The sequence below is a fragment of the Hydra vulgaris genome, chromosome 11, assembly GCF_038396675.1.
Source record: "Hydra vulgaris chromosome 11, alternate assembly HydraT2T_AEP".
Taxonomy (NCBI): Eukaryota; Metazoa; Cnidaria; class Hydrozoa; order Anthoathecata; family Hydridae; genus Hydra; species Hydra vulgaris.
Genome location: NC_088930.1, coordinates 12,856,597 through 13,000,775, shown reverse-complemented (window position 1 = coordinate 13,000,775; position 144,179 = coordinate 12,856,597). Strand labels below are relative to the sequence as shown.

Here is a 144,179-nt window from a genome sequence, read left to right as displayed (position 1 = left end):
ATTGAAAAATATTCAAAGCCCTACTTAGAATTTCTGGAGAATATTTTTTATTACCAACAAATGTTAATGCATGCATGCTAACAACTTGTTGTAGGACAATGTTTTTTTTATGATCCATTTCAACAGAATGTAAATATCTAATAGCTTCTAAAATTTGTAAGTAAGATGTAATTTTATGTATTCGATTACTGCACAGTGGTATAATAGAGTATCTAGATCCAAAATGAAAACCTTCAAATCGCATATCCATTTTAACTTTTAAAAGAAACTTTGGAATAGCAGCGGTATCAATATAATCCTTACTTTGGACTATTAAACCATCATCCACTGTAAAAGATGTTACTGGAAATGGAATATCTTCTTTGCTTACTTTTAGGCAAAGATCATCAAAATAACTAATTTCATACAAATCCAAGTGAGCTGAAGTTTCATCAGGTTTCATGTTACGCGTAGATGGTAGTGATTTTGTCGTTGTTCTTTTTGATGGTGGAGATGTAGGAACTTGACTTTGAAATACACAGATGAAAATAGTTGTTTATTTAAGGGACGAATTTTCACAAATGAATGTATTTGGACTATTTGGAATGTTTTCTCTTGGAATAGATCTAATCCAACTTTCTCTTTCTTGAGGATTACGGTTTTTGTTTGGTAATCGAAAAAGTTTAACTTTATGTTCTTTATCATAGTTACCTCTACTACCAGTTACACAACATTTAAAGGGCATGCTATAGTAATTTTTGTTTTAAAAGATTACATTTTGCTAAATATATAAAATAAAAATAAAATAATATTATTTATTAAATAATTACAAGCAATTGATTTTAAATATATATTGTATAGTATATCATATGATATATAGATATAATACAGTAATTTATTTACATAATATGATCATATTATGTAAATACATTACTGTATTATATCTATATACATAACTGATTTAAATATATATATATTTTTTTATATGTGTGAGTGTGTGTGTGTGTGTGTGTGTGTGTGTGTGTGTTTATATATATACAGTATTGAACAAAACATTTGCAACCAATATCAAACAATGCTAAAAAGTGTTTCTAATTTTACATGTCTTAAAAACGAAACGAACTATACTACCACAGCAAACAGTTCAGGAGTCTGGAGTCATAGCATGCCATGACATGAGCAATCAGCTGACAGGTGACAGCACACAGGCAGAGTTTCGTTGACAAGTGCCATTTTGCAGCGGACAAAACAAGTGCAACTTTTTTGGTTTGTTTCATTTTCTTAAGTCTGGTCCGTGTCAACGTCACGGAAGTTTTTTAATAATTAAAGGAAGTATCCAGAAGTTTCCAGAAGTTTACAGGAGCATGCAGAAGCTTCCAGAAGTTTCCAGAAGAAGCATCTGGAAGCTTCCAGTAGCATCCAGAAATATCCAGAAACACTCAGAAGCATCCAGACGCTTCCAGAAGCTTCCAGAAGCATCGAAAAGAAGCATCTAGATTCTTCCAGAACAGGTTCACTTAGGTTCATTTAACTATATAAGAGACATGTAAATCGACATGTAATTCAGTCAGTATATGGAAGTCAATCAGTCAGTATTATCAAGACAGTTTATCGAAGTGAGTTTTATCAAAGTGTTTTATCGAAGAATATCAATACAAGAAGTGAAATACAACAAGTGTTTCATTACATCAATAGAGTCCACATTCAACCAAAACGTTTTGTTCCACAGAGCATTATTGTATCCTCACAAGTTAAATGTAACACAGTAAGCCTTGAGAAGCGTGATTATGTGGAATGTCACAAAAAAGTATTTGTGATAAATATCGCGTGAAAAAATGGACCGTATCAAGACTATGTTCCAAATATCGTTCTACGGGAAAGTTGGCAGCAGATAAAAAAAGGTGGAAGACCGCGTTCCACCACTTCTAGAGATGATTCTATGATCGTCAGATCCGTCAAGAAGGATCCCTGGATATCATCAGTCGAGATACAAAAGCAATTAGAGCTGCCTGTATCGGACCGAACAATCAGACGACGTGCTGTTGAAGCCGGATTGTTTTCTCGATGCTCTGCAAAGAAACCGCTGATTTAACTAAAAAACCAGAAGAAAAGACTCCTGTTTGATACAGCTCATATTGACTGGAATGTGCAGAAATGGCGAGCTGTCCTGTTCAGTGATGAATCGAAGTTCCCAACATCATTGGGAGCGATGGCATTTGCCGTGTACGTCGACCGCCCGGAAAACGCCTCGATTTACGTTACTGCCATAAGACCGTGAACCATGGTGGAGGCAATGTAATGGTCTGGGGATGTTTTTCTGCTAATGGTCTAGGTCCAATACATCGAAACGATGGAATAATGAACCGTTTCATTTATAAAAATATCCTGAAAGATGTTATGTTACCTCATGCTGAATGGAATATACCAATAAAATGTATTTTTAAGCAAGACAACGATCCGAAACACACACTGCAAAAAAAGTCAAGCAGTGGTTTCAAAACAACCACCTATCGGTGATGGATTGGCCGCCTCAACCTCCGGATCTCAACCCTATCGAGAACCTGTGGGAGATCGTCAACCGCAGAATTAATCGTGAAGGTGTTCGTAATAAGGATCAACTGTTTGAACAAATCCAAAAGGCCTGGGCAGCGATTCCACAAAGTTTTATTGATCTCCTGATCGAATCTATGCCTCGAAGATGCAAGGCTGCGATTGACAACAAAGGATTTGCCACGAAATATTGATAGCTTGGTACAATACAGCTTTGTCAACATTTTGTCGAGTTGCACTTGTTTTGTCCAGAAGGAAATCGACTTTTTTTAATACTTTTGATTAATTTATTAATTTTCGTGTACAAATAATGAACTTTGTGATGAATAAAACTTGAAGAACTTTGTCTCTAAACAGTTACATAGTGATTTCTCTGAATTGAAAAAATGTAGCACTTTTATATAAAGAAACTAAATTAGCATTATTTGGTTGCACTCGTTTTGTCCGATACTGTATATATAAACACTAAAAATATATATAAACACTAAAAAAACACACAAAAACTTTCTCTATTTTTGTTTTTACAAACATACGCCTACAGTTTTTTTATTTTGCGCGTCTTTCAGGCCTGTTATTAAGTAGGCCGTGGGCCTAAGGCAATATTGTCTTGTTTTCCCCATACCCCTTCTCTTTCTCTTTGATGCAGCCCTGTAAATTTATATTTGTTTAAACGAATAAAAAGCACTTAATGACTCAATTTTAGTAATTTTTGCTAATCATCATTGTTTTGGTAGCTGTTAAATATGACTCATGGCTAAAAGTACCGGGATTTATTTTTAAACGTTAAAAATGACTTGTTTTTAAATATTTTTACCTATTAATTCCTTAAGCTTGGTTTCCATTAGTTGTAGAAATGTCGTACAACTGTTGTACAACATTAATGCTTTATAATGGAAACACTTTCTTGCGTTAGTTGTACAACTTAACGTCGGTTGTACAACAAAATTTATGTTGCGGTTGCGGAAGGTTGCGGAAATAGAATCAAACCAATCTCGGCAACAATTGTTGTACAACAAAAACGCACAACTGTTGCACAACATTTCTACAACTATTGGAAACCAAGCTTTAATGATATTCCTGGTTATTTGCAGGTCTCCTTTAAGTTTCTATTAATTTGGATATATATTTTTTTTCTTGCATAGATTTATAATTAGCTTCAAAACACCATTTGAAGTTTATACATGGAATCATCATAAAATGCTCTCTTTTTAAGAAATTTTTCATACAAACGTTTTTTTTTTGTTTTTTTTTTTGTTTTTTTTTGTTTCCATTTATTTTAATATTCAGGTAGTTATTCCCATAGGCTCAAATATGTTTTTGCTTTAACTTTTGTTGTCCTCGCAAAAGCATTATTATAATGTTTTTGAAATGTTTGAAGAAAATCATGTTTAAAACTAATCATATGTTTTTTTATGTTTTTTTAGAGCTTTTTATTAGTAAGTTTTGTTTTCAGTTTTCAGAAAATAAAAATTTGACTGAAAAATTTAATAGAGACTACATTAATTATTCGATTAGTTATTTTCATTTTTTGAATAAAAACATTTTGATAGCATCAAAGCGTTGGAAATCTGAAAAAACAACAACACTCATAATTTAAATAGTGATTCGAAAATTAAATCATTTTTTTCGAATCGAAGCGACACTTGGTTCGCAAATCGAACCGATTCGCAGGGCCCTAGTTTATATATAGTTGGAACAAACCCATTTTTAAATACTTGATTTTTGATGTTTCTATTTTAGTTTTATTCTAGCAAATTTAAATTCATATCGTCTAGAAGGTAAACGCATTCACTACAAACGTTTTTACTTGATATTAACCTTTAAATGTGTTTTAAAAAAATTTTTTATATCACCAGAAGATAAAACATGATTACATGAGAAGATAAAACAAAGTAAGTTTTTATTTGTTTTACTTTAGATTTTAATTGTTAATGAATCACAATCGTTATTTACTGTACAGTATTCAATCTGTGGTTTGTAAAAAAATGAATTGTTAGTGAAGGTATATAATCCTTTATCTGTTTTTTCAGAGTTTTTAAGTTGATTAACTACTTTATAATTTTTAAGTTGAAAATTTTAATTGTTTTCAACTTCTATATTTTGACACTACATTTCGGTTATACAATTACTAAATTTTGCGCTGAACAAAAACTGTCAAAACTTCTTAATATACCCTATTGATTAGATGTAGTACAGAAAATTGACATCTATGTCAGATTTAATCTAAGTTATGATAAGAGAAGTTTATGCTTTAAACCTTCGTTATTGTTATAAAAATAAAATTTGGATCCGTTTGATTCTCTAATAATTTTATTAAAATTATAATTCTTGATTTAAAAAAAAAGTAAAATATTTTAAAAAAACTAAAATTGTTTAAAAAAATGAAATTCTTAGTATGAGTATGTTTTGTTGCCCTTTTTAGGTATGGAAGTTTTTTTTATAAAATTAAATCCAGTAATCGAATACATTCATAACAGCCGTGGTGCAGTGGTAGCGCACTTGCCTCAGAAACGTAAAACTTGCCCAGAGGGTGGGGTAAGACTTGCCTCAGAAACGCACTTGCCTCAGAAACGTAAAACTTGCCGAAGGGTGGGGAACCCCAACCCTTCGGCAAGTTTTGCGACATCGGTTGGGAGGGAGGCGTGAACTTCCTATGAAATGCTCTTCCACGGTGCTTTTTAATAAGACCGTAAAGCACCCAAAAAAAAAAAAAATGTTGGCGAAGTCAATAAGTTCAAGCTTTTGATTTTGATCCAACATATTTTTCTATTAAAAACTCATGGAAAAATTTGTTTTCACTCATACCGCAAAGTTGGCTTTACTAGAAAAAGTTCTATTTATCTGTAGTTACCTTGGCTAAATTCAATATTTTCATGCACCGGCTATACCTGTCATTGTATCTAAAAAAAAATTTGTTTTTTTCAGGTAATTTTTTTAATTTAATTTATCTATATTGAATTTAATTTGTTAAAATGTTTACAATTACTCTAAAACACCAAAAAAAAAACGTGTCCTCTGGACACGTGTTTACACAGTTTGTTACTTTACAACTATAGCCGGCGCGAAGGGTAGTTGTGTGACACCCTAATTCAATGAATTTTATACCATTAGTTGACAAACTTGGACTTTTCTGTACTCTAGTCCACAAATTGTAACTTCTTTTTAGATTCAGTTGACAAAATGGAAAAATTAGACTTTTTAACTCCATTCGGAAAATTAGAGAAGACTTTTTTTTTTAGTTGGCAAAAACCTTGAGGCACCTCACCCCCTCTCCCCAATTGACATCTACTCGCACCTAAGAAATCGTGTCGCAAAGGGAGGTTGAAGTTGACCGCAATATCTGAAAATAACAGTTATTAAGTTTTAATTATATAATAACTAAATAAAATAAACAAGATGTACCAAAAAGAAATTAATAAAAACGTGCTTCCAACCTCTATGTCGTTAAGCATGTACTTAACTTTAATAGTTTGACGTTTATAATAATCAATAATTTATCATATGATTTTACATTTAAAATATAAATTAAAAATTCATGCTTCTAAATAAAATTATCGATTTATTAAGTCTGAATGTCAGGTGTTAATTTCTGACTCATATCCGTAATTTATCTACACATAGTTACAGTAAGAATTTTATCTAAAAATAACGCATGCGCACTTTACCTAAATATGTAAACAAATTTAAAAAAAATTGTCTTAAATCAGTTCAAGTGCATAATTTTTTCAAAAAAATCTTGCTATGGCTATGGATGGGTATGAGTTTCGAGAAGAAAAGTCAAATAGAGCCAGTTTTTCTCCTAGTGATAACCATTTCTCTTCTCTCAGGAGCATTGACGACGAGGGTCTTTCGGAGTCAGAAATATTTTCACTTTCCTCTAGACCTGATATTCTTCGTGATATTATGAAATCTTTTTTGAAATTGAAACAAAATGATTGTCTTTGTGATGTAGTTCTAGTTGCAGAGGATAATGAAATTAAAGCTCATAAAATAGTTTTAGCTGCTACAACACCTTATTTTAGTGCCATGTTTACAAACAAAATGATTGAAAGTTCCTCGCCTAAGATATACATTCATGGTGTTGATAGTAAATCACTTCAAGCTCTTGTTGATTTTATATATGGAGAAAATCTTTACGTGCGAATCGATAACGTCCATAACTTGTTATCTGCTGCATCTTTAATGCAAATTAACTGTGTTAAAGATGCTTGTATAAATTATTTGATGAAAAAGTTGCATCCAGAAAACTGTTTAACAGTACGAAATTTAGCAGATGCTTTTTTATGTGAGAAACTTTTAAAAGCAGCAAATTCTTTCCTTGAAAAAAATTTTGTAGAAGTATCACAGTCTGAGGAATTTATGCAAATTAATATTGATAATTTAATAGAAATAATTAAAAAAGATGACCTAAATGTTCGTTCTGAGGAACAAATATTTGAGGCAGTTGTATCATGGGTTAAGGTAGACATTGCAAAAAGAGAAGAATACTTACCAAGATTGCTTGCCCATGTGCGGCTTCCTTTATTATCTCCTCAGTATTTAAGTGACAGAGTTTTAACAGAAGAAATTATTCATAACAATATATATTGCAGAGATTTGATAGATGAAGCTAAAGATTACAAGTTAATGCCCGAGCGTAGAAAGGAATTAAATAGTGAACGAACTCTTCCACGAAGATGCAATGAATCATGTGGAATGATTTATGTTGTAGGTGGACTAACATCATCAGGAGAGTCATTATCAATTGTAGAAAAATATGATTCAGTTTCTGGAAAATGGAACCATGTTCTGCCGATGTCTGTTCAAAGGTCAAGAGTAGGTGTTGCAATTCATGATGGAAAACTTTATGCAATTGGTGGTTTTGATGGAACTGTGAGATTAAATGATGTTGAAAGATATGATCCTGCGCTTGGATGGTAAGGTTGACACAAATAATTTTTTAAACCTTTTTGAATTATTTTTGTTTAAATTATCTAAATATTAGGATTAGATACAAAATAATTTTTCAAGCAAATTAATAGATATATAATCATTGATTAAATTATTTAATGTTTCATTAAAACTTCAAAGTGGACTAAAATAACGAACCAAAAAAATAAGCACTACTGGAGACTTAATCCAAATGTATAAAATTGTTCGTGGGTATAAAAAAATTCAATGGTCAAATTTTACGATTCTATTTATTGATAAATCTGGGATTCATATACATAGGCAAGGAAATAAATTGAATATTGAACTGGTAATAAAATTGTCAAGCAAGATTTAATTTCTTTACAAACAAAAAATTGCAGAATAACTTAAAAACTGAAGATACCCATGCAATATCATTAATTTCATTTAAGGCAACCGTCCAGATATGATTACTGACAGCTACATTTGCAGTGGTGTTGTTGCCAGCAACGTTTACAATTAAATGCTCGTTTTGCATTTTGTGATTGTCCTCCTCCCTGTATAAATATTGGTTATATTTATACAGGGATGGCGAAAGGAAATAAAAAGTGTGGAGGGTAAGGAAATTAAAGGAAAAAGGAGGGTAAGGAAAGTAAAGGAAATAAAAAGATATGGAGGGGCTAAAAATATTTTTCAAACTTTATAAAACTAATATTAATTTTCAGTTATTCTTAAAAGAAAACCACATGCATCCAATTTCAATAAAATATAATATCAACTATAAATATAATTCACTAAAATTTAAAATTAAAAGAAAATGTTGCAACGTTTTCCAAAGTAAGAAATTCTGGTGTTTTCTTTTTCCATTTATAAAATCTTTTGTATAGCTTTTACATCTATTTCCGCGGTGTTCAATTTATAAAATTGAAGAAGTAGAAGATGATTCAATGGCTTCTGAGTCAAGGTTGACAGACTATATGACTTCATCATTCTTAGATGAGAGAAAGATTTCTCGGTGTCGCCAAGTAAGTTTTTAGAAGTTTTGATATTTCAGAAAACATTATTGAGACTCCTTTACAGTCATTTAACATATCAAATATAGTTGTGATTGATATTACCTGTTTGATGTTAATTTTACATGTAATGTTATAAGTTTCCTTAATGGATTTAAAAAGAAAGAGTTCAGCTTTTAATTTTTTATAAAATATATCATTTTATAGAAAACCTTTATATTATCTAAAGCTTTTATGTCCGTATCACCATTTGCAGTAACAACAATAACCTTTCTAAAGCAATTATTGATTTCATTAAATTTTATGGGAACTGCTGATTTAATTGACTATCTATAACATCAAGTACCTCGTAATACTGAGCTCAGTAATATTCCATTGTATCCCATTTGTGAATGTTCAAAGTATTATTATCAAAGTGAGAAGGAGTTAAACATTGGCGAGGCATAGAAGCATGAGGTGAATTGCAACCAAATTTCTTAACTCCTTCATTAACACAAGATTCAAAAAATTATTTAAAATGTGTTTCTGATCTCATAGATGATATTTGAATTTTTAATAACACTATTGATGAAGCAATTGTTTGAGCATCTACTTCAGCAGATTGCATATGTTAAGAGACTTGCTCTACAGTTGCAAACATATCATAAGCCAGGTGAAGCCCAAAATATAATTGAAATGATAATAATTTATCAAGTAAACCTTCTGCTTTAGCTCTGTTAGAATCATTTGATTCAGAAATTTCTTGAAGCTTTAAAACAATTACTTGAAAATTTGTCAGAATTGAATCATATGATTTGGTCCGCGCGGTAAAACAAGTTTGGCAAGGAGCACTTAAATTGATTTGTTTGACATCCTCGTCAAGCATATCGCATTGTAATTTTTTAAGCCTTACCAGTCTATTTGGAGTTAAACAAATGAAATTATACAACAGCTGGCACAATTCCTGTCCCACGTTCATACAACTGACTTGTTTACAAGCATCTTGAAGAACTAGGTTGAGCCAATGTGTGTAACAATATAAAAATTGCTTCATTGACACCATCTTGAAATAGTTTAGCAACACCACTTAGATTCCCTGACATTAAGGTGCCAGCATTGTAACTTTGCCCCCGCACCTTTTTCTTGTCTAGTCCACATCTTAATAAAACATCACATATTGTGACTTACTGTTGGTAGCATCAACTACATAGAGACCAGGAAAATCTTCGTATATTGTAAAATTTTCAGAAACTGATCGAACACATGTAGACATTTGCTCAATACCGTAAATGTCTTGAGTTTCATCGCATATTACAGAGAAAAAAAATTCTTGATTTAATATCATACATTTCTTAGCACATAATTTGCCATTAGTTCTATCATCTTGTTAATAATATCATGAGAAATGTACTTACTGTTTGACAGCCAGCTCAATAGAAGTGGATAATCTTCACTCCTCATTAAAAGTAACTGATTGCCTTCAATTTCATCATTCCATCGAGTAGCTAAGCCTTGTTAAGTAACACATTTTAATGTAAAGATTACAGAATTAAACACTTGTAATGCTCATCGCATTGCTTATCATGCATTTCACTTATCATTTGATGTATGGTTTTTAAATCTGCTGCACGTAGTGTAAATAATTTTTCCTGTGCCTCCTTATGAAATGATGATAGGTCGTGTTTTCTCAGTCTTTCTACAGCCTTTTTCCAATTATCATAACCAATTGTCAAAAGACTTTCGTCTTTGATGCGATGTTCATCGCATTTTGAAAAAGATACCAGTTTTTCTTGACAGCACCAATGCAAATATAGCAAAATACTTTCTTTTTGGAATGACATGATGAATCCAAGGGTAATCTATAATCCATTTTTCATTGAAAAATGTAAGTTGTTTGCCATACATTTTTTTGGTTGCTTCAATATCAGCAGGATTTATTTCTGTTTTTTCAGCATTCCACTCACACCAGGAACAAGCAGGAAAAGTTTTTTCAATTTTGTTTCCTTCTTGAATAATTTTTTCCATTTGTAAAGTTGGACTTGAGGAATGCTTGTCATGTACAAAGTAAGAAATCAGTGTTTGCTGTTTTTTATAAGATGGTTCCGTCATGGCTCTTTGTCGTTGTAAGGAAATACTAGTTGTAAGATTAGGAGTTGTGAATTATGTAAAATGTGCTTATGTATAGATTTATATAATATTCACTCCCTTGTGAAAGGTAAAGCATTGTTCAAAGCAAACACATAAAGTTATTATTTCAAATACAAATCGCTGATTGCTCCCTAGAAGCTTGTAAAATGTGATTCAAAGCAAATATGTTAAGTTAGTATTTCAAATACAAAATACTAATTGACCTCTAGTGGCTTAAAGTTGTGACTTAAAACAAGAAAAAAAAAAAAAAAGGGGGGGGGGGCTATGTTACCAAAAGCCCACACACTTTTAAAAGTGAGGGGGCTGAAGCCCCTACTGTACCGCCACCCCTGTATTTATAGCAATGGCTGCAATAACCTGGTTCTGCAGGGATACATTATCTCTGTTTCAGCATTGATATATTATTACTATTACTATTATAATAATTATCATTACTGTTTAATAAATAAAATATTTTTTAAACTGGTATAGAATCTGAAATAATTAGTAAAAATGAATATCAACAGAATTTAAATAATGGGTTTTAGAATTTCATACTTGTTATTATTATTTTATTTTTATTTTTTTTTAATTTTCAATATCATTGTTTGTATTATAGTGATTTATGATATTTACATATTATTACTTTTTTGAAGTTTTGCTAAAACAATTAATAAAATAAATAATAATAATAATTTATCTACCCATTAAAGTATGTAATTTAAAATTTAAAATCTTTATTTTACATTAAATTACATTTAAATTTTACATTAAATTACATTTAAATACAAATTCACTCTATGAGTAAACTCATATAGTTAAAAAATAATTTTTAAAGCAACGCATAAAAGAAACTCATTAAATAAAATATATAAAGAATTATAAGCGAAAATAATTAAAGGGAAAAAAAAAAAAAAAAGAATAATGATTTCCATGAGCAGGGTTGTTAGAAGCTGGTCTAGTTTGTGTATCAAGATCTTTTTTATATATTTGTTGGTCCCTGTGACTAACAATTTAAAAATCTAGCTGATTTTTTAGGAGCCTTCAATACCTTGAGGACTCCAAGATATTTTGCAACTCTTTGGAATCGTTTATATTGATCTCAATGTCATCAAACTGTAAAGAAATATTGATTAAAAGAATTCTTTTAATTTTGCTTTTATAGAAGTCACAAGATTTAAAAATAAATTAACTATCTGCTCACGCTTTTCTTTATTTTTTGTTCAACAAATGCAATCTAAATATTTTTTGTTTATTTTTCTTCTCATTTTCTTTACGAACCTTTGCTCTTTTTGTCCCACCAGTACCAGACAACTGGTTCAATCTTGGAGGGATATTTTAAATAATTTATGCAAGCAAATGGCCAATAGAATGTTTGTGTTTATAATGTAAATAAAAACTTGTAGGATGTTAATATTTTATTTTGAATGTAAGCAAAGTTTAAAACGCAAAAAAAAAATTAATACTTAAAAATTTGTTAATTATAATGTTAACTAATAGGTTATCAGTTAATTTTTTACTCATTTTTTTTACTCAAATATATATATATATATATATATATATATATATATATATATATATATATATATATATATATATATATATATATATATATATATATATGTATATATATATACACATATATGAAATATGTATAAATATATGTATATATATATACATATTTCCATAATCACAGACCTAAAAACTGGGGCTTATACAAAACTAAATCTTTCCAAGGTTTTTATATTAGTTCATCAGAAATTTAATTAAAATCCCCTTTAAAAAAAGACACAGTAGTAGTATGTTCATGGAACCAATAAGATTTATTGGGGAAAATCAATTTAATTATCTGATAATGAACTTTTAATTTATCAGAGATAAAAGTTTTAATTTAAATTATAAATTTTTATGTCTATATATTTACAATTGATTAGGCTAACAACTTTGATAATGGTAATGATACATTTGTATCATCACCATTGTTGTTATTTATTTGAAAATATAAGTTGGAAAGAGTGAAAGGAGTTGTAAGGCAGGAGGTGTGTAAAGGAAGGAAAGGTTCCCTCTATCAGAAATTTTAAAATCGGTGGCATTTTTGAGAAATTTAGCCACAAGCTGTAGAAGAGTTTAAAAGAGAAATAACTTCCAAATGAAGCCCAAATGATTTGGGTACCTAACAATGGATTAAGCAATTTCTTTGGGATTACAAAAAGAATGTGATCATTAGATTTAAGACATGAGTTATAGGAAAATTTCTTTGCAAATAGTTTTGCTTTATCTTTTTATACAAGGCGAAAGTTATCAGTCTAAGGACTATCACAAAGAGAATCTTAGAAGGAATCTTTATCACAAAGAAAATCCTAAAAGATAAACAGTCAGCTTTAAGGTAGCATTAAAAAGTGTTATGATAAGGTGAGTCTGAGCACAAACTAGGTTCAGAGACGAGACATATTCAAGGATTGAAGGTAACTGATTAGTATTGTTTGGAAAATGTAAGTAAAAGATTAAGAATTACAAAAGCTTTAGTGTTAGCAGGGTAAGTGATACTAGATTCATTATCAAGTTACTTTGAAGATCATAAATATTTGTATAAAATGTTTAGTGTTTTATGTACTTTAATCATGTTTTTAATAATAATTCAATTTTTAATGTGGTAGCGATGTAGCGGTAGAGTGCTTGCCTCATAAGTAAGAAGTTTCGAATTTGATCCCCACCACGTCCCTGGTAATTCCGCGATCAATTTGTTTCTCCGTGCTGGGGTCTTGTTCATCAAGGTTTGTTTTTCAGAGTTATACAGTTAAGAGAGGATTGTAATCACACCTGGTTTTGGTGTATTACACCACAACTGGGTGTCACACCACAACACCACATCAGAGATTTAAACAGAAAACAAACATACATATATTAAAATGGAGTTTAGAATAATGAATAATAAAAAAAGAATGGCATTCACAATTGCATCTAACCTTGCATGATTATTCAATTTTAGCCTTGAAATAAATTTTCAGAAAGATAAATTGTTTAACTAGACATTTATTTTAAATACTGACTAAATAAACCTTATTGAAATTCAAAATGGCCACCCTTTAGTAGTAGATTTAAGTTTTTAAAGTTTTAAATCCGAACGTGTGTTGAAACTTTATAATATAGCTCAACTAGTTAAGATGTTTTGAAACAAAATCACATAAAATTAAATTTTTAACTTGACAAATTTATTTTAAACTATTTTTAAAATAGCTTATAAAAATTCAAATCAGCTATCAATCCGAAAAAAATTTTAAACTTACTGAATAATTAAGTAAAAAGTATTTTATTTTCCGTTAATTTGTTTGTTTTCCCATAGGATATTTTGAAGATTTTTTTTTTTAAATATTGAAGAAAAAAAAAATTATTTGCCTTCTTTTTTTTTCAATTTTTTTTTTTTAATTAAATTATTTTTATTGAAATGTTTGCAATACAGTACTGTACTTGAATCTTTTGCTGTCTATGTTAGTATATATTGATTTTCGAGTAAGGTCATTTTTCGATCACTATGTAAGTATAAATTATTTATAAATATATATAGAGATGATAAGGCTAAGAAAAATAATTTAATTTTAGCTGGAAAAAGGTATGTCCTATGAACATCCGTCGAAGCGCAGTTGGAGCAGCAGTATTAGGCAACAAAATTTTTGTAGTAGGTGGTTATGACGGAAACTCATCTTTAAATAGTGTGGAATGTTATGATGCAGAATTGAATCAGTGGAGATTTGTTGCTTCAATGTCGACACTGAGAAGTGCTGCTGGCGTAAGCACCTTGAATGGTAAGAGTTTTTATAAATTTTTGTAAAGTTTAACATAAGTTTATTTTATTTTAATTTTTAATCTTGATGATGTATTGCAGTTTATTTATATTACATTTATTTATAGGTAAACTGTATTGTGCTGGTGGACACGATGGTTTAACTATTTTTGCTAGCGGTGAAATGTATGATAGCACATTGCGACAGTGGCGTGCTATAGCACCAATGACAACAAGGCGATGTCGCCTTGGCTTAACAGTTTTAAACGGTCGAGTGTATGCTTGTGGTGGTTATGATGGAACATCATTTTTAAGTTCTGTAGAGTTTTACGATCCATGCAACAATCAGTGGACAAACGTTGCATCGATGACTCAACGTCGAAGCCGTGTTTCAACAGTTACATTGGGCGGAAAGATTTTTGCAATCGGGGGTTATAATGGTGCAGCAAATCTAAGTTCTATTGAAACGTATGATCCATGGACAAATGCATGGACTCTTACTACAGAAATGAGCATGCACGATGGTGGTGTTGGTGTTGGAGTTTTGCCAAGAATACCTTAATGTTCCCCACAAAAAGGTTTGACGTTAGCGTTTGCTCTTGATTTCATTGGTTGGTTAAATTCTTAGAGTTGGGTTTTTTCAGTAAAATAATACTTTTTTAGTGATTAAAAATACCATTATGTTTTAGTTTACATCTCGGATAGATTTTGTTTAATCTGGGAAGTTTCTTTATCGGAATTTATGTTGTATAATATAAATAGATTTTTGAAAAGTCAACTTTGTAACTAAGTTTTTGTAATTTTATTTATTAATTATTTTTGTTAACTTATTTTTTATTGGTTTTGATTGTTTTTTACGTTTTTAGTTTTATTATACATTCCGTTTCCCCTTTTAAAATTTTTTATAGTTGCCATTGAGAATATTGCGTTGAATATTGCGTTGAATATTGCGTTGATGCTAACGTAACATCTCAACTACTTGCACTTCAGCAACTACTTGTATTTTCTAAGTATTGAAATAGTTACTCTTTTCATTTCCAGGAAGTGTGCACCTTTGACACTTTTCCGTTTTGTAAAAAAAAAAAAAAAGTATACCATTCATTTAAAAAGATCATAACAGTTGTATAATAATATCGAGGATAAAAAATTAATATCTTTTTCTTGTAGGTTTCTGCATTTTGGACAGAGTTCCGTGAGATCAAGTTCATTTTAGCATCAAAACCTTCATCTATATGTTTTCTTACTAAATTTTCTTAAAAAATACGAGTTGACTTTTTTTCTTTTTTTAATTATCGGTTCAAGCGTGGAAACATTTTTATTAAAATGTTAAATATTTTCCGCCAAATACCTAAAAAATTCTAATCAACGTTTTAAATTTTATTTATATATATGATATTCACAAAAATAAATACATTATCAATAAAATTTTAAATTGCAAAATTCACTGCATTTGCCGCTATACTAAATGCAGCAACGGGTGCAATTTCTTTGATTGAGGTACAAATAAAAATCAACGATAATATTATTCAAAAATAATTTCAGCCCGGGCTAAGCGAATTGCAAGACACATTTGACCGCATTATCTACCTTGCATATTAGCCCACAGATTATTGCTCTGCAAATCAAATAATTTATCATACCTTTAGAAGTTGTCTTTAAAGTTGCCTTAGCTATTGCATTTTTCGAGATTATAACATTTCCAGTTGAAAGCATCGAATGTTAAAACTTTTATAACATCCATGTTTAGAACAACAACTTCTAGTTGACTATATGGATGTTACAGAACTTCTAAAGTTATATAACATACTTGTTGTCAAGTTCCTACTTTATCAAGAAAACAGGACAACGCGTTTGGGGCTCAACATAACAATGACATTCTTCAGACAAACTGCTCAAACATTGTAAGGTAATTTTCAAGCACTGGGAATTATTTGGTAGCGTCTTTGAATACCACTTCTTGGAAATAGGGTTTTGCGGCGAACTCATTTGGTTTAATTATTTATCTTGTTTTTGATTTTTTCTAAATACGTCATTGCTGATTCGCTATTTTATTTTATTATTTGCATTTTTTGAAAAGGTTTTTGTTTCTTACTTACCTATTTTGAACAAAAATTTTCCCTGGCATTCGCCTAAAATATGTGATTTCTTCAAAGACCCTTGGTAATAAATTCACTTTCTCCATACGTTTTCTTTTTTTTTTTGTTCTATATTACAATATTTATTCAAATATATACAAGAAATAAAAGTACAGCTAGAAAATTTGTTAATTTTACCTCATTTAGGTACAATCGAAAACAATATTGACTCAGTTAGCTGGCATATTGATTCACCAAGCTACGATCATCGTAAGCGCTTTCATCATGAAATGGACAATAACTGCCTCGTTTGTTATAATTTCTTCAATAACCACGTCGCTCGCCTATGGAACGCACAACCAAACGATGTTGTCAGTGCTATCATTGTCGGCCGCTTCAAAGCAATAGTTACAACAGCGCATCATCTTCCGTGTAACTTCGCACGAGCTAGTACGGTTAGCTGTTAATGGGTTTACAAAACACGCTACATTTAAAAGAACTATAAAAAAACACTTACTAAATTTAAACATTACGTACATTTTCTCATTTTTTTAAAAAAATTGAAATAATTTTGTATTTTAAATTTTTTATGAACTTTATTTAGTTTTAATATTGTATTGAATATGTATATGCATATGTAGCGAATTTAATTTTTTTTTTTTTATTGTCTTGAATATGTTTACGAGTATGTATTTGTAATTTTTTATTTGTTATTTTTTATTTTAACTTTATCTTAAATCTTCTTTTTTTAACTTTAAGTTCTTTTTTAACCTTCAATTTTTTATTTTTTTTTTAAACTTATTAATTTCACTTTTTTATATAATAATGGAAGATATAAAATTTTATTGTATTTTTTTGTATTTCACAAAGGGGCTTGATAATAAGTCATTTTGTCTTCTATTTGCCCCAGTCAGCTTGTAATTATATATATTTATTTAAATTTATAGATAACATTGTAAAATGTGCAAAATGACGAAAAATAATTTAAAAAATTAAAAAAAAGATATCTTTATAGCATACAATAAATTTTTTTGCTCTTGTAAGATTTAATATTGATGTCTATAAGGGATCTAAAGTTTGATATAAACAATATTTCCTTTTCATGATATTCTGCCTTTCATCAGAAAGTGCTAAAAATCACATAAAACCTAAATAATTGACCTTTTATTATTCACTATAGTGAAGTCTTGCAATCTTGCAAACTACAAGCAATCTTGCAAACTACAATACAAATTGATCAATTAGTGATAAACTTTATCAAAAATCAGCCTAAACGTAAACTTATATATGAAAATATACCGCTCTCCGAAATCAAATTCTAACTTTAACCAATCTACCCCATCAACTCTTCTGTCAGTTGAACTAAAAAAAAAGAAAGAAGATTATCATCAGCTATCAGAAACTCTTGTATCTTACAAATATATAATTGAAATGATCGACAAAACTTCTTTCTGAGCGTATAAAAATGATAATACTTTTATGGGCCTAGAAGGAAGTTTTGCCGATCAATAATAATCGGTCACATAAACATTAATTCAATCAAAAATAAATTTGAACCTTTAAAAGAAATAACTCAAGACAATATTGATATACTAATAATATCTGAAACTAAAATCAACCACTCCTTCCTCTCAACACGATTCCTCATTGAAGGGTATTCCAAACCATATAGATGAGATCGATCAAAACTTGGAGTTGGAATAATGCTATATATTAGAGAAGATATACCTTCTAAGATACTAACCTTCTAAGATACTAACCTTCTAAGATACTAACCTTGCGGCCGTGGCGCAGTGGTTAGAACGCTCGCTTTATAAGCAGCAGATCCAGGTTCGAAACGAGCTCGGGACATATTTTCGCGTCACGGTAAGGAAGGAGGCGTGAACTTCCTGGTTAAATGCACTTCCGCGGTGCTTTGTGACAAGACCGTTAGGGCTTCTTGGAGCACCTAAAATAAAAAAATAAAAAAAATAAAAAAAAAAAATAATAAAAACCTTCTAAGATACTAACCTTCCAAGATACTAACAAAAACTAATGATGATAGTAATTATGAATTCTTTTTTGTAGAAATAAATTTAAGAAACAGAAAATAGTTGATTGTCTGCCGTTATAATCCTAAAACCTCGTCAATCGATCAGTTTTTTATAAATTTATTTTTCTGGAAAAAATGAATATTTAATAGTCATGGGCGATTTTGATGCTGAGATGAAAAATGAATTTATGGAAGAGTTTTGTATTATGTATAAATTAATATCTCTTATAAAAGTACCAAGCTGTTTTAAAAATATACATAAACCAAAAGTAATCGACCTCATCTTAAAAAATGCTCGGAAATATTTTTGCTAATCAAATGCAATTTAAATAGGTTTATCCAACTTTCCTAAACTGCAAAACTTGGTCTTGAGATGTAATTTACCTAAGCAAAAACGAAGAATAGTTACATACAGATGCTTCAAATACTTTGATAACGAAAATTTTTAAAATGGACAAATAAAGGATATAAATTTAAAAAAACGTACAAAATCTAAGTTTTTGGATTTAAACATACCGTAGTAGTCACTTTAAATAAGCTTTAATTACTTTAATTGGTCAAGATTACTAAACCGTTATCGCTTGAATAAAACGGAATCTAGTTAAAAAGTATATAACCGACAAAGAAATTATTGTGTAGGACTCCTAAGAAATACTAAAAAGTTATTTTTTGAAAATTTTCAAACTAAAAATGTTACCGACAATAAAACCTTTTGGAAAACAGTGAAGCCATGTTTTAAGGAGAACTCACACCTTAAAGAAAAAATTGTTTTAGTGGAAAATGGTTCTACAATATCAGATGATAAACTTGTGGCCGATAATTTTAACGCATATTATAAAGAGACTATATTGCAGTTGTACATCAAACCGATCACTGAAACTAACAAAGCATTAATCCATGACCCAATAGAAAATTCAATATTTAAATACAAATCGAATCCAAGTATTATTGCAATTATAATTTTATACCCTTTTCTTTCCAACATACAACCTTCAAAAAGGTATCTAACCATACTTTTAAGCTAGATAAATCTAGAGCACTACAAAAGGACGATATACCAACTAGAATATTCAAGGATAACATTATTGTTTCTTCTGATTTTATGCATAAAGACTATAACTACGCTATTACAAACAACATTTTTCCAGACCTATTAAAAAATGCTGGTATTACTCTAATACATAAAAAAGGCTTGAAAGCAGATAAAAGCAACTACAGACCAATCAGTATTCTATCCAACATATCTAAGGTATATGAAAAATGTATGTATGAGGACATAGCTAGCTTCTTTGAAACAATTTTATCTAAACATCAATACGGTTTTTGTAAAGGTTATAGTGCTCAACAATGTTTGATTGCAATGACAGAAAAATGGAGAAAAGCATTAGATCACAACGGATTCTTTGGCGTTTTACTAACTGATCTCTCTAAAGCCTTTGATTGCATATCCAATGCGTTACTAATGGCCAAACTAGATGCCTATGGTTTTAGTGGAGACAGTATAATGTTTATGTCTTCCTAACTAATGAGTAGAAAACAAAAAGTAACAATAAATGATGAATTCAGCTGTTACACTGATATGCTGTACGGGGTTCCGCAAGGTTCAAATCTCGGACCTCTGTTATTTAACAATTTTAAATGTGATTTATTTTTTTCCTTCCTGACGTTAAAATTGCTGGATATGCAAAAGACAATACTCCGTACTGTACAAGAAAAGACGTTATTTCTGTAACTACCAAACTCCAAAAAGCCGCAAATCAATTGTTAAGATGGTTTGGAAATAATGGAATCAAGGCAAATCCTGAAAAATATATCCTTATCATTAGCAAAAAAAGCAAACTTGAAGTTACTATTTCTAATTTAACAATTAAAACATTCGAAAATGTTAAATTACCTGGAATAAAATTCAACAACAAACTTTCCTTCGAAGTGCATGTAAACACATGCAAATATGCCAGCAGAAAAGTAAACCCACTTTCAAGAATCGCATCATATGTCTTTCAAACAACGTAAACTTATACTTTCTGCATTAATAACTTCAAACTTAAAAGGATGTTTTACAGTAAGAAACTAAATAAGCGCCTAAATCCATGAGAAAGCTTTAAAAAAGAATTATCTACAGAGACTATGAATCTCCATTTGAAACTCTCTTACTAAATAGTGTTACTTTAACAATACAGCAAAAAAACCTAGATTGTTTAGTACTGAGATTTTCAAAAAAAAATTACAAATTTCACCTGTATTTCTGAATGAAGTTTTTAAGTATCTTGAATCAAATCTGAGATATGAAAAGCCAAGCTCCACTAATATTCTTACAACAAAATATGGATTGAAATCTCTATCTTACCAAGGACCCAAATCTTGGAAACTAATTCCGATTATCGTAAAACATCATCTTTAAAGGAATTTAAACTTAAAATAAATTAATTCAAAAACTATAACCATATAAAATTTGCAACCCCCTCAAATTGAGGGGAGTTTAAACTATAGTCATAATGAGGTCAAAATTGAGGGGATTTAAACAAAATTGAGGGGGGTTTAAAATTATGGTCACAAATTTTGAAACACTTAAATATTTTACTATGAAATTTAAAATCTATTGATGAATATAAATCTAGTTGGAAATAGTACAAAAAATAAAAATAGGCAGGGAGGGGGAGAATTTTGGGGCTTTTTTGTTCCCAAGCTCCAATCATTGCAGTTTTTTACAAATCATATTTGACATAAGTATAAAAATATAAATGTTTGGAGTTTACTCCATGTCAAGAAGTTAGCTATCTCAAAGACCAAAAAATGCTGGATCTGCCCTTTTCGGGGTAAGTTGGCAAAACTTTCACGTGGCAACAAAATTTTTAGGTTTTTTTTTTGACAGATCAGTAGGACGAAAAGACGGTGGTGTTTGTTTGCATGTTGACTACTCATTAGACTCCTATGAATTAAATAATGCTGTTCTAAATCTCCATAAACAAGAACAAGAGTGGGCAGTCATTTATTTTTATAATGACAAGTATTTACTTGGATGTATAAACATGCAAGATGATTATTATTTATGGCAGAATTTGATGTGGTTTTCGGCCTGGCACGCAAATATATAATCAAAAATAAGCTTAAAGACTTACTGATCATGGCGACTTCAATATCCAATCAATCAACTGGTCAAATGGCTGTGTTGATGCAATTTCATATGAGAATGGAATTGAATGTAAATCTACAGATATTTTAAATGATAGTTTTCTTTATCAGCATATTGACATACTAACTTTCCAGCTTTAAGATGAACAACTTGTGAATACAACTTAGTCTTTACAACTCAGTCAGAAAGTATTAATGAAGTAAATTTGAAGTTTGTTTTGGGAAACAAAACATCTAATAACATGTTTCAGTTTTATCTTGTCTGATAAAGCAATCCAGCAGATTTATGTTCGCTAATTTTAATTTTGAACTCATATCTGATCTAATTTCAAATGCTGACTGGATACAATGCTTCAGTAATAAAAATGTACAAGAAATATTTGATGATCAAGTTTTTTGCAACGAGGTGGCATTTAATCACTTTACTCCAATTAAAAAGATATTGAACTGTTTAAAAAGCAGACCAGCCTGGGTTAATGCAAGGTTAAAGTTTCTTATTAGAAGCAAACAAAGTTAAAGATATAACTGCTCGTATAAATGGAAAGACCTGGTGTTGAAATCTAAATACAAAATGGTTTGCAAAAGTGCAGCAGACGAGAATAAAAAAGTTCGACAAAATTTAAGTTTAATCTTGTAAAAAGAGCTAGAGCTCTTCTACAGCTACATGAAGAATCAACAAGCATTCAAAGATTCTGAAAAGCATTAAAGGAAGCAAATGATAAAAACTAAACAAATTTCAAAAAACCTTGCTTATATCTTTAAAAAAGGTTGAAGCTGCATATGTGAAAGAAGATGATGGTCTTCTGCTTTCTTTTGATTTAAAAACTACTGAAACATTCATTATAAAAAATGAAGATTTTACATTTGAAGATGTTCATCTAAGGTTAAAAATTTGGAAGAAAACAAATCATATGAAGAAAGTGTGAATAACTTACATTCAGCTATTTTAAAGAATTGTGCATCAACCTTCGCCATTCAACTTAGGTATATTTTTAAAGAGTTGTTTGGTACAAAAAATTTCTTTGTTCAAAAAAGGCAAAAAAAACCTTAGCATGAAACTACCGACCGGTTTCACTCATTTCAATTGCCTGTAAAATAATGGAACGCACAATTATATGTAAACTTGAAATTATTATATATAAATTTAAACAAATAGTCATATTTTCAAGAAATTTATATATTTCAAGGCACCTCCAATCTCAGTTTTTTTAGGCGTAAGGTTCAAGCTCTGAACTTCTTTTAAATATATAATGGTTTGACTGATTAAAGAAAGGCTAAACTCTGTCAAGTCTTTTAGTTCATCGTGTTCCAGATTACTCATGCATAGATTCACAATGGAGCCTCTTTTGTAATACTTCCCAGAGTTGTGGACAAGCAGAGAAGATGTGTCTTCATGTACATATCGAATAACAAACGTAGTTTGTTCAGTATGACGCACGTCAGGAGTGACATCAATCAAGTTGAAAAATACTTCTTAGACTTGCATTCTTATAATTCAATTGCGAACCTCAGCTGCACAAAGACCGATGAATTCATTTTGAGAACAATTTGACAGGCACTTGAAGCCGTTGACCCTTGTATTGCGATTAACTTTAAGGAACATGTAATCCTTGAGAATTGGGTCATAATGCGAAATCAGTTCTAGCAATCCTAAGAAAATTCCAATATAAGAATCTCTAATAAGGTCAGATTTTCCGCGAAAAACCAATTCACGTTAACCAAGAAACAGATTTACATCCAAGATTCGTTCCAGGGTTTTCAAAGCTGGTCCATCAGTGCTAGTGGCCCTTGTAGAAGTATTATCACAATCACCAATTTGACGGTCTTTAAAAGTGGATATTATGTTTGTACTGCCACGGTCAGCACTATTACCAGTAAGAGAAGTTTGCATACTACTGTAATCTTTTTGTTGCGTTGAGCTAGTGGAAAGGCCATCTAATGTCTCGGGAATAGCTGTAATTTCAACATCAAATAATATTTGCCACCCATTTTGTAGAGCCGCTTCTTTTGCTTTGCTAACTTTTAAATTTGATGTTCCTGATGGATACATGCGTTACATTTTTATTTTTTTCAAGTACTTTTGTCTATATATATATATATATATATATATATATAGATATATATATATATATATATATATTAATATAGTATATATAATATACATAAATAATTAAATAAATTAAGTTCATTTGATTTGATCACATAACTTTCCCCGCAAAATTCAAGAAGCTTATTAAATAAGATTTAAACAGCTTTTCCAGACCAAGGTTATTTCTATTGACTATGATAAAACTCGCATGCTCTATTGATGGTAGCATTAAACATTTTGTACTATATGTGTGTGTGCAAATTAATTTGTTTGCTTTGAGGTGTAATGACAATAGGATGGGAAAAAAAAAAGAAGGAAAAAAAACTCAGAAGTTTATCAGGTAAATTTTCTTTGGTCAATCACTGTTGGGGGCCTCCTAGAGATCGGAGCCCCGAATAATTTTCTCGGGTGACTCACCCTCTGCACGGCCCTGGTTAGATGTATGAATCAAATATAATTTAATTATTACTTTTAATATATTGTAGCTTAATATACAGTATAATATAACACCCATGAAAACTTCAGATGTTGATGCTTTTGTATCTCACAGCAAGTAAATAAAAACCCACATATTACTTTTTTAATATCTCAACAAGTAAATCAATAAATAAATAAATATATACAAATATATATAATTCCACGTTTGTTAAATATATTTAAAAAAAGATATAAAACATACGCTTTAAAAATATAACAAAAGACTACTAAAAATTTGCACAAAATTTGAGCGTTCAAAACTCGTGAACAAATTTGAATATTTCTGCAGTTCGAAGTTAAATATATTCACGAGACATTCTTATTTCATAATCTGATATCATAATCTGATACTGATTTTGGCAATTAAAGTTATATAAATAGAATGGATGGAACTAAAGAAAACGAAAACGAAAGCTTATTGGAAACTTCTATTTAGATAACATAGACAAAGCGAAAACATTTACAGTGCATCATTTTTTGCAAATGAAAGTTGCAAGACGAACAATTTATAATATTATTAAAAGAGTTGACGACAATATTGACCTTAAAAGAAAGTCAGGAAGCGGCAGAAAACCATACAAAATGGACATGAAAAAAACTACTTCACTCATTAACAAGGCTGAAAATAAAGTTGGAATTTCCCAGAGAAAGCTTGCATTAAAATATGGAATTCATAAAAGTTATGTTTATAAAATTTTTAACATGCATGGACTTATAATATTTCAAAAGAAAAAAAGCTCTAAAATTCAAATAAATAAACAAAAACAACGACTGTTAAATCTTTTGAAAACTTTTTTCCGACAATCAAATGAGTTTGAAATTATCATGGATGACGAGTCCTATTTTACATTGAGCAGCCAATAGCACCAGGAAATGATGGCTTTTATAGTCAAGATAAAAACATAACTGAAAATAATATTAAATATAAGTTTAAATCAAAGTTTCAAGCGAAAGTTTTAGTATGGATTGCAATCAGTAGATTTGGTAAATCAAAGCCTTTCTTTGCAATTAAAAATAATGCCATTGATACAAAAATATATTTCAAAGAATGCATTGAAAAGAAAATTGCTCCCTTCATTAATTCGCATAACAAAAATATAAAATATATATTTTGGCCTGATGGTGCAAGCTGTCATTATGGAAAGCTAACAATTGAAACTTATAAGAAGTTTAATAAAATTAATGTTTCTTATATTGATAATCCACCAAATGTACTGTAATTAAGGCCCATTGAGACATTTTGGGCTCACCTAAAACAGAGAGTCTATTCAAATGATTTCAAAGCAAAAAATATTAACCCCCTGAAAAAAAAATTCAACTTAAGTTACGAGATTAAGTAACAAAATTTCAGTGCAGAATACTTTGAAAATCTTCTTTGCCCGCTTAAGACTAAAATTTGCTACGCTGTTGACAGTTTCAGTTATAAGATGATCTACTATTGCTATCCTAACTTATTTGATCAGTTGTGGAACAATAGTATAATTTAAATGACAATTATGAGCAATTCTTTTTTGTACAAATTTTTAGTAGCCTCGTGTTACATACGTACTGTTTTCTAAATATATATAAAAAATTGTGTCTTATGTCAAGTATTAAAATTATAGCTTATTCATAAAACTATTAAGATTTAAAGAAATTATTAAAGAGTCGATGACTGACAAATGTAATAACACGTGTTATATTTAGAAAAATTGAGTACAATTCAATTAAGCAACGAAGTAGTGGTATGAGCATTGGTCTACACGTGCTTTGCTATAGGAATGTATAATTAAACTGTTATAGCTCAAACCTTCAAATTACCAATGAAAGTGTTTTAATGAAACGAATGTTTGACTTAACGAAAACAGTTGTTTCTGATTTTCAGGTAATAAAAACATAAGATGTTCACGTGAAAAAACAGTTCGAGATGACAAAAAATTTAGTTAACCTGTGTTTTTGTAAGCAAGGTTTAACATACTTTTAAATTTTTGTCATATTAAAGTTATTGTGAAACTTTAAACCATACAGTATTTACAGTGTGGCCAAAAAACGTGAATTTTACACTTCAACTTTGTCGGACGGTAATTTCGTTGTAGAAGCGGTCTTAAATATTATTAATTTATTTTATTGCCACTTGAAATTTAATATTTATTTTTTGAAAAGAGTATAAAATACCATTTATATCTTAAAAATTATTAAAAAAATTTATAAATTATTATAATTTCTAAATAAAATTTCATAATTGCCTAAAATTGAAATTAGGCAGTTATTCAATTAGTTAAAAACATATTCAAGATGAAAATATTTTTAAAATGATGGAATAAAAATATTTTGATGCAAGCCTCAAAAAAGTTTGGTTTCGGCATTAAGTTTCGGTATGAGTTTAAGTTTCATGTGCCTAACGTGTGGTTTTGCACTGAAATGCTCTTGAAGAAGCTGCAAGGTGAAAATGGAAACATGAACAATTTTTTTCGACATGAAAATGAAACAAGCGCAAATAATATTTACAAGTGAGTAAATCTTTTTTGATTATCTAGAATTTCAATTTATTTACAATATAATTATAAAAATCGTAACAGTTTTTGAAAAAAAAGTCTCTTTACCACATTGAGCAAAAAAATGTTGTTTTTATCTGATATCAACATGAACTGTGACTACTGATAATCTGATGATCAACTGTGATCAACTGATGAACTGTTGATCAACTGTGGCTATTGATAAAAACTTAATTTTTGGTACAAACAACTGTGATTAACCTAATAATTTAGTTGTCGAGCCGCTGTTGCAGCAGTACTTATAAAATACTGTTACACAGTCTATTAATTTTTTATTCCATACTGAACTATCTGCGCAGATAATTCAGTATTGCAAGTGCTCGTCTGAACATTAAAAAAGAGTACGTCATTTTTACCGTTTTTAAAAATACAGTTTTCAAAGATTAAATTTATTACCATTATTTTATTTTTTTGACTTGTAAGTTTTTAAATAGTGGACATCTACGTTTTTTTTTATCGAACTTGTTTTGGTTGTTCCGTTTTATAGTTTAAAACAACCGTTAAACAAATATTGAGGCTGAGTGCGTTGTAAAAGCATTACTGAAATAGCGACAAAAATATATTTAAAAATACCGCAACTAAAATAATATTGGATATTGTTCGAATAACGTTTTATTCATGTTCAGACTAACAGGTAGGAGTGGACTCAATTAAAGGTGCGCACATTGACTTAAATGTTAAGATAAAGACAACAATATGTACATACTTAAATATGTATATGCTATTTTTTTTAATTAGAACAAATAAAATACAAAAAATAATCTAAAAATTTGTAATTTTTTTTTTAATTTGATTTATTGCAGTAATTATAAACAGTACTTAATTAGTTTAGTTTACTTTCAGAGGTCAATAATTTGGATTTATTTCACTTACCTTTTATCCGTAACGTTAACTATCCATAAGAATTTTTCAAGTTTTGAAAAATAAAAAACAATGTTTTATCCTGTTTGCAGCAGGGTATTCCACTGACACACAACACGGTTTGTGAAGAACTACTCTCTCTGTATGCAGTACAATACTCGTTGCTGTGCCAGCCACTGATTATGACTTCATATAATGTACTTTGATGATGATGGGCAACTCAGAGATAGGTGGAAGTTTGCTTTATCAATTTTGTACATGTATTAAAAAATCTGGATTAAATAACCTCTTTTTCTTACTTATTCGAGTGTTGTGAGGTCTAACACAGCTCTTCTATCCTCAGAGGTTCTATGTTTAATAGAAGAAACTGTTTTGGTAGCTTGATTTTGGACTTTCTTCAGGGTTAATGTTAAAAAGAAACTGCTTTTTGATTCCAAACTAAATTTTTTAATACTATTATCAATGTTTTCTAAAAACTTTCATTTTTGATTTCAGAAGGAACTTTGCTGTTATTTTAGAATGCTATTTCAGTAGTTCTTTTTTAATCGTCTAATCAGTATAATCATTTTGTTATGTTTTTATTAAATAGGTAATATTTCCATATTTGTAATAAGAATAACTAAAAATAAGAATAACTTTTTTTTTTTTTTTTTTTTTGGTTTACATTTGTTATTCGTTGTACAGCTTAAAATAAAAAATAGTAAAAATAATAATATAAACTTACAATGATAAAAAAATAACAAATATAAACAAGGTATCTGAAAGAAGATCACAAGGATCTTGTTGTCAGAACCTCAAATAAGCATTTAACAAAGATAAGATAAAAAAAAGTTAATAAACTTTTACAAAACTACAAGGTAAATAATCTGATCTGAAGAAAGATCAAGATGATCTTGTCATCAGAATTGTATACAAGAGTAAGCCAATGTGGAAGTTAAAAAGTAAAAAGTATATGAACAATAAATAAAATTAGTAGGAATAAAATTCTATAAACGTAAACATGTATATAAACAATAAAAAAGTAGACCAAAAAATATTTTTAACTTTTACTACTAATAATAACTCAAAATATTATCTAATGAAAGAATGAGATTTTTCAGTTTTTTTTTAAAAAGGCAAAAAGTAATAGGTACTTTAAAATTAAAATTCGACAAAACAAGTTTATTCCAAAGGTGTAGCGCTCGATAGGTAATACAAAATTGGTTAAAGTTTGTTTGACAAAAAGGTTCATTTAAAAAGTTATTATTTCTCAAAGTATATTTACTGATTGGTTTAAGAGAAAAAAGATCTTTGAAAACGGCTACGGATAAGTTATTTATCCACATATATACAAAACATAAAGTATTAAATACATTTAACTCGTATATATTCAAAATTCTCATTTCCATAAAATAATGCTTCGAATGAGAGAAGCGATTTGCAAAATTGATTATACGGATTGCGCGTTTCTGACGAAGATAAAGACGTTGCAACTTCCTTTTTTCAGTACTTCCCCAAGCAATATTGGCATAATTTAAATAACTATGTATAAATTAGTAATAAAGTTGTATTAAGACTTTCTTATTGAGATAGATTCGTAATTTATATAGGATCCCCATGTTTTTAGAAATTTTTGTGCTTATATAATCAACATGGTGATTCCAAGTAATATTTTCATCAAGATAAACACCTAAAAATTTTGTAACAGAATCTCTTTTGATTTCCTTTTGATCGATAAAAATTTGAGGTAAATTTGTAGGGAGAAATCGTTTTTTTGTAATCGAATGAAATAAAACCCATTTTGTTTTATTAATATTTAAGGTTAACTTATTACACTTAAACCAATTAGATATATGTCTGAGTTCTTCGTTCATTGTTTTAAAAAGTTCAGCGATATCATAGTTAGAAAGGAATAGGTTTGTATCATCTGCATACATAATGCTCATTAGTTTTGAAGCTTTATTTAAGTCATTTATATAAATTAAAAAAGGAGAGGTCCAAGAATTGAACCTTGTGAAACTCCACAAGTATTAAGAAAAGTGGATTGATAATCATTGTTAAATAATACAAACTGTTTTCGATTAGATAGATAACTTTTAAACCATTTTAAAATTTTATTTTTTATTCCGTAGTATTTGAGTTTATGAATCAAAATATGGTGATCGACCGTATCAAAAGCTTTTGATAGGTCAATAAAAATTTCTAGTGTATATTGTGATTTTTCAAATGATTTTGAGATTTCACGTACAAATTGGATAATAGCATGTTCAGTTGAGTTATCTTTCTTGAAACCAAATTGATTAATGTAAAGTAGATTATCATGAAAGTATTTGTATAATCTGTTGAACATAATTTTTTCTAGGATTTTCGAAAATGTGGAGAGAACAGAGATGGGGCGATAATTACTGATTTCAGATTTGTCCCCTTCTTTAAAAATAGGAATAATTTTGGCAATTTTTAATTGTTCTGGGAATACTCCTTGATGGATAGAAGCCTTAAAGATTTTAAATAGAACATCTTTAATTTGTTCAAAGCAATCTATAATCACGTTTCCATTAATTTGATCTGCTCCAATTGCCTTATTTTTTTTAACAGATTTGAAGGCTCTTTCGAACTCATCAAAACTTAATTCGGAAGATAACTCATCTGAACAAATGCAATTATCCAGGGATTCTAAATAATCAGTAAACAAAGATTTGGTTTTAGGGATTTTTTCAGACAGTGTTGGTCCTATATGAGTGAAGTATTTGTTAAATTCTTGAGTTTTTGGTTCATGTAAACTTTTGTTATCGACTCTAACCATTTGTGGCAGGAAACCGGAGCATGATTTTTTTTTGCCAATAATTTCCTTCATTATTTGCTACGTGCGCTTTGTGTCGTTTTTAAATGTATTGAATAATTGGGAGTAATAATTTTTCTTCAAGTTTTTGCAAATTTTTTCACATAGGTTTTTGCAGTTCTTATAAATTTTTTTGCTTGAAGCTGTTTTTGTTTTTAAAAAATTTATATATAATTTTTGTTTTATTCTGGATGATTTTTTAAAACCTTTAGTAATCCAGGATGTATTGATATTCTTTGTTGTTATTGCTTTTTCTATGATTGGGAAATTAACTTCATAAACAGAAAAAAAAGTTTTGAAAAAAGTTTCATAAATATTATTAGCGTTATCATCAAAATTTATATTTTTCCAATGCAGTAATGATAGTTGGTCTTTAAATAACTTAATATAAGTCTCATTATAAATGCGTTTTCTTATTACTTTTTTGGTATTGATGTTTCTTTCTGAGTTTGTTTTATTAAGTTTCAGAAATAGAGGAAAATGATCTGATATACCAGTTTTTATGATACCTAATTGTATATTATTATTGAGAATATCAGTAGTTATAATATTATCTATAAGAGTCGCTGTATTTATTGTAACTCTTGTGGGTCGATTTATATCGTAACTGACCCTGTTTCAAAAATTGCGTCATAAAAATTCTTAATTTTATGGTCGTCATTATAGAGAAAACAGTTCATATTTAAGTCTCCGACTATATAGTTTTCTTTTTTATCATTATTTCCTTTTTTTATGATTTGTTGTAAGAACATGCTCAGGTTTTCGCTCACGCCGTCAGGTGGCCGATAACAACAGCTTAGTAAAATGTTTTTAGTTTGATTATTTGTAAATTCAATAGTTACAACTTCTTTATCACTGTCAGAAACGCTCAAATCATTCCTAAAACAATACTCAAAATTTTCGTGAACATAAATTAATACTCCACCGCCGCGCTTATTCGTTTTTCTCTCCATAGAAATTATATTAAAGTGAGGAATATCAAAATTACTATTTATTTCATCTACTGTGATCCAAGTTTCAGTTAAACAAATAATATTAAAAATGTGTTTAGCTTCTTCTTATAGATCTAAAAGTTTTTCATAATTGCATTTCAAACTTCTTATATTGAGGTGGAGAATTACAATTTGCTTATTAGTTTTTTCGCGAGCATTCTTAAAAAGAAACCCTTCTAGTTGGTTCGGAAAATGATAAGAACAATCAGATAAAATACTGCGATAAAAATTATTTTCAGGGTCTAGGTTTTCTTCTGAAGAAAAGAGATTTGTTTCATATAAATTAAAAAAAAGGGATTCATAGTTATTAGTCATACCCATGATAATAAATGGAAACAAAAAAAAAAAAAAAAAAAAAAAAAGGATTTATTTTTAGAAGTGCTAGTTATTTGTTAAGATTGTTTTCAAAATTTTTGTTAAGATAAACAATTTTGTCATATCTTACCGATACATTTTCACCATTTGAGCGCTTTTGTTTAACTTCCGCAAATAACTTTTTCCGAATGACAACGGCCTCACGAGAAAAGTCTTCGTTAATGAAGCAATTTGTGCCTTTAAGTCGATGAGATTCTTTCAAGATTCTTATTTTGTCTATATATTTCTGCAGGTTAAGAACTATTGTCCTCGGTCGTCCATCTTTCTTCAACCCATTGCGGTGGGCACGCTCAATTTCGATATTTTTCAGTCCAAGATTTTGCCAGAAGAATGCTGAACTTTTTCTCCAGAGTCCCCCCATGATTCTTGTCTATTTTCATCAATTCCATCGATTCGTAGGTTATTTCTTCTTGATCTATCTTCCAGGTTTCGTTGCTTTTCCTTTATATATTTTTCAATATTAGTATGTTCGAATTTTTTATCAAGTTGTTTATTGTTGTTACGTATTTTTTTGTCAACTAGTTCTTCGTTGTAGTTTAGACTAACCTTAATATCTTCCAATTCCTTTGAGAGTTCTTTAATTTTGTTTACATTCACGTTGATATTAATCTCAGCTTTGTCTAATCTGTCGTTAATGATTTTTATATTAGCGCCTATAATATCGATAACAGTTTTCTCTTGTTTACGAAACATTTCTTCAGTTTCTTTTTTGAATTCTTTAAACATTTCTTTTAACATTGTTTTTATTTCTTTAAGTGTTACTGCCATAGTATATATGTGTGATAAAAATAGAAATAAGTTTTTCTTAAGATTAAACTTGAATATTTTTCCAAATGTAAAGTACAAATGTAAATGTATTTTTTTTTTTTTTTTTTTAAATTCTTCTCGTAGTAAAATTGCGTCCGCTCTTGTTGAATGCTTGCGTTGAAAAAAAATAACTAAAAGTAAACATCAGTTTACTTGGTACTACCATGGCCAACGTCACGAGTTTCAAAGTGGAGGGGCACAATCGTCAATTTCTAAAAAAAATCCTCCATATCTAGAAACTTCTTAAAAAACCTGGCCTCCTGGTGTCGTCGGCTCTGACTGACTCTTGAGTCATTTTTTATTTAAGTTTGCCATCTCACATACTCTCCAATTTATAGACTTTAAACCTAACTCGCAATATGCTTCATAATTTCTTTTTCCAAATTTTTTAAATTGATTAACTGCTATTACTACAGTATTAACCCTTTTACAACTCTGAACGATGGTTATATCCGTCGAAGTTAAAGTGATACTTATATGTGAAGAACGGGTATAGGCATCGTTGATTATGCCTTTTTATTTGAAGTCTTATATCGAAGGCAATACTGAATAAATTTTCATGTTAGGAATTTTCCTCACTTGAACAAAAATATTTATGAAAAAAGGTGTACCACTGTTAATATAATGACGTTCTGTGCTAGAACTTTATGATCTCGTTAACAAAAAGATTTTTTTTAGATAACAAAAAAAAGTTTTTTTTTAGATATTAGAGACATTTTTCTTAAAACGGAAAATATAAAATTAGATTAAAAAAAAAACTTTTGGCTAAAACAAGTTCTTTATAATTTTTAATTTAATAATAAAGAGTTGTTACATGGTGTTTGGCAACTATTTTATTAATAATATGTTCAACGGTGGCGCAAAGCTTAAAGTTCTGGTTCAGAATCAAGAGGCCCGTGGTTTGACGCCAGCTATAGCCCAACATGCAACATTGGTAATACGTTGTGAAAGGAAAATCGCTAACTCATGTTTATAGAATTAAATTGTTATGGTTTGGCAATAGTCTCTGAAACATGATAAAGTCATAACAGAATAAAATCTTGGGCCAACTTGTTTAGCATATAACTTTTTTTTAGTAACTATATTCGAGAGGTAAAATTAAATGTTTTTGTTATTCTATATAAGCCTATGTGCTCCTAAATTTTAGCACATAATGTTGGCCATTAATCTAAGTTTAAGCAAAACAAGTCGAAGGCTAGTTAGTTAAAAAAGAATAAAACACTACATCTGTCCAACAATATCTATAAAGTCTAAAAAAGGTAAAAGATTATTACATCTGTCCAACAATATCTATAGAGTATTCCAAAATCATCTGTACACTTTTGTCCAAGAATATCTGTATTTTTTTTTACTCCAACAACGTCTGTCCAATATCAACTGGTAATTCAATGACCCTTAACAACATCTTTTGGAACATGTAACTACATCTGGTAATTTTTCTCCAAGTTCAATAACATCTGGAAGAATTTCCTACAGATGTAATTACATCTGGAAAAAATCTTATATGCAACTACATCTGGTTAAAAAAATGGATTTATATTTATTATTTTTCCAGATTTAACTATATCTGAAAAAAATCATATATAAAACTACATCTGGTTAAAATAATGCATTATAATTTAATAATTTCATAAAATCCTGTAGTTACATTTAATATAATTGAAAATATGTAACTACATCTGTAATAATCATATTTTTTGTACACAGATGTTATTAGACATCAATGAAATTTCACAAATCGTTGGACAGATGTTATTATACCTCAGTGTATTTACAGATGATGATGGACAGGTGCTATTAGACATAGAAAAAACCGTTGTTGTTACCCTGACCCAAAAATAGAAGCTTTGTGCATTTGGTTACTACGGTGGCCAAAAATATATAAAATTAAAAGGTCCGAGGTATGCCAACATTAAACTAATTAAAGAAAAAAATAACCACTTGAATAGGGCTTATTCTAAAATAACAGGGTTTTTTTAACTCTGTGGGGAGAAAAAAACTAAATTCGCACGGGGGTAAGCTGCAACGGTGAACGGGGTAAGCTGCAACACAATTCTTTAAAAGTATGAGCCTCGCAGAGCCCAAAGAAAAATTACTTGTCTATAACTATATAATCTATAACTATATAATCTCTATCTATATACTAGTCTATAACTAAAAAAACTATAACTTCTATCTGGCAACAAAAAATTTATAATTTATAACATTAAAGGAAAGTAGTATTTTCAATGAGCAGTAATTTGTAACTTTTATTATGCGAGACTTCGCATATACCTGATTTGTTTAGTAAGAGAAGAGAAAAAATAAATGTAAGAAAGTCTTAAAATATTAAAATATTGTTTTATGCAACTATCTTGAACTTTGAAGCCAGATTTAAAAGTTATTAATTGTAAAATATATATAAATAATGTGCCGCTCTATTATTTCTCATCAAAGTTGTTTGTTTTAGTTCGATAATTCAGTTTTATTTTTTTCAAAGCTGCTCAACTTAAACCTACTAGACATGGATCTTGTATGGGTAAGTTAAAGAGAAATAATAGTACGGTACATTATTTATATACATTTTTAATATAAGTAATTTTTAAATTGGGCTTCAAAGTTCGAAATTTTTTTTTTTTTTTTGCCGTTTAAATATATACAAACCGTATGTTAATAATAAGATATATATATATATATAGCAGGGGCAAGAAGAACACTAATATTTCTTATCGCCGAGCCCCTTGATAAATTCCGCAAATATAAAGTTTTATTTAAAAATAAGCACTTCCGTTAACAACATAAAATAAACAAACGTAAAATTGGTAAAGAAATAAATAAAACATCTATTATTAAAAAATAACAGGAAGAGCTATTTAGTTAAATATATTCTTCTAAAAGCACGGATTAGTTTAATTTATATTTATTATAAAATCATGAATTAATTTTTGTTATTATTATTATTTTTTTAAATATTAAACTTCAAATAACAAAACCAAAGTCTAAGGATCAAATAATAAAAAGAATAACAACACATATTAAACAACAAAAACATAAATTTGAAAAGTTACGAAGTGCATTTAATTTAAGCGTTTCTAAAATTAATATACTTTTCATTTAATTGATAGATCAATCGTAAGGATATTTTGGATTTTTTGAAATAGTTTTGTGGTAGATCATTTTTTAGTAACAACTGTCTAAGTTTAGCCTTAAACTCATTTAACATTGTAAGAGTTTTAAGTTCAGTTATGAGTATTTTATTCCATGCCTTTGGTCCCCTAATTGAAATTAAAATAACTTTTGGGTTGTATATAGGAGTTACTTGAATATCTAGTTAAGTATCTATTCTAATTAGTTTTGAATAAGAGATTAAAAGTGTTAGGAATAATACTTTCATTAATTTTGAACATAAAAATTTGAAGATGATAAATATTTATTTGGTAGATATTTAACATAGTAAATAAAGGTTGGCAGGGTGTATAGCGGCTTTCATTGGATATTTTTGAGATTTGTAACATTGCATATTAAAGAGTTTTTTTGATTTATTTTTATTGGTACTACACCATGCAGTATTGGCGCAATTAAAATAGAAATGAATAAAAGAAAAATATAAGAGTTTTGAACAAATTGAATTTAAAAAAGGTTTTGCGCTTTAAAGTATCCCCGTGTTCCTTGATATTTTACCTTCAATATATATGATCTCTCGTTGTTAAATTTTTGTCAAGGAGTACTCCTAGAAATTTTAATGGTACTTCTCTTTTTATTTCGCAACTGTTAATACAAAAAATTGGAAGTTTTAATGGAGTTTTTTCTCGTTTATGATAACGATGGAAAAAAGTATATTTTGTTTTAGTTAAATTTAGAGATAATTTGTTTGCTGTAAACCATTCAGCATTCAGAGTGTTTAATACAGTAGTTTTTTAATTTGGTTAATAAAATATAGTGATTTACAGTGTCAAAAGCCTTGCTGAGATCAATAAAAACGCCTAAAGTAAAACATTTAAGAATATCATGAACAAGATGAACAATTACCTGATCAGTAAAGTGGCCTTTTTTGAATCCAAATTGTTTATTATAAAGAATGTTATTAATATCTAAGAAATAGTAGTCTTTGGTACATATGTTCTAATATTATTGAGGAGCATGCTAGTATTGAAATAGGTCTATAATTTGCGATTCAAGTTGCAACTCCAAACTTTAGAACTGGTACCACCCTTGCAACGTTTAGTATATCAGGAAAGATTCTTGTTCTAAAGAAAGACTGAAAATGTGTAAAAGCGGAGTTTTTAAATAAGATATTGATTTAATTATTATATTGCTACTTACATCATCAACTCCATTACGTTTTATTTGATTTTCATAAATTTACAGCATCAAGTAGTTCTTTTTCAGATAACTCTTTATTATCCATAAGATTGCTATTAGAGGTTAAGTATGATTCAAAGCTAGTTTTACTGTTTTTTATTTTTGAGGCCAAACTTGGGCCCGTATTAACAAACGCATGATTGAAAAAATTAGCGATTAAAGAATCATAAGTATTTTCACGATTATTTTGGGAAATCCATTTGTGCTAATGATTTTTTTACCTATCAACTCTTTCATTATGCGCCACATTTTTTGTATATCATTTTTGTAGTTAAATAACTGATTAGTATAATACTTCCTTTTTGAGTACTTTATAACTGTTTCGAAGAGCCGTTTGTAGTTTTTATATTTTGTTTCGTTTTCATAAGTTTTTTTTTTAATAAACTTGTCGTATAAGCGTTGTTTTTTTGTTTTTTTTTTATGACTTTATTATTCCCGTTGTTTTCCAAGGATTTTGCTGGAATTTGATTATGATAAACTTACTAATAATTGGGAAAGCTTCATTATAGTGGCTTTGAAATATGCTAGGAAAACTATCATAAGCTATAATAATTTTTAGTTTTATTCTTTCTTGATATTTTATTGATGTTTTTTTGTGAAGTTATAAACACTGGAAAGTAGTCTGAAATGTCATTGACGAATATTACAGTCTTAACTTTTATGTTTTTGGATTTGTTAATTATGATTTGATCAATTAATGTAGCACTATATTCTGTTATGCTCGTTGGTTTGTTAATTGTTGGAATGAAACCATTTTGAAATATAATATTGGTAAAATTTCTGACGCTTTTATTTTTTTCATAATCGAGCAAGTCTAAATTGAGATCGCCCACAAAATAAATTAGTTTGCCACAAATATCATTTTTGTAATTAAACGTTTAAAGTGTTTGTTAAATGCTTTTATATTACCTGAAGGCGGTCTATATATGACGTGCAAAATTATGCTTTTGCTGGTGTTGTTTAATACCTTAGTTGTTAATTACTCATAATCTTTTGTTATTGAGTACAATTCATTACGAAGTTTAAAATCTAAAGAATTGTGTATGAAAATGCACACTCCTCCTCCTGCTTTTTCAGATCCATCCTGATGAATAACTTTATAATTATTAATTTGAAAGTTAGAGTTATTTTCAATTTCTTTATTCCGGCACCATGTTTATATTAGTCATATAATTTGAAAATTTATTTTGACTTTTTTGTGTACTCCTTATATTTATATGCAGGATGGATAGTGCATTATCATCTATGTTAGCAGTTAGTATTGAAGCGTTTCAACTGTAATAATAAGAGCTTATACTTTCCATCCCTTTCCCATCCTTAAAGCTAATATTTAATTCAAGGTTGTTTTCTAAAATTATATTTTGTTTATTAGAAAAGCTTTAATTTGATTTATGTCATTATCATTGGATGTGTTATTTTTAGCATTAAAATTAAGTAATAAGTTTGTTTCCATTTTAAAAAAAGAATTTAAGCAATAAAAATAAAAACATCAACTTTTTACTTTTCTTTAGGAGTCGCGAATGATTAATTTATTGTACAATATTGCTGATAAGTTAAGAATTAATTAAGAATAAAATAAGTAAAAACAGGTAAAAATAAGTAAGAAACAGTTGCATAAAATAATGCTTTAATATTTTAAGACACTTTTTTACTATTTAATTTTTTCTTCTTCTAGACAAGGGTCTAATGGGGGTAAGTTTAGCAGCTTTGAAAAAAATAAAAATAAACTATCGAACACAAACATTAGTTAGGTTTTAAAAAGAACAGTAACACTTTGGAAAAAATGATTAACTTTAATCAAAGTTCCGATGAATTAGTAAAATATCAACACTTAAGTGATGGAAAAAGTTTAAAAGCATTCAAGAGAAAAATAGAAAAAAATATTTTTTTATCTTTTTGGTCCAAAATAGAAAAAGTGCCGTGTATCTTACTCAATAGCTTTCCAGCAATCTTTTGTTGAACATTGTGTTAACATTCAAGTTTCCTAACTTTCACTCATTAGATGTTTTTGTAGCCCAACTTGCCCCAATCCTCAACTATCTCCGCTCTACCCTATTAAAGAAAGTAAAGATTGACATTTCAATTCAACAAATAGATTTATTTATTGTTGTTGTTGATGTAGAAGTAATTTACAGGTTTTTGCTTTAAAGAACTAATTTTTTCGTTAAAAAAACGTCCATTACTTTAAAAATAACTAGAAATGTGCGTAAAATCAATAAAATCCGCAGTAATTTTATGATTCAACTTACCCTAAGCAATTTGTTGCAATTTACCCCGTAGGAATCATGATCACTCTAATCAATGTATCTAATTATTTACATTAAATAAATCAATTTTTTTAAATCTTTTTTGTGTTTGAAAAAGATTTAATTAACTTACCATTATTATATCATGGTAATATACCTCTAAGTTTACAGTAAAACCCAAAAAAGCTTTAAAAACAAAAATTAGTATTTTGTGTCGAAAAAACAAAATTATTCATAATTTTAAAATTTTTAATTTATTACTAAAAATTTTTTGTAGCTGACATATTATAATTATAGTTATAAAATATAAAAAAATGGAGGAGCAATATATAAAAACCATTCCTTAAAACGTATTATGTTCATCCTTTGATTACATTTCCAGTATCCGATAAGGACGAGGTAAAAAGACAAAAAGTTAAATTAAGTATTGAATTCTTTTGTTTAATAAAGAAATTTAAAAACTATAATTAGTTATCAACAACACCATCAACAAGGTCTTGACAAACTTTGGGTTAGTTATTTTGAGTGAGCTCATTTAAAGAAACTTTTTAAAAAGTCAATTGCAACAATTTGTTACAGTTGCTGAGCTTTGCATGGTCAAAGTATATTTCGGGACCAAGCACTAACTTTTTCTAAAATACAAAGTAAAATTACTATAAATAAAGTTAAACATATCGGTAAAAATGTATAAAATTTTGCAACATGAAAATATTTTTCCCTACTAGATCCATCTGGGCAGTTGGATACTTTCTAAACAAAATTTATAAGTATTTAGCATTGCTTGATTATCTTTTAAGTTTGAAAAAAGAAATAAACTGCTAAAAATTAAAAGAAAAAGCTTTCTTAAAGTTTGGATTATTGTTTACATAAAATGAAAATATTAGCCTCATTTATATTTATTTATGTTACAATAATGTTTTATATATAAACCCACAATATAAATTAATCTTGATTTAGCCAATATAGACAAGTTTAGACGTTTTTTATCATATTCCGTAAAAATTAATGTTTAATGTTTAAGTTGATAATACATGTTCTTTTTCAGACTTTATTAGAATATTACAATAAATTTTATATAAAAAAATTTCTAGAAGTTTATAGTAATTCAATATATTGACTTTTTATAGACTTTTAGAAATAAAAACTCTAAAGAATCCGATTAATTCTAAACAACTTTAATAGAAACAAAATGGTTTTGTAAAAGTTCTATAGACTTTTTATCCTGATTAAAAAAGAAAATATGCACTGGTTAAAAGGTAGATGTTTATACTAGTAGGATATCAAAACTACCCTTCTAATTTTGTACGCAAAACAGGCGGGGAGAATCGTTTGTTTTTTTTTATTCTATTTTTTTATCACAAATATAAAAAATTATTATATATAATTTAATACAGCTAAGCATATTATTAGTTTCATAAACACGCATCTCGCGCATTTATGTATAGCATAAGTATTACAAAACAATTTTAATTATAATTTAATTAAATATAAAATTTAATTACAAAACAATTTTAATTATAAATAATAACTTTATCATAAATACAAACATGTTTTAGTTTTAGCAATTGCTATTTCCAAAAGAAAGGTTAGTACTATCACCTCAATTGACTCACAAGCAAAAAATGACTTTAGTTTACCAACAAACGAGAATGTGGAACAAGATGTCTCACGTTCCTACGTGCAAAAATTTTCTCAGTCGTGGAATTTTTTTGCTAAAGCCAATGATATTTCAAAACGTGAAAGACTTAAGAAAGCTTTATCAGACGCGCTTCAGTCTATGGAATATAAAAAAAGAAACGATATAGCAGTTAATATAAACAGTGAATCTGTATCAAGAATAAAAAACGCCGCAAAACTTCTCAAAGAATTTCGTGAAATGTATTCGTTATCAGATAAAGTAAAAAAAACTTTACAAGATTATAGCAAAGCAAGAAAAGATTTAAAATTAATTGCGAATTTTAAAGCTAGTGATTTAATTTTAAAAAGGTTTCTTGATCTTCATAGCCACAAAGATAATAAGCGAACCAATATACCTTCAGCCAATATTATTGGACTGCGTAGTCCAAAATATCTCACAAAGACGGATACAATATCTTTAAAAGCAGTACCTTTGGACAAAAATGGAAACATTGGATTAGAGTTTTCATCAATAGATACCCGATCATCGAGCATGAAACGTGCAATTGAAGCTTTTAGAGCAGCTAAAATCATTTTAAATTATGAAACTACAATTAGAAGTCATATAAACAGCAATCCCTTTCACAATAAAACATCTATTAATAATTTAGAAACGGATTCTGACCTAGAATTTACTAAGAGTAGCAATAAACGATCTGAGTTTCCAGATCTTTTAAAGTCTAAAAACTCCACTAACGCCACTAATGACATTAATTATATTAAAGATACAACATTATCAACAAAAAGTAATAATGAAACTAGCAATGAAACATCTTCAAACAAAACATTAAACAATGAAACAAAGGATACAGAAGTTAATAATAGAACAGCTAATGAAATGGTAGGTACACCAGACAATAGTGGAACAGTCAATCAAACAGTGGATACAACAAACAGTAGTGGAGCAGCCATCGAAACGATAGGTACAACAAACAATAGTGAAGCAACCAATGAAACGGTAGATACAACTAACAATAGTGAAGCAGCCAAAGAATCAACAGATACAACAAACAATAGTGAAGCAGCCAATGAAATATTAGATACAGAAGGTATGAGCAGAACTACCAAAGATCGAAGTAATCATAATAGTCGCACCAACAATACAAATGATTTAAGTAAAAAAATAAAACCTTTTGTTGAACTATTGAAAAAAATCGGAGTAAAAAATTTTCTTAAAAAAATGAAAACTATGGGTTTGAATACGCAAGATTCTGTAAATACTCGTGATAACACGCGAGATAAAATAAATACCGCAAATAAAATACGAGTTGAAGAACCGAATAGAAATATCACTTTAGCTAAACCAATCGAAAGCAATAATCCTGAAGACGAAACTTTAAAAGAAAACTCTAAAGAAATAATTGAGCAAATAAAACACGACGATGATTTAATTAAAAAAGAAAAAATGACCGTGGAAAGATTAAAAGAGGCAAAAATTGCAAGGCAAAAGTATGAAATTGCAAAACACGAACTTGCAAAAAAAGTCAAAGAACTTTATGATTTAGCAAACGATTTTGAAAAAGAAGAAACTCAAGACCAATTTCTAGAAGTGAAAAAATCATCTACGTCAGTACCTTTTGCAAAAAACCAGAAAAGTGAACAGCAAACTAAGTATGATGAATTCAAGAGTGTCTCTATAAAACGTAGTGACAGCCATCCTGGCATAGCCCTAGCAGGTATTTTGCATAAAGAACCGTCTATTCTTAACACTGAAGGTAGTGATAGTATTAACAAAGGGCTCACAATGGGTATGATTGATAAAACCGCCCATCAAGTGAAACTAGATGAAGTAAAAACTGTTGTAAGTAAATTTTTTTAACTCTTTATTTAATTTTTTTTTTTCATTAATGAAAATAATTCTTAAAACATACAATTCAAAAAAAAACATGTAGGAAAAGACGGGGCAAGATGGCGAACGTTTTAAAACCCTTGAATTATTGCGAAAAAAATCAGTCAAGAAGCAAATAATACTTTGTCAGTATGATTATGTTATCACAATGATTCATTGCCTGCATGAATTTTCAGTTTCCAAGTAGAAAAATTTGAAATAAAATTAAAAAAAAAAAGTTTATAAACTTGTTATCTGGTGGAGCAAGTTGACTTATCATGCAATTTTTGTCTTCAAATTTTAAAAAATCTTAAAAACTACCAACTACTCTAACTAAAGTTATACAAAATAAACACCAAATAAACACGAGTCGCAAAAAAATGTTCCTAAAAAAGTTAAACCCGATGGACATCATTCATTATGAATAACCAAAACCGAGGTATTTATTTTTAAGTGCAAAAAGTAAACTTATTTAAAAAAAAAACAACTGGCGTTTTAAAATACAAGATGTAGATACAGTTCCGTTTTTACCCATTTTTAAGTTTTTTTGTTGAGTTGTTATAAGAAAAACCATCTTGCCCCTTCATCATCTTGTACTTTTTCCCCCTAATTCAAAATTTTATATGGGTGGGTTCAGTCTAAAAACAAGATACATTATTTGATTTTGTTTAGAACACTCTTCACCCCAATCTTATTTAGCACTGTATCCCATGTTTAATAGTTTCAATTTTTTGTGCTTGTAAAAATTTAAATTTACAACTTGTTTATTAAAATTATAAATAAATGACAAGCTATCAAACTAATAAATTAGGTTTGTTACTATTTCAAAACATTGATAGCAAAAATCATGATATAAAGAACACGTTAAGTTAGATTACTTAATGATTTTGTGTTGTTGTTTTTTTGCGTATAAATAAGTAAATGATTGTGTATTAATATATTTCCTGCAAGTCCGCTTGGAATCTCAAGTGTTTACTTTTTTGTCCTAAAAACAAAATGAGTTGCTATTTGTCTCATGTTTATTGTTTAAAAAAGTCTAACACTAGTTTACATTTAGAACAATCATTAACCACATGCAATTACTTTAAAAAGTTGGTAAAGATCTTCTACTAGTTAACGAAACTCTAAAAAATAACATAATAATTTAACAGTATTTTTTTACTTATAATAATTTTACACAATTTTGAAATTAGCTAAGAAATTGCTTCTATCAAGGATACAATATTATTCATTAAGTTACACTTTTATATTTTAACTCAAGCAAAATAGTTTGAGACTTGGCAATGGCTTCTTTTTTTTAAATTAAAAAATTATTTAAAGCCTTTGTGATTTAATTGATGATTGATATCAATAAGCAGACGGAGTTCAAAAGGTTTATGAATTATATATTCTTTGTACCGTCTAATAACAAACTCAAACCTCCTGGAAATACCTTCAATATCTCTAAAGCTTGGAAAGATGTTTTTATAAAATAAACCTTATGGAAGAACAAAACAAAATCAGATATAATTTTTATCTCTTTTTTAATATGTAAGCTAATAATAGGTAAACTAGTTACTGTGAACTTGAAGTTTCAAATAGTATATAGCTCTAGGATATAGCCATATGATACGGAATATGCATATTAAAAAAAGAAATTTAAAACATAAATTTTAGTTAAACTTAAATTTTAACGGTAGCACTAGGCACAAATATGTAAGAACTGAAATTTTGTTAGATTATATCTGATCCCAATATTTTGGAATGTTAATAACTATATGTTGTTAACTGGATGTTAATGACTAATGAATATTTGCAAACTAACGATTATTTAACAACTATAACGATTATTCTGCAACTCATTTGAGCTGACATGCGTTTGCGTAATATCTTAAACACTTTTACGAGTTCGACACTTATGAGTTAACATGGCAATGCATCATTTCGTCCATCTAACCAGAATTAGAAATTGAATATTTGATGCCAATCGGACCACCTAAACCCCACTCAGCTCTAAAGTTTTGTTTTACTTTGTATAAAACCCCAATCACATAGGTACTTAAATGCATGCACCATCATTGACTCTGTTAGGTGTGATAGTATGGTTGTTGATCCTGATCCCTTTAAGTTAGCATTGTTGTTGTTCTTGTAACCTATTAAAGTTAAGAATGGAATGCCATATTTGAATGCAGCTTTTCTGATTGAAGTATTTTTTTCTTTTATATCATTTAACGCAGCTTCTATATCTTCTTCATTATATGACTTTTTACTTGTTGTCATCTTGAAAGTGATTAATAAATTTCATTGAGACGGTTTTGTAAAATAACTTTAAATAGGAAGAACCCGGAACTAACACATGAGAAAATCTGATAATTTATTTTACATAGGTATCAAATAATTTTGTTCAAATAGGTATCAAATAATATATTTCACACAGGTATCAAAAATTCTTTTTTGATACCTGTGTGTCACGAGAAAATAATGCTAACTTTACTCAAAAAAGAATTTTTGAGTAAATATTTTCTCGTGACAAGTTAACTTATACTAAGGAATAATTTTTGAGTAAATTTTTTCTCGTGACAAGTTAGCTCATTCTAAGGAATAATTTTTGAGTAAATATTTTCTCGTGACAAGTTAGCTCATACTAAGGAATAATTTTTTTTTTTTTAGTTTGATATTTTTAAAATTTGTAACAATATTGAGAAAGTTCACTTTTCACAAAAAAAATAAAAAAATAAAACATAATATTATAAGGGTTTTTTTTTACTTTGAAAAAAGTGGGTTATTGTTTTGGATTATTATACAGACTAATATTTGCTACACGCTAAAAGTAGAGCTGTATTTTTGGCTGGAAACTGTTGCCAAAATAAATAGTAAAAAAATTTTCATACTATTTATTTTATTATAAACTTTTTATTTATTTGAGTATAAATTTTATACTAAATAATAAGTTAATAATCATTTTTATAGTTTGCGCCAACTCGGAGCGGGGTAAAATGGAAAGCCTTTTTTATTTTGAGGGTCCCCAAGAAAACTTTATTAATAATGAATTCCACCTCAAAATGTTACCTAAAACTCTTTAAAACTATAACTTAATGTTTAAAAAAAGAAATGTTCCTTTGGGGCTTAACAGAGTAAACTAACCCCAATCTCCTTCATGGGCAAATTTGGTATATTGAATCATGCGTTATGCTTAAATAATAAATTGCAGTGATAAATTTTTAACGGTAAAAGTTCCGAAAATTTTTTTTTTTTACAAATTACTCCCGAGTCCCTAATAAAAGGGGGGGGGCGTTTATTAAGCTTTTGAAACTTTTCCCAACCACCCCAAGCTTATTAAGACCCTCCCCCCCTCCCCCTGTTTAATGGGTGTTTTGTAAAAAATATTAGTTTGGATTTATAAACTGAAATTTTTTATAAAAATACTTATACTGTAACATAAAAAAATTCTCACCCCCCCCCCTTTTTTTATCAATCCCTCTTGTTTATTAGATCTGGACTTACATTCCCACCCCTCCCCCCCACCCCTTCACCCTCCTCCCTTGTATTAAGGACTCGAGAGTAGTTTATTATTTAAAATTCTATATTAGGGTAGAGCTAATTGAACAATTTTCATTAATCTAAAAGATCTCATAAACGGTGCTGTGATGAATGAAAAGATTTCGACTGTCACGACATGTCAGATTTTGATTGTTTAGATTTTTTCATTATCGGATAGCTAATGAAACCTCCTAAAAAATGGTTGACAAAAAAGTATAATTCTGATTTATTTGAGAAAATATTGCTAAAGGTTTGTTTAGCTTCTCAACCTGCCCCAACGGAGTGAGTTGAGCAAATGTGTGAGACAAGTTGAGCAATTATTGATAAATCATCATTAAAACTATTTTTAACAAAAAGCGTATCTATAATTCATAAACTTTTTATTTTAAACACTTTAATGATGCACAGTGGGGTATTTGATCGATTTAGGCGACGAAAAATATTTTTTAACAATTGATTGAAAAAATTTAATTTTTTTTTAGTAGAAACCGAAACAAAATGATAAAAAATAAAAAAAAGATTTTTAAAAAATGTATGGTGATAGAACCTTCCTTTTTATAACATTTCGCTATAGCGCTAATGCATAAAATAAGAATTAACCTATTATACTTGGTGAAAAATTGAATTATTCTTGTCCTAACTTTTAAGCTGCATTAAAATAGAAACCTTGGTTTAGCGTTGTTTTCAAAGAATCGGGAAGCATCGGGAAGGAATCGGGATGAAACCCAGTGGGCACAGTACGTTTTTAAAACGTTCTTTGGACGTTTTTATTAGGTTTAAACCTTATAAAAACGTCTTAAAAACGTTTTAAAAACGTACCGTGCCCACTGGGAATTACTATACTCTAACTCTTATTAAGCTATCGGAAATATTAAAAAGAAAAAAGAAAATGTTTTAGAGTACTTTATATATAAACTCAAAATAACTACTATGAAAAAGGTACTATTTAAGTAGCCGGATGATGTCAAAAGCTAACTTTCTTCATCAGAAGACATCTCTGCTCTGAAGATTCGTCATCTGAGACAGCAATATCAGGAAGGTTTAAAGGTTCAGCTGGAAGTAGCATCTTCAAGGTTTCCTTTAAAAATGGTTTAGTTTTTTGTTTTTTTTTGGTAATTCTTATGCAAGTTAAAAGAGAATCTGAGTTGAGTTGTAATTTGTTAAGTACGTCATGGTTGTAAGACTCTCTGTAAAACTTTCTTGCACTGTTTTGGCGGTGAAGACAAAAATATTTATTTCGCGCTTTGCTGTTTCTTCAGATAGTTGAAATCATTATTTTCGGAAGTTTGCTACCAATAGGAAGCAAAACATACTCTACAACAATAAAACTGTTAATAAGGATTTTATGCATTGTAGGGGTCATCGGATATCATGGATATAACATATAATAACGTTGTTTTTACAGTATATTCCCTAAATTTTTCAACATCAGTTTTATGTTAGCTTGAAATTGTTTCCGATATCCCTTTAAGACGATATATTAGGTTATAATCAATACATAGTATTTCAGCTGCCAACTTTGGGTCGGCAAAAAATCGTCGGCTAGTGTTGCCATCATTTGAGTTACCAAATCCAAGCTTAGGCTATGTCTACAATTAAAACTTTTTTTTTTTCTAAAATCCGATTGTATTTCTAGTTTTTTTTGCTTGACAATGTCTTTTTTGTTTTCTGATTTCACCTTCCATTTTCTGATAGACAATTTATAGGAAAGGTGCAATAAATTTTCAAAAATTCGGATCCTAACATGCAAAATTGGTAACCCAAACTCTAGTGTATCTGGTTTGACTTCTTTTTTTATTGTCAAATTATTAAAATTTTTTGTTGTTGCATCACAAATGAAGCATCTTATAGTTGAAGTTGTTTGAGTGGATGCGTTACACACCTTAGCATCAACCATTGTGAGCATCATATTATGCTTAACTGAGAAGAAATTCCCGCCCACTGTCAATTCTGTATCATGCAATGAGATAATTGAAATTTCAATAAAGTTTATCTCTTCATTTGTTATATCATTAGATTCTTTGACAAATCTAATTATTATAGGGCAGCAATAACGCTCCGAAAAAGGAGTTGGATTTTGCCTGATCAATTATTTGTCTTCCGTACAAGTTGATTGAAGCGGTATAAAAGAATTCTGAAATATACTTGCATCAGCATCAGCATCATTCAGAAATTTCTGTTTGTATTGATTTTTCTGTGATCCATCACAACCCCATCTACAACTTAATACTAACAAATTTTTTTGTTTTTCGTTTAAATTTTGTTCCACTTCTTCTAAATACATTAACAATCGTGTAACCGTATGGTCCAATAAAACTTGTAAATTGACTGCGATACAAGTGTCAGTGACATTATAAGATTCTTTATTCGGATAACAGTCTATCTTTGCCATTTGCAGGCTACTTTGGCAAGGATAATGTATTTTGCAAGAATTTCTAAGAATTTCATATTGTCTTCTGGAAAGACCAATTTTAAAAAACATGGCCAGTGCTTTTAATACCGATAACTGCGCTTTGTTTTCCTGTAAAGCGTTAGAATATACTACCTTTTAAATATTTGCCCGCTTCGGAAAGTCAATGATTTCCTTTAGAATTTTTGAAGCAGTTCTTTTACTTTTAACACCTAATTCCACCTGAGCACCACAAACCAATGTTTCTGAATCTGTGATACTGTGTATGTCTTCTGTTTTCCTTCATTTGCTTCTGTCGCTTAATTTTTTAAAGCTCTTCGTTGGCCTACCCCCTCGATGCAGTACTGCAGATATCGCAATCATTCCTTTGAGCCAATTACTATTTTATATTACAAATTTTTTTCATACCCGTTTGCTATTGCTCATCGTTGTTTCGATTCGGAACTAAATTGCAATAAACTATGCTTTACTTTTTTTATTTGTTCGTCTGAGTAAATATCTTTTGCTAATATGTAATGTTCTTAAAATTTTAATTTTTCATTAATGTTTGATGTTATTTGGCTCTGAATTAGATAAAAGACATCCTTCAGGTCATTTCTCTGACATCTGACGAACCTAAGATAAAATCAAAAAATACTAGTTTAAAATTAAAAAATACCTGAAAGTTATATAAATGGTATATATAATTTCAATATAAAAATATATATGTATATAAAAGGTATATTAAGGTATGAAAGGTATAAAAGGTATATAAAAAAATGTATATTAAGGCATAAAAAAGTTATATAAAAGGTATATAAAAAATACCTGATATATATAAGGTATATAAATAAAAGTTTATTTTAATTAATACCTAAAAAAATATTTTATAGTTTATTGATAAGGTGTGGCGGAATAATGTCGCAAAATTTTGATTGTCACAAATTTTTATTGTCGCAAATTTGATTGTCGAGTATGTAGAAAAGGAATAGTGTCGCAAATTGTCGCAAATTGTCGCAAATTGTCGCGTGATTGATTGTCGAATAACAGAATAAGTTATTCTATAAGATAAAATTTTCTATCCAACGGTATAAAGTTTATAAGATTTTGTGGTGTCAAAATGGACCCTTTTTTGCCCCTAAAATTACCTAAAAGGAATATTACTGTAGCGCAATCGACTGGGTTTTTTTTTACACCCACTCAAAGACTGTGCACTTTCTCTCTGCCATTTCAGCATTATACTATTTTTGTCTAGGTTTGACCCTATTTTTCGCTAATTCTCTCCGACTACAATTCCGTTTTTACTATTTGGCGACTCTACTCTGTTTTTACTATTTGCGACACTATTCCGTTTTTACTATTTGCGACACTATTCCTTTTTTATGTTTTCGACACTATTTATTAAATTTTTTTGCGACACTATTCTTTTTTTTTGCGACATTAGGCCTTTTTAATATATTCGACACTATTCCGAAATTTATTTTTCGACATTATTCCTGTCACCCATTGATAATGGTAAGTCTTCATCAAAATACAGAAAGAAGCAAAATAATAAGAAAAACGCAGAGACAACAACCCACGCCTAAAATACGAAAAATAAATGAATAAATGCCCAGCAAAAAGTGGCAAGTGATTTTTACGCATCATTGAAGTCAAAACCTTAGCCTATCTGTTACTTTAAAAAAAACTGGAAATGCTTGGAAGTATTACTAATAGCTTATACTTTGCAGAGAAAATTGCAAAAAAAACATGAGAAAAAAAAAATTTATAAAAGCCACTGTCTTATATATAATAATAAATGTATCAAGTAAAACTTTTCAAATATTTTCACCTTTACCGACTTCAATAGAATTCATCACTAATAACTTTGAGATGCATTTTAATTAAACTATAATCGTTTTTGATAATTGCTTAAAAAAAGAGCAACCGAAATTAAGCTCTTTTTTTAAGCAATTATCAAAAACGATTAAACAATAATAATTTGATCAAATTTGTTTATACCCTAGGTCTTATTGTTAAAACCATTTGCAGATAACGATTTCAATATTCACTGACTATTCAGCATTGCTAAAATAACTTTTCTTTTTTCCATGCTTTATATAAGGTTACTTTCTATATATATATATATATATATATATATATATATATATATATATATATATATATATATATATATATATATATATATATATATATATATATATATATATATATATATATATATATATATATATATATGTTTGTGTGCCACAAAATTTGAAATCAATTTTTGAAAGCTTTTTTCTCAACCAATTTTGCTCAAATTTTGCACACTTAATCATTTTCGATGACAATACAAGGAAATGGAAAAATTTGACCAAAAAAAGTTAATTAAGTTAACAAAAATTTAATTTGTATTTTCCCATACATTTTATGTATTTGATATGAATTGCGTATTACGTCACAAAAATCATTTTGCAAATTATTTGCAGTTTCGAAGACATTAAAGCGCAGCGATTCAAAACCTATTGTTTTAAGTTATTAAGTAATAAGTCTTAAGTTATTAAGTTAAAAACCTATTGTTTTAAGTTATTAAGTTAATAAGTCTTAAGTTATTAAGTTAAAAAACAAAAATTTAGTAAAAACAGTAATTTTTAAATTTAAAAAAAAAAAAAACAGTAATTTTTCCTTCTACAAAAGTTAACAAAAAAAGAATTTCTAGGCCCAATAGAATTCTGCTTGCATAAAGCATGGATTTAAAAAAAGAATTTTTTTTTGATTTACTAGTTTATTTGACAGTTTTTGAAAACTGAATTTTAGCCGCCTAAATTAATCAAATAACCCACTCTGTGAAGTAAGTAAGAGAAGAGAAAAAAATAAACAGTAAGAAAGTATATTAATAAAGTATAAAAATATTATTTGTTATACAAATACCTTGAACTCTGAAACCCGATTGAAAAATTATTATTCAATAAAAATATATAATTTTCAAAAAAATATATATATAATGTGCCGCGAAATTTCTTTATATCAAAGTTGTTTCTATGTGTTCGATAGTTCAGTAGGGTTGCCAGATGTCCCGATTTTACGAAGGAGAACTAAGTAAAAAAAATATTTTTACATATTTGGCGCAGAATTCTCCTTCGTAGAATCGGGACATCTGGCAACCCTATAGTTCAGTTTTATTTATTTTTTTCTAAGCCACTCAAATTATCCCTACTAGACAAGGTGACACATCAGTTAGCTTTTAAAGAGAACAGTAAGACTTAAAAAAAAACGGATTATTGTATTTGAAAGTCCGATAAATTGGTAAAATATTAACACTAAAGTGATGATGGATAAAAAAATTTATAAGCATTTGCAAAGAAAATAGCAATAGTATACTTTTTCTGGTTTTTTTGTCTAAAATAGAAAAAGTGCCCGGGCAACTCACTTGACTGCCGTAATTCCTTAACATGCACCCCTAAGATGTTTTCTCATGCGGTTTGCAGTTTTCAAGATTTTTCAATTTCCTACCTTTCCTTAGGTTCAATTAGTCCCGCTTTAACCTAAAATGTGTTTGCGTTTTTTTATAGAACAAGTTCGTTTTATTCATATCCAGTGAAAATTTAGCGGCCTTAAATCATTTGTTAAGTTTACTTAAATAAAGATTCGTGCTGAATAAAATTGCTTTATTTTATTATTTTTGCCAAAAATGTCATTTTTTGAAATAAATAAACAAAAACAGACAAAGCGTTTCAATGTTTTGCAATTCAAGATTTAAAATCTAATGATGGTTTATTAATAAAATCTAACGATGGTTTATTAATAAACTATAGTTAAAATGATATACCTTAAACACATCCAATGGATAGACCATTGCAAAACAAAAATTCTTATTTAGATCATTTAAATGTTTTTGCTACATAAGAATTGTAAGAAGCCGAATATCGCAAGAAGCCGAATATTGAAAACTCTGAAAAGGAGTTTCATCAAACTGAAACTAAAAACTACTTGAAGTTGAAGTCAAAACAACAACGCACATTAGCCCTAGTTCTTTTTTCCATCAAATGTGTATTGACCAATCAAATAAACTTTGATAAAATAACCAACAATTTTGCAAACATTAAAGTAAGAAAAATTCGTCTTTGAACTTTTGATATGGGACTAGTAGTGTATTAGTGTCGGGTTACCGAAAGTTTCTTTTAATTAAAAGTTAGTAGTGACTTTCTATTTTTAACATGTATTAAGTATTACTGTAGTCACTTAACGCAACATCATCAATTTTTATTCTCCAATTTATTTAGTAGAGGAAGTATTTGTATATTATATTGTTTGTTACTTAAGTACTAAATGCGATGTTCAATAAGTTTCCTCTCAACCGGGGTTCGTTAATAGATGACATTTTTCATAAAGCTATCATTTTTTATACCGAGGGCCATACAGTTTACTTCTACCTAGGACCATATGTGCGTAAAGAATTTGCTAGATAACAATGTAGAATTTTTTTTTCACGCGGTTGTTTTAAGACTTTTTATGCATAGATTTATCAGTCAATTTTGCTCAGAACTATTAGTCAATTTATTATTTATTTAAGTATTGAATTTAAGTAACACAAGATAACTTTGTTGAAAACGATCTTAGATTAAGCAAACTTTTAATCAAATTTATGGGTCTACATTTGTTGTCAATTTATTATAGAGTTAAGCCTAACATTCAGAGAGCGGTCAATAGCTAGTGGCCCTAAGTATAATTAAAAAAGAGCTTATTGTACCTACCCAGCCGTCATTTAGTTCTATAAAGACGTCTTTTGAACGTTTAAAAGACATTCAAAACGTCCTTTGAACATTAAAAAAAGGTTTTTTGAGGTCTAAATGCCCGCTGGGTAAGTACAATAAGCTTATTTTTAGTTGTACTTAGGGCCACTAGCGATTGGACTATTGGTGCGGGAAACAATTTTTAAACCCTTCTACATGACGGACTTTTATAGTTTAAGTCAATATACTTATACTAATACAAAGTAATTAGTATAGAGATGTGATCGTATCAGTTTCACCATTTTTAAAAAAAGTCTTGGGCCTTGAATTTAGGCATTGAAAAAATCTCGCCCTAAGTACACGAACTTCCTCTATAGTTTAGAACAATCTACAACGAATGGTAAATTAGTATTGTTCTTTTTTTTTGTTGACTTTTATTGATAGACTATGCAATTATACTCGTAAATAAGAAAAAATCAATAATAATTTTCTAGTACTGTTAGAAACAGTTAAAAAAGTTCCAAAACTGAAATTTTTTAATTTATCAAAAGCACCAAAAATTAATTAGTCACGGACGTAAAAAACTCAGCTACGCCTCATTTTGCATAATTTAGAACACTGGACCAAACACTTATTTGTACAGAATATATAATTCTCCGAACACATTGTTAATCACATATCTTCTTTCAGTGAGATATATTCTTTCAGTGAGATTTTTTATGTAATCAAAGGTTTTGTTAATTAATTTCATTTTGTAAATTCCTACGTTTAATAACATGACAAAAGTACTTTGAAAACCTTTGTCTGTGTCTGAACTTGTCGTGTATGCTGTTTTTTAAATGAATTCTAACTTAGTATGATTTTTTGTTCAGGCTGATGGTCACATGACTACGAAAATAAATGGTGCAGAGGACTCGCACAAAGATAGCAATTCTGAAGAAACTTTTAAACAAATAGCTCAAGCAATTAATGTTGGTATAAGTAAAATTTCAAAAGATGATATAAAAGGCAAATCATTATTGAAAATTGCAAATTTACCGGCGACAACTGATGCAAAACAAAATAAAAATATTGTGCTCATGGTAACAAACTCAACAAATAAAGACTCTATATCCAATGGGCATACAACAGAAAATATAGATGAGTTCTTAACAAAAGCATTAACGGATATTATATCAAACTCAAGTGCTCAAGGAAAGGATTATATGATAAAAGACAAAGGTCTAGAATCATCAAAACAAAACGAAGAGAATCGGAAAATTGTAGAAAAAGCCATGAAAGCACATGCCGCTAATCCCCATGTAGAACTACCTCTTCTAAAAAAGAACGGAGACACTATTATTCCAAATAAAGACGCCAAGCTAGAGGATCAAAAAGATAGAGAAAAGGTTAAGCAACTAATATTTCCAACTAGCATTTTTAATAACTCTCCAAAAAATAACTCCGCTCAAAACGATGGATTAGCTAATTATGCAGAGGAAAATCTTTCGAAGTTGGTTGCAGAAGATCCTAACAATAAAGCCCTACTCGATAAAGCTTCGCATATGGAAGAGCAAGTTGCAGCTGCCCAGGAACGGTTGTTTTCTACATTAGCTGATTCTTCTGATAAAGACAACTCCGTACCCGCAACTGGATCATCTGTGCTAACGCCCAACCTCGTAAAAACTAATTCTCATTCCACTTCTGATGAGATTTTCCCGCAAGCTCTGACATCACCTGGTTTTACTGAAACTGAAAATACAGAGCATAGTCATAACTTTTTAAATTCCAACAACGAACAATCGCTTAGATATCTAAACAATGATCGAGAAGGTGATCCATATAGTTCTATTAAAGAAGAAAATCTTCCTTATGAAGTACCATTAACAAGGCACACTTCACAAGTAGATGAAGCACCTGAAGAAGGTAAATATTTTTTATAAACTTATTTGCACAGCTACCAGATATTCTAATTTAAGTTTGAGTGTATAATAAATATCTTTATATATAAAACGCTGCATTGTTACAGCCGGAGTTGCTGTTAGTACTCTCAGAAGCCTATATAATGTAAATCTAAAAAATGTAAAGATTTTATTCCAGAAGTAAAGTGAGGATTGAAGTTAAAAGATATGTATTTGAGTTAATGCTAGGTTACACACACACACACACACACACACACACACACACACACACACACACACACACACACACACACACACACACACACACACACACACACACACACACACACACACACACACACACACACACACACACACACACACACACACGCAGGCACACGCACGCACGCATGCACGCGCGCACGCATGCACGCACTCACATACATACAACAAACTTTTTGTGTATTAATCATGATATATTATTTAAAATAAGGAACAATCGTTTTAAATTAATTTATTCGTCCGTAAAAATGGTTAATTACGGAAATATTTCGCTAAAAATTTAATAAATCTCTTGTTAGAGAAATATTTCCCTTCAAAATTCATAACTAATTTAATATTAGGGCTATACTCACTAAAATTAGCATGAGTACTAATATGATGTCTGCGCTTTTTATGAAGGTAATATTTTTTTATTTCGTTGCTATGGATAGCTTTATTTTGCATAGCAACAACCTGTTTTTGGTATTTGCAGATATGTTACGAGTGATATTTTGCATGAGTACCAATATAAAATCACGCTTCTTATAAGAGTGATAGTTTTTTATTTAGTTGCTATGGATACTTATATGGCTTAGTTACCAGATTCTCCTTAGTTGAAAAAGGAGTTAATTAATTTTTTGAACAAATTTTATCGGATTTTCGACCCACCTTTATTGGATAACAGTTAAGTATTTAGGTAAATAATGTTTTGGCAATAATAAAAACAAAAAATAACGCCAGAAAACATTTTCAATTTTAAATAACATTGAAAATTTATTAAACAATAATATCGTATGATGATTGTTTAAGTAATTTTAAAACATCTGAGGGAAATATTTTATGATATCAACGTAAATCAATGTAAATGATATCTACGTAAATCTGCGTAAATCAACATCACACTGTTCCGTGTGATGTTGATTTACGCAGTGATGAAATGACAGGATCACTAACAACTAGGAGTCTATTGATTAAATCTGTATTTGTTGCTCTTCTGGACATTTTTCAGCTGAAATTTTTGCAATAAGATTTGATGTCTTTATTTCTAGCCTCTTGAGCTTCCTCTGACGTAAGTCCGATAGGTAATGCAAGACTTTTAACTATGTCATGTCCGTGTATCAATACTTTGTGCACAGATTGAGCCATGTAATATCATGGATAAAGGGACATACATACAGTGTCAAGATAACAATCCTTGAATTTTATAGCTAGTTGCTAGCTCATTTTCCACCGGGTAACATCAAATGTAATTGGTTTTCGACTACGTCTACTTGCAGTTGGCTTATTGTCTTTTTTTTCTGACAATTAAATATTTATTAAGCCAATTCACAAATTTCTTTTCAAAATTTTTGACAGTGTAGTTTGCAGATTTCCACTATTTTAAACAAGTAAACAAATTGTTGAACAGCAAGCCTAAAATCGACGTCTTTAGATTCAGCAATTTTTGGCTGAATAAATTTTAATATATCTTCAGTAATATTTTGTTTTGAAATTCTAAGATTGTTCTTTTGGAGAAAATTATGAATGTCTAAGTTTAATAAAACCATATCTAAATAATTCTTATAATAAATATTTTGTATTTAAAAATTTAACATTATAATACACATGCCGCATGGACTACTAATTCGTATTAGTAATTAAGTTACTGCAAGTGTTACTAATTAAAATACTGTAATTAAATTACTGTTAGTGTTAGTAATTAAAATACTAACAACTAACAAAAATATTTTGTTGATATGCAAAGGTATCCAAAGTAAGGTTTCAATATTCAAATGCACAGAGCTCTGGTAACTAAGGGATTTAATATAAATAAAATATCAATGAATTTCTCTTAATATATGTAGATACTAAAATTAAATAAGTTTCAATATTAGACAACTAAAAATTTTCAAATTTTGTCCACCTACTCGCCCACTGTGCGTCGGTTTAATTTCGGACGAATATAAAATTTAAAAAAAAAACATTTTCTTCCTTCTATTTTTTTGGCCTTTTTTTTTTTTAATACCGTAGCAATTTTTTTTTCCTAGCTGCATTAACAGTATTAACTTATATTGAATATATTAACTTGTTATTAAATAAATTATTAAAAAAACAACACTCATTCATAAGTTTGTACACGCAAAAAAAAAGTAAACCTGTTTCCTGAATTTTTGTTTTTAGATACTCAATTTATTTTAAATCATAATAATAACTTAAACTTTTTACATATTATTAGTCAGAATTATATTTTGTTCAAAATAGTGGTAATAGATTCTTAATTTGAACTTTGCAAATCTAATATAGTTCGGTTTACTTTTCGTTAATTTTATAATGATAGATTAAAAAAAAAAATTTAACTTTTTTTTACGTATTTTAATTTTTTTTTTTCTTGTTCTCATTTTTAAAATAAGTTTTTAAATAATTAAAAAATCATTTCTTTAAATTAAAACTTTCGAAATTTGTATTTATCCGTAGCTAATCATAAATTCTGTATACAACTATAATTTTTTTAAATATTGTTTAATTTTATTTCTTGGATTTTAAGTATAGGATTTTATATTTACTTTAACAAAATCTTTCAATTTTAGGGTAAACAGAACAGTTATTGACACTTAAGGTATTACTCAATTTCATGCGGGTCTTTCATATAATAAATAAAATAAAACACGCTTTGAAACTCAATGACATTTTAAATGATATTTCTTTATTGTTTTAACAACTGTGTTTTTTTTTATGAATAATCTAACCGATATACAAAAAACAAAATATTTTAACGAAAAACACGCTGAAAAGTATAGCTATTGGGCACATGAACGATTAGAACCATGGATTATGATTGTTTGAACATCATACACTTTTTATAACTATATTTTGTACATATTTCCAAATGAAATATTGTTATTATGCGATTTAAAAGGCTCAACTCTTAACTAATTTTGTAAGAAAATTCGCTATTATAATGCACGCACAGAAAAGCACAACAAAACACGTTTTTGACATTAATATTGCAGAGTTAGCCGGTAAAGAAGGGATTATACGCATGAGCAAAATTATTTACGAAGACAAATATGACAGTATTGCACAAGTTTTTTCAAATCTATTCTTATTTTTTAAACATAAGTTCTGTAGTGTTTAATAACTATCCTATACTGTAGTGTTTAATAACTATCCAATCTGAAGTGTTTAATAACTGTAGTGTTTAATAACTATCCAACAACTGTACTGTTTACCCTATCTGGCTTTTGTATTCTACCTCCATTCTTTTAACTTAGCTCGATATCCTAGATTAAGGTAGGTTCTGCCATAGATTTATTTTTAGTTTAAAATTTCTAGAGAGGTTTTTTTTTTTTTTTTTTGAATAATTTTACTTTAGTAGAAACTTTTTATTCATATCTTGCTTTATTGTAATTGAAATAAAACAAACAAATGTAAATAAAAATATTTGGATGTGGAGACAATCTAAAACTTATTTTTATAAAGTCACTTATTATATCAATTCAGTTATTTAAATCATTAGGGTTTGTATATTAGGATTTTAACATTTTTACAACCTAAGTTTTTAGTTTAATAAAAGTTTACGTAAGAAAAATGAAAGAAACGTCATTTCAATATTTTTTTTTAAAAAGTCACACTGAAAACAAAAAGTAGATTCAATCTGTTGTATGGATTGCGTAACATAGTACAATGTACACTGTACAATGTTTTGAAATAATATTAATTGTAAATCTGATCGAAAAACCAATTGTCTGCACAGTAATACAGTAAAAGCCTATCTACTTTTTCTAAACTCGTTCTTGTTGTTGGTATGAGAATGAATGCAAGGATAGCTACTTTCTTCAAACAACATTATCCAACCTTGTATTATTGACCTTTAAAAGATCTTTGAAAAGTAATCAATAAGAAACGTTTATTTTTCTCGATGAATCTGAGCACTCCTCATGGTACAAATTTTTAAAAATATGACGATGACCACTGATAAACTGCGGTATGTTGATTCCGTTCTTTGAAAATATTCTGCGCAGTAGGACAACTACTACATTATTTTTATAGCATTAACACTAGTTGTATCAGCAATGATAATCTTAATTGAATTCCATAAGTTGTTGAATTCCATAAATTTCATCAGAAATATTTGCAGCTCTTAAAACAATAGTTTTAGTCTTGTAATCTTCAAACGCATAACATCTAACTTCACTTTATTTCTCTAAGTGATTATCATTCGAGTATCTTATTAATATAGCAAGCAAACTGTGTACATTTTGTAAAAGTTTCACATTAATTTTTAGATACATCACGACTAAAATTTAAACTGAAAAAACTATAATCATAGGCATAAGATTCCAAATTTATAAGATGTTTTAACTGCAGCTAAATTTAGATACACATACATCAATATTTAAAAGATTAATTAAGCCAAAAATGATAACTCATTGCGATAGAAATCGGAACATTGGTTTCGAAAATGATGTCGTTATTAATGAAAAATGCAAAATGTACTTTTTTGATGTAGTATTTAAATAAAACATCATGAAGTATTAATATTTATACTAAATGATGCGTTTTGCGATGCCGGTATTAACCAAAATAGTATATATATATATATATATATATATATATATATATATATATATATATATATATATATATATATATATATATATATATATATATATATATATATATACATGTAAACAGTTGAATTGAAATCTTGTCTTATTAATTTTTAATAACTGTTTTAAATTAGACGATGATGACGATGAAGAAGATCATTATAGGGTATCTAGGCGAAGACATCATCATCATTATATGCCTGAACCAGACGAGGTAGGTTACAAAATTAAATATTTGTTTTAAAATAAAAACTATGCTAATAGTTTTTTGTCAACCTCTTCAAAAGAGAAATTTTAGTTTTTCATTCATTAATATTTATTAATAATTATATATTCATTAAATTATCCTTAAATTTATCGGGTATTTTTTTAAGCCTTCCTTGCTTTTTCTTTTTAGAATGTCTTTAAATTAGAATTTCTTCCTTCCCTTTTAAGTCTCCGCTATTATTTACAGAATTTACATCTTAATAAATAAGATTTGTTAAACTAAAAGTTAACTAACTTTTAGTTTAACAAATCTTATTTATTATTATTATTTTTTATAAATCTTATTATTAGTTATTCATGGGTCTAATATATTCTGTGTATTATAAATTTTAAAGTGACTACTTCATTTATTAGTCTTATCGTTGTATAATGCAAAAGTATCAAAAAGACAAATATTATAAGGTTGTTTTAAATATTCAGTAAACTTCCGGTTTTTCAAACCGGCACCTATTAGAAGTGTCCGTTTATTCACGATTTTTATTTTGCCGTGGAGTTTCTTTAACAAACTCATGCAAATCTAATTAAGTTATTCAAAATTTTGTTTATTTGAAGTGATATTTTGTTTCCTTTAACACAAGTTCTATCAGTTTTTGTATTTTTTTTAGAAATTTTAACTTAATGTTTGAAAATGCAGTTTTTCCAATCTATAAATCAGTTCTTGATATAAATTTTACTATTTCCAGTGAATTCTTGTAGACAAGGAATTTTCAAACTTATGTTATCTTCCGAATTGACAATCTTTCTTGTAATTTTAATGTGACAAATTTTGTTTAATTGTTAACGAGGTCATGGGACGCTGCATCTGCAAACACTGTAAAGCATTGTTCTTAAAAAGCAGGTATCTCACAAGAGTGACATATTGTATGTTTAGATGATTAAAATAATCCTTTCAAATTGCGCAATAAGAATGTTGATTGGTTGATGATTTAGTAGACCTTGGTGTTGACGGTTACGTAAACATTGATAATGATGTTTGTACAAGTGGAAGCAAGTGTGATCACAGATCGAGAAATTCTCAATTTTATTTTAGAAGAAGAACTTCTTCTCGTTTGAGGCTAGCTCTCAATGTCTACTTTTTTTTTCCATACTAAAGTACTTTAAAAAGTAATGGTTATTTGAAATAAGGCGCTTAAAATAGAACGTTTAATTACTTGAAATTTCGGTTATTTAAAGAAAATTCTTACCCCCTACTGTCTACTGTATGCTAGAACTACGTCGTTTCAAAGAGATGCTTTTTTCTCTACAAAGATTTCTTAAAATTCGAAACATAATTAATTTTTTTATTTTTTATAAATTGCACTTTCAAAGTTTACAGTCATTTTCAAACTAAATTTTATCATTTAGGTAATTATAACAAATATTTTTGATTTTTAACGTTTGTGACTATTTTATTTATCGATGTTTCTTATTTATCGATGTTATTTATTTATCGATGTTTACTTGTAGATATGCTTAACTTAACTAACAAATCAAAAACAAACAACAACAAAAAAATGCAACAAAAAAACCTATTCCATAACTTATAATATTTATGCAATTAAATAAATAAGTAAATTACTTAAAATATACATTTATTTTTTGTTTTTATTAATTTATACATAAAGCTCGCTTAGTAATGCAAAATAATTAAGAAAATATATAAAGATATAAAAAAGAAAAAAGTTAAAAAGTGAATGGTTACATACACATTCATTCATTCTATGATTTTGACCGTCCTAAAAATATTTCTCACAAGGGACTTCCTCACGAAAGACTCCCTAAAGGACCTAAATTTTTTGTTTCTGCGCTCCGTCTAAAAACATTCTGGTTAGCAGATTTTTAGCATTTATTCTTTTAATGGTCATGAAATTTACGCTTAGACTAGTGCATATAATACCTGCTGTAGTGGTTAATAAAAAACTTCCAGGTTCCAAACTTTGTTTCAGGTATAAACTTTTATTTATTAAAATTGATTTGCAAATTGGAAGACAAAACACAGAGGATATTAAACTTCCTCCTCAACATTCCTTTTTTTCATTTGTTTGGCTCGACAACAATTGCGTAGACTACAATAAAATAAAAAAAAAGATTAGTAGCAACTTTGTAAAATAGTAATTTAAAAAAATTATATATTCAAAAAATCTAAATTCTTACTTTGTAGAGCCTTTCCAGAAACAATTGATCAACAAACATCAACAAGCAGAAACAACTTCTCTTTTAGAAGCTTATGTACATTCTCCTACTTAGCATGCTCTTTTGCTATGTACTCTCTGATCAGCCAGGTATAATATGTAATATTTAAAAAGCACTTCATATTACGGAAGTTATGGAAAACAAAGTTCATGATCAATTTTTTTTAAATTTAGGTTTATTCCCTTACCTCTTACTATTCTCGCGTGCTTTTCCAGGAATTGTTACGTATGCACGTTTATTAATTTTTGAAAAATTTTTCCACCCACCCCAAGCTTATAAAGGCCCCTCAGTTTATTAATTTTTACTTGCTATCAACAAAAAAATTTTACAACTTAAAAACACAGTGTAAACCGGCCTTCAAAACTAAAAAACGTACATATCAATCATTGATAAAAAATTTCAGTGTAATAGACATTAAAAATAGTCGACCTCTAAATAAGTCTTTATTTGTTGAAAATGAGCTTTTGGTTTATTCCTCACAATAGTATAAAAAATGTATATTACATGGGTCATTGAACGGGTACTAGCGGAACATTTTGATTTTTGTAATGTCACATTTTTAGATATATATTTTTTTATCTTAACAAATTAGATGTTTATATAATTATGAATCCACCTAAAGTCATTTATTTCTTTTCCTATATATTGAAATTTCGTTCAATTATTATAAGTTTAGGAATTATACTCAACGCAACTAAGATATAGAACAAACTCGTAAAAAAAAAAACCCCGATAATTTTAAACATATCCGATTGGTTGTTAGTGGCAAACTGAACAAATTTTTATTTATCGGTGTTTAATTTATGCAAATAAAGAATTCGTAAATAATGGCAAAATACTGTAAACAACCCAAGTGTCTGTTATAGCAGTTTTGCAGAAGATATATCCATATAATAATAAAGATATCTTGAATTGTTTTTTTGACATAATTTATGAACCAATTACAAATTATTACATTTGTGTTGATAAATTTTAAATAATTATGCTACTTTTAAAAGCAGTTGGAATGAATGTAATATGTATTATTAAAATTATGTAATATATATTTCATATTTTCAAGATTTGAAATACTCGGGACTTATTCGGCCGAATAAGTCCCGAGTATTTCAAAAAATGATATTAAATACAGAAAGCAGTTTTTTGAATGGGGCTAAAGGTTATGATTATTTATGCAAAAACAACTCTTGTAGAAAAATTAACACTACCATAGTTTATCTGAATCTAACGTGACACTTTTGTTAAACATACTCATTTAGGCGTGGTATTGAAAATAATAACTTTAATTTTCATAAAAAAATGGTATTTCATGGATAATTTTCACTAATAATGTCTGATTATAAATGTCAAGTTACGTTCATTGAAAACAAACACCAATACGTGCTTTTATGAAAAAATCAAATCCATAGACTTATTTATAGCCAAGCCCCAATGTATTTTATGTTGAAAACTACATCTTTTCTAAATAAAACTACGCTTGACAATTTGATATAGTTGCATTACTTTTACAAACTTATAATAGTGATTAAAATAATCTTTCCATACATACCAAATATGTCATACTTTTAGATGAAAAAACTTACATATATTATAAATGTCATACTTTTAGATGAAAAAACTTACATATATTGTAAATGTCATACTTTTAGATGAAAAAACTTACATATATTGTAAATGTCATACTTTTAGTTGAAAAAACTTACATATATTGTAAATGTCATACTTTTAGATGAAAAAACTTACATATATTGTAAATGTCATACTTTTAGATGAAAAAACTTACATATATTGTAAATGTCATACTTTTAGATGAAAAAACTTACATATATTGTAAATGTCATACTTTTAGATGAAAAAACATATATTGTAATTGAAAAATCTTTTACAATTACAACATATTTAATATTTTTGTTCGGAAAAACGTGTACTATGCCTTAGTTGCATTGAGTTGTCGATTATACGCAGTGTCACTTACGGGGCGCAAAAAACATTGGATTAAACCTGTTGTTTTCAGTTGAATATTTTAAGCCAAATATTTAACCTAAATAAACTGGCTTCTTAAATTATATTAAGTAGTTATTATTCTGCGTAAAATTATTCAAAATAATATATTCAAAAAAGCTATTTGTTTATATATCTTAAATGAAATAAGTTTTTTTTACTTACGGGGACAATTCTACGCTTTTATGAAAATGTTTTTTTAGCAACAATTTGGTAGCTAAACTACATTTTGATTTTAATTTAATTGATTTTAATTTGAAATTTAAAACAAAAAAAATAACACAGATAACATTATTAATCAAAATTTAAAATTTTTAACCATATGGCAATTCAATGATTACTTGGTTTTTGTTTAAATTTATTTATTCATTTCATCGAAATAACTCCCTTGAGCGTTGATTTGCACGTATAAGCATATTAAGTCTTTTTGAAATTATGATAAAACAGATGTTAAAAAATGCCTATTTGACCTCAAACCACACTAGAATTGAGTTGCTTTTGTGTGTTCTGTAAAAAATATTATTTTCTATTTACGAAGTTTTGATTATAGGCCGACGATTAATTAAAATTAGATTAAACAAAAAAGTTCCCAACCCATCCCCATCCTTTTGCTCATTCCCCCACATTTCAGCTGAATAATAATTTGATTTTTTATTAATGAAATTAAGAAATAAGAAATTTGATTTTTAGTAATTAACTAAAAAACAAAAAACCCTACTGTGGGGGTGGAAAGGGGGGGGAAGAGGGTTTTGTTTTATCATTAAGAAGTTTTAATTAGTAAAACAACCTTATTTAATATTTGTATTAAGATAAATAAAGTTGGAGTTTACATATTTCTTAGAACTTAAAAATCTCATTTCTGAAATATTTAATTTTAAATTATAAGTGTGCTACCATAACTTTAAATTAAAAAAAATTAAAAAACTCATAATAAAGTTCAGTTTTACATTGGAATACGAGCACGCCAAATAAGTTTTTTCAAAATAATCTTTACGCTGTACTCTTCAGTCTCTTAGCTTACATCTAGTTGAAAATCTTACTCACAGATATAAAAACATCCTTAAAAATTAATCAAAAGTAAATAAGTTGCTACTATTGTGTATTAATAAATAACTTGAAATTTATTTAAATAGCTTGGATTTGTTCGACCGCAATAAACAAGCAAGAATCGTAAAAAACAATTTTAACATTATCTGTAAATGTTGAATTATCTTTAAATATTGAAGCCATTCCGATTTAAATTTTTTTTTATTGGGTGCTTTACCGCAATGCAATTTAGTTTCGGGGAGTCTGTAAAACTTAGGGTGGTAGACTGCTAAAAAATTATTTTTTTATTTGATAACACAGGTCAACAAAAAAAAATTTCTGGTGCCGAGCAAACAATTTGTTTTTTGGATTGCATTTCACATTTTGATTTCAAATATGCAACTCATTTTTTACCATCACGTCAAGTTATAAAGATATTTGGGTTCAGATCTTTAATATTCGGGGTAAAGTCCCTAATATTGTCAAAAAAAAAGTTGTTCAAAAGTATGTCAACCTGGGTCTCAAAAAAAGCGTATTTCCATAGAGATTTTATAAAACATAAAAATTTTTCCTTAAATTTTTTTGGCAAAAAAATTATTTGAAAAAACGCTGAAGACTCTTAAAAAAATGTTAACAAAACGTTTTTCAGCAATAATACAAAAAATACTTATTTTTATTACAAACGAATAACATCTTTAAAATCTCTATGAAGATACGCTTCTTTTGAGACCCAGGTTGACATACTTTTGAACAACTTTTTTTTCGACAATATTAGGGACTTTACCCCTAATACTAAAGATTTGAACCCAAATATCTTTACAACTTGACGTGATGGTAAAAAATGAGTTGCATATTTGAAATCAAAATAAGAAATGCTACATAAAAAACAAATTTTTTCTTGGCACCATAAAAAAATTTTGTTTTTGTTGACCTGAGTAATATTTCAATTGATTCTTTTACTTCAAACATGATAAATACATTTAAAAAAATGTTATTTTTGCTTTTTTTTTTTACCCCATAAATTTTGGGCAAAAACAAGTAGTTTTAGGCCAAAAACATGCTAAAATCTTGGCAAAGTTATCTTAAAAAGTATAATCAACTAAGTTCAAATTTTTTACAGTTTTATTCCATTTATGTAGATAAACGTCCTGAGATAAAAATTTTTGTATTTTAAAGCATCGCAAGATTTTTCAATGCGCCTAATTAAAAAACAAATTTCTGATATTATGGACCAAATATTTGTTGTTTTTTTTTAATCTTAATTCTTAATTTTTCTTATCTCAGGACGTAAAGCTCATTATAATGAATCTCTGTACAAAATTTGAAGTCCGTTGGACAACTATAGCTCCTGCAATCTTTTCCAAAAAGTTAGAAGTATAAAACAGAGAAAAATGCATATAAAGTTTAAAATATTTAATATACAAACTTATAAAATCAGGTTAAAACCCCCCTTTTTTATATGCTGTTTCTCTTCGTCATTGTATTTATCATCGAACCATTTACTAGTTGGTCTAAGATTTTTTCTTTGTTTTTAATATTTTTATTTCTCACCTTAACTAGCCGTTGCTAGGGGAATCAAAATTACCCTAGTAAAATAAATCTCTATTATCAGTTCTAATTTTTTTTTCACCCTTATAAGAAGATCTATATAATTTTGACTCTGCAACAGTTACTGTTTAAAATAATGCGAAGTTTGAAAAATCGATTTTTTCTAACTTTTTTAACAGTTTACAACCTTTAAAAACGAACTATAGACTTACAAAAAGGGGTTCCATGATTCTTAAACGACCTAGTTTGATATTTAAAAGTAAAAAAATAAATTTCGAAACCTTCATTTTTTGGAGGTTCTGCTAACGACTGGACCATCTACGTGTAGTTATAAAACTCGACAATTTTAAGTTTAAGAAAAATGATGGAATGAAAACAAATTAACTAATCAGTTAAACACCTAAACAATTTATTGTCTAATTTTTAAAACTTATTAGTTTAACAATTAACATTAAATAATAAATTATATTTATAAATAATTCTAAATTTAATTTTTAAGGATGATGATGGAAATGAGGATGATGAATATGACGACGATGAATTACCTTACGAAGACAAACGTAAAAGAACTCTGTTAAACAAACAAATGTTATCCACTAAGAATAAAACAATCTCTGGAATTCATAACTTTATTTTATCACCTAAAATCTTATCTCACGATAAATCAAATGAATTTTTAGAAGATGAAAGTAAAAAATCCATTATACTCGGCGGAAAAATAAATACACAAATGAACCAAACTCGCAAGAGCGCGAAAAATTAGTCGCAATATTTGGAAACGATAAACAAACATCGTCAAGAAACATTTTGTCCCATTTCTCAAAGCATTTAATTTAAACACAAATTTCATAAATTCAACTCAATAATTCAAGTTAGCAAAGAATTTTTTTACTTCAAATTGACGATATAAAAAAGGTTGAAGGGGCATGCAACAACTTTATAATCCTGAAAGATGTATTCTATTTTATTAACGAATAATATTAAAAATCTCGATCATTGTCATTGAAGCTTATTAAAATTTTCCAATGAACGGTGGCACTAAAAGTGGCATCAGAGAAACTCTCCATCATTTAGATTTGATTGGATTTTACATCAGGTGATCAATTTATTTTAGTCAGCATCCGTCAGATGAGCTTTCTCTGATCCAAATCGATTTGGCGATAAATTTTGTAAAACTTCTAATCCGTAGCCATGTTAACTACCTTTGACAAATCATCCTCAGCTTTTAATCTTTCGCCTATAAAAATAAAAAAAATGCCGAAGTTTTGAAATTTAAACATTTGCGACGTCAACACTAGTGACGTCATATGAACTTCGTAAACAATTTTTTGTATTAACTTGTTATATTAACGGCCACATTCTTAAAAAAGTTAGACAAAAAAAAAATCTTATGTTAATATTTAGAAATAAAACTTTATCTGAATATAAGAAGGAATTTTTTATAAGTTAAATATATTGAATACAAATATCAAAGCGTCTACAACTCAAACTTGACGTTTGCGTTGTAGATGCTTCGAGCATTTGCAACTTGCAATTGCTGTATTAAAGAGTTATGGTTTCACGAAAAAAAAACTAATGAAGTTTTTCCATAACATTTTCTTTTCTCTCTCTTTTTTTTTTTTGCATATTTCTCTAAGGCAACAATCACAAAACTCTGAAAAAAAAATCTGATATGGAATCTCTGTTCTGAAGAAATTTTAAGATGAAAAATAATAACTATAATAATTTAACTTAATATTTAATTTATCTTAAATATGGCTATAGATAGATCCAAATCGTCCTAAAATTTCCTGATGTCTTTATGTGGCGTTTTGGCGTAAACGATACTACCGTATCGTTTACGCCAAAACATAAATTAGAAAAAAGTGACAAAAATAACTTTTAAGACATTGGTTTAATAAAGTTTAGGAATGCACAGATTTGTACCAATGAAATGTCATAAAACAGACGCGTAAAAGTTCTAATTTTAAATAAATTTTAGCGTTGCACATATAAATGTTTGCAGCTGTCCGAATAGACATTTTTGAAATCAATGTTTTATTAATGTATATTAAAAGTTGTTAAAAAAAGATTATAAATAGGAGGTATGCATACAGAGTATTATTAGGAGATACAAAAACTTTTTTTTATCACTGCAACAAATTTTATTTCTAAATTTCTGATTGGGACCATGGATAAATACTTTGACGAATATGATCATTACAACTACGAAAGAAAATACAACGAGCGTCGTACACGAAAAGGGCGAACAAAACGAGAGGCAGAGGCAAATAAAAACAAAGAAAATCCATCTGGACACGAACGAAAAGTTATCGAAAAGTTTAAAAATACTGAAAAAACAAAAAGATTTATTAAAATTAAAAAAAATAATAAAAAAAATAGTTTAAACAAAAAGAAGAAATAAGAAACGAGGTGTAGAAATCAACTTAAAAAAATTTCACAAGCCAGTAAAATGATCATCAAATTTTTTTTTTATTACAGCCGGCGTATACTTCTCTCACCGTCAATCTTCAACGGAGCGTTTTTCCAAAAATTCAGCGAAAGCTTTTTTAAGTGAAAAGAAGTTTAAAATATATTTAAAATTATATACTTAAGAAAATTTTATTTGAAAAAAAAATAAATTAAAGTTTTAACTAATGCTCGATTAAACTTAACATAGATGTGAATACGGTCGCAAATAAAAACTTTTTACTTAATTTTCTACTTAATTTTTTTTGATGTTAACTTTTTACAAATATATGTTTTTGAAAAAAATAAGAAACGTTTTTTATTGGCTCATACATCAAAATTTTATGAAGAAAAAACATATTTCATTGATCTTGTGCATAAATTCGAATTAAAAGAAACCGAATTTTCACGAACAGTGGCGTTTAAAGAGGTAAATTGAGAATCATTCCATCAGATTATCATCTTCCACTCTTCGTTCCATCATTTTTTTTCACTCTTTGTTCCATCATTCCTCATCACTCTTCATTCCATCGTTTCTCTTCACTTTTTATTTCATCATTTCTCTTCACTCTTCATTCTATCATTCTTCTTCACTCTTCATTCCATCATTTCTCTTCACTTTTCATTCCGTCATTTCTCTTTACTTTTCATTCGATCATTCTTCACTCTTCATTCCATCATTTTTCTTTACTCTTCATTCCATCATTTCTCTTCACTCTTCATTCCATCATTTGTTTTCACTATTCATTCCAACATTAATGTTCACTCTTCATTTCATCATTTCTCTTTATTCTTTATTCATCAAAAATAATTTTCACATACGGTTGACATAACTCCACATAAACCTCAAATCTCATAACTCCGCATAAACCTTAAATGTCTCATAATTCCGCTTAAACTTCAAATGTCAAAATGAGAAACAAGAACTTTAATATCTAGAACCGTATTAAAAAATATTTTAGACCGAATTGTACACTCAACTAACCTGAGTGCTTAAGCCCCTTTGAAAAATTTAGAAACTATTTTACTCCTAAATTATATTTTACTTTATAGTAAGAAATTAAATAAAAAAGCCAATCAGGTAATTTAATGAAAAAAACGGTTTAAGATAAAATGCTTTTAATAACGTTAAACACATTTACTTTAAAAAATATTGATATATTGAAAAATATGTTTTTATAAAATAACTTTGACGAATGCAGAAGTTAAACAAAAACTTTTAATTAAAACTTTAACTTTTGTGTTCTTAGCAACTTAATGTTTGAGATGTAAACAAATTTTCTAATAAAAATGTGATAAATTTGATTATACAACCATAATTGATTTAAAAAATATGTAAAATTATTTAATTATTTGGTATAAAAAAAAAAGTAAAATTATTTATTATATTATCAAATAGTTCTCATATAATTATCAATAACCATATATCCATATAAACTACAAGATCATAGATCCATAAAAACTGCAAGGGCAGTTTTGAAAAAATGACAACTTAAAAAGTTACGATGATTCTAAAACCTTTCTCATCAACTTTATTAATTTTTATGTTAATTTTTATGTTAATGCTAATTCTAAACAAGCTCACTGTTGTAAAAAAATGAAATATTGCTTGATGTCATGACCCAGAAAAATCCTTTGGGCATATGATTGTACTGTCATTGGTGGTTATGGGATATAAGTCCCTAAATCTGGTTACACTGTCCGCAGAAGAAAATCTATTCTCAAATTTGCATAAAATTGCATTAAAAAAACTGCAATATATTTAACTCTAGAGCAATAAAACTTAATTTTTAATAACTATTACTTTCATCCACTTCATAAATTTTGATAGATTGAGTTAACTAAGTTGTTTAAGGAAGAAAATTAAAAAAATTGGAGTTTTTTTTAATTTAAAAAAGAATTTACGAGTTATTTGTACCAAAAAAATAAAAAAAAATCGAAATTGCTTTTCTATAAACTATTGTGATAAAATTCTCACAAAAAGCATTAGTTATTCGCTCCCATTTTTTTCATAGATTTAGTATCTGAATTAACAAAGTATATGCCAAATCGAGAAAAACCTACGAGGAGAATAGGAAGACTGTTTGTTTCTTGTGTCTTGGCAAGGCTAGTCACTTTTAACCAGCTTCATGACAGAAAAAATGCAACAAATTCTGAAGCTGCCAATTGACTTTAATGATCCAAAAGTCCCAACTGGCGATTGTGAGCGTCAAACCCAACTACAGCTTGTTTATTACTGTTTGACTTCTCCAATATCAAAGTCTGCCCGGTTACAAGAAATTCAGTTTGTGATTGTTTAATTTGCTCAGTTGGCAAAGCAAAGAACAATTTTCCACATCCAGTCTTGGCAACCCAGAAACCTAGAGCAAACCAGAACTAAGTTGAAAGAAGATGTTATCAATGCTTTTCAATACTTGGCAAGGATCTCCCACACAGTTGCTCAAAGTCTACTTTGCAAAAGAATTTAGCAGAAGTTGTGTCAAAGGACTGTGTTGCATATAAAAGAGTTGCAGCATCAGCCATTGCCAACAAGGAAGCTTCACCCCATGGAACAGTTTGTCTGAGTAAACCAGAGGGAACAGGAGGCCACTCTATTGCAGTCCTTCTAGGTAACGATGTATTTGATATTTAAAGTTTTCATATTTTAAGTCTATGTAATGCATAATAATATAAAATCTCTTATAATTATTTCAAAGTTTCATCTTCAAGAGCAAGAAGACTTTTCAATAAAGAACCAGAACTGACAGCAAAAGATCTTGTTTATGTGCAACACAACACAGGGCTGTCCAACTCTGGTGTAAAAAAGCTGGTGTCAACACTAAATCAAGTTGTTTCAAGTCAGATTGTAAAAAATAACTTCTTCTCCAAGTTTGATCAGTTGAGTAAAAAACTTGAAAGTCATTTTATCAAAACTTGGATCAAAGTTGCAACTGACAAGGGCACAAACCTGTCATTCACTGTAAAGGCTTGAAAGTTCTTTGTCAGCAAGTTCTTGAAACTAGAAACCTCTCTGATGACTACATTATGAAGCTGGGAGTGGATGGTGGTGGTGGTTTTCTAAAAGTAAGCTTTTGAATCATGGAAAAAGTATAAGCTATACAATCTCCGCCATCAAAACGACTTCTTACCAATTCTCTAGCCAAAGATTCTGGTGCTAAGTGTCAGTTAAAAAAAGTCTCAAAAAATACTTTTGCTATGTTTTTGGGAATAAAAATTCTAAAAACCAACTTTGTTAGTTACTTTTGTATTTGATGAAATTTTATGCAAAATTTAAAAATAGATTTTCTTCCACAGACGGTGTAACCAGATTTAGGGACTTATAACCTAGTAACCACCAATAATAGTATACTCATACCCCCAAAGGATTTTTCTGGGTCATGACATCAAGCAATAATTCATGTTTTTAAAACAGTTGTCTGCTTGCAACTAACATTTACCCAGTAAAGGTTCTAAGTAAGATATTTGCATGCTGTCGTTTTTTTTAGAGGCTTTTTTTATAATGTGCAAGGGTATTTTTAGAAGTGCATAAATACTCAAAACACAACTTGCACAATTTTCTGATAGTGCCTCATCATTTCCAATTCCAATACAACTCTTTTAGCTATTTACTTTAATTGCAAAATCATTAAATTTAATTGTTTATTGCAAAACCATTATTGCCATTAAAAATGAATTTTTTATTGAAAATATAGTTTTTACTCTAATCTTTTTTTTATTATCATTTGAGCAATTTTTCCTTTTTTTTATAATCCTTTGACAAAAATATTAATTCTGTATGAAGTAGAAGTTATTTAAAATTTATGAGTAGGCTTTGGAAACCTTATTTTTCTTATTTAAGGCGCAAGAACACATTACATTGAAGTTTTATTGTTTGTTTTTTAACGGTTTTTTATATTACTTGAATAGCGAGGATATATAACCCCTAGAAATATTGTAATTTAATATAAAGAAATTTATAAGGATAAGTTTACATACTATATAAGATGTTTTAACTAAATTATGAGTAGGAGATAACTGGACATTTATACTTGAAGCTCAAAAAAATAAAAGCTGAGATATTCAGTTTATATTTTTTTCAAAAATATTTTTTGATGAAAAAAAGAAAAAAGACAACTGAATTTTTAGAACATTTTCTTAAGTTTGTTTATTTAAGAGGATCCATAATATTATAAATAAATAAATAAAAAGGCATTGGAAAAACCTGCCCAAACCACACAAATCTGGATCCATAGACATAGACACCTGTTTAAACCATTACAAACATTGTCGTTAAACTTTAAAAATAAAAAAAATTTATAACTTTATTGACTTGAGTTGTTTAGTATCTGTGTGAATAGAGAGGTAATGATAAATACAAGCCTTCTTAGGACTGCACACATCTTTTGAGAAGGCTTGTAATCTTGTAATTAAGAAAGCACTTATGCACAAATAATAGCAAAATTAAACAACTCACGAATCAGCTCTACAATAGCCTTTTGAGTACGTTTTTCAAGCTTATCCATTCTATTTGCAACATCTCGTTTTAAATCCCTAAAAAAAAAGCAATTGATTAATACACAGACACGCACACAAATATTTAATCAGTAACAAATCTTACCAGTCTGGTTTTCTTGGTGCTAATGTTGTAAGATCCTAAAAAAAATTAACAAAACTTCAACAAAAAAAATACAGTGAACAAAAAGGTTTACAATGTTTATAAACTTTTGAGAAAAAATGCATAGTAAACAAAAAAAGTTAGCAACGCAACCTAGTAAAGCTTTAAAAAGAAAAAAAAAATTAAACAAGCTTAATTTTCAGTTGTTAAAAAAATTTTTAATTTTAATACTTATTAATTACTCTAATTACTATAGTTGTTATTACCTGTTAATTTTTTTATTATTAATTGATACAAATTGTTGTCAACTTTTAAATTTTGATAAGTTTTATAATTAAATTATTACATATTGAAAACATAATCTAAAGATTGATGAAGCATAAATAAAAAAATTATGTTTTCCATCTGTTTTGATATAATATATATACAAATATATTAAATATGCAAAATAATTATTAAAAATTAAATATATATAAAAAAAAATCTTGAAAAATTAGGAATCCTAATTTATTTCTTGATGACTAGCAACTTTTAGTTTCTAACATGCGATAATGGTGTTCTGGTAGAGTGCTCATCTCATAAGCCAAAAAGCTCCAAGTTTGATCCCCACCACGTCCCTGGTAGTACCCCGCTCTACTCGCTTCTCTGCACAGCGGCCTTGTTCGTCAAGGTTTGTATTTTGGAGATGTAGAGTTGAGAGAGAGTTGTAGCCACAACTAAAATAGCCTCCTTGACTATAGCAGACCTCATGGCCTTGGGGAGGTGAATTGAAATTTAAAAAAAAACAACTGATAAACAAACATAGATTTACAGGGATCTACACAATAAATTATGTGCATCAATACACATGGTGTAATACACAGTAAGTTATGTGCATCAATACACATGGTGTAATACACAGTTATGCGTAACACAGAAATAACATCAATACTTAAAAGAACTTGTAAAATTTTCCAGTAATTAACTAATAACAACTTATAATAACAAAGACAACAATTTCGATGTAAGAATTGCTAGCTGCATAAGCTAGCAACTAATTAATGACAACTCATAACAATAAGGACAGGACTAGCTAGTAACAGCTCATAACAAAAAAGACAGACCATGAGGATTGCTAACTAAATTGCTAACAGTAATAAACAATTTAATAATAAACTTATTTCTTACTGGGATGCAAATTTTAAAATTTCTCTCCCATTAGGACACATATTTTGAAAGTTTTTTCTTAAATATTGATTGTTTAAGCTGTACTTATGCTAGTTTTTAATTATTGTATTTCAGAAATTTAAAAAATTTGATTATCATTTATTTCATATTTGCATAATATTTATGCTAAGTCAGTTTATAAGTCAGTTTTATAAGTAAAGTTTATTAAAAAGTTCTTAGCAACTACATTAAAACAAGTAAAAATGCATTAGGTAACACAAAAAAAGTTTAAAAATAATTTTACAGTTAAAGAAAGAAACACACTTGCAGTAAATTTGAAAACATAAAAACAAGTACAAATTTAATTTTTTTAACACTCACACAACATGGCATTATAAAGGATTTATTTAATGAACTCTCACGCTGCTACCATTAAAACTCTCTTGTCAATCTGAAACGCCTAGCAAACTAGCCAAAAAGGGTAGTAAATTAACCCAAAGGATAGTAAACCAAGGGTTCATGCTTAAATTATGTGTAAGAAGTAGTTTTTGTGCAGTATTTAAATTTTCGTATCATTTATGTATTAGAGAATAATACATAAATCCAAAAAACAAATGAAAAGAAAGTATAAAAATTTGTGAAATTATGACATTTTAACAAATAGATAAAGGCCATGCAAGCAAATACCTGGAGCCATAGTAAATATACTGTTTATTTAGTTAGTATACAAAAAATAAAAAATAAGAAAAATAAGTTTGTCAATAGCATAACAAAAACGTAAAAAATGACTCCAACCAATCTATATAATAAATGGAAAAGTGCTTTATCCATTTATTATATAGATTGGTTGGAGTCGTTACATTTTTAAAATATTAAAGAAAAAAAGTAACAGTACTGCATATAAAAGTAACAAAGAAAAAGTACAAAGTAAAAAAAAAATCTTGGAATAAAAGTTAACAGATATTGTTGTTCATTTTAAAAACAGGTTTATAACTGTTATTCTAGTGTGGTTTAGTATGAACACTTGCCCTGCTACATTTACTGGCTGCACTTGCTGGCAAAGTAGTGTTCAGTCCAAAAAAACATTATTCGAAAATGGAGAACCATAAAATTTATCAAGTGATGAATTGGTGCTACAAATGTTGAAATAACGTTATCAGCAGCAATAATAGTATCATCTGACTATCTAAAGTGAAAGAAATCATCTTCGATTTCAGACACGAACGCTTTATCTGTTGAACTTACATTTGCACTTTCACTGTTTTTAGCCAGCTACTGCTATTTGCTAATGCTATTAGTTCTGCATTTATGATGTACTAATTAAACCTGCTATCTATGATAGCATCCATGCTATCATAGATAGCATTGGTTTGCAGCACTGGATTGAGCTGTTGCAAAAAAGTTACTAAACTTACTTTTTCAAAGTCATTATAGTTGGCAGCTGGTATGCCATTTAGAACTTTGTCTACAACAGAGCAAAAAGCTATATTACTAAGATTTCTACCACTTGAGCAAGAGGCTTTATTAAAGAGACATACTCTGCAGTAAATGCTACTTTAGCTCGCCGAAACTGACAAATTAAGTCACTAACTCCATTCACCACATTTATTCTTTTATCAGATATCAGCCTGTTCATACATTTCACAGGCATATACATTGAACTCCACCTTGTCTGATTAGGAACTACAAACTGCAGTCCAAATGATTCATTAATAACTTCTGCAGAGGTATTACTTTTGACTGCTTGGCCCACAACCCAAACATATTGCAAATGATGATGCTAACTATAATGCAGCCTTCTTTTTGAAGGCTTTATCATAGTTAGCAGTTGCAACATCATTGGTAGCTATTAAACTCAGTGAGTGGCATGCTCACTACTGACAAGGGGGCAAATAATATCCAAGATCTTATTTTAAATTAGATTTAGTAACAATGTCATCAAGGCATACATACTTTATTTCTTGCTTTTTATTAACAGTTTAAGGTTCTTTATATACATGGGCGGAATCAGGGTTATTAACTCTTGTAAATATAGGTAAATACTTTACAAATGTTTGATCCAATATCAGCTGTAGTCTTTGATTTTATCTTGAATACTATATTCTGAGCAGATCTGTTTTAGGACAGCTGCTAACATATCGTACAAGAGATCTTTTCAAGCGCTGACATGCCAGTACTGTTGATGCTCTCTTCAAAGTTGACTCTTTAGTCCAGGGTAATGTGACACAAATGTACAACCAATGATGAGCTGACCTAGAGTTTTGGTTGCAACAAAATGCTGTTTGTAACAGACTGGTAACTTTTTAAGGCATGACTTGGTATTGCTCACCAAATCATATCATGCCTGTTTTTTGAGAGATTAGTATTCAGTTTTAAAGAAATTTAAGTTGTAAACAACTTAACACTAGCCATACAATAATATACACCTTAAATAGATAGACCTTGCAAAAAATACCATTAAATGACAAAATTTGACCAACTTCTATACATACCTCAACATGTTTCCCAAGATTTGATATAGAGTTAGTATATACTAAGGTTTTGGCGCGCAAAACAATCAAACAAATTTACAAAGTTGGTCAGTAACTTTAATACATTTAAACATTGCATTTAAATGTAGCCAATTAGATGCAGACATGAACCTAGATGGAGATTCAGATTTATCATCTTCAACATCATTTATCTTCTACTGACATCAACAAATAACAAAGCTGCATTTTGTCATAAACTTTTTTAAACAGCTTTCTAAAAAGTTCAATTCACAAACAGTGTTGGGTGTTTAGTTTGCATAATTTGTGTGGTCAATATGAAGCATTGCATCTTGTTGTATGGTTGAAGTCTAACATCAAGCAGTACTCTTTGGGTTTTGTGATTTTGTGCATATTTACAATATATTCAAACCAAGTTCAAGTACATTTGCACTTTTTTTTCCGAAAGTAATTCTTTTCAATTTTTTTTTCTGAAAATAACTCTTTCTTGGTTCAAAATAAAAAAAAAAGCCTGAAAAGTAACAAAAGTAAAAGTATTGCAAAAAGTATTGTAATCAAGTAAACATACTTTGTTACACCCCAACCTTGAAGAAATAGGGACATACATGAAGATAGGGAGATGCATATGATATAAAGACACATCAGCAAACAATCAAGCACAACAAAACCTTATAGAGAAATTTTTCATCAGAGAAACAAACAATTAAAAAAAAGAAGTTTGATAACATATTAATAGCCCTCGGAATTAGGATTAACATTTGGCAATGCTGACCCAACTGCTGATCTAGAAATGTTTGAGGTCAGCAAAAAATTGCTGATCTCTTCTCTATGTTTTATGGTAAAACCTTTGTGTCAAAATTTTATTGCCGACCACTAATAGATAAAGGTTGGCAAAGTGTTGCCAACCTCATTTTTTGCTAATTCCAAGGGCTGATAATATACATGTATATAAAGATTAAAAGTATTAATTTAATGCAAAATAACTTTGGTATCTTTCTTTGCAAATAACTTTAGTATCTTTGGAATTAAAATAACTTAAGTATCTGTCATTTTGTATTTGTCAAAACAAAAATTCTGAAAAGAGTTTCGAAAAGAGATTATTGTAATGTTGCAAAGGTAGCCCACCTAGACAACAGCTTTATCCCAGGACCAATATTATTTTATAAAAAAAGCAAATAACAATACTGCAGAACAAAGTAATGATAAAAAATTGAAGTTCATTTTTTATTGCTATCTTAATGTTATTGTGTCAATATTCACAAAATTCATTTGTGATCATCTTTTTATTAAAATGTTTGCACAGTTTTATACAAAACCTTTATTCTTTCAATCAAATAACTTTAGAAAAATACCACCTTAAAAATTTTATTTTAAAATATATTTTACAGTTAAGACATTTCTCATCAGTCATTTCATTAAATGAAACATCATTTCAACACCCTTTTTTATGCTCTTACACAGTTTGGACATTTCTTATTTCATTTCCCCAATATGTATATATATATATATATATATATATATATACACACACACACACACACACACACACACACACACACACACACACACACACACACACACACACACACACACACACACACACACATTTATGTATATACATAATGTAAGTAATAATGTAATATAATATTAATGACGTCACTTCCCGTCTTCTGAATATTACAGTTATTAGTAACGCTATTTATATATAATCTATTATACATACGGTTATTAGTTACGTTATTTATATACGATAGATGTTTGAAGTTCTTGTATAGCTATTTTCTTATATTTGATAAAAGCCAAAATATACATGAAAGACTTTTTTATCATGGTTTACAACAATATTATTATTGTTTTACTATTTTATTATGGTTTACAACAATTTTATCAAATATAAGGTAAATTTTATTATATATAAATATAAATCAGTATGGATGCAAAAATATTCAAAAAAGTACTGTGTGACGAACCAAACAAAGAAGACTATATATACTGGAAAAAAATGCTATCAATTTATCTAGATAAAGCCACAATCCCAGAGGACTGTAAACTTCAAGTCTTATTCGTTCTATGTGAAGTGAAGGCTTTTACGATAATTCGGGATGTTACATCTTATGACAATGCAACATAAATTCTTGATAAGAAGTATCAAAAACGATCGACAGCGATCATGATGCACCATAAACTTCGCTCTTTTAAACAAAAAGAAGGGGAATCGATTGAAAGCTTTATGAGTAACTTAAAACAATTTTCCAGAAAATGTCCAACAGAACCTCTAACAGCAGATCAACATAGTAACCTACTAATATGTGATGCTTTTATAGCTGGTATTCGCTCACCTTCTATTCGTCAACGACTGCTTGAAGCTACAGATGACAATCTAAAGTCACTTTATAAAACAGCTCTTACGATGGAATTGGCCACCGAAGATTTGACAACAACCATAACAGCTACTACCATGCTACCAACTTTTGCAGCAAGCCATAATCTTACCAAATCTCTCTGTTTTTGGTGCAGTAAATAATATTAATGGATCCACATCCAAAAACCAAATGCCCTCCATGAAACTCTACATGTACACATTGTCATAAAAAAGGCCACTGGCCAACTGTCTGTCTTTCTAAGAAAGAAAACAAAACAACAACAAAACAGCAGTTGTTAAAGAATATAGCGAAAAGGATGATAACACAATAATATCTACGGTCATAGCAGCAATTGACTCACCTGATAGACTAATTAACGTCACCATAAACAAAAATCTAACATATGCACTGTTAGATACTGGGTCCGACAAAACTTTTATTACATCATAACTTCTTCGACAATGGAAATTTTCATACGATACTCACTATACCTCAAAGGTATCACTGGCAGACAACTTGACATTAAAAGTTAAAGGTATCTTCCATGGTTCATTATTATTGGCTAGCAAAAAACTAAAAGTACAATTCCTCGTAGTGGACAACTTGGTGGCACCAGTAGTTATCGGAATGGACGTGTTAACATGTCATTCCTCAATTACCATCAACTTTTAAGGAAACAAAGAGCCTTTAAAATTCTGTTTAGCAACAAAAAGTATGAAATGTTCAACATACGCCTTAATGCCTGGAATGGACGTGTTAACATGTCATTCCTCAATTACCATCAACTTTTAAGGAAACAAAGAGCCTTTAAAATTCTGTTTAGCAACAAAAAGTATGAAATGTTCAACATACGCCTTAATGCCTGGAATCGATATTAACAAAATAAAACCAGTAGCTACAACCTCACGACGTATTCCCAAAAAAATCTCCGTCATAACAGATGAAATAAACTGCTTAACAAAAAAAGATATAATTCAAGTAAGCTGCAGCCCTTGGCGAGCTCAATGTTTTGTAGTATCAACAGGATATAAAAATCGCCCCGTGATCGATTATTCAAATACAATTAATTTACACACTCCGCTCGATTCATATCCTACACCACGAATTGATGACTTAATGCTTAAAATAGCAGTCCATAGAGATTTTAGCATAATTGATCTCAAATTGGCGTATCATCAAGTGAGAATAGGACCTGAAGATTACAAACTAACCGCATTTGAAGCTAACGGCAAATTATATGACTTCAAACGCTTACCCTTTGGATGAACAAACGCGGTACCAATCTTTCAAAGAGTAATGGATGAATTCATTCAGGATAATAAACTTGAAAACACATATGCTTATCTCGACGATATAACTATCGGTGGAAAAGATGCCCAAGAGCATGATAAAAATCTTAGTCGCTTTCTACACGCAGCTAAAATCGCCAACATTGAGATAAACGAAGAAAAGAGTAACTTTAAAAGAACTCATATCGAGTTCTAAGGCTATATTAATGAAAATGGAACTATAAAGCCAGACCCAAAAAGATACGAAGCAATGATAAATATGCCTGAGCCAAGATCGTTAAAAGAGCTAAACCGAATGATATGTTTATTTATATGTTTAGGAACACTATTAAAACTTGGCAGGCCCATTGCCTTCTTTTCAAGAACATTAACTAATGCCGAAAGGAAGCATGCAATAGTTGAAAAAGAAGCAGCTGCCATAGTGGAGTGCTGTAGAAGATTGAGGCATCTGATTAACTCAGTACCATATATTAATATAATATCCGACCAAAGACCCATTTCCCTTATTTTCAATAAACAGAGTGCAACAAAAATCAAAAATGAAAAATTAACACGATGGCGTTTAGAATTAGCTGATATTAATTATACAATCTCTTACAGGCCGGGGAACCAAAATATTGTAGCAGATGCCCTTTCAAGATGTTGCTAGACTGTAAATAACACTAAAGTGTTTTACAGTATCCATTCCCATGTACAACTTGCAATGAACTCAAACCATGTTTTTACAAACCACCCACAGGTCGTCTCATTCAGGCAACAAGGCCTTGGGAACGCTTATCGATGGACTTTGTTGGACCTTTACAATCCATTACAGCAAACAAATACATCCTCGTGGTAGTTGACGAGTACTCACGCTACCCATTTGCATTCCCCTGTCAAGACATATCAGCTGACACTGTTATATGACACCTTCTCAGCCTCTTTTCATTATTTGGTGCACCATCATCTATTCATACAGATCGTGGAACTCAGTTCGAAAGCTTAAAAATCAAAGTTTTTCTAGAAAAGAACGGAGTAATTAATACTAGAACCACTCCTTACCATCCCCAAGGCAATGGTCAGTGTGAACGAATAAATGGAACGATACTAAAAGCTGTTAGTCTAGCTCTGAAAACCTAAAGTCTAGGAAAAGAGAAATGGAAAATAGTATTGCAAATGGCTTTGTCCTCCATAAGAGGACTTCTGTGTACCGTCACTAACAAAACACCCCATCAGACGATGATGAACTTTCAACGCTCATCAATAATAGGCACTGTTTTACCTAAATTCTTAACAGAACAGGATTCCACAATCCTTTACAGAAGTCAGGTGGGTAATTCCATGTAAAAGTGGGACAAAAAATTAAAATTTTTCAGTCACCCTCTCAGATTTCTTTCAAATTTGAACCAGTGGTACCTATCAATATAACAAAAAAAAAAGTAAAGTTTGAGCTCCCAAATCCAAATGGTTCAAAAGTTATGACATTTTAAAATTCAGCCTAAATCGTTCTATTTTTTTCCACTTCCGCCATTATGAACTTTGTAGTAGTTCTTCTAATTGAATAATTTAAGATCTAGTGGAAAAATGTGGCTAAAAATTGGTACCTAACCATTTTTGAGGGTGCTGAATTCAAAAATGTAGATAAAATAGTAAAATTTAAATTTTTTGATAGTTATTTCTTTTATTTTAAAATGGCCAGTCAAATTTTTTGTTCTGTAAGCATGGGTTGCGCTTTCATTAATTCCCGAAGTTGCCCAAGTCTCATGGATTCGATTTTTTTTTCAAATGAAGTAGGTGATCCTAGGTTATCTTTATAAAAAAGATGGTTTTGGTTTCTTAAAGCATAATAAAGATAAGTCATTTTGAAATTTAGAAAAAAAAATTCTTTATTCGGCCGCTATTCTCTATTATAGATTTTATAACGGGGTAACATTTTCACAAATTGACTCTCATGGGTTCAATTGTGGTGTGAAAAAACAGTTTATTAAGGTTGATTTTGATATAAACATAAAATTTTGTGAAGTCAATTATCATAAAAAATATAGTTTTGCAACGCCTGCTGTGATGTGTAAAAATAGGTTTGGGATGTCAGTTGTGTGTCTAAATATGGTTTTGAAACAACAGTTAATAATAACAAATTTCAATAAAAAAAAATTATTTTAATTTTAGATTAAATAATTATTAAATCTTGTTTGGTAATTCAGTTTCTTAGTCATGGCAAACAGTCAAAAGTGCTCTATTGGAATAAACCTAGAAAGTAAATGTCATCTCACAACATACACATCGTTGGTTGGGATCGAACCTTTTGAAGATATTCTTGAATATGAAAGAGAAATATTAATGTGGAGGACTGGGCTCTCAATAATAAATATCAAACCAATAACTTGCCTCCATCATAAACATGTTTATTTGAAGCGTTATACAACTAAATTAACACGGTGCTGCAATCCATTTAATATTCATAACAAAACTATAAAAGGTATTTATAGTAATCATGAATTAATAGTAAAACTTTTAGTTTTGTAGAAATGTTTTGAAATACAATAATGAAATTCTTGGCAGCAAAATTCTATTTTAGCTATATTTAACCTTTTAGCCGACTTCTGAAAGTGCACAATTAAATGCCATACAACTTTAAACCTTTGAAGGTTTTATTAAAATTTGTATACATATTAAAAGAGCTCATCTTTTTTTTTAGGTAGTCTTCGTGAAATCAACTTGGATACAGCAAAGTACCTATGCAGTAAAGGCAAATTCGTAGTTCCAGGTGAAAAACTTTGTCCACAACGCAGGCATAAATTGGCAACAAGTGAGGAATCAGAAGAGAACAAGTTGGAGATGAAATTAACTGAAGATAATATGGAAAAAGAAATTATACTGGAATCAACAAGATCATTGCTCAACAGTACTTTATGCGAACTTGAAGTGTCTCCTTTAAAAGTTCATTTACCCAAAACCTCTAACAAGCCTTCACTTGGAAAGAGAACGCAAGTTGAAGAAGCAGTTATTAAGAAGCTTGCAACTGCTCTGGATATAACCGAATCCGAACTTGTTGCACCAAAAAATGAAGCTCTAAAGGAAATTCAAACCAAAGCTGGTGATCTAGACTTCTTTATAGAATGCATGAAAAAAAAACTTAAGGTTTCTAACAGGAGACAGCAACTTCAAATTTTGACATTAACCCCAAAATCTTGATCTATCAGAAAAGCAGCAAATGAGTTTTCAGTTTCTAAACACAAAATTCAAAATGCAAAGTTTTTACGCGACCAAAAAGGCATCATAGCATACCCTGATGTGGTTGAGCGGCATTGAATCAGTAAAGATGTTATAGAACTTGTAAAGCTTTTTTACTGTGACGATGAGTACTCAAGGCAAATACCAGGTAAAAAAGACTGTGTAAGTGTTTGGGGAAAAAAATACATGTCAAAAAAATTGATTTTGTGTAACTTAAAGGAGCTCTATGTGGCATATAAGACAAAGTACCCAGGCCATAAAATTGGATTTTCTAAATTTTGCAGTCTTCCACCTAAATGGTGCATCCTTGCTGGTCCAAAAGGTACACACTCTGTTTGTGTGTGTACAATACACCAAAATGTTAAATTAATGTTGAGTGTATAGCACTCAAGCCTTAAAACATCTTACCATGAAATTATTGAAAAGATTGTCTGCAGCAGAAAATCTAAAGTTTGCATGATTCACCGATGCAATAGTTGTCCTGGCATACAAGCTGCCTAAAATTATTTCCAGCAGTATCTCGCACAAAATGATGATCTAAAAGAGCAATATGACAGTGATGAAAATGAACAGTCAGTGGATTTCAAACAGTGGACAACGACAGATAGAACTGAACTATTAACAATAAAACTTACATTAAATGAATTCATAGAGCTTCTGTGTGAAAAACTTGATAATATTACTTCTCATTCATTTATAGCAAAATCACAATCTAGCTATCTAAAGCATCTCAAAGAAACAATTAGTATTGATGAGGCTATCGTACTGGCAGATTTTGCAGAGAATTACACGTTTGTAGTACAAGACGAGATTCAGAGTTACCATTGGAGCAAGAGTCAATGTTCCCTTCATCCAGTTGTCATCTACTACAATAAAGTGAAATTGGAAATATCTTCTTTTTGTGTAATTTCAGATGATTTAAATCATGATGTTGGATTTATCAATGAGGTTATGCATAAAACCATTAATCATATTAAAACCCATCTTTGTCCCACAATTAAAAAAATTTGTTATTTTTCTGATGGCTGTGCAGGGCAGTATAAAAACTGCAAACATTTTTACAATTTATGTCACCACGTTCAAGATTTTTCTGTTAGTTGCATCTGGAATTTCTTTGCAACAAGCCATGGTAAATCTCCATGTGATGGAATAGGTGGCACTGTTAAAAGGTTTGTTGCAGAGTCCAACCACAGGTCATATACTGTCTTCTCAAGCAATGTTTGAATACTGTCAAAAGTCAATCAGTGGGATTACGTTTGTGTATGTCTCTGCTGAAGAAATGGAGCTAGTAAGAAACAAACTTACTGATAGACTTTTAATAGCAACCACTATTCCTGGGACAAGATGTTTCCACCAATTTATACCATCTTCTCATTCAATTATAAAAATGAAAAGGATATCCGATGATGATGATTTTGCTCTAACATTTGACTTCCTCAAAAAACAAAAAGTTGAAATTATTAAAATTGACAATGTTTTGATGTCACAATACCTATTTTGCAAATACGACAATTTTTACTGGCTCAGTATGGTTTCTGAAGTTGATAAAGAGAATGATGATTTTATGGTTAAATTTATGCATCCACATTATCCAAGTCGGTCGTACTACTGGCCAAAGCGGGATGATAATTGCTGGGTGCCAAGAATGAATGTTATTTGTCTTGTTAAAACACCTTCAACAACTACTGGGCGTCAGTACCAAATCTCAAAAGATTATGAAACTTTATTTGAACAAGTTTTATCTTTTCAGTGAAAGTTATTTAATTTTTACTTTCATTATTTAAATGATATAAACTTCAATTTTAGTATTTGGTTCCTTTTCATTTTTATTTTAGAGCTTTTTTCAATTAAGCAGGTTTTTAATATTTTTCAAAAAAGTTTGCATTTTAGTTTCTTATTTTTTAACACAACATTTGAGCATGTAACCTAAAATTTGAGCATGGAACCAATATTTTGAAATAATATCTAATTATTAGAATAATAATAATAAAAAAATTGTTTAATGTGTTGTATAGTAAATTATATTTCTATGTATACTTTTGAAAAAATAGATAAATATGCAAGTTATGCAAAGCAATATAATTTTATATATACTTTCACCTTAACTTTAATAAAACCTCTTATTTCACAATGAGAGTAAGGCAACTCCAGAAATAAATGAAATGCAAATTTTGATTAAAAGAAAAAAAATGGACTGTTGACATTAAAATTCAAAAATTATTTTAAAATATTAGGAATTGAGTTAATTTCTCTTCATCTTTGTATTTAACACCTTTAAAAATGGTCAGATACCAATTTGCAGTCATATTTCTCTACTAGAACTTAAATTATTCAGAAAATAAGTATCACTATAAAATCTATAATAGAGAATAGATGTCAAATAAAGAAATTTTTTGTCTAAATTTCAAAATGAAATATCTTTTCTACGCTTTAAGAAACCAAAACCATCTTTTTTATAAAGATAGCCTAGGATCACCTACTTCATTTGAAAAAAAAATTCGAATCCATGAGACTTATCCATAACCCATGGTAACAGAACAAAAAATTTGACTGGTCATTTTAAAATAAAAAAATAACTATCAAAAAATTTAAATTTCACTATTTTATCTACATTTTTGAATTCAGCACCCTCAAAAATGGTCAGGTACCAATTTTTAGCCACATTCTTCCACTAGATCTTAAATTATTTAATTAAAAGTACAACTACAAAATCCATAATGGTGGACTTCCTAAAAAAAAGAACGTTTTATGCTAAATTTCAAAACATCATAACTTTTGAACCGTTTGGATTTGGGAGCTCAAATTTTGCATTTCTTCATGTTTCCTTAATAGGTACCACTGGTAAAAATTTAAAGAAAATCCAAGGGGTGACTGAAATGACTGTCTCACTTTTACATGGAATTACCCAGGTACGAATGAAAGGAGATCCACTCATTGACAGAGTTCAACTGCTAGAAACAATATCGCCCCACTACGCTCGAATAAAATTTCAAAATGGAAAAATTGATACTGTTTCAACTAAAGACCTAGTTTCACTAGAAGACCTAAATCCCCCAACAGAATCACTCCACCACAATCTGGTGATTTGAACATTGAATAGATGATTATTAGCAACAATATCAGCAATTCAATAAACAGAAACCAAGAAGAACTAAAAGAAACCAATGAAGTAAATTCAAGCCAATTAGTTGAGAATTCAATTATAGATAGTATCCCTTGTAATCAGTCAACTACAACAGCGGTACCTAGTCAGCCTATAGAGAAAGTTACTATTCCCGAGAATCTTACTAACATACCCTCAAGAACAGGACGCATTATAAAGAGGTCAAAGTATCTCGACGACTACTTTCCTGCCTAGTATAATATCAGAGGTTAAGTCTATACTCTCCGCCCTAAAACCTTCCTAACGCGGAGAAGACTGTTATAATTTAAGTAATAATGTAATATAATATTAATGACGTCACTTCCCGTCTTCTGAATATTACAGTTATTAGTAACACTATTTATATATAATCTATTATACATACGGTTATTAGTTATGCTATTTATATACGATAGATATTTGCAGTTCTTGTATAGCCTTTTTCTTATATTTGATAAAAGCCAAAATATACATGAAAGACTTTTTTATTATGGTTTACAACAATATTATTATTATGGTTTTACTATTTTATTATGGTTTACAACAATACACACACACACACACACACACATATATATATATATATATATATATATATATAAATATACATATATATATATATATATACATATATATATATGTATGTATATATATACATTCATATGTATATACATATATGTATATATATACATACATATATATACATATATATATTTATATATACATATATATATATATATATATATACATATATGTATATATATATAAATATATATATATATATATATATATATATATATATATATATATATATATATATATATATATATATATATATATATATATATATATATATATATATAAACCATATTATATTGAAAAATAATTTACTTAAAATGTACTCACAACATCTTCCACAGCTGTTTGTAGTTTACCTTTTTCAAGATGTTCACTAATATTTTCAAGTACTATATAATAAATTAAAAAAAAAAACAAATCAATAACTAAATGTACTAATTTAGAAGAAATTTAACTCTGATAATTATCCCAAAATATCTAATATGGATAAATATCCTAATCATATTCCAAACCCTCAGTCAGTGCACTAAAGCCCTCGGTAGCAGGCTATTCGAGTGTGACATCAGGGATGTTATCTAATCTCACATTTATACTTATATCTATATGTATGTATGTATGTATGTATGTATGTATGTATGTATGTATGTATGTATGTATGTATGTATGTATGTATCAGGGATGCGGAGTCTTAAAAAGGACTCCGGATTTGAAAGTCACAAAAATATTACTTTATCCTAGTTTTTGGTATCCAGGAGCTCTAAAAATATAAATAAATTTATGGACTACTAATAGGAAAAAAAATTAAGACTTTTAGGTTAGAGGAACAATCGTTTTTTGAGCCTTAGGTATAATGGCGGCAAGGACTCCGGGACTCCAGGACTCCGGGCTCAAAAACAATAAGTTTCAAGTCATTAAATCTTATGAATTTTTTTATTATAGCAGATAATAAGTCAACAAACATGTTTAGAGCTTCTGGACACTAGAGACTTGGAAAAAGTAGAGATATAAAGCCGGAGTCCTTTTTGGACTCCGCATCCCTGGTATGTATATATATAAATATATATATATATATATATATATATATATATATATATATATATATATAAATATATATATATATATCAATCTTAAAAAAAAACCTTTGGCTGGTTTTGCTTTTTCAATCTTTTTTTCTTTCAAAAGAGGATCCTGAGGTGTGTAATTTCTAAACTTGATAACCTTTTTTGGAGGACTAAAAAAAAAAAAAAATATACACCTTTCAAATATATGAATCACGCAGTGTAAAAAAAATAAAATAATAAAAGGTTCAAAAATATTGATAATTACAATAACAAAAAAAAAAAAATCACCGTCATCTTTATCATCATCATCATCATCATCATCATCATCATCATCATCATCATCATCATCATCATCATCATCATCATCATCATCATCATCATCATCATCATCATCATCATCATCATCATCATCATCATCATCATCATCATCATCATCATCATCATCATCATCATCATTAACATCATCATCATCATCATCATCATTAACATCATCATCATCACATTAAAAATATCTTACCCAGAAGATGGGTCATTTTCATCATCCTGCAATATTAATATATTCAATATTAATGTTTAAACATCGATAAACTAAAATATGATTAAAATTTAACACCTCAAACTACACATTCTATGATTATTGCATTATAATTCTATTTTTATTATCATTTGTAAAGCATAGTCATTAAAAATTGACTCAACTTGAAGAGCTTCATATTAACAAAAAAATATACAAAATATTGATAAAAGTTTTCTATAAGAAGAATCTGCTGACAATTTGGTGGGTTGTGATCTTTAGTAATGATTTTAACACGGTTTCCTCAGTACCAATTTATTGTTGGTTTAGTATAGTAAGCATTTGCTAAATCAGGGCAACACTTTACTAGGACATGAGATTGTATAAAACACAGTAGATACTTTTACAGATACTTTTCTAGGCACCTTATTTTGTAGAGTTGGGTATATATCGTATCATAGTCTTTGAGGTTAGAAATGGCTTGGATTTTCTTCCACAGCTACAAAATTGTTTGCAACCGACTTTTTTTCTTAAATCCCTATTTTCTTTCAGATCCTAACTTGAAATTGATGGATTCCTTTTAATGTTTAAGAACCCGAGAAATAATTGACTGACTTTGGCTATTTTAGAACTATTTTAAGATGATGATCTCATATTTTCTAAGTAAATGCACGACATTAATGCATAGTTGATTTGTTTTTTGACAACATATTTGAAAATAATCTTTCTAGAAAACTTTTGTTTGTCATTTTTATAAAATAGATGAGTACAGAGCTTTGTTTATGTTTACAAAGTTTACTTTTTTGTATTATTTTTTTATTTACAGCTGTCAAAGTTGAGTCTATGGCTTTAATTATTTTAATGGCTAAGCTTTAATTATTAATAGTTTATAAAAAATAGAATACACCTATTGAATATCTTCTTTTACTAATTAATTATTATTATCATAGTTCTTGCTACATATTTTATAATAAATGCATACTTTCGATTTATACTAAAATTATTTGGGCACACAATATAAAAAAACTGTGTGCCTAAAAAAAAAAAAACTCACAGCTTTGTGCATTGACTTCATCACCAGTGAAATGTCAAAACTTATTAATAGTTTTACTTTATTCAAAACAAAAGGAAATTTCAGCTTTTGTAATAATTGTTATTATAATGAAATATTCTAAAAACAATTATATGTATGTATGTATATATGTATGTATGTATGTATGTATGTATGTATGTATGTATGTATGTATGTATGTATGTATGTATGTATGTATGTATGTATGTATATATATATATATATATTACATTACCTGCACACATTTTACAATATATTAAACAAAAGGCTTATATTCACATTTAATAAGATAAATATGATGTTAATTTTTGTTACCTGCCAGGTTATTTCTATTTTTAGTAAAGTTTAATATAAATTTAATCAATTGCAATTAAGACTATCAGCAAGCATCTGTCATGGTCAATCCTTTGCATTTTGGACAATTTGAAGTTATTTTTATTTCTTAGTGTGATTAATTTTTTAATGTAATTTAGTTTGATTCAAAGCTTAAGTGTTTCCATTAACTTGCGAAAACAACAAAAATGAGTGAAATCAGATGTCTTTTACAGTATACAAATTATTCTCAGTAAAAATTGCTCAAATTGTGAAGGTTTCTCATTAAACCTCAATGCGAGAAAGAAAAAAAAAGGACTCTGGAGAGTTTTGCCTAAGGAGACTACCTCACTATAAAACAACACCAATGGCACACAGTATCATCTGCCTGAAAAATTGAAGAAAAAAATTTCACTCAACCTCAGTAATGATCTGGTCTGTCATTTGTGGGCAAGGAACAGGATTTTTTAACACAAAATTTTAACATTTATCAGATGTGGTTACTTTAAGTACACAAAAGTAACAAAAAATTAGTAATGCCTGTTGAAAGGTATTGAACTGCAGCGCATTCAAGTTTCCAAAACTTTTCCTAGTATTGAGTTATTTAGCGACTTTAAGGAATAATAACTCAAAAATTGTTCAAAGTCAGTCAAAAACAACTGCAAAAAGAAATTATTTGGATGAAATACTATTACTCCAAAATTTCTCAGCCAAGACATTTCTCCAAAATTTGTCTTGGCTGGCCACAGTGTTACAGCTGCAGTGCATAAACCAAATTTGTGTACTGTTTCAAGTGGTTGTCCTGAGAGCCTTTTTCATGCATCTGTTGTTGTCAAAATTAATGGTGAATCATTAACAGCACTAATTGATTCTTGTAGTTCAGATAATTTTATAAGCAAAAAAATTATTGATACTTTCAAAATAAAAACATTACCCAGTAAAAGAAAAATTTCTATGGCCCTCACAACAATGGAGTCTGGATTAGTGGGTTGTTGTTCAGTTAACCTCAAACTAAATGGTTTACTGTATAATAATGTTCAATTTGGTATCTTGGAAAATCTTTGTACTGATATCATACTTGGCTATGACTTCTAAAAGCAACACAAAAATCTTATTTTTCCATTTGGTGGAGAAAAAGAAGACTTAATAGTCACAAGGAAAAATAAGCTATGTGCACTGCAAAAGGCTAAAATAAAAATACCTTCCTTGTTTACAAGTATTTCGGTTAAAACGCAGCCAATAGCTACTAAATCAAGAAGATTTAATAAAGATGACCAAAATTTTATTGAAAGTGAAATATCACAGCTATTATCAGATGGTATAATTGAGCCATGTTTCTCACCATGGAGAGCCCAAGTAGTGGTTGTAAAGGATCTTACTAAATCAAACAAAAAAGACTCTGCATTGATTACTCTCAAACAGTTAACCTTTACACTGAATTAGATGCATATCCTCTTCCTAGAATAGATGATATGATAAATGAACTTGCAAAATACAAGGTATTCTCTACCTTTGACTTCGAAAAAGTGCTTACTATCAAATTCCTATAAAAAATTCAGATAAAAAGTATACAGCATTTGAGGCAAATGGAAAATTGTTCCAATTTTGCAGGATTCCATTTGGAGTTACTAATGGTGTGTCTATGTTCCAAAGATCTATGGACAAATTTGTTGAAGAAGAAAAGTTACATGACACTTTTCCATACCTTGATAATATAACCATTGGTGGCTATGATCAGGTACATCATGATGAAAATTGTCTACAGTTTCAGAGCGCCTCACAACATTGGAGCTTAACATTAAATGAATCAAAATCTTTCATTTCAGTTCCTTCGATAAATATTCTTGGTTATTGCATTAGTCATAACAATATAAAACCAGATACTGAACGATTATGTCCTTTAGATTTACTACCTCCTCCTTCTGATGTTATATCACTTTGTCGAACTTTGGGTATGATTTCTTATTACTCAAAATGAATCCCTTCTTTTGCTAATAAAGTTCGCCCTTTAATTAATGTTAAATCCTTCCCAATCGATAGTGAAGCATTTGAAGCATTTCAATTACTTAAAAGGGAACTTCACTCTGCCACTTTGAGTTCTATTGATGAGAGCTTACCTTTTGTTGTTGAATGTGATGCATCCGATGTAGCTGTATCAGCTACCTTGAATCAAAATGGTCCTCCAGTTGCTTTCATGTCTAGGACATTAAACAAAAGTGAAATTAATTATCCAGCAGTAGAAAAAGAAGCAGTAGCTATTATTGAAGCTGTTCGTAAATGGCGACATTTATTGTTACGAAATCAATTCCAGTTAATCACTGATCAGCGTTCTGTAGCTTTTATGTTTGATAACCGAAAGAAAACAAAGATAAAAAATAGTAAGATTCAGTGCTGGAGGATGGAGTTAGCAGAGTTTAACTATACTATATTGTATCATCCTGGAATTGATAATGTAGTCCCTGATGCACTTACGCGTGTCTTTTGTGCCACAACTTAACCTCAAACAAACCTAAGCGATATACATAACTGTTTATGTCATCCAGGTGTCACTCGTATGCTTCACTTTGTTAATTCTAAGAACTTACCTTTTTCCACGGAAGAGGTCAAGAAAGTTTGTTCTAACTGCCATATTTGTTCAGAATTAAAACCACAGTTTTATCAATCTGCGAATGTCAGTGAGTTAATCAAATCCATACGTCCAATGGATCGTCTAAGTATAGATTTTAAAGGATCATCACTGTCTAATTCTAGAAATAAGTATTTATTTACAGTTATTGATGAATATTCTCGGTATATATTTGCTATCCCGTGTCCAGATATCACTTCAACAACCGCTGTGAAATGTTTAGACCAAGTATTCTCTTTTTGTGGCTTTCCAACTTACATTCATTTTGACAGAGGCTCATCATTTATATCTAATGAACTAAAATATTACCTTACTCAGAAAGGAATTGCAACAAGTAATTCTACTCCATATCATCCTATCAGTAATGGACAAGTTGAGAGATATAATGGTTTGATATGGAGAAATATTTGTTTGGCACTAAAAAGCCACAACCTAGATGTTAGAAATTGGGAAGTTGTTCTATCCGATGCCCTTCACTCAGATTGTTCGTTATTATCAACTGCAACTAATTGTACACCCCATGAGAGATTATTCAGTTTCTTTCGACGTTCATCATGTGGAACTTCATTACCCTCATGGTTAACTCCTGGTCCCATTTTTCTTAGACGTTTCGTGCGAACAAACAAAAACGATAATCTTGTTGATAAAGTCAAATTAGTGGTAAAGTCAAATGTAAACCTGTCAAATGTATTATAAGAAAAGTCTTATAATATCAACGAGAATAGAATTATTGAATCTCATGATAATGTAAATGCGGAAGTATTTAATGTAAATAGAAGCCCATCACCGAAATCTCATGATAATGTAACTGCCCAAGTATTTAATGTTAATAAAATATATATATATATATATATATATATATATATATATATATATATATATATATATATATATATATATATATATATATATATATTATGTGTACTATGTTTACAAGAAAAACTTGAAATTATTACTCAATTGGATCAATAAAATTTACTAAAAAAAAAATCTGATTTAATTTCTAAATGTAGACATGAAAATAAGTACCTTTTAAAAAATTATAAAAAACAAATGACCAGACTGAAAATTACACTGATAAACAAATAAAATTTTATTGTGCATATCTTGTTAACTAGGTGGTTTTTTAAAACAAATTAAATATGCTGATTTCAAATATGCAAACCATTTTTCACCATCACGCCAAGTTGTAAAGATATTTGGGTTCAAATCTTTAGTATTTAAGGTAAAGTCCCTAATATTGTCGAAAAAAAAGTTATTCAAAAGTATGTCAACCTGGGTCTCAAATGAAGCGTATTTTCATAGAGATTTTAAAAATGTTATTCATTTGTAATAAAAATAAGTATTTTTTGTATTTTTGCTGAATATCATTCTGATGAAATTTTTTTAAGAGTCTTTATCATTTTTTTAACATATTTTTTTTGTCAATAAATTTTAAGAAAAAATATTTATGTTTTCTATAATCTCTATGAAAATACGCTTCTTTTGAGACCCAGGTTGACATACTTTTGAATAACTTTTTTTTTGACAATATTAGGGACTTTACCTTAAATACTAAAGATTTGAACCCAAATATCTTTACAACTTGATGTGATGGTGAAAAATGGTTTGCATATTTAAAATCAGCATATTTAATTTGTTTTAAAAAACCACCTAGTTAACAAGATATGCACAATAAAATTTTATTTGTTTATCAGTGTTATTCTAATTCTAAAGAATTCTTTTCATGATAACTTTTTTAATTTTCTGATGTAGTTGAAGCAATTTCCTGGTTGCAAAATAACTACAGCTAATACATAGTTAATATTAATATTTCTTCCTGTGAAATATTTTTTCCATAATTTGAATTTTTATGATGTTTAGACATTCTTCCTAATGAACCTCATGATGGAGAAACAAATTGTTGAAGAAATAAACTAGATAAGTGTTTTAACTAATTTATAATTTAGTATATATATATATATATGTATATACATGTATATATTTATGTATATAAATTTATATACCTTGTTGGAAGCGAAGATTTAAACATCTTCGCTTCCAACAAGGCTGCAAGCAGCCACTAATTAAAGTTGGAAGTTACTGAAAGAGAAAAGATGAAGATTGTAGAGCAAGATAACAATTGACGGACGACTTAAAAGATTGCCAATTATATGAATCAGGAAAGCAAGATGAAGGGAGCGAATTCCAAAGAACTGATGTTCGAGGAAAAAAACTAGACGAATATGCGTTTTTGGAGCACTTAGGAACAGTCACAGAAAAAGGATGACACTTAATTGAATGACGAGTAATACGAGAATGAATTTTAGTAGATGGCACAAGAGACGCTAGCACTTTAGAGCAGTGCCCTTTATAGTATTTGTAGAAAAGAGAAAGAGAAGCAACATTACGACGATGTGATAATGGTTGGAGGTTGGCTGCAAGAGCAGGTCCAATTATGTTTACAATGCGTTTTTGCACCTTGTCTAAAAGAGAAAGGGCATCATTAGAAGATCCGCCCAGATTTGGCAACAGTATTCCATACAAGGCCGGATTTGAGATTTATAGAGATAGAGACTAGAATCCGAAGTAAGAAAGTGACAAGCTCGATAAAGAGATGCAACCTTAGCAGATGCAAATTTTGCAACTGATTTGATATATGGTTTCCAAGAAAGATTGGAAGTAAGAGTTAATCCTAGAAGATGAAAAGTAGGTGACTCATCGAGTACATCACCGTTCATAAATATAGGAAGATCTAAATTATTGCGATAACGATTGGCTGAAAAAATTGAGTTTTATCTGAACTAAAGTTCACCAGCCATTGTGAGCCCCATGCTATAGCAGAAGTGAGATCCTTTTCAAGCTCAAATGCCCCCTCCAAGCAATCAGAGGGTGTTGGCTTCTAATCACGACAAGAATAAATGGTAGTATCATCAGCAAACAATGCCACCTTAGATGTGAGAATATCTGGAAGATCATTAATGTAAATTGAAAAGAGTATAGAGCCAAGGATAGAACCTTGAGGAACCCCTGAAGTTACAGAATAAGAAGAAGAGTGTTGTCCATCGAGGACAACTTTTATGCTACGATTGGAAAGAAAGGATTCAATGATCTTTAAGATGTTGCCGGATACACGATAAGAGGAAAGCTTATGGAGAAGACCAGCATGCCAAACTTTATCAAAAGCTTTTGAAATGTCAAGAGCGATGGCCTTAACCTCTCCACCTTCATCAAATGCACGATAAAACCTGTCAGTTATTACTGTTAGCAAATCAGCTGTAGAACGAGAAGATCGAAATCCATATTGATGGTCAGAAAGTAAGTTATTAGATTCAAGATGAGAAGATTCAAAAACCTTGCTTATGATAGAAAGAAGACTTATGGGACAGTAGTTAGACGAATCAGATCGCTCTCCAGAACTTTTGAAGATAGGGATAACAGATGCTGCTTTCCAGCAGGCTGGAAAACAAGACTCTGATAAGCACTTGTTGAATAGTTTGAGAGTATAGACGACAGCTCCGAAGAACACTTTTGCAACACAATAACAGGTATGTTGTCCAGGCCACAAGCTGTAGAAGAGTCTAGGCAGGAAACCACTTAAGATACAGATGCTGGAGTGATATGAATGTCAAGCAATGGATCAACCTGTTTGTTAGCAATATCAGGTAGAACGCAACTAGTGGAATCAAGAGATGATATTGATGAAAAGTTTTTAGCAAACAATTTGGCTTTGTCTTTAGGTGAGGTGACAAAGTCTGAACCATACAAGAGAGGTGGAATTATAGATTTGCCCTTATTATTGATATTATTAAAGATTCTCCAGAAGTCACGAGAGCCTAACTTTTGAGATGAGATACGAGATTTCATGACCTGAGAGTAGCGGGTTTTGGCGTTAGACAAAACCTTTTTACAATTGTTTCTAGCAGTAATAAACAGACATCTGTTTTCTGGAGAATTGTTTTGCTGATAAATATGGAAGTAACGGTTTCGATTGCAATCGCAGCAGCACAGTGTGAGGAAAACCATGGAGGAGAGTGAGGCTTGACCTGGAATCCTCGAGAGGGAATAAAAGATTCCATGCCAGCCTGAATCCACAAAGTTATGTAGGAAGCACATTTGTCGACAGGAAGACGAAAGATTTCTACCCAAGGGCCATCACGAAGAAAATCACGGAAAGAATCCCAGTCAGCTTTACTGTAGTTGTAAGAGGTTTGATAATAGGGGATTCAGGTGATGAAGAAGAATGAGATATTAGTTTTAGAGAGATCAAACTGTGATCAGAAAGACCTAAGGGTGAATGTGGAAAAACTGAGCACTGACTAGGATCAGAAACAAGACATAGAGAAGACAAGTGGGGTAGAGAAGGCAGATGTTTCAGGTTGTCAGGAAAGCCAGTTGGAAAGTTGACTATTTGAGTTAGGGATTGAGAAAGGCAAAGTTGTGGGCTTTAATGCCTGCAGTCACTGACACTAGAGCCAAGCCACTCAGAGTGGTGAGCATTAAAGTCACTGACAACAACTATATTAGCTGATGGATAAAGAGAGAGGGCTAGGTCAATATGATCAGAAATAATGTCAAAAAGAGTGCAGTTTTGAGATGAAGGAGAGCGATATAGAACAAAAAGAAAGGCAATAGAGTGAAGTGGTGCTAAACCAAAGCACATGAAAGAATAGTCTGTGGATTCAAACCTAGTTTCACGACAAATGGTTGAATTCTTACGAATGTAAATGCTGAGGCCAAGCATGTGACTATTGGAGTCTTTACGAATTCGAGGAAGTTAACCATCAACACTAAGATCATAAGATGAGACAGCCGAACTCAAATTAGTCTCACAAAGAGCAAGTAGGTCTGGTGAACTTTGCAAGAGATAAGACTTAAAAGAAGAAAAGTTACTTCGAAGACCATGAATATTAGTGAATGATAGGTTTAGAGAACTTGGTGATGATAATGGTTTTTTGTGTTTTATAGTTTTTGGTACTTTATACATTTTTAAATTAGATCGAAGAACTTGAATCAAATAATATATATACACGCACACATACACACACAATTCCTACTGTTATTGCACTTCACAACTGCTTACATTAGTTTTTATGGCTACACCTTATTATTGTTAATTTATAAAAAATATTTATAGATATATATTTATCTACTATAACATAGGAAAGAGTGCAGTACCTAAAAACAATAAAGTGTTTACATCTACAGAACTTCCAAGGACTTTTGCATTCCTGAAACAACTTTATATAACACAGAAATCAATTCCATGAATCAGTTTTAGAAAATTATTGTTACAAGAAAAACAATGATGTAAAGCAAATCTTCGTGATAGAAGATAAACTTCTAGTTGATTACATTTTGAGGGCTGTTGATCTTCAGTATGTTCAGTATCTTCAGAACTGACTTTAAAAGATGTAAGAAAAATTGGCCTACCGATTTGGGAAATCACTCACAAAAAAGTATGATCTTAGGATAAAAGCCAAAATGGCTAGAAAAAATTGGCTGAAAATCTAATGAAAGAAATATTCAAAAGAATCATTACTAAAAAAACCTGAGACAACAAGCCCAGCTCACTCAACTCTTTATAACAGAGAAAATGTAGCATCTACCTATTGTAAAGTATTCTAAAGTAACTCTTAGTATTGTAAAGTAACTCTTGAACTTGAATAAAACCAAAGTACTAAAGCTTTTGAAAAAAAAGATGTTGACAAAACCAGTTTTAGTACACATAATCAAAGATTAAAAGCAGATTGGTGGCATGACTAATGGTAAACAAGGGTATAGTATAACAATGATTGTTGCAATATGCCCCTAATGTTGATTTTTCCTTACAAAAATTTCAAGAATTTTTATGTTAAATGGGGTCTAAGAAGGTACAATCGGCAGTGCAAACCCATCAGGATGGTTGAATAAAAACTTGTGTTTAAAAGTTATGAAATATTTTGTAAAGCATACTTATTCAAAAAGGATAATCCCTCTATTCTTCCTCCTGACAATGGTGAGAGCCATATATCGATACCAGCATTCTAATTTTGGTATCGATATTTCTAATCTGATATCAACATTCTAAATCAAAATATAATGTATACAATGGTAACATTTTATCTGCACATTTGAAAACAGAAAATGTTGGGAAACCAGCAAAAATCTATGATCTGTCAGAAATGCTAGGACAAGATTTTCCCTAAGTATTTACAACAAGCAACATTAAACACAGTTTTGTGTAATGTTACTTGTTTATAAAAACTGCCAAAACTTTTTTTCTAAACTTTAAAATAGTACTAAAGGGTAAAAATCCATCCATTAAAGAGAATCACAAAAAATGTAAAAGAAAATTTTTATGACTCACCTACAAAAAAAACTTATATTGATTCTGATACTATGACAATTGAAACTACTTGAATGTTGATATTTGATAATACTTATAGTATAAGTATTATTAAATATCAATAAAAGTTATACTGATTCTGATACTATGACAATTGAAACTTTATACATAATAATACTTAAAGTATAAGTATTATTATGTATAAACATAAGTTATACTGGCTCTGATATAATGACAATTGAGACATTTGAATTTTGGTAAAGTTTATTGTTGAATGCATCAACATAAATAAACCTCGGAAAAAGAAGCTATTATAAAACTTCACCAGGTGTAAATTTATCAACAGCTGCAAAGCTATCATCAAAAAAAGTTTATGCAATGTTTTTAATCACACTTAATCAATTATCAGTATATAAAGCAAACATGAAAAAACTGAATAACCTGAAAATATCATACTAAAAAATTTAAGCAATGAAAATTGTTTTTTTCATTTTGATGAAAAATATTTGAACCATAATAAACATCAATATATAAAAATAATACAAAAGAAATAAAATTAGCTGTTCTTGTTTTAAAAGTATAATACCATTATTTAGAAAAACATTTTTAGACACAGTTACATCAAAAAGTTGATAAACTGTATCTCACAAGACTCGAGTAATTGCATTGTATACGTATATATTTTTCAAGTGCTTGATATTCAAAATGACTACATTAAATTATCATATAAAGGCATAATTTTACATGCATTAAATATACATTTAAGGTCGGTAATTTCCTCGGTACCTAGAACCGGATACTTATTCGAAGTAACCGGCATCAGGATACTATTTGAATAACACAATTGAATAATGAGTGATATGCAAAAACTACAAATGTTGCTTAATCAAAATCAGCGCCTGATCGAACAGGCGCGGGTCCCGACGCGAGTTTAATTTGCGGGACCCTTATATGAAAACCAAAAAAAAAAGAGTGAGTAAAGAATGCTAATGTACGAGGTTGAATCGTGTTTATTATTATATATATACTCAATAGTGTCACTACATTCTATTAAATAAAAAAAGCATGTTTTAATATTTTTGTCACGAAAGTTCTATGTAAGTTAAAGAAAAAAATTTATTAAATATAAATTTGCATAGACAAAATTAAATATAAATTTACATAGACATGTTGTACATGTTTCTAAGTTTTTTCTCAGCAAAATCTTATAAAGTAGTTTGCTAATCCAGCTTCTTGAACTTTAATCGGCATGATCGCTAACCCAGTGAAAAATAAAACCGCGTCCCACATGGGTTACGCGTGGGTTCCGTGTCGGATTGATGGGATTTACGTGGGACGGTTTTTCCCATGTGGTATCCGTATGGAAATTTGTCACCTTAAACCCATGTGGGTAAACCCACATGGGTTACATGTGGAAACCATATGGTATTTACACACATGGGAAATCCCACGTGGGTTTCCTGTGGGATTTGCATGGGAATTAATTTGAAAGCTGGAAACTAAAAAAAAAAATTTTTTTTAAAAACTAAAAAGAAAATTCTTAAATCGACATCGCATTGCGTTACGTTTATATTGTGTGAAAATATTTTATATTAATATAGAGAATGGCAAGCAAGTATGTAAGTACCACGAATAATGTTAATCTTTCTTTATAGAAATAAGATTAAGATTTGTGCAAATAGACTTATTATTAATAATTCAAATAACTATTATATTAGGATAATATAATAGTTATTTGAATATAGATCTTGAGTAAATTATTTGCAAACAACTGATGCAAGTTGAAATGTTGTCAAAAACCAATCTTGCATGCGTGGGACACTGCAGTGTCCCACAAAGAAATGCAGGTTTGAAAGTCGAAGAATTTCCAATTTTCTTTATTAAAAAAAGAAAAAAATAGGTTGGAGATAGGTTTCTGTAACTTTTTTTATGCTCCAAAACTTTTAACTTTAGATATAATAAGGTCCTTAAGACTTAAAGGACTTACAAACTACATTGAGGAACAAAAACAGGATTTTTGCAGAAACTTTTCAATTTTTAATCTGGAGTACCACAGTGTTATTGAGAATAAAGCCTCAGGGTCCAGTTTTTAAAGTAATATGATCTAAAGTAATGTTTGAATAAAATAATATGCTTTAAAATGCATATAGTTATACATATAACTCCTGATAGTTAACTATATGTATAACTAGTTATACATATAATTTGTTATAAAAACTTATTTTTTAAGGTTATGCTTGAACAAATTAGTACCAATTAATACAAATTCAAGATTTAGTTAAAGTTAAAGTTAAAGTTCTTATTTATTCATTGTTTTTGTTAATTTTATATTTATTTGTTCAAATTTATCAGTTAGTACTATTTTTACTACAGTAAGAATGTTTATCATTGTTGAACGTGATTTTATTAGTAACTTAATTTTATTTTCAACATAATTTGACAACACCCTTTATATTTTAAATGATGACAGCTTTACTTTTCTATTGATGTTAAATTTATTACGTTTCAATAACTCAGATTGAATCTTAACTGAATTATTGTAAGCTTTGTAGGGGTTTTTTGTATATCAAATGGTGTTTTAAATAAAGTAAAAATAATATATATATATATATATATATATATATATATATATATATATATATATATATATATATATATATATATATATATATATATATATATATATATAGATATACATATATATATACATATATATTTAATTTTCTGATGAATCTTTGTTGATGAAACACAGTGTTAAATGGAAAAAATTTTTGTTAAGTGATTTTCTACTACTAATATATATATATATATATATATATATATATATATATATATATATATATATATATATATATATATATATATATATATATATATTTATATATATATATATATATATATATATAACATTAAAACAATAAAATCGATACAAAATTTCACTTTAAAACGAATACCATTAACATTGTGATGATTATAGCATTAGGAAACTAGTATTTATGTATTATTATTATACTATAAATAAATAGTTTTTTAATTCATTTTATAAAATAGAGACTGACAACTGATAATTAATGGAAATAAATACAAATTATAAAAATCATGTAAACTTCATTATTGTTTCTGAATACTATATTAATGTTAGTCTACAAAGTTAAAATCGATTTAGAGCATTGTTATTAGTTTTTTTGTGATTCGCACTTCCACTTCTGTCTCTCAAATTTATAAAATAGGTGGTCAAAGCTTGCTCAATAGGTAGGTTCTCAGCATAACAATGCTTTTTTCTTACACTTTCTAAAGAGAAATATGGCAAATTAATTACTTATTTTACCTAAATCATAGGATCATCTATGCATAATGATGTCAGATGATGACCCGGTTTATTGAACACCTTCACCCTTTATCAAACTCAATCACTTTATCAAATTTTTTTGCCATCTCCCATCGAAAATGATGTCAGTTTTTGTTATCATATTATGAGGGTATATCTGAATTGTTAATATAATATAAAAAATGCATATACCTTCAATTTTTTTCTGGTTCAATTATACATTTATTCTCAACAGTACTAAAAGTAAAAAAAACAAACATAAATTGTTTATTCAGATAAGCAAGCTAATTTCTGAATTTAAATTGTTTTTCCTATGATCCTCTACAGTTTTAAGCAACAAAAGCAAGAAGTTTTTAGACCACATTGTTGGTGTAAATACCTCTAAAACCTGCTCATAGCTAGCATAAATTGTTTTACTTTTTTTTTAAATGAAATATTTTACTCTTTTTTTTTTAATTCCATTTTTTAATTGACATTATTTTGGTCTCACACTGCCCCTTTATCTGCTGGCATTATTTATGGATGATCCCATAGCCTAAATACTATATATATATATATATATATATATATATATATATATATATATATATATATATATATATATATATATATATATATATATATATATATATTATTATTATAGCCTAAATACTATATATATATATATATATATATATATATATATATATATATATATATATATATATATATATATATATATATATATATATATTATTTTTACTTTATTTACAACACCATTTGATATACAATAAACCCTAACAAAGCTTACAAAAATTCAGTTAAAATTCAATCTGAGTTATTGAAATGTAGTAAATTTAACATCACTAAAAAAGTAAAGCTGTCATCATTTAAAATGTAAAGGGTGTTGTCAAAATATGTTGAAAGTAAAATTAAGTTACTAATAAAATCACATTCAACAATGATAAATATTCTTACTGTAGTAAGAATTAGTACTAGTTAACAAATTTGAACAAATAAATATAAAATAGTGAAAAAACAATGAACAAATAAGAACTTGAATTTGAACTAAATCTTGAATTTGAATTAATTGGTACTAATTTGTTTAACCATAACCTTAAAAAATAAGTTTATATAATAAATTTTATGTATAACTAGTTATACTTATAGTTAACTATCAGGAGTTATATGTATAACTGCATGCATTTTAAAGCATTTTTTTAAATTTATATATTACTTTAGATCGTATTACTTTGAAAACTGGACCCAGAGACTTTTTTCCAGGGATGCGGAGTCCCAAAAAGGACTCCGGATTTGTAAGTCACAAAAAGATTACTTTATCCTAGTTTTTGGTATCCAGGAGCTCTAAAATAAGGAGCTCTAATTTAAAAAAGGAGCTCTAATTTTGGTATCCGGGCTTAAAAACAATAAGTTTCAAGTCATTAATTCTCATGAATTTTTTTATTATAGTAGATAATAAGTCAACAAACATGTTTAGAGCTTCTGGACACTACAGTCTTGGAAAAAGTAAAGATATAAAGCCGGAGTCCTTTTGGGACTCCGCATCCCTGCTTTTTTCCCAATTACACTGTGGTACTCCAGATTAAAAATTGAAAAGTTTATTTAAATATCCTGTTTTTGTTTCTCAATGTACTTCGTAAGTTCCTTAAGTTTTACGAACCTTATTATATATAAAGTTAAAAGTTTTGGAGCCTAAAAAAAGTTACAGAAACCTCCCTATCTCCCCCCTATTTTAATATTTTTTTTTTATAAAAAAAATTTGATTTTCAAACCAGCATTTCTTTGTGGGACACTGCAGTGCCCCATGCATGCATGCTTGGTTTTTGACAACATTTGAACTTGCATCAGTCAATTGTTTGCAGATAATATACTCAAGAACTATATTCAAATATCATATGAACATGTTAGAGAATGTTCATATGATATTTGAAAATCACAAATTTGATAATATTGTTGTGATATGTTATATAAATAATACCATAATAGATTATGATATGAAAATAAGATAGGATATGAAGGTAATGATCAAAGAATAAATTTAGATGTTTGATTATTAGTTTCAGAATATTATACTATGTGTGACCGCGACCTTCTATAATAACAGACCTTGACATCGCGCAACAAAGTTGTTAAACTGAAGGCCAAGGGGTTAACATTGTAAGGTAATAGTATTGTCAAACTAACGATAAGTTTTTTTAATAATTAAAATGCCTTTAAAATGCTGTGTAACTCTTTGCAAGTCGAACTATTTCAACTACAACAAAAATATCAATTTATACAACTACAACTACAATATCAATTGCAACTACAACAAAAATATCAATACACAACTACAACAAAAATATCAATTTATAAATTCCCAAAGAATCTAGATGAGAGAAAAAGATGTAGTGAAGCTATCCCAAGAACTGGTTTTATTGTTACAGACTATACAGCAGTATGTCAACTGCATTGGCCAAATGAAGCACCTTTTGAAAGCAAATATGGGAAGCAATGACCTTTAAACCCACTATCTGTTTTTAAAAATATTCCGCCTAGTTGTTTAGTCACACCAGCAAGTAAAGTTAGAAAAACTGTAACTTCAAGTGGTTTTCGAAGCATTTTACCAGATGAGTTTAATGATTTTCTAAAAGAGGATGAACTTATATTTGACGATATTCAATCTTTGTTAAGTGATAATAATGATGTTATTGTTTTCCAGCTTAATAAAAAAAGTTTACACAAACAATCAAAAATGTACAAACTTGGTGTTCCATTATTTATTTTAGTAATTTTCAATGATTATTCATTTGTAGCTAACCATAATGGCACAACTTGTAATATTTCATCTTTAGCTGTAAACAAATTAAAGTTAATAAAAACAAAATCAGCTTTATTTGAAGCAGTTAGATTTTTAGAAAATAAAGAAAGTTCGCTTCAGTCAAATATTATATTCGAACACCTTAATGCTATGAGAAAAGTTAATGTTGGTGAAGTTTTATATACTTCAGATATTATATGTAGAGCATATGAGTATTTTGCTATGCGATGAAGGTTATATGATTGTTTGTGTATTGACTACAAGTTACCAAGTATAAGGATTTTAACACGATGATTGAGTTCAAAAATAAGCTCAATGGAGGACCTAAGTTTCATAAATAGTATTTTTATGAATTTAAATCCATTGAAAAGAACTTCCATACTACTAATTGATTAGGTCTATGTCAAAGCTTCATTACTTTACCAAAGAGGTGCTTTGTTTGGTCAAGTAGTAAACTACCCTGAAAAGTTAGCTAAAACAATTTTATCATTTATGATTAAATGTCTTTTTGGAGGTCCAGAATTTATATGTAGAGCTTAACCTGTTTCAAGTCTTTCCTTTGAATTTCAGTTTGCTCAATGTCAACAAATTGTTGATACGATAAATAATATTGAAAGTAATAAGACACTGGTAATAATTACTGATGGTAACCGTGTAAATCAAAGATTTTTTGGAATGTTTAAAACAGTTGATAGTAAACCATGATTATCAACATCAGGTATATATTTATTGTATGATTATGTGCATCTCTTAAAATCTATACGAAACAATTGGTTGACAAAAAAGATTGGCGAACTTCAATTTTTGAACAATAAAGAACTGGCTTTGGCTAAGTGGAGTGATTTAGAAACTTTATATAAAACTGAGTGCAATAGTCTTTTTAAACTCTCTAAACTTACATCTAAATCAGTTTATCCAAAACCAATAGAGAGACAATCTGTAAAGTTTTGTTTGTCTGTTTTTTGTGAAGAAACAGTAGCTGCATTAAGAATGCATCCAGAGATTGAAAATAAAGCATTTGAAGGTACTGCTGTATTTATTGAAAAAATAATTTTTTTTCGAATGTTGTTAATGTCAAAGCACTTGGTGCTGGCATTCGGTTTAGAAATAAATTATGCGGAGAAATCCACTCAGTTGGTGATCAACAGTTACAACTGCTACGAGATATTGCTGAACTGTCAAATTTTATGAAACCTACAGGTAAGCGTGTAAAACAGCTTACGCTAGATACTAGCAATGCAATAGCGCATTCATGTTATGGCTTTATTGATCTCGTAGAAACTTTGTTGAGTAATGGAGCAAAGTATGTCTTATTAGGTTGGTTTTCAACAGATCCACTTGAAAAAGCTTTTTCTAAGCTTCGACAGGGATCTGGAGGTACTTACTTTATAAACGCTAAATCTGTAATTGAAAAAATTAATATTCAACATACCAAATTGATATTACAACTTGACATTCCTGTTGATGGCATTGATGGTAATACTTGTGACATATGTTTTAGAGATATTTCTACTGATGAAAAAGAACTTCTGGATAATATACATGATCTTGAAAGCTCAGTTAATAAATCTACATTAGTGGCTATAGTTTACATAGCTGGCTATGTGCAAAAAAGCGAAATAAAAATTTATGATAATTCTACCAATTATTATTATAAATATGGAAGTTATTTGTATAGCCTAAACAGAGGTGGACTTGAAATTCCTTCTGATACTCTTTTCTAATGGTCAATATTTTGCTTTTTTTTTCAAGGTACTACTAACTCTTTATGCAGAACATTTTGTGTTACTCAGTTTCAGTTCATTGCTGCTAAATAAATTTAAAATCACAAAAAAACAATGCAGAGTATATTCTAATATTCTGCTAAAGAATTACTCACTAATTACCACTCCCAAAATACTAAAGCTATCATAATTTATGTGAAAATTAGTTTTGTAATTTATTATGCTATTTACTTGTTATGTTTTTTATTTTCTCATTAGCCTATATGTCTCTCAATATGTTTGGATTTGTAAATATTTACCCTGTTGAGATATATTGATAAAACTTTTTTTTTGCTTGAATCAACTTTTGTTGGTGTTTTTTATTGTTGGTGATTTTTATTGTTACCATTTTTAGCAAAAAAAATTAAAAATACAGTTATCTTTCAAATATATAGATATATACTTTGATATGGTTCTGCTTGTTATTGATACTATTTAATATTACATAAATATTCTTAATGAAGTTTGAAATACGAAAAATATGATTATCTTTTAACAATATTTTGGTTTTCTTTTTATATTTCCGTCTTTACTAGAGATTATTATTACAAAACATAGACTGCCATTACACCCTACCTAATATAAAAATATATCAATATAAGTAAAAGTGAAAGTTTAATCGGCCTTCAGTTTTTACGGCATTTTGCGCGATGTCAAGGCCTGTTATTATAGAAGGCCGTGTGTGTGACGAAAAAGTAAAGATACTTTTGCATCCAGTGGCTATTGCACCCAACGTCTACATCATTGAAAAAGTAGGTTTTTACATTTTTGTTTTTGTTTTTTTGTTTAACTACTTATCCTCATTACGCATAATATGTGTTCAATTACCCATAATACGTTAGTCATTGTAAGTAATAAATTAGGAAATAATTATTTGTGAAATATTGTAGTCATTAATGACTTCAACCTGGCTAATAATTAAAGTTACTCGACTAATAAGGTTCCTTATTAAAATTGGGCTCTCTCTCTCTCTCTATATATATATATATATATATATATATATATATATATATTTTATATATTTATTTTTTTTCTAGAAAATGTTTGAAGAAAGTTAGAAGATACTAAAAACCTTGGTATTATGCAAGCCGAAGCGATTTAATTAATACAATCGACAAAAAACGGCGTGTAAATCGCAAAAGAAAAAATAATATTCTTAATATTCATTTTGGATGTATTGATTAATAGCATTTATTTTAAAATAAATTCATTTTGCAACACGTTTTTTAATTTTATAAAATTTCGTCATAATAGTTTAAGGTAAATTCCCACATAGGTTATAGGTGGAAAACATCACATGTAAAAGATCAAAAATGCTACACATTTTGAATACCAAATGGGATAAAGTACCAAATACCAGATTAAGTTAAGCCTCTCTGAAAGCTTCGATGATTAATTTTAAATTACTATTTAAGTAATTTTTAAATTAAAAGAATTTTAAAAATTATCATAGAAGCATTCGGACTTTCATTTGTCTAGTATTGACTACTTTTATACCATTTGGATTAAAATATGTGGCATTTAAGATCTATAACATGTAGTATTTTCCACCTATATCCCATGTAGGATTTACCACAAAACCCATGTGGGATTTACCATATGAAACCCACATGGGACAAAATAATAATCCCCATATGGGTTACATATGGTAAAAACCCACGCGTATCCCATATGGGATTTACCATATGGAATCCATGTGGGATTTACCATATGAAACCCACATGGGACAAAATAATAATCCCCACATGGGTTACATATGGAAAAAATCCACGCGTATCCCATGTGCGCTATTTCACTGGGAAACTGTTTAATATATCCTGAGTTATTGTTATCTTAGATAATTTTTTATAAACTTTAATCTAGAAAATGATCTCTCATATAAATAAACTTTTGATGGTCCTTTCTAAACTAAATAGTCTCTTATTTGTTGACTAACTCTCTCATCATCTGTTATATTCGGTTCTTCATTATAACATTTTACTTTACACTCAGTAGTATTGGTAGACACTGAAATGTTTAAGACTCTCTAACTAAATATCTTGTTTATTATTTTTGGCAGTCTTTTCTTTTACATCTTTTTTATTGATTTTATTTTTATCTTTATCATAATTTTCTTTTGCATGTTTTTCTTTGTTTTTGTTTTCATAATTTTCTTTTTCATCTTCTTCATAATTTGCTTCTGGATCTTTTTCATTATTTTTTTCTGGATCTTTTTTTTTTCTCTTTCACCTGATTCTTTTTCAGCATTGCCTATTTTTAAGTATTTATTAAAGCCCTTTGATTTTTTCTTTTTCAGCTTTTCTTTTCATAGCTAGTTTTCGTTTTGTACTTTTTATATTTCCTTCCTATATCTCTACCTAGTTTTGTTGATTTTCACATCTTTTCAATAAAATGAAAAATATTTCATGTTTAAAAACACTTTAAAAAAATTTAAGTTCTATTTTCTTATTAAACATTTTTAGTAAATAAGTTACAATTTAAAAAAAAAAAAAGAATATAAATATATACGCTGTATTGATTGACTAGATTGACTCAAAGTTGACAAACAATATTTGTGAATTAAACCTTCGCTGAAATTTATGTATCGTACCAATCGATAAAGCCATTAACTGATCTTAAAACAAGAATCAAATTAACACCTAATTACATCCACCAATTAATATAACTGTGTCTTAGTCAATGCTATTTTTTGATAAAAATGAAATTAGAACCATACCTGATTCAGGTCCAATTGGATTATCAAATATGGTTGTTATTGCAGAGGCATTCTTACAAAAATTCTATGCGTTCTAGACCCATTGAATTACAAAGATCATTTCTTATGAACTTAAGTTTTGAAAATGGCCGTTCTGCTGTAGCCACTGTGACTGGCAATGTCAAAAACATAATCAACAGCAGTTTCCACGTCAAAATATGAATATGAAATAAAGGTGTAATGCACATTTAGTAAGCGTACCAGTTGCTTAACTGTTGTAATTTTTTATATTTCATTGTTCATTGACATTCGGAAAAACAACAACTAAAGCAGAAATTCTAATAAAAAATTGTCGGGGTATTTTTCCTGAAATGACTTAGCAGCTTCGACAATGTTGTTATTAATTTTAGCTAGAAAAGTTGCCGGAAAAAACTCGAAAAACTTGCATTCCTTGGATTCTAGTTTTCAATTGTGTGTTCACAATATCTAACACGCGGTTAAAAATATCAATTCCAAATGTGTTTTCTGGATCAGTCAATCTCAGATCATCGGTCAACTCATCAAATTGTCGTTTTTGTAACTCTTTTATCTTTATATTTTACTTTAGCAACCCACTTGCTAGCAATTGCAAATGTTTCTTTTTTTAGCTTTTTTGAAGCTAAAAAAGTGTAGCGCAGTGAACATATACCGCAGGTGGTTGTTCATCGCTAATACGTTTTAAAACACCTCCATAACACTGGCACCGTCGTATCCCTGTCTACGGCACTTTTGTAATGATGTTTCTTTCTTTTCAGTATTTCAAGTATTTGATCCTCTTACAGGATTTAAACAACTTTTTTCTGTGAATAATACTTGATGTTTGCAACCTTTTATAAAAAAAACAAGCAATCTTAACTAAAATATTAAATTGTCCTGATGTATTTTGTCAAGTGTTTCAATACATTTTAAATGTGTTAATCATTGTCAAGTGTTTCAATACATTTTAAATGTATTGAAACTTTTGACAATGATTAGAGAGTTTAGTTGTTTAACTAAATACGTATATAAAACCTTGATTTGTTGATTATTTTAACAACTTATATTGGCAAAAGGGCCAGTCACGTTTTAAAGATTTACTGGATTTTCTCTGTACACATTAAGTAAGGCCAATCAGACTTAATTGTTTTCTGTCATTCGTGTTTTTAGCCAGTTTTTAATTTTTCGCATTGTTGAGAGTCAGAAAAATTATCTAAAAAGTTATATGATTTATGCAAGAGATATAATAGCTGGAAGGAGAGCAAAGCCAAAAATGATTTCAAACCCGATATAGTCTTTGTTATATTATTATTCCAGCGGCAAGTCAAAATGGCGCTTTTGCGAAAAAATGAAAAATTTTGAAATGTAATTTGTAAGCTTTGAAAGCTGTAATCGAAGTGGATTAATTTCTTAAAAGATTATTGGATAAGCTTTTAACAACTATTCGATCAATTAAGAAGTTAATTACAATAAAAATTACGATACTACCTGTTTAAACCTTATTTTTTGCTCTCCTGTTCAGCTCTAGGTTTGTTAAATTTTTTAATAATGTTTTTTCGGCCATGCTTTTATTAAATCCCTCCAGGCTTTTATTTTTTGTTGGAGTATTTCTACTGGATTTAAAAGCAAATTGCTATATTCAAAATATACTTACTTTTCTGTGTCGGTAACAAAAATGAGTCACTTTTACAACAATTTTAAATTCGTTTTGTAAATCTTTCTTCTTCCGCTCCACTTAGAGGCTTGCTAACCATTATTGGCACAACTTTTCATTTTTAATTCTAAATTTTAAATATATAATTTAAAAAAATAGTAGGCCTAATAATAATCTTACATTTTATTATTAAAACATAGATAATAAATATTTTTTAATTTTTTAATAATAAAATATATATTTTTTATCTCACTCGAAAGTTTAACTGAATGAGAAAATTAAAAGCAATGATTGACTAAAACTATAAAATTAAAATAAAATTAAAAAAATAAGAATCGTCCATAAATTACACAACGCTAAATTTCAATAATTAACAAACCAAAAAAAGAACACAAGTTCTTCCGTGCAGAACTTTTAATTGAACCAAATAGAAATAATTTTAAAATAAAAACAACTGAAAAAATAAAAATAATTAAACTAAAAAAAGTACAAATGATTTCACATACCCTAAAACCCGGATACTAATTCCGGATGTAACCTAATTTCGGATGGTTTTAGAAAAAAGTTTTATAACTCGCTTAACATGAAATTTTTTTTATTAATGTGGCGAAAACTACACTTTTTGACAGAACAAAAGAGTCTTCTAATGACCGAGAAGCGCCACGAAAGATGAGCAACATCACTGAACCTATTATTGTTGATTTATTCAAATTTATTAGTGATATAGGCTTGAGCTTGAATAGAAAAGACGTGTTTATTGTTGTTGAAAATTATTTTAAAGAATCAAACCAAACTAGTTTATTCAAAGACCGCAAACTGACAAAAAAATGGTACCCAGGTTTCATGAATAAAAATGGTACTCAGGTTTCATGAATAAAAATGGTACTCAGGTTTCATGAATAAAAATGGTACTCAGGTTTCATGAATAAAAATGGTACTCAGGTTTCATGAATAAAAATGGTACTTAGGTTTCATGAATAAAAATGGTATTCAGGTTTCATGAATAAAAATGGTACCCAGGTTTCATGAATAAAAATGGTACTCAGGTTTGATGAATAAAAATGGTACCCAGGTTTCATGAATAAAAATGGTACTCAGGTTTGATGAATAAAAATGGTACTCAGGTTTCATGAATAAGTATCGTAAAGTAATTTGCCCAAGAAAAGTAAGCAGCATGGAAACTATTAGAGCTCTGGCCACGCGGCCAGGTATAATTGACAATTGGTTTAAGAAATTAGCAGCAGCATATAATGAACATAATTTAGGTAATAAGCCGTTTCAAATATTCATCTGTGATGATTCTGGTTTGCAATTTGATCAGGGCAAAGTCGAAATTATTTGAAGAAAAGAAACAAAAAATCCTAACAGGCTAGCAAGATTGAATGAAAAGCAAATAACGAAAATCTTGATTTGTTGTGACGCTTTAGGCAATTATTTACCTCTTCAAGTAATTTATAAAGGCCAACATGTTATGAAAAACTGGTGCAAATGCGGTGCCCAGAATGTTTATTGTAACGGTAGTAGTTCAGGCTGGATGGAATTCGAACTTTTTTTGTCGCGGTTTATAACAGTTTTTTTGCCTCATGCAAATATTAAAAAACCGAAAGTTTTTTTGCTGCAAAAAAACGTTCAGGTTTTAAAGTTCTATTTCTTGATAACCATGTTTCATATGATCATAATGTTTCATGAGCTTAAAATTGAAAAAAAAACGCTTTAGAAAGTTATATTTTAATTTGGCGTTTGCCAGCACATACTAGCCATTAATTTACAGCCATTAGATGTTGGCGTTTTTAAAGTAAAACAGTAAAAGGCGAATGGGAGCAAATAGTCAAAAGTCATTTGACTAAAAATCACTTTCAAAGCCTGACAAATCGACATTTTCCGCCATGTTTACGGATCTCATCCAAAAATGGGTTTAAACCTGGAAATGCACGGAGTGGTTCAAAAATTCTGGTATATTTCCTCTCGATTGTTCTCAAATTTCTTTTAAAGAAACTTCCATCGGTGCCATATTTCAAGCTGTCGGAAACAAAAATATTGAAAATTTATTTGATTCTTCAGCAGTATCTTGTCCATTAAATTTTGGGAAATGCTACTAATACACCTAACACACCGTTAAGAATGTCAAATCGCGAATTTTTGCTTAAAAGCTGTGCTACTTTTAATAATGCCGTTCAACAAGTGGTAAAAGATAGAAGGATTGTTATATATATTTCGCCGTTTGACAATAATTACAATAACTAAGTAAATAAATAAAAATTTACATGACAGGAGCAAAAAGAAGACAATAGTTGTCTTATTACTAAGCCCCGTAATACAAACCATACATAGCATAGCCTTTAAAAAACTGTGTAAGATAATATAAAATTTTTTAAATATTAAATAAATTTTCTTTATAAAAAATATTTTTTTTTTTTTTAATTTCTTGTGTTAGATTTAGAATAATTAAAGAAAAAAAAATTTTTTAAAATACATAATATATATATATATATATATATATATATATATATATATATATATATATATATATATATATATATATGTATATATATATATATATATATATATATATATACTATATATATATATATATATATATATATATATATATATATATGTATATATATATATATATATATATATATATATATATATATATATATATATATATATATATATATATATATATATATATATATATTACAGCGTTTACATGTATATATATATACATGTAAACGCTGTAACTGGCAGAGCCAGTGAGTGTATTATCAGGCACACTTTGACAGCCGAATTGGTCGATTGCTGCTCATCCAGCAATCAATTGCTGCTTTAAAGCTGTTGACTGAGAGCGATTTAACAACTTCTTCTGGCAGAGATTTCCATACATTCGCTACTCGATTAAAAAAGAAGTTTTCTCTGTGCTTATGCTTTGTCATTTCCTTGAAATATTTATATGATTCTCTTCTATGATTATTAACTATTCTATGATTAACTATTTACTATGATTAACTATTAACTATTATTCTATGATTAACTATTAACTATTATTCTATGATTAACTATTAACTATTCTATTAACTATTCTATGAACCTCTTCTATGATTATTAACTATTGGAAAACGATTGCCTTTTTCTAATTTGTCAATATTATTCATAGTTTTATACATTTGTATTAGATCTCCTCTTTGTCTCCTTTCCACTAGAGTAGTTAGGTTTAGTTTTTCAAGTCTTTTTGTATAGGAAAGATTTCTGATTGATGATACTAAATTAGTAGCTTTGTGCTGGATTTTTTCGATATAGTCACAATCAGATTTATAATATGGAGACCATACCGGAACTGCAAACTCTAGTAATGGGCGAATAAAAGTAATATAAAGCAAACGAGGTAATTTATAATCGAAACAGGCAAATGACTTTTTGATACGACCAAGCATTTGATTTGCTTTGTTAATGATTGAAATGATTTCACCTTGAACAACTCTTTGTCTTCTGTTTTCTAAAAAGGCTTTAATCTGTTTAAGTATCCAACCATCAAAGCCGTATGCTTTAAGTTATGCTTTAAGTTATATATATATATATATATATATACATATATATATATACATATATATATATATATATTTATATATATACATATATATATATATATATATATATTTATATATATACATATATATATATATATATATATATATATATATATATATATATATATATATATATATATATATATATATATGTAAATATATATATATATATATATATATATATATAGAGAGAGAGAGAGAGAGAGAGAGAGATAACAAAACAAAAAGAATTAGGGGTACTTTTTACATAAGATTTCAAAAATATATAGTATAAACTTTTTTACATCCTCGGTAATAAACAAATGATAAAATTAAATCATGTAAAAGTTTGCAATAGAATTTTTTTTTTTTTTTATATGTGTATTTAAAAAATTAAGCGAAGAGAGTGTTTTAAGATCATCATTTAAAAGTGAATTCCATAATTTAGGTCCTCGATTTTATAATTGAGTATTTAGTTGCTGAATAATAGGTTTTGGATTGACTATAGTTATTTTTTGAGAAACTTATGCTTTATACATGATTTATTTTTTTAGATATTGAGTAAAATAAAGGCGGTGCCGTTTTTTTTATCAAATTTAAACATAAGTATAAGAAATTGATAAAGATTTGTTTTGAAAACATTTAATATATTGAGTTTACTAAAAAGTATTTTTGTATGGGAGATTCGACCTTCATTTGTAATAATCCTAATAGCATGTTTTTGTTTGCAGAGAATTTTATTTATTTTTGTAATGTTGGTGCTGCACCAAGCAATATTTGCATAGTTTAGGTAGCAATGTATAAATGGAAAGTATATGTAATTCAAACAAGATTAGTTTAAAAACTGCTTAGCTTTATACAGTATACCAATAGCTTTTGAAATTTTATTCTCAATTACATTTATATTTTTTTTCCAATTAATATTTTCATCTAAATTACGCCCAAAGATTTTAACGATATTTCCCTTTTTATTAAATTATTATCAATAAAAAGATTCGTCAGTTTCCATGGAATATTTTTTTTTAGAAGCATGATGGAATAATGTGTATTTAGTTTTATTAATGTTTAAGGATAGTTTATTGAATTTAAACCATTGGCTTAGTTTGTCAAGTTCTTTGTTTACTATTAAAAATAAAGTACTAAAATCTTCATTGCAACAAAACAAGTTAGTATCATCGGCAAATAAAATTGAGTTTAAAATATTATAAAAATTGTTTAAATCATTTATATAAGCTAGAATTAAGAGGGGTCCTAGTATTGAACCCTGGGCAACACCGCATGTGATAGTCATATTATCCATTTCTCCACTTTCGTATGAAATATATTGGTTCTTGTTAAAATAAGTAACCTTTAAACCAAGCTAAGTTTGAATTTCTTATACCGTAATTTCGAGTTTGGATAAAAAAATTATATGATCAACTGTATTAAAGGCTTTGCTTAGATCTATAAAAACACCTAGACCATACTTTTTTCATTAAACCGTTTAAATATATCATGTACAAGATGTAAGATTGCGTGATTTGTAGAATGACCAGATTTAAAACCAAATATTTTATTGTACAAAGTATTATTTTTGCTTAAGAAAGAATAGAGTCTATTATACATATAAGATATAAACAAATCATTATTAAATATGTTTCCTATCAATTGACACCAACTCTAAATGAAATAGTTCAAAAAGTTGAGAGATTAAAACAACTAATTAGCTAATTATAATATGACTTCGGCGGATGCCATAGCTTACGACGAAGCTGAACAAGCATCAAAAAAACAAAAGTTAAATGAACAAGCTGCAAAGAAATTGTTCTGAGAGCAAAAAAAGATTACCACTACTACTCAAAATGCAGAAAATTCACAGAAAATAAAATAAAAAAATTTTTCTTTTTTTTTCTTTTCTGTGAAACAGTCGGCTAAAACACCAGGTAAAAAAGGTCGATGACAAAGAATCAATCAGAAGACTCATATTTACCTCAAACTTCAAATAGCATTTTAGTATCTGATGATAGTCTTTGTTATTCTTGCGAAAGTCATTAGACGAATAGCTTAGATAACCAATGGCTTGTGAGCAATGTTCTAATTGGTCATGTATTGGATGTGTCGTTGATTATCGTCCAACTATGGAATTTATTTGTTACGAATATGAATAAAATAATACATTTTCTTTTTTAATTAAACAACTCCATTTTTTTAATGGATTAAATTAATTATTTAAGTGTTTGTATTAGCTGTGTGTGTTTTTTTATATTTTATACGCATCGGAATTAGGGACATAATTCCGGATAAAAACAATGCTTTTTAAAAATAAATTAAAATAGAGATTCAAATTACAAAAATAGTTTTTTTATATCGTTCGATTTGTCTTGTTTTGAAGTTTAATTATTTAAAAAAATTATTCCGAAATCATTTATAATGAGCGAGTTATGATGATTTAAGTTCTAAACCATCCGGAATCCGGGGGTTTTACGGTGTTTGAATACAAATATGTTGTATCATTTGTAAAGTACTATAAACAATAAAATGTATACATGTCATGAATTTAAGAAGGTGCATTTTTAAAAAGATTGTTGCTTAAACGATAAAAACCTATTTAAGCTTTTAAATTAAAACTTGTTTTGGTTTCTTATTTATGGACCACGGTTTGTGGTCCATAAATAAGGAATCAAGCGCTCGTTCAATAATTTTAATAAGTCAAACGCATCTTTTAATAAGTCAAACGCATTCGTACGATCGTTTAAATAAATGGATCCGAAAACTTATTAATATTATTGAATGTGTCAAATAACAGGGCTAACGACACAAATTTGAATAAATTTGTGTTGTCGAACTTATTAAAAAACACTAGAAATAAAACTATTTAGAGGCATAAGGGTGTAAGATTATTCTGCTCAGGCACTTATGCAATAAATTTAATAATTCTAACTATTGGTTCAAATTAAACTCATTAATCTTCCTATATTATTAATCTTCCTATATCAATTTAAACAATTTAGCTTTCACCTAATCCTCTGTAAGCCGTAACATAAACTTTGCTGATAACAATTAACGTAACTCTATCTTTGTTGATCCTAACACTTAGGCGACTACAGATCATGTGGAATTGTTTTGGCGTACGATAAAGCAAAAAATAAGCTTTTTTGGATTAAATTGAGATTTCAAAATGTTTTTATAAAAATAATGTTTTTATAATACGGTTGTTAAATAATATTTTTGAAAACTTGTTATCCTATATAAGTTTTCGTAATCGAAAGCTTGTCTTATCTTACCTAAAGCTTATCTTACATAAATTTTAGTTAAAATTTGAAACTAGGAAAACTTTTAAGTATTGAAGAAAAAAATCATCCTTAATAGATTTGTTTTCTGCAAAAAAACTACCTTGTAATCTTTAAAAAACTTTAACTTCGTAGTTTGATATTTTTACTTTAAAACACTTCATATTTTTTTAATATTGTGCAACACAAGCTTACATGCAATTATTACAATCTACAAGAATGTCTATTAAAGAGGTAAGCTAAATGAAGATTCATTAAAAAAATAAACTAATAAAATATGAGCTTGAAGAAAATTTATCAAGGAGTATTAAAAAGGTACGTTATAAACACTGATTTTATTGTTAACTATGCTTTGTTGTATATTAATGATTTTAGATTAAGTAATCTTTGATTGATTTTTTTACATATACAATAAATTTTCTGTACAAATCATTTAAAGAGTTTTAAAAAAATTTAGAGCTTTATAAAAGTATTACACAAAATGATTTAAATTTAGCTATATATAAATTTCTTTTATCTAACTTTTGGAATTAAATTTTTGTAAATTTAATTTTCGTACGAATGGGTAGATTTAATTACGTTTTTTGTTGTTGAAAAAAGAACTAAATCAACAATTTTTTTAACAAGCGTTTATCATTCCACAATACAACTAGCTCGGATATTCGATAGTTCTCGTCTCCAAGTTTTCATGATTTTTTTTATGTTTGCGGCGGGCCAGTTACAGATCTGCCTCTTTTATGATTTATTCGGATTATAAATACAAATAAAAAATATGATCTCTCCGTTGAGATGGAAACTACTCAGAAGCAGAAAGTTTGTGAAAAATTATATTCTAATGAAAACCTGGAATCTTTGTTGATTAAAACTTAATTAGTTTTGATAAAAGTACTTCTGCTAAAAAAAACAATTATCTACTTATTTATAATTATCTAGATTTGCCTCATATATGGGCATGCTTAAAATAGTATAACAGTAGGTTTTACAAAATTGTTTAAAAATTAACTAATGCAATAAAACCTGTAGTTGAGAACACAATCATCACACAGCTGAGGAAACAATGATGGGTGCTGCTCAAGAGTTAGAAAAATTTAAAAAGTAACAGCATAATTTTAAATTTCACTCTTGACTAATTGGCCAATGTAACAGACGTTGAAGTATCATGTGATGGCACTTGGCAGAGACAAGGCTCCTCGCGTTGTTAGGGATAAATTGTTCTAACATTGCAATTCGACAAAACAAAAGAAATTAAAAACTACTTTAAGTAGTTTTTTATTTTTTTTTATAGAGTTTTTTAGTTTGCACATTACAGGATAAAGCATGCCAGTCATCAAAGATTCAGTTTGAAATGTTACTAAAAATGCTTCAAAATCTTGGGCTGAAAAAGCGCATTAAGATATATATCCTTTAATTTAAAAATCATTGCATGGTGCTTCACAAATTCATTTGCATCAATTCGTTTTGAAAAAGTTATAAAATTTTTTTGTTTTCAAAGAAATTTAATAAAACACTCTGTAAGATTAACTCATTATTCCAAAATCCTAAGAGCAACTTATTTCATAAAAAACAATTGAGTTTCAACTTGTTTTTTGGTAAACATAGCAACCACACTAGTTACATGAACTAAAATATTCACGAATAAAACTAGGCAGATTTAAAAAATAAAGAGAATATCAATAAAAAGTTCATCTAAATTTGACGAAAGCTTTTTAATGCCTTTTCTAAAAGCAGTATGAATTTTATGATGATTTCATATACACCAAACTCAAAATATATATATTGATATTTTCTTTAGATCCAATGATAACTTCATTTCAAAAGCTTTGTTAATATTTGGCCCGCATGTAAAAGATATAAAGAATCCAACTCTAAGTCAGTTTTATATTTAAAAGAATGAATGACTAGTTGGTTTGGTCACAATGACCACTAAAGAGAACCACAATATGATGTTACTATATCTCCTTTTTTGTTGGATTAAAGAATACATTTAGCTATATCTTGTATTGTCATTTTTGATTAATTTTAAACTATAAATACCATTTACTTTTTTTTTTTAAATTTATTTAGGTGCCCCAAGAAGTCCTTACGGTCTTATCACAGAGCACCACGGATGAGCATTTTATTCAAAGTTCACGCCTCCTTCCTAACCAATGTCGCAAGACTTGCACAAAGGTGGGGTTTGAACCACGGATCCTTTGTTTCTGAGGCAAGTGCGCTACCACTGCACCACAGCTGCTCTACAATTTACAACTTGTAAAGTTTGCATAATTTCAGCATGAGAAACTTGGTCAGCATGAGAAACTATGTAGACATTTGAACATCCAACATCAGAAAGTCTGATGTGATCAATTGAACTGCTTTTGGTTGTTAGATATTTTACTAGGATCTTTATTAATATGTTTTTTACCTTTATGATGCTTTAGTTGACTAATAACACTGGAAGATATACTAAAAGAAATCTTAGAAAAAATGCAAATTCAGAAATTTTTTGGCTAAACCAATTATTAAATTTTTAGCAATTACATTAGGCAATTATAAAATAATCGTCAGTAAAATAATCGACTCATTCAATTAAACTGCAACAGCAACAAAAAAAAGCGTTCGACCAACTTAATTAAAAATAACTTATTCAAAAATTATTGTAAAAAAATAATGCTATCAATAATCTCGACCAAAAAAAAACTTTAAATTAACATATTATTAAAAAAAATTCGACTGTGTAAAAGAACATTTAAAATGTTTCTTAGTAAAAAAATAAAGCTATCAACTTGATTGAAAAAAAATATATATATATTATAAAAGTATGGTAAAAAATAAATAACTGTCAATTAACTCGATAGAAAAAAAATAGTCACTAACTATCGTCAAAAATACAAATATATATATATATATTTACGTAAATTCGAAATTAAATGTTAAACTATCTCTAAAATCTATTATTTAACTGGTACAAATACGTTCATAAATGATTGATAAAGACCAATACCAAGCAATATTACTCCAAACACAAGTAATAAGAAAGCCGAAACCTTTTTAAAATCGGGTTGTTCAGGATGTTTACGTATTCGAAGATAAAATGCAGGAGGAATTATATATATGAGCGTTGTACATCCAACTGAGCCAACAAAACCCCATATCATGTTTACCTGCAAGAAATATAATTTTAATGGTACACTGTAAAAAGTAATTTTTTAACTAGATAACATTGTAAATTAAAAACTTAATACGAGTAAATTAGGTTTCACATATGCAGGTATTACTTGTGTCAAGTTCTTCACACATGCAGGTATTACTTGTGTCAAGTTTATTACACATGCAAGTAATATGTGTCAAGTTATTCATACATGCAAATATTACTTATTTCAAGTAATACAACTTTTGGATTCCATCATTTTCATTATTTGGACTTCATTATGTTTAACGTAAGCAAAAGCAAAAAATTTAAGGCCTTTAAAACTCAATGTGTTAAAATTTTAAAAGAGTGAACTTCAATATATTTTTCATTTATGGAAAAGATGAATGGCACAATTAACATCTTTGCGCAAAATTTTTTTAAGAGCATTTAAAAAGTACTGCTCATACTCAAGCAGAAAAAATAATTGAATTTGGAAATGAAGAAAAAATTTAAAATTTCATTGACAAAATGAATGAGTCCGAAATAAATAACAAAACAAAGGTATTTTGTACAGACACCCTTACGGAAATATTCCATGGGCATTCCATGGAAAACCCATGGAATTCCATGAGTAAACCATGGTTTTCCTATGGAAAACGGAAATTCCATGGAATTTCCATGGGTGAATTTCCATGAAAATTGAAATCTCATAGAATTTCAATGGGTGAAAAGATTAATGGTCGTTTTTTTTCATAGCTCATGTTGCATGGTAAACATTCGTAAAACTATGGGTTTTACGAATGCGCTTTTAATGATGCCGTCTTAACTCGTAGAGTTACAACTATTTCTAACTTGATGTCTGACATTCCATATGAATGTTACTAACATGCAGGTAACATATATATATGTATTAGTTTGAATAAATCTTTTTATTTTAACTTTATCATTTTATTTAAGTAACATTATAAGCAGGAATGTTTGACTGGAAATAAAAACGATGTTGTTCATAATGCAGATAGCTTAGGCGAATAATCTTATAACTGTTATTTATAAATAATGATATATTAATTGCTACTTTTTTCTATATAAATGTTACCCAACATTTGGCAACATTTATAAATGTGTATAATGCGTAATTATAAAGTAAGTTATAATAGATAATAATTATATTTAAAATGAATTAGTAAATAAAGAAAATTAGTTAGTATGTATATAATAGTTGTATGATGTATTGTCTGGATTGTTGAAATGGACAATGAGACTAACTGTGTTGAAAACAATAATGAATATCAAAATGTGAATGGTACTTTGTTTGGCGTCTACCTGGTTCTACAGATGCAGTTGGCGGTGCAATCGCATTTATAAATGAGCTTGATGTTTTTTTGGATTAAATATGTTGTAGTTATGATTCTTTTTATTTGTTGAAACTTGAAGTTATTAATTATCAAATTTATATATACTATTTTTATCAAATAGTTAATATAAAATAATAAACATTTAAATTGTTATATTTTCTGTAAAAATTGTTTTCTTAATCTATTTCAATTGTTTATTACTATTTATATCACTTATAGTATTATATTACTTGTACTTTTTTGTTTTATTTATTTTCAGTATGTTAAACATATGCATGCGTTAAATATGTTTTAGGTGGATTATAGCTATTATTTTCCAAAGATTTGTAGGATTCAACAAGATTTAAATTTTATTTTGTTTATTGATTTTATTTGGCGAAAGCGATCCCATAGATTAAGAGAACTCAATAATATTAGCGGGGGGCTGAGAGTTGAGATCCAGAATTCATCATCCTAGGCAGGAAACGATGTAGCACAAGTTTACATCTATGCCAGCATAATAGATGAAGAAGGGGCGTGAGACTAATCAACAGAACTTCTCTACTTACCCCTAAAGCCTTTTCCTAGGAGGCCTTCAACAAGACAGTAGCTGGATGCAATTAACATCTGCCCAAGATTAGTACTTTTATCGAGACACCATTTCTAGTCTTTACTCAAAGAGCCTCAAGGCATAGGAATTTCAAGTCAGAGTTTATTTCTCATTGTCTTTGCCTAGAAAAGCAAATCCTAAAAGGCAGCAGGACACAGGACAGGTAAGATGTTACCAGTAGCAGGGTGATTGTGATGATTCTGAACATGATCTAGATTAGTTAAAAAAAGTTACTTCTGTAAGTAGTACTTTTAAACAGTGAACGGAAGATTTTGAAAATATATTAGGAAGAGTATTATCCAAAGGAATACTGGAAATTAAGGTGAGCTAATGTTATATAGTTGTTGTAAATAGTTGGTAACTGAGCAAATACTACACCAGAGATTCAAACAAAACACAAATATACATATAGTAACATATGGGTGAGCAAACACAGCACAATCATAAAATTTACAAGTGAGCGAACACTGCACTAGAGGTTGAGACAGAATAGAAACATATAGTAACTTATGTACAGATGGACATAATAGAAACATATATATAGTAACTTTCATGTGGATAAACATTGCAGCAAAGGTTTACACAGAACACAAAACTATATAGTAAATTACAGGTGAGCCAACACAGTCACTAGGATAACTCCAACTGTATAGCAGACACAAATAGATACTATTACACACATGACAGATATTAGATATATTAGATAGTAATGATAAAATAAAGTATCTTTTAGTCTTTGTTTAAAAAGCAAATTCTACAAGGCAGCATGACATTGAACAGCTTACACTGGATTACATATTACCGGTAGCAGGGTTATCAGAATGATCATACATCAGACCTGACATACCACAGTATATATACTAGGGTTATGACTTTTTGACTTTTTAAAAAATAATAATTTCCTGTGTCATAAATTGATGAACTTTTGTAAGAAAATATTGAAAACATGTTCAATTCCTCTAGGTTGTAAAAAAAGGGCACCTCAAGATTGAAATTACGAACGTCATTTATTTAATCTTGTTACTGCTGTGTGGCTTTGCTGAAAATCATTTAAAACTTGTATAGATTAGAAATGTTTAGAACTTTAGAACGTTTTGGAAAATTCCTGAATATTTAAGACGATTTTAGAACATTCTGGAACAATTAAGAATATTCTAGAACAATTTAGAATATTCTAGAACAATTTAGAACATTCTGGAACAATTAAGAATATTCTAGAACAATTTAGAATATTTTAGAACAATTTAGAATATTCTAGAACAACTTAGAACATTCTGGAACAATTTAGAACATTCTGGAACAATTAAGAATATTCTAGAATAATTTAGAATATTCTAGAACAATTTAGACTGTGTATATATAGCTGCTTATCTAATTTTATAGTTACACAATTATACTTAAATGCTTATCTAATTTTATAGCAACACATGGTGACATACAAGCCTAGTGATAGTAGTATTCAGAAGAACAAGGATGTCTGGACCAATAATCTGGTAAAATTTGAAGACTCTCATAAAAGAAGAAGAATGGTCCCTTTGGAAGAATATTCACTGGAAGAAAACTGCAGAATGTCTCTCCAAAAGCAAATTATCAGATGCTACCATTTCCTTGGACCAAAAATCAAAGGAAGAAAGGAGCGAATAGCAGAAATCTCCAAATAAGTCACCAAATTGTGGAAGAATAAACTGAATTTTCCTTATGTATCTGATCAAGTTATACAAGCAAAGCTTGATAAAATACTGAAATGTTATGATGAAAGTTTCAAGCGGGAAAGCTACGAACCCCTTGATGAAATTTTTGATATTACTAAATAGAAAAATGGATGGAGCATGGTTATCATCCAACTCATCATCTTACTATCCTGGTTTTAGTGATTCTGACTCTCAGACTGATGACAGTGAATATGAAAACGATGAAGAAGAAGATAAGGCTACTCCTACACCAAGCAGAAAACATCATAAAAGCAAAATTGCAGTCAACTTGATGACCTACAAAAGAGTATCAACAAACAAAGTTGCTAACATATGCAAGCAATTGGCTCATAAAGGCATTGACATCCCAACTCCATGTCAATCAGCTATTTACAAGTCAACAATCAAAAACGCAATCAAGCTGAAAAAAGAAATGATTGAAAAGTTGCATATGGAAAGTTGGTCCTTATACTTTGATGGCAAGCACATCAACAGAATCGATTATCAAGTGGTTGCCCTTAAAAATGAAAGAAGAGATATCAAATTGGATGTCCTAGGCTTGGTAGATGGCAAGGGAAAACTATTGCTCAAGGAATTTCTAAAGTCCTCGATGAATTTCACCTATGGAATTCAATACAGATGATTGTTGCAGATACCACCAGCATTAACGCTGGAAAAAAAAATGGTGTTGTTGTGATATTGCAACAAATGTTCACAGAGAAATCAACAAATCTCAGTTTATCAGTTGTCAACACCATGTATTAGATAGAATCCTCCGTTTGGTGATGGATAAAGAACTTGGAAGTAAAACACAATCGCCAAACATCAAATATCCATTTGTATCTCAACAGTTGATGGGGTACAAACAACTGAAAACAAAGTTTGATAACTAAATAGAAGTAATTCTCAAAACATCAGGCTGGAGAGATGATATAAAACTTTTAATTCATCTCACTCGAGTGTTCTGATTTTTTGATGAAAAGGAACATTTCCCATTGATCAGGTTTCAGAAATTACCCAACATCAGCTATGCAAGGTGGAATTCCAGAACTATACTAGTGATCCTGGCCTTCATTTTAATTCCTTCAACAACGACAGTTCTGTTGAGAGTATGTCGCTTTATATCGTACGGCTGGGCAGATCATTGCTTTACAGACCAACTCTACAGAAAACAACTTTAACAACTTGGCTGAAGTACTGAATCCATACAAAAAGGCTTAAAGCTCTTTGAAAAATCATTGGAAGCGGGAGCCATCCATACTACATCCCCAGAAGTAATCAATGTGCAGAGCACGCAATCAAAGTAATGAAGGAAATTTGTCGTGTAAAAATAAAGACAAATTGCAACTTCTATTTCTAATTCCTTCTATGCAACAAGCAAGAGCAAAGTCAACAGTCTGAGCCATTGCTGAATTGAAAATATATTGGATTACATGACTATGACATACAAAATACATTTGAATACATAGTAGTACTTATGTCAAAATCGATTTTTCAATGGCAGGGTGAACTTTTTTCAAAAGATATGCAAATAATAGTTCATTTTGTGCTTTTTAGGTAAAAGTTCATCAAACTACAGTACAGGAGCATGAGGTTGAAAAAAAGTCATAACCCTAATATATACATAGTTATCATTGCGTGGGTAATAGGATCCCACAGTAAGTAAGAACAATACTATTCACCTAACAAATTGCACTATTTGCCTAATGAATGTTCTACGCTATTCACCTCTCCAAGAATGAGGTAGTCACTTTTTTATTTATTTAGTTTTAATTGTGGTTTTTACCTTCTCTCAAACCCAAAATACGAACCTTGACAAACAAGGCTGGTATGCTGGTATTACCAGAGACATGGTGGGGATCAAAATCAAAACTTCTTGCTTACAAAGGGAACATGGTACCACTACTTGTCTACTGCATTATATATATATATATATATATATATATAAATATATATGTATATTATATATATATATATATAAATTATATATATATATATATATATGTAAACATATATATATGTAAATATATATATTATATATATATATATATGTATATATATATATATATGTATATATATATATATATATATGTAAATATATATATTATATATATATATATATGTATATATGTATATATGTATATATATATATATGTATATATATATATGTATATATATATATGTATATATATGTATATATATATATGTATATATATATATATATGTAAACATATATATGTAAATATATATATTATATAGGGTAAAGGAAGGTATGTTCGTGATATATGTAATTTCGTGATATTTCGCTCGGCATTTGTAGCGAACATACCTATTAGTCAAAAACATCGAAATTGCGTCAAATGGTACCCCGGGGTACTACTGTCGATTCACAAATAGTCGTTGGGTGCGTGTGATACGTCAATTGTTTACTATCAGTTTGTACATTCTTTAGCATTATTTAACGTGCGTTCAGCACATTTGTTTGGAGTACTTGTCCAACATTTTTATTTCCAGACTTGTGTTTTAAGGTAAGTAAATTATTTTTATTAAATATTAAACTAGAAAAGATGCTTGATTTAATGGTAAAACTTTTGTTTTTTTATTAACTTCCTATAACTTATGATTCCTTATTGCAGTTACACATTTTCTTAACGTTTTCACCTCAAATGAAATGAATTTACATTTTTAATCATGTTTCTTTTATTAAATATAATGACATTAAAAATTGTTTTAAGCACAATATAACTATATAGTTAAATGATAATAATATCTTTCTCTATACGAATCTGAGCAAATGAGCAAAGTGTCTGACTCCTCCTGATCAACCTATTCCATTAACTTCAAAGGATTCTATTCCTGTATGTTCTAAAAAAAGTAAAAAAAATAAAAATGCTTCAAAAGATGATGATTGGGAGTGCGGTGTTTGTAAAAAAAGTTACAACAGTGATGTAAAAAAAAAAAATGGAAAAAAATGGGTGCAGTGTTCCTATTGTTTAGTACCTTATCATGAGAGTTGTCAAACATATGAGGACATTGGTGAAGTATTTATGTGTGATACATGTTGTCAACAAGAATGTGATTTAGAAAAATAAGTTAATCAGATATAAGTATGGTTAATATTATAGTTATTATATTAAGAGTTTTTTGTAGGTCTGTTATTTTATTTTCTAAGCTACCTATGTTAAAAGTATATTTTTTTTATATATAAATATAAAGTAATGAAAGTATTATTATAATTTTGTTAACTTATAAGCCTGACTATATTTATATTTTATGAACTTAAAGTCTGATTGAATAGTTATGAATTCAAAACAAGTGTTGATATTTTTTGTTATATTATACCAGATGTTATACTTAATTAATAAAGAAAAATTTAAATATTATTGTGTATTCACGAAATTACCTAACCACTATCACGAAATTAAATATCATATCACAAAATTACCTAACTTTTCTCAATGACTTTTGAGCTTTTATAAAAACTTATCAAAGGACTTAAAATCCCAAAACTGCATAGATTCTAGTAACTTTACTCTATGTACATCAAACAATTAAAGTAATTAAGTAAAATTACTGAAATTGACTTTGTAATTACACATCTAGTTAATTTATCACGAACATACCTTCCTTTACCCTATATATATATATATGTAAACAGTAGATATTACAATAAATACAAATGATAATACTAATTAACAGCATTCTAATCGCAAAATGATCAGAATTTTGTTTTACAAACATGTGTTGTTTGTTTTTAATTTTGTTAATAGCAAGTAAAATTTAATTTTTCTCACTTGTTTATCTCCTAATATCATAAATACCACCCCTGCTCATAAATTGAAAATAAAACTGTGGGGTATAGTTAAAACATTTGCTTTAGCAAGAGATACAGAGTTAAAATAAAAAGGAATAGATAAGTGTTTACTCTTTTCAAGGGTAGAGTAATAAACTTGATTACCTGAGGAACAAAATAAGCAAGCATGTAACTAGTTCCAACAATTAAAACTGTTTCCAAAAACCATACAATTTTATTTGGACCACTTAGTCTTTCATTTGAAATAATAAAAATAAACCTTGACGCAGAAAGATTTCCATGCCAAATAATCTAGAAAAATTATAACAATAACAACATAAGTAAAAATTATAACAATAACAAAATAACTAATATAAAGTATGTTAAACACCAATGTTTATATCAAAGTTAACATTTTAAAATTAAAATAAACAAATTTTATAATTAAAATACAAATATATATATATTTTTTATATTTATAAAAAAACAGACAAACTGCAAATTACAAATAGACAAATTATTCTGGAAAAAAACATTAATGCTGATGTGTAAACATAATTTATGTAGTGATTAAGTAATAAGCATCTCCTCAGAGTCGTGTCTATTATTATATTTAGGCTAGCTTAGTCTAAATGATATGTAGGCTAGTTTTTATAATGCACTTTCAAGATCCATTAACACATTGAATAATATATATAAATGTCTACTTAACCACTCAAAATGTGTTTTATATAATAAAATAATAATAGAATTAAAAAATTTTTAGAAAAAAAATATTTTATGGGGTAGCTCAAGACACTTAAACATCAAACAGGTCCCTATAACTATTAAAAAAATAGTTCTTCAAAAGTATATTGTGTTGAGTCTTAAAAGAAACAAAATTATATAAAAACTTCAAAAATAATCATCATTTTATAAAAAAAATTATTATTTTAGATTTTACTGTCAAGAAAATAACATTTTCAAACTAAAAACTAAAAATATGCCTTTTTACAAAAAAAGTTTTATTATAATTTTTTTTATTAATGTTTTTTATAAAATGATGATTATTTTTGAACTTTTTGTATAATTTTGCTTCTTTTAAGACCCAGCATGATATACTTTTCAAGAAATATTTTTTTGATAATTATAGGGACCCCTCTGATGTTTAAGAGTCTTGAGCTACCTCTAAAAATTTATTATTTGGAAAATTTTTTAATTCCAGTATTATTTTATTATATAGAACACATTTTTAATGGTTGAGCAGACATTTAAAAAAAAGTTGTTTTAAGGACCACCCTAATATATATATATATATATATATATATATATATATATATATATATATATATATATATATATATATATATATATATATATATATATATATATATATTAGGGGTAGTATGAGCAGCCGTGGTGCAATGGTAGCACATTTGCCTCAGAAACAAAGTATCCGTAGTTCAAACCCCACCTCTGGACAAGTTTTGCGACAACGGTTATGAAGGAAGCGTTAACTTCCAATTAAATGCTCATCCACGGTGCTCTGCGATAAGACCGTAAGGATTTCTTGGGGCACCTAAATAAAATTTTAAAATATATATATATAAATTTTTTTTGAACAAAATACATTTTAAACATTAATGAGCATTGTTACTGTGTTTGGAAGTAACTGTTTATCTAAGTGTTTGATTTCTTTTTTACTTATAAAGTAAAATATACTATTTAAATTGAGTGCAATATGAACTTTTCCATTTTGCTTTCTAATTTTCTTTCTAAGTTTGTGACTGACAATTGGTATCCATGGCAGTTTTACAAATGGTTAGTTATTTAATGATTGCAATTTGGTATTTTGATTTGTTTTTTACAGTCTCTGGAGATATTAGTAACTGTCTTGTTGTCATGGATATTTTCAAAAAATGTCTATCAGAAAATCATTTTCTTGTAGGAGGTATTTTTGAGATTCTTTTTGCATGATATTTATAATAATATTAGAGTTGATGTTTGTTGATGAGGTAAAGTTAAACATTAGTTATTTCGAGTTAAACATTAGTTATTTTTGTAATATTAATATCTAGAAAAATAGTTTGTTATTTTGTTTTTTAAATTGTTAGTTTTCAAACTCAATAATGAATTTTATGGCAGAATTTTGCTCAATTGGGTGTTTTGGCTTGTATTGAAGGTAACTTATGAAGGAGAAGAAAAACTTCTATTAAATAATAATAGATAATCTTATCATCAATAACTTTAAGAACAACAACATTCAGCACTGATCTTCAAACGGTAAACAGTAGGAAGTGTATTTAGTTGTAAAAAAACTGCTATATTTCTTCAATGACGTAATATTAAATAAGAAAATAACATCATAGAAACCACAAACATGTGGAGGTGTTTACATAAAAAAACCCAGCATTTATGGTGTACCTCAAAGTACATGATACATGCACTCTGATATGATACCTGGATAAATTGAAATATTTACATTTAGTTGAAATGTGAGAAAGTGCAAAGAAAATCATTAATCAAATTTTAAAATTTTTTATATTATTATACAACAAAAATATATTACATTTAACAATAACATTACACTATTTTAAAACAAATAAATAAAAATAAACCAACCTTATTTAATGTCAGACGACAAGGTACAATTAATAGTGGGTAGCCTAATAAAAGTACAAGACATAATGCAACTCGACCAATATTTATAATATTATCATTATGTGGATAGTTCTTGGTAAAATCTTGCTCTGTTGACTTACGAAACTGAAATTTTATAATATTTGATTATTTTTTATTTCAAATTAAAAAAAATACATAGTAAAGTAATGACTTAAATAATCTTTGACTTATTGTATTTAGCTAAATAATTATTTGACTTGATGTATATTAGTTAAATAAATAAAATGATTGCTTACCTGAAAATAGGCAAAAAAACTGACTAAAAAATTAACAAGATATGTCAGACCCATAGATATAAACAAAATCAATCGCTTGTTTTTTCTTGTTTGATGACGAAGTTCGCTGTGCATGGGAAGAATATTGAAATGACATGAAAATGTAAGCTCTGATATTGAAATGCATGTAAAAAATTCTCGAAATGATTTTGGTGTCAGTTTTATTGGATTATCAACATTGTTAAAAGCACCACCAATTCCTTCAGATAATGATCGATATGTAACAGATACACATATTAGCAAACCACAAATTACACTAAATGTTTATATAAAAAATTTATTGTAACAAAGTTTATACCTAGAAAAATAACTATATATATAAACAAATGAATTAAAAAAAAAGAAGTGATTTTCTACTATTTTATCTTATTATTGCTTTGTTCTTTTAAAAACATTAAGGACTCTATTTCGAAGAATACATTTAAAATTTTTCATATATATATATATATATATATATATATATATATATATATATATATATATATATATATATATATATATATATATATATATATTTATATATATATATATATATACACACACACACACATATATATATATATATGTATATTTATATATATATATATATATATATATATATATATATATATATATATATATATATATATATATATATATATATATATACATATATATATATATATATATATATATTTATATATATGTATAAATATATATATATATGAATATACTTTGTTTGCAAATTTGTCTATTTCAATTTTCCTGTAATAAAGACAGAACTAAATAAAACAAACAGAAGTCTAAAAAGAACAAACGAAACAGAATTTAAAAAACTCGGAGAGTAAAATACATATTGAAACAAAAAAAACTGATACAAATTAAAATGAAAACAAATCCAAATTAAGCACAATGAGCTGAAAGAAAACAATACAATGAGCTGAGAGAAAACAATACAATGAGCTGAAAGAAAACAATACAATGAGCTGAAAGAAAACAATACAATGAGCTGAAAGAAAACAATACAATGAGCTGAAAGAAAACAATACAATGAGCTGAAAGAAAACAATACAATGAGCTGAAAGAAAACAATACAATGAGCTGAAAGAAAACAATACAATGAGCTGAAAGAAAACAATACAATGAGCTGAGAGATAACAAAACATTGTAACTCATAAGCTGTTAGTAAAACCTAATAAGTTATCAAAAACACCTTAATTGGTCCAGGCTCTTATCAAAACAGCAAAAGTCTGTGTAAATGCTGGTAGCCTGCCCAAAAAACCCAGGCTGGGCATGAAAAATAAAATGTTGCAGGCTAGATAGGCAGCTTGCCTAGCCTGTGACATTTGTTTTAGAAAAGCTTTTGATTGCTCCTGCAGTCATTTACTTTCACTGAAGCTTGTATTTAGAAAAACATCAGTTAATGTTTTCCCAAAAATTTCAGAACATAACCAATAAAATGTTTTTACATAACTGTTTGCGTCATTCCTAAAGCAAACATGTAGATTCACTTAACTTTAGAAATTTACCAAACAATATGGTATAAAAAGATACTTTGTTCTAATTTAGCATTGTTTCAGAACAGAAACAACACCATGACATATAACGTAACTGCATTTTACTTTTCCACAAGCAAAACTTTAATTTTAAATTCTGACGAGCAGCAAAAATATTTACATTTTGAAACTTCTAATGACCAGATTATATCATTATATCTTTAATGTCTGATCTTGTTGAACAAATTGATCATATCAATCAAACTCATTTGCATTTAATTCTGATTTTTTTTTTAATTTTATTATATTATTGTTATCTGATATCTTTCCAAATGTTTCTTCTATTTAACATGCTATATTATATTCACTATTCCCTTATTTGAATGCTGCAGGACTTCAAATAAACTTTATAAAATGCATTTGTGTTGTTCTATCTTTTCTTAATTTGCAACCAATTTTTGAAATCTACTTTAAAAAGCCATTTTATTCTTGAAATTTAATTTCACAGTTATTTTAGTTTGTTTTTTTCAATATAATTCATTTCCAACAAGGCTGCAAGCAACCACTATTAAGTTGGGAGTTACTAGTAAAAATAGTTAAAGAGCAAGGAAATAGTTAACAGAAGACTTAAAAAGTTGATGTATGATGTATGAGTCAAGAAAAAATGAAGATGGAAGATTGTTCCAAAGGATATATGTGCAGGGAAAAAAACTAGACTAATAAAAGTTTTTAGAGCATGCAGGGAAAGATGCAGTGAAAGAATGAGACTTTGCTGAATAATGAGTCAAGTAAGAATGAGTTTTAGTTGACGGAAATAGAGATGATAGCTCTTTTGAGCAGCTACCATGATATTATTTGTAGAAAAGAAAAAAAGATGCAACTTTACGACAATATGAGAGCCACTTAAGCTTGGCAGATAACCCTCTTTATCTATAAATAATGTTTACAATTCATTTTTGTACCTTGCCTAAAAGAGAGAGAGCATCATTAGAAGAACCAGCCCAAATATGATAACAGTATTCCAAACAGGGGTAAATAAGAGATTTGCAGAGGTAGAGAATGGAATCAGGAGTAAGAAAATGGGAAGCGTAATAAAGAAAAGCAACCATAGTAGATGCTAACTTTGCAATCAGTCCTATATGAGGTTTCCATGAATAGTATATATATATATATATATGTATATATATATGGTGTATATATATATATATATGGTGTATATATATATATAACTGTTTGCGTCATTCCTAAAGCAAACATGTAGATTCACTTAACTTTAGAAACTTACTAAACAATATGGTATAAAAAGATACTTTGTTCTAATTTAGCATTGTTTCAGAACAGAAACAACACCATGACATATAACGTAACTGCATTTTACTTTTCCACAAGCAAAACTTTAATTTTAAATTCTGACGAGCAGCAAAAATATTTACATTTTGAAACTTCTAATGACCAGATTATATCATTATATCTTTAATGTCTGATCTTGTTGAACAAATTGATCATATCAATCAAACTCATTTGCATTTAATTCTGATTTTTTTTTAAATTTTATTATATTATTGTTATCTGATATCTTTCCAAATGTTTCTTCTATTTAACATGCTATATTATATTCACTATTCCCTTATTTGAATGCTGCAGGACTTCAAATAAACTTTATAAAATGCATTAAAATAGTTAAAGAGCAAGGAAATAGTTAACAGAAGACTTAAAAAGTTGATGTATGATGTATGAGTCAAGAAAAAATGAAGATGGAAGATTGTTCCAAAGGATATATGTGCAGGGAAAAAAACTAGACTAATAAAAGTTTTTAGAGCATGCAGGGAAAGATACAGTGAAATAATGAGACTTTGCTGAATAATGAGTCAAGTAAGAATGAGTTTTAGTTGACGGAAATAGAGATGATAGCTCTTTTGAGCAGCTACCATGATATTATTTGTAGAAAAGAAAAAAAGATGCAACTTTATGACAATAGGAGAGCCACTTAAGCTTGGCAGATAACCCTCTTTATCTATAAATAATGTTTACAATAGATTTTTGTACCTTGCCTAAAAGAGAGAGAGCATCATTAGAAGAACCAGCCCAAATATGACAACAGTATTCCAAACAGGGGTAAATAAGAGATTTGCAGAGGTAGAGAATGGAATCAGGAGTAAGAAAATGGGAAGCGTAATAAAGAAAAGCAACCATAGTAGATGCTAACTTTGCAATCAGTCCTATATGAAGTTTCCATGAATAGTATATATATATATGTATATATATATGGTGTATATATATATATATATGTATATATATATGGTGTATATATATATATGGTGTATATATATATATATATATATATATATATATATATATATATATATATATATATATATATATATATATATATATATATATATATATATATATATATATATATATATATATATATATATATATATATATATATATATATATATATGGTGTATAGTAATGTAATCAAATTCAAGAAGACATAAAGAAAAGGACTCAGTGAGAGAGTTGCCATTCATTAATATAGGAATGTCGACTGCATTGCGATAGTTTTTTACAGTAAATACTGTTTTTTTATTTGCAGCTGCCTGTTGTAAGCAATTGAAAAGAAGACTTTTTGTCAAGACAGGAGTAGGAAGTTGAGTCATCAGCAAATAAAATCACTCTAGATGTAAGGTTGTCATGAAGATCATTAATGTAGATAAGAAACAAAACAAGACCAAGGATAGAACCTTGAGGTACCACAGAAGTTATTCAAAATGAAGAAGAATGTTGGCCTTTGAAGATGATTTTAAAAAAGTGGTTAGAAAGAAAAGATTTGATAACCTCAAAAACTTTACCCGATACACCATAAGAAGCAGAAGAGTTTAATTGAGATCTGGCTTTACCAATGAAAGCTGGAATGATTTAAATGTCTAGCAATTGTATATAAGATTCAAATGAGAAGAAATACTCATTGCAAATAGTTCTACCAAATCTTTGGAAGAGGTAATAAGATCAGTCCCATGAATTAGAAATGGAATGTTAGACTTACCTTTCTTAACAACGCTGTTGAAGAACCTAAAGTCTCTAGTTCTTAACTTATGAGATAAGATGGGAGATTTAATAAACTAAGAATAAAGGAGCTTAGTATCAGGCAGCATCTTTTTAAATTGATTTCCTGCCGTAATAAATAGATGTTTGTTCTCAAGAGAGTTGTTCTTTTGAAAAAGGTAAAAAAAATGATTACGATTGGATATAGTAGCTGCACAAGAAAGTAAAAATTATGAAGTAGAATGAAGCTTGGGTTGAAGCCGGCAAGACAAAATAAAAGCTTCCGTACCTGGGTCGGATCTAGGTTATGTAGGAGGCTCAACTATAAGCAGAGAGAGAATTGACATTAGCCAATGAACTTTCACAAAGAAAGTCACAAAAAATAAGTCACAAACATGAGAAAAGTGATTGATTGAAAAGGTGCTAAGAACGGAACCACATAAAAAAATGGTCAGAGGATTCAAACTTGATTTCTCAACAAATAGGTGAACTGATGCAAAAGTATACCCTCTAGCAAGTAGCTAGGCATTATAACTAATTTTATTCAGAAAACAAATAAATATATTAGACAAATCAAAAAAATAGCTACATTCAAACCAGTTCAATATCTACACTGATAATTGTTAAACTCTTGTTTAACAAATATTCTTAGAAAAATAAGTAAAAATCGTAAAAAACGCAACTAGTGTAATTAAATTGTATAAAAATCTGCTAATTAAAATAACTACAATATTATTTAATATTTAACAATCTATTAAATTTATTAAGTAAAAAAAGGATAATTCCATGTAAAATGAGGTCAGTTATTCCAACAGCAATTTTGTTTCAACTTTAACCAGTGATATCTATTAATGACGTATAAAAAAATATGAACTTTGAGCTCTTAAATCTAAACAGTTCAAAGTTATAACGTTTTGAAATTTAGACTAAAACTTTTTAATGAATAATTTAAGGTCGAGAGAAATAATTTTGAGAATGGCTACAAATTGGCACCTGACCATTTTTAAGGGTGTTGAATTCAAAAATGTAAAAAAAAATAATGCAACTTTAACTTTTTGTTAGTTATTTTTCAATTTTAAAACAGTCAGTCAAAGTTTGTATTTTCACTACCTCCAAGAGTTGCCCAAAATCATATATTTGTTATTATTTACAAATGAAAGAGATTAATAAAGATGTTTTTAGTTTTTTGAAGCATAATAAAGAACTTTTTAAATTTATCAAAAAATTATATTTGAGCTCAGATTCTTTATTTTAGACTTTTTAGCTATACTTTAGCATGAGCGATTTAAGTTTTATGAAAAAATATGAATAAAACTTGGTACCTGACCATTTTTAAAGATTCTGAATCCAAAGATAAAGATAAAATAACCTTAATAAAGTACTTGAAAACAACCTAAAATACTTGATAATATTATTTCAAAATATCGCCAGTCAAATTTTTTGATTTGTTTTCATGGGTTATGTATTGTGAAATAAGAGGTTTTAGAAAAGGTTTATACAAAATAGTTTAGGTCTCTTAAAGCATAAAAATTATATGGCTCTGCAAACTTCTACCTTGTATACTTTTGAAAGTATACAAGGAAAAATAATTCAGATTACAATACATTGAAAATATAATTTCTTTCTTAATTAATTATGATAATTTAACCAACATGTCTAACAATTAAGTTATGTTTCAAAATATTGTGCAAATTTTATATTGCATTCTCAAGTATTATGTTAGAAAAATAAGAAACTATCAGAGAAAAATTTGTTTTACTTAAAAAAAGGATCTCTAAATGAAAAATAAAAAGAATAAGGAAACATAAAATTTTTTTTTACCATTTTAACAATAATTATTTTTTTAATAATTAAAGTGAAATATTAGGAACTAACTATTAATGACAAAATAAAAGGTATTAATTATTAATTATAATTTATTATTTATAATTTTATTAATTATTATTGCATCATTTAGAGCTTCATCTACTTTTGAGATACGGTATGGACATCCAGAAAATTTTGATGGGTTTTTTAACAAGAAAAATGACATCTATTCTTGGCACCTAACAATTGTCATCCTGATTTGGCCAGTAACCCAATTTGAATATTGTGGATGTATTGTGGATAAATTTACCATAAATCATCTAACATTAGCAGTCAGAATGAAATCATCTTACATGATTGTCTTTATCAATGCCTTGAAACTACACCAAGCAAGTAAAATTAGTCGTATTTGCAAAAAAAAGTCAAATAAAAAGGTCAATCTTAATAATCTTCACTGAACTTGAAACTTCACTGAACTTGAAACTTCACTGAAATAGCAGAAAAATAATTCAATTAAAAATTGTAGAGCAAAAGAAATATACTTTTTGCTCATCTCCTTATCTCTTTATCGTGTATGATGCACAGCTTATTAATTACATAACAAAAGTCTCTAACATAGATGGCAGTTGTGCGACATTCCTCATTTTTCAAAATTTAAGGCTATAATAAAATTTCAACTCTCTCATAAAAACTACATTTACTTACAAAGCTAAAAAAGACCCTAGTTATGCCAAAAATACATTTGCGACTTCCTGTAATTTAATTTTTGTATAAATTAAAGTTTTATTAATTTATTTCTGATGAGTCTTTATTGATAAAACACAGTGTTAAATGAAAAAAATTTTTTTTAAGTGATTTTCTACAAATTTATATATATATATATATTGATATATATATATATTGATATATATATATATATATATATATATATATATATATATATATATATTATTGATATATATATATATATACTACATATATATATATATATATATATATATATATATATTGATATATATATATATATATATATTGATATATATATATATATATATACTGATATATATATATATATATATATATATTGATATATATATATATATATATATTGATATATATATATATATATTGATATATATATGTATATATATATATATTGATATATATATATATATATATATATATATATTGATATATATATATTGATATATATATATATTGATATATATATATTAATATATATATATATATATATCAATATATATATATTTATATATATATATATATATATCAATATATATATATATCATATATATATATATATATATATATATATATATCAATATATATATATATATATCAATATACACACACACACACACACACACACATATATATATATATACATATATATATATATACATATATATATATATATATATATATATATATATATATATATATATATACAGTAATGGTCATAAGTTTAGAGCCACCCCATTTTTTTTAGTTTTTTGCAGATTATAAAGCCATAACCCCAGTGCAGCAAACTAATATATTACTGAAAATATAACATGCAAAATATATTGTTATAACATTTTAGTACCAAAATGAGTATTAAAATAGTAATAATGAGTAGTTCCACCTTTATTTTTTAATTACTTCAGCCAACCGGGCTGGCATAGTGTCAACAAGCTTCTTGCAATTAACAGCAGTAATACTAGTCCAAGCGGCAGAAATAAAGTCCCAAAGTTCATGTTTATTACTAGCACGTTTGCCTGCACAGTGGCGATCAATTTCATCCCACAAATTTTCTATGGGGTTCAAATCAAGTGACTGGGGTGGCCAGTGCAAGACTTGAACACCATTAGCAGCTAGAAAATCTTTAGCCACTTCGGACGTGTGCTTAGGATCATTGTCTTGCTGAAAGAGCCATGGAAAAGTTGCAGGAAACAATGCTGTTGCTGAAGGTAGCAAATGATTTCGCAAAATATCTCTATACATGGCACCATTCATGATTCCTTCCACCTGATGCAACTGGCCCGGCCCAAAAGATGACATACAACCCCACACCATGATGCTACCACCACCATGCTTTACAATTTCCCTGCAAACATTCCGGTTTATATGATTCATTTTGACAACGCCAAACCAAAATACGTCAAGAATCATTACCAGCTAAATTAAATTTGGACTCATCAGACCACAACACCGTTTGCCAATCAGTAACACTAAAATGCAAAAATTTGTGTGCAAATATGAGACGCTTCTGCTGATTAATTTTGGAGATAGAAGGCTTTTTATTCGCAACACGACCATTCAAACCTTGTTTATTCAAACGACGACAAACAGATTTTGGAGATATTAAAGGTCCACCAACATCATGCCACTGTCGAGACAAAATTTTGGAAGAAAGGCGACGATTTGTTAGGGCCAGGTGTTTTAAGGTTCTATCTTGACGTAAAGTGGCCATTCTAGGACGGCCACATCTGGGTTTGTCCGTGAATGTATTTGATTCCAAATGTTTTTTATATGTACTTTGTACAGCATGGCGACTTTTTTTCAATTTTTTGGCTATATCATTTAGGTTTAAGCCACTAATTTCCTTCAAAGCCACCACCTGGGCCCGAACAGTTGAATCAAGGGTTTTGCCCATTTCAGAAAATATTTTCACTTAAATTCTAAAATAAAAACGAAAATAACATTAAATACATTATCTAACTAGTGTACACATTCCAAAAAGTAGCATAAATAACAACCGAATTAACCAAAACATTGATATCATCATAAAGTTACATCATAAAGTTACCAAAATATGTTAAAATGCTCAAAAATTGGCTATAATATTAAAGAACTCATGAAAATCAATATTTATATTTGGTTTAATACACAATTATTCATGAATATCAATAGATTCGTACCTTGTCAAATTACTATATGCATTGTTATGCTTATAGTGTTAACCTCACCATACTTATGCCGCAAAATGATGAAAAAAACAGGTGGCTTTAAACTTATGACCAGTACTGTATATATATATATATATATATATATATTGTAATCCCATATACAAATAAAATTTATTTTTAATAATACCTCAGCATAGAAGTATATTTTAATGCAGATAGATTTTTAAACAGTGAAATAGGAAATACAACAGCTGCACAGATAGATAACAAAACAAGTTTTTTAGTCCATAAACTTTTATTTCCAATTATCAATTGAATTAGTGGTTCAATCTAAAGAATTATAAAAAATAACAAAACAACACAGATATCAATAATGTATTAATAATTTGTAATTTATGGTTTAAAATAAATATTAAAAAAATTAATAATTTATAAGTAATAAGTAGTAGAGATACTTTGCAGAACATTTACAGTGATGCAATAATGTAGGCTTAAACCTTACTCTGCTCCTGGTAGATAAATTTATTTTGCTGTAAAAAAGTTTATTGAAAACACAAAAAACCAAAGTGACAAAATTTGACACAAAGGTTTTCTAATAAACATGAATGAGTTTTAAACTAAAGAAATTAAAAACTGTTGCAACTAATTTTTTACATATATGGTTTTGGTGTGGTAACCAATACTTGTTTTATCTTTTTGTAGTATTTAATAGAGAAACTTTGAATTTTCTTCTTTATATGTATTTAATAGAGAAACTTTGAATTTTCTTCTTTATATGTATTTAATAGAGAAACTTTGAATTTTCTTCTTTATATGTATTTAATAGAGAAACTTTGAATTTTCTTCTTTATATTGTTTTTGTGCTTTGTCTATTTTATCTTTTTCATTAATTTAATGTAGTTAGAGCTTTAATTATTATTTAATATTTGTTAGTTTTAACATAGTTGGTGTTTGACAACTGTCTAAATTTACCTTGTTTGAAAACTAACTCTCCTTTATCATTATTTATTAAATTCTTCCTTGAGCCATTGTATGTGACTGTATGCCAAAATATAATAACCTAACAATTAAAACTTAGTATTTATTTATCTAATTTTTTTTTTTACACTAAAGCATTTGTTATTCACAGTTTCTCTTCTTTGATCTCTGATCCTGGCCTGTTCTCAGTTTCTCTTCTATTGTCTCTGATCCTGGTCTTTCCTCAGTTTCCCTTCATTCTACTTCAGTCAGTTACTTTAGTTTAGGTCTCTGTCTTAAAGAGTAATTTTACTTTAAAATTTTTTGTGATTTTTCTGTTTGATTTTTTGTTTTTTGTTGTTCTGCTTAAAAATGCACCTCATATGGATGGTACATATGGTCAGTGGGATTATGATATAGAAGTTTTTATTCTTTTAATTCTTTAGCTTCAATTCTTTATTCTACACTTTTTCTCTCATGTGTTGCTGCTTTTATTTTTAAGAAGTATTAAAAAACGAAATCAGACAAGATCTTGTCTGATCTTGTTCTGATACTGCTTTTGAAAACTGTTAGCGGTTGACACAAGATCTTTACCAATTAGTTTTTTAAACTTCCATAAAAAGAAGCATTTTTGAATAGATAATTTTTTACCAGCCACAAAATTTTGATAAAAATATAAAGATATTTTATTGCATACACAACTCATATATTGCATATATAAAACATGTATTGCAAATATTAAAAGAGAAAAATAAAAACAAAATAAGTTATTGCAAATTTTTCTTTTTTTGTGTAAAACTAATCTGATGTTTAAATTTTTCAATTTTAACATTTAAATATAAACCTAAATTATAAAGTCATCAAAATGCTAAATTTTCTATAAAATGCATTTAATATAGGTAAAGTGTATTTTTCCTTTCATAAACTAAAAACATTTTTCCCTTTCAAAAACTGTTTGCAGAAAAACTAAGAACACATGTTTGCACAGTGTGATGACTGATTTGGTAACCACATACTTGTATTAAATTTTTGAATTATATCAAGATAAAATAAAAGCAATTACAAGCTACAGAACCCTGAGCACTAAGTTTTATAGCACATGTCCCAACTTTTATTGAGCTTTTAGTATCATATAGTGAAAAACTACTTTTTTGAGAGCAGAAAGTCACTTTACAAGGAATCAGCTAACAGTTGCAATTTAAAAAACAAGGTGTGCACAATGGTGTAACAAATCTAACTGGTACTCATAGCGTCATAAGTTTACAGATTATGGGGAAAACAGGGTTGGTGCACAAC

The 144,179-nt window shown here is 28.5% G+C and overlaps 4 protein-coding genes and 1 long non-coding RNA gene across 5 annotated transcripts in view; 3 read left to right on the top strand and 2 right to left on the bottom strand.

The window, feature by feature from the left end:
* The first annotated feature begins 6,120 nt into the window (after positions 1-6,120).
* On the top strand, positions 6,121-15,149 carry LOC100198267 (kelch-like protein 18). The gene is made up of 3 exons (XM_065810150.1): positions 6,121-7,445; positions 14,139-14,341; positions 14,448-15,149. The coding sequence occupies exons 1-3, from the start codon at positions 6,271-6,273 to the stop codon at positions 14,879-14,881; spliced, it is 1,812 nt and encodes a 603-aa protein (XP_065666222.1). The 5' UTR covers positions 6,121-6,270; the 3' UTR covers positions 14,882-15,149.
* Positions 15,150-26,464: 11,315 nt separating this feature from the next.
* On the top strand, positions 26,465-68,395 carry LOC100197081 (dentin sialophosphoprotein). The gene is made up of 5 exons (XM_065810151.1): positions 26,465-26,613; positions 40,655-42,576; positions 54,099-55,131; positions 60,091-60,170; positions 67,467-68,395. Exons 1-5 carry the CDS (start codon positions 26,580-26,582, stop codon positions 67,728-67,730), a joined length of 3,333 nt encoding a protein of 1,110 aa, XP_065666223.1. The 5' UTR covers positions 26,465-26,579; the 3' UTR covers positions 67,731-68,395.
* LOC101238417 (coiled-coil domain-containing protein 12) lies at positions 67,904-90,985 on the bottom strand. The gene is made up of 7 exons (XM_065810152.1): positions 90,860-90,985; positions 89,809-89,834; positions 89,370-89,461; positions 88,558-88,619; positions 74,013-74,047; positions 73,869-73,945; positions 67,904-68,204 (listed from the first exon to the last, which is right to left on the bottom strand). Exons 1-7 carry the CDS (start codon positions 90,878-90,880, stop codon positions 68,146-68,148), a joined length of 372 nt encoding a protein of 123 aa, XP_065666224.1. The 5' UTR covers positions 90,881-90,985; the 3' UTR covers positions 67,904-68,145.
* LOC136087414 (uncharacterized) lies at positions 83,345-84,050 on the top strand. Its single transcript, XR_010641778.1, has 2 exons — positions 83,345-83,754; positions 83,974-84,050. It is a non-coding gene; the product is annotated as an uncharacterized LOC136087414 (long non-coding RNA).
* Positions 90,986-121,685: 30,700 nt separating the features above from the next.
* Positions 121,686-144,179, bottom strand: part of LOC100213728 (sodium-coupled neutral amino acid transporter 5) — a 41,470-nt gene continuing 18,976 nt past the window's right edge. The window contains exons 3-7 of the mRNA XM_065810149.1: positions 142,114-142,256; positions 132,650-132,944; positions 132,354-132,497; positions 129,918-130,064; positions 121,686-122,355 (exon numbers count right to left, since the gene is read on the bottom strand). Coding sequence (XP_065666221.1) covers positions 122,146-122,355; positions 129,918-130,064; positions 132,354-132,497; positions 132,650-132,944; positions 142,114-142,256 — 939 coding nt within the window. The 3' untranslated portion in view covers positions 121,686-122,145. The remainder of the gene's footprint in view (positions 122,356-129,917; positions 130,065-132,353; positions 132,498-132,649; positions 132,945-142,113; positions 142,257-144,179) is intronic.

Coding starts and splice junctions, on each gene's coding strand:
- LOC100198267 (XM_065810150.1), top strand. CDS start 6,271: ATGGCTATGGATGGGTATGAGTTTCGAGAAGAAAAGTCAAATAGAGCC. Junction 7,446..14,138: donor TATGATCCTGCGCTTGGATG/GTAAGGTTGACA, acceptor ATTTAATTTTAG/CTGGAAAAAGGTATGTCCTA. Junction 14,342..14,447: donor TGGCGTAAGCACCTTGAATG/GTAAGAGTTTTT, acceptor ATTTATTTATAG/GTAAACTGTATTGTGCTGGT.
- LOC101238417 (XM_065810152.1), bottom strand. CDS start 90,880: ATGAAGTCAATGCACAAAGCT. Junction 88,620..89,369: donor AAAAGCAAAACCAGCCAAAG/GTTTTTTTTTAA, acceptor TTTATTATATAG/TACTTGAAAATATTAGTGAA. Junction 68,205..73,868: donor GGCTATTGTAGAGCTGATTC/GTGAGTTGTTTA, acceptor TTATTTTTATAG/GCGAAAGATTAAAAGCTGAG.
- LOC100197081 (XM_065810151.1), top strand. CDS start 26,580: ATGAAAATGAAACAAGCGCAAATAATATTTACAA. Junction 42,577..54,098: donor TAGATGAAGTAAAAACTGTT/GTAAGTAAATTT, acceptor TTTTTTGTTCAG/GCTGATGGTCACATGACTAC. Junction 55,132..60,090: donor AGATGAAGCACCTGAAGAAG/GTAAATATTTTT, acceptor GTTTTAAATTAG/ACGATGATGACGATGAAGAA.